The 115,774-nt window shown below is 37.1% G+C and overlaps 3 protein-coding genes and 2 long non-coding RNA genes across 8 annotated transcripts; 3 read left to right on the forward strand and 2 right to left on the reverse strand.

Moving 5' to 3' along the window:
• The first annotated feature begins 3,533 nt into the window (after positions 1-3,533).
• On the forward strand, positions 3,534-26,327 carry LOC136832503 (lanC-like protein 2). Of its 2 annotated transcripts, XR_010851245.1 has the most exons (10): positions 3,541-3,592; positions 6,085-6,287; positions 7,852-8,031; positions 9,038-9,186; positions 10,133-10,241; positions 11,339-11,518; positions 12,521-12,703; positions 15,278-15,415; positions 15,908-16,884; positions 24,823-26,327. XR_010851245.1 is itself a non-coding variant. In XM_067093412.1 (9 exons), exons 2-9 carry the CDS (start codon positions 6,114-6,116, stop codon positions 16,094-16,096), a joined length of 1,302 nt encoding a protein of 433 aa, XP_066949513.1. In that variant the 5' UTR covers positions 3,534-3,592; positions 6,080-6,113; the 3' UTR covers positions 16,097-16,634. The 2 variants fall into 2 exon arrangements, 1 of the variants encoding a protein (XP_066949513.1); XM_067093412.1 differs by lacking the exon at positions 24,823-26,327 and having other exon boundaries at positions 3,534-3,592; positions 6,080-6,287; positions 15,908-16,634.
• A 71-nt stretch (positions 26,328-26,398) lies between these two features.
• On the reverse strand, positions 26,399-46,731 carry LOC136832502 (SET and MYND domain-containing protein 4-like). 3 transcript variants are annotated; one of them, XM_067093409.1, is made up of 6 exons: positions 46,608-46,731; positions 40,897-41,209; positions 39,813-40,488; positions 38,767-38,888; positions 34,354-34,475; positions 26,399-29,668 (listed from the first exon to the last, which is right to left on the reverse strand). In XM_067093409.1, the coding sequence occupies exons 2-6, from the start codon at positions 41,203-41,205 to the stop codon at positions 28,564-28,566; spliced, it is 2,334 nt and encodes a 777-aa protein (XP_066949510.1). In that variant the 5' UTR covers positions 41,206-41,209; positions 46,608-46,731; the 3' UTR covers positions 26,399-28,563. The 3 variants fall into 3 exon arrangements, with proteins under 3 accessions (XP_066949510.1, XP_066949511.1, XP_066949509.1); XM_067093410.1 differs by lacking the exon at positions 46,608-46,731 and adding an exon at positions 45,450-45,610; XM_067093408.1 differs by lacking the exon at positions 46,608-46,731 and adding an exon at positions 45,201-45,564.
• Positions 46,732-47,155: 424 nt separating this feature from the next.
• On the reverse strand, positions 47,156-53,713 carry LOC136832504 (uncharacterized). The gene is made up of 3 exons (XR_010851246.1): positions 53,598-53,713; positions 47,527-47,628; positions 47,156-47,267 (listed from the first exon to the last, which is right to left on the reverse strand). It is a non-coding gene; the product is annotated as an uncharacterized lncRNA (long non-coding RNA).
• On the forward strand, positions 50,069-50,814 carry LOC136832869 (uncharacterized). The gene is made up of 2 exons (XR_010851337.1): positions 50,069-50,307; positions 50,504-50,814. It is a non-coding gene; the product is annotated as an uncharacterized lncRNA (long non-coding RNA).
• Positions 53,714-60,574: 6,861 nt separating the features above from the next.
• LOC136832505 (uncharacterized) lies at positions 60,575-63,625 on the forward strand. The gene has a single exon (XM_067093413.1). The coding sequence runs from the start codon at positions 61,060-61,062 to the stop codon at positions 62,044-62,046; it is 987 nt and encodes a 328-aa protein (XP_066949514.1). The 5' UTR covers positions 60,575-61,059; the 3' UTR covers positions 62,047-63,625.
• Positions 63,626-115,774: the final 52,149 nt, after the last annotated feature.

The following is a 115,774-nucleotide window of genomic DNA, read 5'->3' on the forward strand; positions in this document are numbered from 1 at the left end:
TAGTTCTGTCAATCAAACATGTGAGCTTGTGTCATTGTTCTTCAAAAATTTCCTTGATATCGCAGGAAGATGTAAGCACTAAATCCTGGGTGACTTTGACTTCTAAAAACTACCGAGCGATTCAGAATTCATTGGTTCAAGAGTCCCTTTCAGAAATATTCGTTAGATTAATATATTCCCGAAATTTCCCCTCGAAAAACGGTTAATATTCCGGTTTAAGAAATAGTGACATCTATAGCCAAACCTCTCAATTTTTTCCCTGCTTTGTGATCGTGATGCTAAAAGTAGAAACAATCTTATATCACCACATCAGACGAGGATAACCTAATGGTCCATCGCTATGTAGCTTCGAGACCTTTCACGAGCTTCGGTTTTGACAAGAATAATCGCAGAGATTGGTTGACGATGCCTCAGTTCAGTCAGGTTATTTTCACGAAAATCGTCCTCTAGTATCATAATTATACGCAGTTGTCTAACCAGTAGACCAACCGTTGTAACAGAGAATGCAGTGCATATGGCAAGCGCGCATGCGTGTTTCCTTACAGTCTACGCACGTATGGCCAAAAAAAGTAGCAGATGGGTCTGCCACATTTCTCTCCTAATGCTTCATATTCGTTTCGTTTCGCCGCTCCAACACTTTCGAAGGATATGATGAATCAACTGAATCACACACGTTGATAAAGGCGCTGAATATCCAACTTGTCACCAAATTATCTTTACTGGAACTCACGACCCACGAAACTCGGAATGTTGCTGGGATGCAATCTACTTTTAATACTTGAAGGGCACTTCAGAACAGTACCAAGGATTAACTGTAACAATTAACGTCATTTTGAAGGTGGAAATATCTTTACTGTGGAATTTTAGTGAGAAAGTCAAAAGAAAAATGTTATGTAATGATGTTTGAATTGCAATATTGTGAAGTGTCGTGAAGTGAGGCAATTTCTTTGATGCACTGTACTCGTGTTATGGAAACTTCTTATTCCATACTAGATGAAGTAAATCGTCCCAGTCAAGAGAGTGGGAAAAAGTACTCCTACGAGGAAATGTAAGTGTGGTTTTGAGGTAGGAACAATCATTAGCCTGTCACTGTAGAACAGACTGATTAATGTAAGGTGAAATGAATGTTAGTGGCGATGGTGTTTCCAGACGTAAGAGTTCGGCTCGTCCAACTGGGAGAAGCTCGTACCGCTGTGGATGACATTCTTGGGAACATTTGGGTCCTTCAAGTATTAAACGTAGAAAGACACTTCCATTAACTCACGCACACGAGTTTATCATCAGAGACTTCCAAAATCATATCACTCGACCGGATTCCAGTGATTAGCGTTAGTAACTTTTTTCCTGAGTGAGCTGTCATGCAAGACAAAACATTCGTGAGAATTTCTCGTTTCCCCTTTTCACCAAAGAAGTCAATTCATTCAGTTCTGTCCCTTAACAAAATCAGCTTTTCTGCCCCAGAATCCAGCTAGCTTCTTAAGAACCAAAGAATTACCATAAATCTTTTACATTCTTCCCATTGCTTAAGGCTCATATGAAGTCGACCTCCTTGGTTCTACAGTACTTCCTTTAATCTTGCATACAAGCTTGGTGGGGGAGCCACCCTCGAAGATGATTATTATGATGATGATCAAGATGAGCATGATGATACAGGAAAACTTTTAAGTAGTCATAACAAGCCGCTGTCGTTAGATTTTGTCGCTGATGACCTGCTGGTCAGTATGCACACAGCGCAGTTTTTTAGCTCGTCGACCTGTTGTCCTCTCAGGTCTCCATGTCCTTTAGCCTGGATCACTGCAACTGTACCACTGTAGTACTATGAAGCTGATAATAAAATATCTAGGAAGAACCTGTTGGATTTATTTTCCTCCTCTACATTTTTTCAGTATATTATGAGCGGGAGTTTAATCCAAATCGATCAGTCATTTTTGATCTTTCCCATATGGCAAAAGTTGGGAATGCTTCCATCACTGATTATTAAAACTCCTTATATGATGAAAGTTTGGCACAGGCGTGCAGCATTTAGCATTTCCCTCTCAAAAGTTACATTACACCCGTTCATTTTCACTCCCTTTAAAAAAGTACTGTACCGAGTATACTTTATTCGAACCCAATATATAGCATTTTTTTTAATATACTGAAAAATTGCCTGCACAGGCAACATTTTTGACGATACATTACAATCAAAATGAATGCTTTGAATACGTGATTGATCATATCTGAAGAATTGCGTGGAAGCATGTGAATTTTTCATAAAAGTAATAACACTCATTGCAATAAATGCAACTTTAACCCTGGAGTGTGTCCATGCAATATTACATTGACGTTACAGTACAGTCAAAATGAATGCTTTGAATACGTGCTTGATCATATCTGAAGAATTACGGGGAAGCATGTGAATTTTTCATAAAAGTAATAACACTCATCGCAATAAATGCAACTTTAACCCTGAAGTGTGTCCATGCAAAATTACAAACAGTTATTTTTTTGCGCAAAGCCGATCAGCCTACACGGGTCAACAGCCGTATGTTTATTTCCTGGAATGGTATACCATATTACGATCCAACCTTCTTTGACGAGTTTGTTCCTTGCTGCTACGTATCCTAGTCTTTTTAGCATATATAGGCCTACTTGGTCATAGAGGCTTGCAGGCCCGATTGGTAAATACCAAAACCGGTTGGGAAATACGAATCAGCAATGGTGTCTATGTATTGATTTTGCAGTTTTCTGCAAACGATTATACAAGCTTAGTTGATGAATCAAATCAATGATGTATGTAACTGTGCAACTGATGATTTCTAAATTCTATGCAAGTAGAAAGTTACAAGAGAATTGAGAAGGTTTTAACAGTAGACCCATATTACATAGGCACTCAGTTTTTATCGAAATCTGTTAAGATTGTAGAATCGGAAAACTATTTCGCGGCTGGACTGCTTGGAGTAAGCTGGCCTTATGCCAGCGCGAATCCTCGCCCAAAGGTGGCTCGGAAGTTGTGGTGAGGTGTAAAAAGGAATAAGAGAACCTTTGATTTACAAACCAGCCAAGACAGCTGATACACGAAGCACGTCCATCTTTATAGGGTCGATCCACTTCGGCGCATCAATCAATGACCACTGGTACGAGAGTTGTTGGCCAGTCGATTCTATTTTCTTTCCTATTAACGTTCCTCCTTTTACGGAAACCAATATGCTTGTTTTGCAAGAAGGAAAAAATCTTAGAATATCCATTGTTGCATAGACCAAATGAAGCACCGGGGCTTGTTGAAAATGTAACAGATCATGAAAATATGTTTTCGAGAAAACTTTCTGGCTCATAGACGAGATTTATGAAACGAAAGAGCAACGGGAAATACTTAGCTAAACAACTGAAATCCATGCAAATGAAGATAGGTAAACATAAAGAACAATCACCATAAAATAAAAATTTAATTGAAAGATTATCACGAAAACTAGTCGAGAAACTGTGTAAGAATATAGAAAACATGGGGAGCCGTTACGTTGCTGGTAACCATAGCGGCACTTTCCTACTACTACTACGACTGCAGCATAAACAAAATCGACAAATACTTCTCCGACAAAACATACCGCGATAGGTAAGACTTAACTTTATTTACTTTTGTCACTTTAACAGTATTTTCAAGACATGGAGCTCATTCCTGAGATAACGTTGTGAGTTTTTTGACATGTTTCGACGTAGATCTTAATGTGTTAAAGTAAATTTATCCTACGGTAGGTCGAGTAAATAGGATAGGTTCCTGCAGGATCCGAAGTAACTAATCACGTACCTTCCAGAATGGTTGTCGTGTGTTAAATGCATTTTTTGCGATTATATTTTGTGTTTTCCCGTCCTTCCTTGCCTTGATCAATTAGCCTAGGCCTGCACTGTTAGCCTGCTAGCCTAGAGTTCGTAGACGGATCTCGTATAAAAGGATTAGGCTTAAGACTTGATGAGCCGTCGATAAAAGTCCAGGGGCCAAAGTTGTTAGCCCATGCAAGCTTAGGGTAGATCTAACCCGTCGTGTAGTCTTCAAAGGTCAATTACAGTTTAGTTACAGCCGGCCAACAAAATATTACTTTAAATTCTAGTAAAGCAAGGAAAATAACATCGGAAAACAGTGCCATAGTCTAGCTCACCCAGAACTACGTCTCAGAATTACCAAGATTAGTTCTACCCTAATGTGAAACCAGGGTTCTGAAGAGAAACCCAGTTTAGGGAAAATTGCACTAGGCCGAGGCAAGTTGGAAAGGTAGGAGATGCTAAAATCATGGTATAATCAGAGAAAAATTGCTGGTTCATGAGAATCAACAGCAGCAATTGCCAACAAATAATTTATAATTGTGACAATGTAGCATGGACGGGTAATCATGAAGACTGAGCTACTATCGCACCCCTCTGGTTCAGTAACTACCAGTTATATACTAAATGGGTGCCATTTCTAGTACCAAACCCTTGTGGATGAATAGTAAAATGATAAAAAAGATAAAATAAATACAATAAACATAAAAAAAGGTAGTAAATATTGTGGTCAGTGACTGGCAGGAACCAGGCTAATGTAGTAGGCCAGTCTTCAGTTTTAATAGAAGGAAAATTACAGGGCTGCATCCTAACCTAACCTAAGGCACTGGGTCCTTCTTTGGCTGAGTTTTCACCTCCCCTGGACTTCCACAGAGCACAACAAAAGTCATGGAGCAATGTACAGGAATCTAACTTAACCTAACTTACATGCTGTTAGTCCTTACTGGCCAGGGAGATTGGGTCTGTTTTTCCTGCTAAATCTCCTACCTAACCTATCTTAGTGCTCCTGGTCCTAACCTGGCCAGGAGTTTTGCCCTCTCGCTGCAGCACAGACTGTACCAAACATAGTGCCAGAACGTTCTGTGAGACAAAGCCTTCCACATATAGCATAAGTCCTTTTATAAATATGAGGATTTGTATGCCCATAGTAACAAATTGCAAACTTTTTAAGATTATTTTTATTTCATACTCATATACTCATACAGACCTGAGAATTTATACTTGAATCCTGTCTGTAACCACCCAACATTTGTCCTTTTAGCCAAAAGAATAGTTGGGTTAATACTTGGGTAAGTGGATAGTACCCCACCCCTCACCCACTTACTGATAGTTAACTACTTTGTTATCAAGCTTCCATGACCAAACCAGCTGGATTGTTTAGTCAAGGAAAATACAGATGACATTACCTTCAAAATTTGTGACATTATGAAACACTCTCTCTCTCTCTCTCTCTCTCTCTCTCTCTCTCTCTCTCTCTCTCTCTCTCTCTCTCTCTCTCTCTCTCTCTCTCTCTCTCTACACACAAACATTAGATTGCATGTGCAGTAAATTTTTAATCCATAAAGCTGACACATTGAAAGGTTTGAAATTTTGTTGAATAATGAGAGCTGGGACTTAGAGGGATTTGAGGTATACCCTCCTTTGAGGGTAGAGTCATATTTAGCCTTTTCTCCTTCAGATCATTTTAAGGTAAGCAAACCTGCAATTCATGTTTCATGTGAAATGTAATTTTTTTAACAGTGCAGTATTGCTGATACTGCAATGATTGTTAAAAGCGGAATTAGGCTGAATGACAATCTTCATGTTACCTTTTCATATAGCTGTGAAGTAGATGCTTATTTAGTGATAGCAGTAGCTAGTATTGTGATGTATTATGTAGCTGATGCTTTTCACAATTGATGGTATCATGTATCTTAAAAAAAAAAAAGTCAAGAAGGAAAGGTATGGTGATACTTAGGTGGGATGAGTATGACCAGTTCTTGATGACTTTTTCTTCCTAATAACTAGGTACCATATACTTTGTGATGGTTCTCAGGGTAATGTTCATAAATGTGGACTGTGCTGCGTAAATGAAAATGATAATATTAAACTCCTAGATAAGGCAAATGTATAGATACTTCAACAGGATCATTCAGATAAAAGCAATACCAACATATACCAGGCACAGTATCCCTTGATATTGCAAACGTTTTTATAATTGGTTTGGAAAATTAAAGGGTAGATTTTTTTATTGTGCTGATACAGGTTTTTATTGTCTTCATAGTAATTAACTAAAATTTTTCAGATTAGGCTCAGGTGTCTTCATTCCTACTTAAACAATGGATGAAGTGTCTTTAAGATCAGGAGCTGAAGATGCTTCCAATCGTACTCAGACCATGGGTGTAGAAGGAAGGGGACATCTTGTTGTTGATGATGGGAGGCACTTTGACAATCCTTTTCCGTATGACCCTGCAAATGAAAAGACCCCTGTATTGGATGAGTCAAAAGAGAAGGTTAGTTTTGTTGCCTTTCATTGTTTAGTAAAGAGATTGAGGCATATGACAGGCCAAATCAAATTGCTATTACAAGAAAAATGTTGGACTTTGTCTGTTAGATGAAAGTAAACTTTCATTTTAAAGAGATAAGGTAAATTATTTGGGAAACACAGAGGAATTCAAAGTAGTGCCAGTTTTTTAAGCAATGGCATGAAAAACTCTCCTGCATAGTATCTTGGTGAATGGAAGCTTAGATTTAGTTGTTGCTGGTGTGAAGCAGAGAAGCAGGTGAGAACAGTGCTCAAAGTAATACAGTATCTGAAAAATAAACAATGACGACCATGTGACAAAGTTACAGTAAGTCCGAGCTAGAAATATGATTTATTTTACTGATAAGAAAAGCCTAGAGCTCAACTTCATCTGACCAAACAGCTGTCAAAAGCCTCCCCATTTCTTCCGATTCCCTTGTGGCAGTTTCTGGTGATGAATACAGGATTCTATCTTCCATTTATTGTTTTATGTAATTACAGTATAGCTGTTTCACCAAACTGTGGCATTTACAAGTGACTACTAGCTTACATGAATAGCTAAAATCCACGATTACTTGACACCCCTCTAAAAATGCTTATAAATGCCTATTTTGATAGTTCAAACACCAAACCTCCCCTCCCCTCTAAAAATGCTTATACCTGCCTGTTTTAAGTTTTGTCATGAAAAATGTATTTAGTCACGAAAATAATATGAAAATACAGTAATTGGTGAATGTTTCTCTATGAAAAATTCTGTGAATAGGTGAATTTTCCACAAATAATGTGGTTATATATTCCACAGAAAAATCTGCGGATCCAGAACTGCTAATAGGTGGGAGTCAACTGTACCCTTAAAAATATGTGGCCTACAGCTACGTGTGAAAACTAATCAAGTTCCCCCTGTAGTCAGGCACAGCCATTTTCTCTCATACAGTATTCAAGCATCCTGTTTTCTTTTTACAGTAGATAGGGGAAATGTTGGGAATTCACAAGTAGAGTTAAGTACTGTACCTAAATATTTAAATATGCATTGAAGGAAAATACATTTTATTGTTATTTTTCTGTGTTTACATTAATATTAATATTTGAAAGTTAGTAAATTATTTTTTTATCATAAAAAATGTATTTAATCATGAAAATAACATGAAAATACAATAATTAGCGACTGTTGCTCTGCGAAAAAATCCTCGAATTTGTGAATTTTCTGCGATTTGTTTGGGTTTACGTGAATGCTGAACTGCCATATAGTGTAGACTGTGCACATTGTATTGTAATTTGAAAAAACTTCTTGCCAGAATAATTTCTCGATTATTTATTGGAGCTAAAATGTAATGATCTGTAAGCGCTATAGACTTATGTAGTTGTAGCTAGGTTGTTTAATTATTAAAAAGTCTGTACGCTCTAAACACAGGTTTATTCATAAGCCTACTGAATGCATCAACACCAACTACATAACATTTTTTATATTATTCATTGCCCACAGGTTGCTTTTGTTGACATATTAGTGGTCTGTACAAGAAACATTGAAGACAGAATATATTCCTGTTTTTCAGCTTTCTGACGACTTGGTTGAAGACCTGAAAAAATCCATTAATGATTTCTTGAAGGTGTTGGAAAGTGATATGCCTTCGTCAATTGACTGGAATGATGTGTCAGTGTACACTGGATGTTCCGGTTATAGTCTGCTCTTCATGCACTTGGCGGATGTTCTTGGACATGATAAATTTTTAAAGGTAGGAATTGTTTGGACTTGTGCAAGAATGCCCATACCATTGAAAATGTGTAATGTTTTCATTTACTGATTTCATTAACTTGTGTGTTATATCTAGGATATTTGTGGTAGTACGAATGACTTTTTATTTAATAAAAAGGCTTCCTGGATTTCAAGGATAAATGTCTTTCTATATATTTCTCATATAATTTGTGCTGCTGACAAATTATCAGCATTATGGTCTTCAAGATGCTTCTAAGGCAGAATCTGGGCTTGGGTTAGCGATGATAAATTAAATTGTGCAGTGGTGGGAACCTGCCAACAAACCTTAAACCTTGGGACCTTTCTGCTGCGCTACAAGGCTGGATAGCTGCAACGTTTTGCGAACTGGAGCATGCATATGCAGGAAGCGAGATCCTGTGGGAGGTTCATTTATTTGAAATCAGGGTGTCATGAGAGAATAAACCCAAGTAATCTGTAATCTTCCTAGATCCTGCATTGGCCAGTGTATTAAATATACTGTAAATGTGACTACTATGATGGCTTCATCAAATGTGTAGAATCAAACAACATACTTTGGTAGTTAGGAGGAAAGATTGGTAGCACCTGCTTGTTGGATGGATGCAGGAGTCTCATACTTGTTTTGTTTAAATGCATCAAACCAAAACTACTACTCTGATTCATCTATATGATCCCATTACCTTACACAGAGTTCCCCCTTTTCTTAGCCCCACCTCATTTAGCAAAAAGGTGGCAACAGTTTTCTGATTTCGATTCAGAGCTTTGTCTGTGCCTAGATTATAGATAAAGGCATTTTTAAGTACAGTAATTAGTTTGTATATACAAAACAAAAATAATTATAAAATTTTTTTTTAAGTGTTGTTTCAATTTATAATTTGATTTAGACTGTTACAGAAGTTAAGTACAGTAGACGTTTTAAAAGTATAGAAATAAAATTGTGAGTATTATGAATGATTTAAAGATGATGCACCATACTGTTTAATGAAACCTCGATCTGGTTCCCTTAGAAAGCACAACCACTGGCAGAGGAATGTGTGAGCAAAATAAGAGGAAAGAGGCACACATTTCTGTGTGGTGATGCAGGACCCCTAGCAATAGGAGCAGCTTTGTACACCAAGCTCGGTATGAAAAGTGAAGCAACTTCATGTCTTGAACGGTAAGAATGCTTTACGTGCTTGTAATACCTAAAAAGGTAAGAGTGGTTTATTCCCTTGCTTCTAGGGGCTTCCCCTCACCATCCAATTCATCATGACATTCTAAGGTAAGGAATACAGTATGGGTAAGTATAGTGACATTCTAAGGGTTGGAATACAGTACAGGTAAGTTTTACAGTCCTTAGAGCTTTATTAAAAAAATTACAGTTAGGTGTTGTGTTTATGTACCATTAAGGATGTTGTTTTCTTAAGTAATCAAGGACAGGTGATAGCTAGTGTAGGAGTGACAAATGTTTAAGAATCTTGCAATAATTTTTGTTGCCTATTCCATGCTTTTATGCAGTTGCTTGGAGCATTTGTAGCATCTACATTTTTTTGTTTGCTACTTTTACCATTATTTCTACTGTTACTTACTGTGTTTGATCTGATGTGGTTTTTCGAAGTAACCTGGAATAGAGTTTTTGGCACCTTTAATGGGTCTAAAAACATATATTTGTTTTTGGCACTTTTAATGAGTCTAAAAGCATACTATTTTTGTTACTCTACAGTGTAATATTGTAAAACCTTTTACTGTTTTGAGTTATTAGCAACAAAATTATTGATGTAACTAGGATAATACCGTAAGCAGGCCATGCATTTCTTTTATTAGTCACTGTATTTGCTCCCCAGAATACAGGATTGAAAGGCTGAGTAAATTTCTCAGACATAGAGGTATGAAGTTGAATTTCAGGAAAACTGTGACGTATAGATTGCCCATTCTAGAAAGAGTTTTTGGATTGCAGTATACAGAATCATACTGAATTTGCATTAAGTAGTATCCAAAGGAGATCTTTAATTTGGTACTTGCAGAAGATACGTAAATTAGTCACATTTGGTCAAAAGAGTACAGTATTTTTAGTTATTAAAAAAATACATATCGAAGGATTTCAGTGTAACATTGTCTTTCAGCCTGAGGAAATTAGAGAGAGATGTTCTCAACCCAAAGTCAGGCCTTCCAGATGAGATTCTGTATGGACGAGCTGGCTACCTGTATGCTTTAGTATATTTGCAGGAGAAGGTATGACAAAAAAGCTTTCCTTCTTAAGTTACGGGCTTTATTGGCGTTGGAGGCATTAACTTTATTATTTTGTATTATAAGTCTAGAATTTCCATGATTTAAAACCTGTTCTCCTGTAAAGCGTGACTGTATACAGTTAACTATATGCAGCACACTGTAGACATTATGAAAGGTCCTTACAGTATAACTTCTTTTAAATCCCCAAAACTGGTTTACGTTCTGCCATTTAACTGTTCAGTATTCTTTTTTCCCCCATATAGCAAGGCCAACCTCTTTAACCTTATCCCACTCCAATTGACACTTTTTTTTTTAAGAATACATATAACCATAATGCAAGCTTTTTAAGAGGCTTGAAGTGATTCAGAGGTGTCATTAAACCACCACATAATAACATCCTACTCTACTCGCCTCTACATGCACTTGAGACCTAAATTTCTGAGAAATTAAGTAGAAAAATATATAAAATTAGTTCTTCAAATATAAACTAAAACCCATTACATAATGTATATTTGAAAGATGAGTGAATATATAAAAATTTCTGATACTTATTGTAGGACAAAATAGTGTATTTGATGTCTGAAAATAGTGTTAATTATGTAAATACTATAAAAAATCCTTTTTACATTTGTCTGTGAGCACTGAATGAGAAATTATTTTTATTAGTTTAATGTTGCATAAATATAGCTATATACAATAAAAGTTTGTTGGTCTTAATATCACATAAGTACATTACAGTATATATGTTGCTAAATAGTTCAGTGGTCTGTTTATAACATAATAATATTAATAATATGTTATTACATAAATTGTTGGTTAAGTGTACATTGCATCGGAGAATAGTTGGCTTTATTTTCTGTACTGTGTCTTGATTACATTTTCTTCAAATTTCTATAGTTAACCATTAATAGTAATCTGGTTTCAATCACAGTTATTGCCAATGGGAATTTAAGTAAGCTTCTGTTAGTCAAGATCTTGGTGTAAGCAATTATTTAATGTAGTTTAGTTATGTTTTTAGCTTTTACAGTACTTGTAAAATTCACAATTTTAACTTACACGAACATGATTTACATGTTTAACTATGACTGTTTGGTTTTCAGTTAGGTAAAAGTGTCATTGACAACAAAGCCATTCGTTCTGTAATAACGTCTATACTGGATTCTGGGAATTACTTGGCAAGGAAAGAGAAACTGACAGTTCCCCTGATGTATGAGTGGCACGAAAAGAAATATGTTGGTGCAGCTCATGGTTTTATGGGGATTCTTTTCATGTTGCTACAGGTTAGTGTTCTGTGGTCATTTTTATATAAATGTGTCTAGCTAGTAAGTTCCTTTTTGTAAGTATGGATTGATAATCTGCTCTCAGCTTAATTGAAAGTATGTTTTCCTTGTCAAGGCCTGATATAGCGATAGTGCTCTTGATTACAGAAGTAACTACGACAAGCTGGGGTTGGTTGAATGATTTGGTTTGATGTGAATGACCATAGTGGTTGTGGTGCCAGTTTACATAAACTGAAATTTGAAATGTGAAATAGTACTTCTTTCTTTGCAGCTTCATCTCATTGTAACTTTACTTCTGTTCTTAATTATTCAGTTAAATTTCCATCATTTACTTTTGTTTCTTAATTATTCAGTTAAATTTCCATCATTCATATCACTTAACCAATTTCATTGTTTTTCATACCCTAGTATTTTCAGCATATGTAGAAATATTTTAACAAAGTAAATTTTGTTCCTCTCCTCTTCCCATTATTTTAAAAACATTAGTAATTCCAGAATATATTACCTAAAAGTAAAAATGCACTGTTGCATCATTTCACTGGCAGGTAGCTACTGAAAAACTACAAATTAGGTATGCTTCAGAAAAAAATCAACCGATGAAGTATTATTAAAGCTAAAGAATTTGATCCACCACAAACTTTTCATTGAAACTCAATAAGCTGTGTAATAAACTATGCCAATTTTTTCGTAGTGAAATAGTCAAGTATTTTCATGGCAGTAGTTTATTTCTCATTTTGCTGTAGACTGTGTCCAGCAGTTTTGGCATAGTCCAGATTTGTAAAGTAGTGGTTTGGCAGTAAAAAACTTGGAAATAACATAATTATTTTTCTTTAAGCAGGCATTCAATACTCGGATTTCACTTAGTAAGCTTCATTCTATCAGTTTCCTGTTACCTTTTTTAAAGTTATTTTAGCATATTTATCACATTTCCTCTTTTTTTTTCAGTCTTCTCCCCTAACTTACTAAAGTTAGCCTATTATAAGGTTTTTGTTTGTTTTCCAGCTTAAAGACCACTTGACTGCAGATGAGGTGCATGAAAAAGTCAAACCTACTGTAGACTACGTATGCACCCTACAGTTCCCGTCGGGGAATATGCCTTCATCATTAAATAATGAAACAGATCGTCTTGTTCACTGGTGCCATGGTGCCCCTGGAGCCGTCTTCCTTTTAGCTAAAGCCTACCAGGTATGTCCCTTAATAGCCCTTGTGTCCATTTGCATATGTGAATAGTCAGTCTGGCATGCTAATTTTTGTGCAAAATATTAACCAGTATATTGTTTTATTTCATGATGTCCTCCTGTTGACTGGACCAGGTTGTTTCAAGAAACAAAACTGGTCATGTAATAATGTCTCTTTGAGTATTATCACATAGTGCAAAGACAGTAAGCTAACCTAATGCCTCACTTTAATATATTTGTCTTCTGAAAGATGAAAAAATCAAAACCAGGAAGTAAATTCTATTGTTTGAGAGTAAAGAGAAGAACTTAGCTATCTTTAGGACAGTTATCTATACAGTTAAGTTGGGATGTCTCATTCAGAATTTACAGTGGGTTGAAAAAAGTCATTTCTCCAAAAGTTTAATGAAAGCAAAATCAAGTCATATTTTAGTAAAATAGTAATTAAATCCATGTATTACGTACAGGAGTTTAACAGTAACAAGTGCTTGGTAGTAGTTGTAAGAATTTTACTTGGAAAGTGAATCCTTTGCTGAATTGGAGAAGATTTCAATATAGAGTTACCATTACTGGGATCATGAAACTTTTCAGGCGAGATTATATTCGATAATCAGATGTCAAATGTATTTCTGTGCTGTTAATGAATGATATGATAAATTGTTAAAACAGTTTTGTTTCATGAAGTTGTTAAGGCCATCTACTTCAAAAGGGATATCATTGATTACAGGCTTAGTAAGACCTTCGTATGTAGAGGGTTGCCATATAGGAAACAGATACTGTTTCAGCAATGTTATAGTGGAACTGTTAGAGACTGCAAGAAAAACCTGTGGAACTGAAAGTTTTGTTGCATGAACAATTTCAAGTAGGCAAGACTGGGGGGTACAGTAAAATATTCACACCTGTTAGGAATAGTGTACCATAATTTTGTACCATACCCTCAATTTTTTTTTTCCATACTGTACAGTTCCATAATTCCACACCTTTTCTATATACTAGTAAAGGAAAATATTTATTTACAAAACTTTCCATTAACAGTTTTTGACAGATACAAGTACAGTACAGTAATTTATTGTGGCTGTCATTTGTTACTATTACTGCTTGTGATGGTAAGTCTAATAATGATGATAATGCCTCCTTCATATTGCTAGAACTTCCATATTGAGAGCAATTGTTTAAAGTCTTAAGTATATGCCATTTTTAGCATCGCATACCATTCACATAAGCAAGTCAGTTTTATCATTGTGAATGTAACTTTTTAATTCTTAATAATCATGCAGGATCTAAAAATTTTTGTACTAAACAGAAATAACTTCAAAACACTTTTTTTATGCTTTCTAATTTAAAATGTGTTGTAAATTTTATTCATATAATAGTAAGAATTGAAAACATGTCTTAGATAATTACCATATATTATTAAGAATTGATAAAATTTAATTACAAAAGCAAAACTATTCTCCTTGCTAAAATAATAGAGAGAGAGAGAGAGAGAGAGAGAGAATCAGCTGAGTACCCCTTAAATTGATATAAAGTGTACCAAAAACTTTGTGCCCTTGGGCTTATGAAAGCCCACCACAGATTATTTATTGTAGTAGAGTATTTTTACTGTAAATATAGAGTAAGGTAATATACTGAAGGGATAATCTCATTATTATCCAAAGAACATTTTCTTGATAGGGATATCCCAAAGCTCCATGACAATTTGGATAATCTTGACATATTATTTTCATCACATATCTTAAATATATCATTTTATAAAGTATGCCTCCTGTGAATTTTACAAGGAAGTACAGTATAATGCAATATATTTATTCATCATCCATACCTTAAAAAATTCTTGCCATCCGTTAACCAAAATGCCATGCCATAATTTTATAACATACTTTTTAACAAATAACAATCGTACCAAACTGTACCTTACTGTACCATACTGTGTTATACTGCCAGCCTTGAGGGTAGATGTTTCTCCACAGGAAACAGTAAATTAATTGGGATTCGTCAAACCAAATTAAATTTTTTTCAAAAATAAAATATATATTTTTTTAATACAAATCAGTCAGACTGAGTAAGTGCCCATCTCTCGACCCCTATTTCTTGTATGAAGTCTAGACAACTCAAGGAATGACTTCAACACCACTGTGGGCACTGATGTCCCATATGCATTAGTAACCAGTTGGTTGAATGTGTTCTTTATCCTTGAGAGTATGTATGCAGGAGCTGCTGACTGCAGGCTTGAGCATTAGTGAACTGATGGGTTTGTATGAAAGATGCATTTTAAAAGAGATTAAACTTTTACATTAGTACTGGATCCCTTGAAACCCAGGGTTAACACTTCTTTTTGCTGTTTACCATGATAGGGAAAATTTTCTCAGTTTGCTCACTCAGTCCTTGCTTACAAATATTACCAAGACACAGTTGATTCCTTAACTTTTTCTAACATTAGTGTACTATTGAACAATACCCACCTCATTTCTGAGTTGCAGTGAAAGAAATCTCAATATAAAACTGCTCTGTATATTATGAAGTTATTGAAGGTTCAGAACCTTATATATCTGGTTGATGTAGATTGGATTACATTTTCTTCCAGGTATTTGGAGATGACAGTTACTTAGAGCATGCTAGGAAATCTGCAGATTGCATCTGGGAACGAGGATTGTTGCGTAAAGGGTATGGCTTGTGCCATGGAACCGCTGGAAATGGTTATGCTCTACTTTACTTTTACCAGGTATGATGATTCTTTTACCTTGCTTTTATATACCCCCCTCAAAGGAAAAGGGTTCAGTTCCCATCAAAGGCAGATGAAAAATCAATGCAGAATTTTTATGAAATTGGGTTTATTGTTGAATTAGGGTATTTTTTTATGAATATCATTCATGCCAGGTAGTTCACTACTTAACGTTTATTGAGTACCTTTTTTTCAAGATAAGCAAACATTGATATAGAACAAGTCCAGGAATTCTTTTACCTGCAAAGCGAGATTTCTCAGAACAGAAGGCCCATATGTGAAAATGAGGAAGAAGAAGAAGAAAACAAATATTGTCCATTCTGTATATTCATGTAGTTACCATAATTCAAAAATATATTTTTCATATGCAGAAAAAAAAAGGTTGCTTAAAACTCGGTTCATTCAGAGGATATGACTTTTGAGGTAATCATCCTTTATTTACTTATTTTAAAAAATTGAGAAATTATACTCATTTTTCTGTACATTTCACAGGTAACTAAGGAGCCTGAATACCTTTACCGAGCAGCACAATTTGCTCGCTGGTGCCGGGATTATGGCAAGCATGGTTGCAGAACTCCAGATAGACCCTTATCATTATTTGAAGGTTTGGCTGGTACTGTGTATTTCTTAGCTGATCTTCTAAACCCAGAAAAAGCTAAGTTTCCAGCTTTTGTTATCTAGTTAGCTTTCATAACAGATTGCATGAAAATAGTAGTCTTTTGCCTTGTTACCGTACAGTACTTCTCTTGATACAATACAGTATGGTATATCTTTTTTACTCATCCGTTTGGCTTATCTTTATTACAGTGTAATAAAACAATAATGGTACATTGTTTGCTTGATATAATGTACAGTATTATGGGTAAATTTATTTAAAAAAGAAAGAGAATACTTGACAGTTTTTCTACAGTATGCATTGTTGGTAAGGGAATACAGCTGTAGGCTGTGGAATGAAAAGATATTTGGTACAGTTATCCAAAAAAGTTAAGTCGTTTAAAATGAAAGTACTGCATTAAAATGGACCCTTTAAGTCACTATGCAGGCCCTATCAGTCCCATAGCCAGGGGTGGGGTAATTTTAAAGTTGAATTCCAGTATTCCATAGTGATATGTTTAAAAAGCAAACAAACAACAAAAAAGCCAAAATGACAAGCTGAAAATTGCCATAAATGAGATGTCCGTTAACATAAGTGACTCACACAGGATTTTGGTTGATGCATCAGTGCTTCATGATTGATCCTCCAAAGATAAGTGCGAAGGGAAGTGTAGTCCTATGATGAAGTAGCCCAGCTTTTCAACCACGTTGATATTAACAGTATTTACGTAATGAAGGCCACTTAAAGATTTCAGTGCAACACATTTTTTGTGACCACTGATCATGGTTTGCCATTTCCCATTCAGTCATACCCATTGTTTGCTGAATTTTTTATATACCAATGCAGCTGCCACAGATAGAAATGTATTATGAGAGTGAAGAGGAGAGAAAGTGCTGTGGCATCAGTTTTTTTTTTTATCCATTTTTTGTGTCAGCCAACTTTTTAAAAGTTAATTCACATACAGTGTTGCTTGCTTTTCTATCTCTTTATCATTATGTAATATATCATCCATAAATGTAGTGTACTCTTCTTTTACATGTAATGTAGCTACCTTAATGCGTACTGAACATAACATATCCTATTACAGTACTCTGGAAACCCCATATAGTTGATCTATTTACTAACATTTGCTCTAATTTTTTGTATCGTACTTCTTGTCTCAGTATCATAGAGAAAACTCTTCTTTTGCTTGTGTTAATACCAGTAAGACAATTATATGTCTGGGTTTTTTTTGTAGTGGTTGGTCAGCTGAACTTCATTATTCTTCCACCATTCTTTAAAACTTAACATCAGTAGCTTAGCCATTACTAGACAGTTTTATTACTAATAATTTGATGTCCAAGGAATTAGTTTTCAATGTTGTAAAGCATATGCAGGAAAAGTATGTGAGAACTAGGCTTTGTATCATTAAGGCCACTTGTATATTCCAAACACATTAGGATCCCAAATTTTCAGACTGCTTCAAGTGATGGGTTCTCCTTCCATAACAGTGGAAATCATAATTCAGACCATCGGCCCAAAGCAGTCATATATTAAAATGTTTCACAGGCTCTTTATTTTATCATGGAACTCTCTGTATGCTTTTTAGTTAGGGCTAAATGTGTCATTCTGTTCATTATAAAGCTGTAGAATGGTGGTCTTTTAAGCAGTTTCAACGCCTGTGCACCATTCCTTTTTTGTTTTGTATTACAATGTGTTCAGTTTGTTTATGATGTTTTCTTTTTTATGTAAAAGAGGTCAGTTTTGTGAAAGCTTCCTTTAAAGATGATGCCATTATGGATATATTTTCATCTAGTAGTCTAGCATTTTCATGCTATAAATCGTTTACCTTTTACTTTTTTGAAGTGCTGCATTTTCATGCTATAAATCATTTACCTTTTACTTTTTTGAAGTGCTGAGGTAAACCATATGTCTGGCCATTTTCATTCAACTGAATGTACAAATTTTTTTTAAGTACTGTATTTACATTTGTATGTTTTGTTTCATTCCTGAAGTACAGTTTATTTTGTGATACAGTATGTAGGTAAAATACCCCAAAATTTTACATTCAGCATTAGATATACATAAGCTACACTTGAAGATTGCTTACTGGGAGAATCAAAGTTTATTAATGCAATGTATTTGAGAAAGAAGCTGAAATATTTCAGCATTTTTTTTTATTTGGCACCATACTGAAGCATTTTTCTCAAGTTCTTATAATAGCAAAGATAATAGTGTATAGCTCTGCACACAGCATTTTTTAACAGTATAAAACTAATTTTTCCACTCTTCATAAATGCAGCAGTTTACAGGCACATATTCTGCCATCTTGCTTCCAAAACACGACCTACCGTTCCTGTGTGATAGGGATAGAGGGGTTTTGGGACTTGATGGGTCTACCAGTTGTGTCACTAGCAGTCATTTCTTTGTTCTTCATTGTCCTAGGTTAGGTGGAAACAGTCCTTGAGCACTGATCATAAGTTTTAAATGTTTAGTCCATAGAGTCTTATGAACTAGTCCATTGGCTTGTCCCTTGCCTCTGCCACCCATGATTGATCTTTCAACCAGCTCAGTTGTAATGGCATAGTTAAGTCTTGTTATACTCAGTAGCTTGTACCAGATTCATGAGTACAATTTAGGGTGTCATGCTCACCTGTCCAATGGCCATCAACAGGTAATACCAAGTACCTCCTCCTTTTGTGCCTGACTTTCTCCTATATTTCCCTACCAGGATAAAAGAAAAAATGTTACCTTTCTGGGCTCTTTAAACACTCTTGTCAAATGATGACTAGGCAAAAAATTACAAGGTCAAATAGTATGGAAATATTAACAGAGCTGTGCACTATCCAGCAAGCTAAGCTTACCAGGTGGCAGATTATTCATTTTACATCTCAGTAAACAATTGAAGTGTATGACATGTATAAACTAAAGATGTTTGTATTTATGAACCAGTTTTTATTTTGAGTCTGAATAATTGGTAATATGTTTATAAATGCACAGAAAAGTAGTTGTGAAATCCCTTGCCAGAGAGTGGGCATGTTAATATAGTTTAGTTAATATGGTCAGCAGATTTTACTTGTATGCACTTAGTCTTAAACTTTTTATGTGCCTTGTCTGCAAGTATGAGAATAATGATGTACAAGATCTCATTTGAAACACAAAATCATCAGATATAATGAGCCTTTACTTGCCGTGAAGGCCTGATTAGTGATGCAGTTAGGGTAAAAGTAAGTTATTCACTTTGTGTGTCATTAAAGAATTAGAGTATTAACTGTAAGAACTCATGTTGTTGTTATAATTACATTTTCTCCTTTCTCTGTTGAAAAATATTTCTTAAAAATATTGACATTAATACCTCATGAAACAATTTTGTTCCTGCAGAAACATAAACCATTGCCTTTTATTCAGGAGTATCCTTCAGCATGGTCGTTGAAAACTTGGTAGAGGTAGTTAATTGATGGAGAGGGTGTGTTGAGAGGGAAAATATCCCCCTCTTGCCAATGTCACTCACTTTTCTTTCAGCTCATGGTAGACATGCTGCTCTCAACTGTCCCTAATTGGTTGAGAACTTAGGTGGATTACCCTTGAATTGTGCGTTTGATCGTTGTTTTTATTGCCTTGCTGTTTGGGATTTACTTTTAGTGAGTTTGGTTTGGGAAGAGGAGAAAGAAGGATAAAGGGCATTCACTGACTCATCATTGGGGGAACACACCTTCGAATCATTCGGGTTTCTTTCTCCAGCCTTCTATTCCTCTTCCAGTTCCTGTTAATGTTACCACTTCTAGGAGGAACAACACTAGGCCTGCTAAACCTGTTCATGGCTTTCATCTGAGGGCAGAGCAGCTGTTGAGGGAGGTGCTCCTTCAGAAACTGCCCCTCCCTCTCATTCTTATCCAATAACATTTCAGGTCAGGTAAGGCATCTTCATCGTTGCAGTACCTGCGGAAGATTTGACCTGCCTTGAATATTCGAGGTAGTCCATCATTTGCAGCCATCACTTGACAACTGATTCATCTCTTGCTTTGTCTCAGCTGCTCCAGATTTGCTGGATGTTGTAAAGGAAGGGGATTCTTCTCTTGCAGTGGTACTTCCTATAGCATATCTTCTGGTAGGTGTGACTGGTTTGTCTTTTTGGTTCAGTGAGTCAAGTAGGACAGTGAGAGTTGACCACATTCCTTTCCTCAACTCACTGGTCCTACTTGGTTGCACTGAAGGGTGGAACCAAAGAACAAGAAAAGTTACACCCACCAGAAGATATGCTATAGGAAGTACTATTGCAAGAGGAGGATCCCCTTCCTTTACAACAGCCAACAAATCCAAAGCAGCTTTAGACAAGGCAACAGATGCATCAGTAACTATCTTAGTGATGAATGCTGAGGTGTAAAGTCCTTTACCTCTGCAAGGTTGTAAAGGAAGGCTGCAAATGATGGACTACCTCGAATATCCAAGGCAGGCCTAATCTTCCACATGGTATTGCAACGATGATGATGCCTTACGTGTTGTCGTCTTCCTCCTCGCCCCTGGACTCTGCCACCACACAGACAGATGAGGAATGGGAAGTCTAAGGCTCTGTAGGAGAAGTTCAAGGCAGGCTTCTTCCATGTGCTTTTCCTTTTTTTGGAGGAGCTAGATTAGTCCATGTAAGTCTTGCCTCTGGCAGAACTGCAACTTGCTGAGACTCAAGGTCTACTACATCAGCTCTCGGTTTCACACGAGGATAAGTCTGCACATCTATGTCACTCTGCCCAACCTCAGTTGGATGTCCCCTGTATCTCGAGTTGCTTAGGGAAGGGCTTGTGTAACCTGCTCACCTATCAGGCTCACTCAGGTTAATCCTGGCGATGGGAGAGGGTCTTCTCAACTTTCTTCAGGAGGCCATAGGACGGAACCTGCAGACTTTCCTCGCTCGAAACAAACGCTTTCCAGAGCACACCAAATATGAGCACTCTTGTCCCAGGGCTGAACAACCTCCCTTCATTAGGAGGCTGTGATATTCTCTGCTGCAGAAGCTATTGCCATGGAGAGTCTTCATGACATCTCTCCTGACCATCTCTTGGCTTGACTTTAGGTTAGACATGATGATGGGCTTCTTGTAGGGCAAGAAGGTGCTGTTTAGAAAGTTGCTGATGTCAGGAGCTAAAGCCCTTACCTTCCTGGCTCACCAGACTATCAGTCAGTAAGCAGACTTGGTCCTTTAAAGGAAAGACATGGTTTTCTCATTTCTGAAGGCAGGTGTCACATGAGAGTAGCCTTTTACTAAAGAATATTTTGGTTTTGGGCTCGTTGCTACTCTTTCTTGAAAGTACAGTAGTGTGGAGGTGGCAGTTGAACACAGAATCTCGAAGTCCAAACATTCCCTGATTAACCATGCTGCTTTCTTCAGCAACTTCTGAGGAGGAAGTTTCCTTAAACTCTCCACCTCAGACGTATCGACGGTGTGGGGCACAAAAATAAAAGGAGGGTTCATCTCGTGTGGAGCTGAAGGATTCACCTCATCAGCACATCAACGTTATGGACATACAGGAAGCATGATTAGCACTGCAAGCATTTTAGTGGTTAGAAGCTATTTGGTGTTGATGAGCAACAACTTGCATGTTGTGTCTTACTTCAACAAACATGAGAATGGTGTCTTAAGAATCTGGAAGTTGGCTTTGCAGATGAACAAGTAGGTGGTTTGCCAGGCCATTGAGTTGACTACAACATACATTGCAGTTAGCAGAATATTACTGCAGATAAGTTTAGTCATCAGTAAGGTTGTGGGGATGGAATGGTCTCATCTTCCTTGAATGGCGAATGGCAGATAGGTTGTTTGAGTTAACAGCAGTCTCCTATCCTCAATGTTTTTATAACAGGTTAAACAGAAAATTCCAGTTACCTGTTCTTCAGTTCTGGATCCCTGGGTAATGATGAAAGATGCTCTTCAACATGCCTGGGACAACCTAGAAATGTATGCATTCCCATCATTCAGATTTCTTTGTAGGGTGATAAACAGTGTGATTGTTACCCCAAGAATTCAGATTACTGTGGTGGCTCCTCGTTAGCAACAAGCCGAACAGTATCCCAATCTAATGTCTCTGCTGGTTGAGTCACTGGGAGCGCTACCCCCTAGGCCCAACCTTCTCTGTCAGCTGCACATTTGCTGGTACCTTCAGGCAGTTTACTCCTTGCACCTTCACACTTGGTTAACCAGATCTCTTGTGGGGACTGCCTTCCACCTGAAAGAGTAAGTCTTTCCTATATAAAAGGCATGGGTTTGTATTTCCATAGGAACAAATTACAAATTTAAACAACTGTTTAATTTGTATTTTTCCTATGTATACAAACCAGAGCCTTTTATATATTTTAATCCCACCTCATCTGGCCCACTCAGAACATGCAGTGAAAGGAAAAGTAGGGGTGATGCTGCCGTGTGAGGGATACTCCTCCACACATCCCTGTCTCCACCTTGTTACCCAAGTTTCAATGACTGATTCCAGCTCACACTGAAGGATACTCCTAAATAGAAGGCTTTGGTTAGTATGCTTAGGAAAAATAAAAGTTACTTTTAAAATTTTTATTGTGTCATTGATTTAATGTCATATTGTAGCATTCACAGGGAATTCATTACTTAATATAGTTTCACTCTCATTAATCAAAAACTCAGCCCTCTTGGTGGCTAAAGATATCAAGTTAAGTAGCTGCAATATGTATGCAGCATTTGATCACTTCAAAAATTTTTTAGTACGTAGGCTCCTTGAAGGGGACTCGCATCTACAATGTGCCATGCAAGCACTGTAGATACTAAATGTTTTTTGCAGACACCTTTCAGTTCCTAGCTTCCTTATTCTTTATTCATTTCAGTCTGTCTCTACCAATCTAGCCATCTATAATCAACTTTATCTTGCCCACTTTGCACCTAATAACAAGTGCTTCAATCCAACCTTTAAAAACATTGAAATGTGATTCAGTGGTCCTGTTAAAATATTACTTTATAATGTAGCTATACTAACTGAGCATACCTACCAAATTATTTATGAAGAGCTGACCAGTTACATAATTCTCCATTTAACATCAGCCTGAGCAGACAGTCTACCTGAAAGTCTATTCAGTGTTTAATACTTGTTCCTACACATATACAAACCTTTGGTCTTTACAGATGGGATTTACTTTCAGTGCAAGCGGGAACTGTTTAATTAGATAAAAACATGGTGGTTATTGGTAGTTGGCTACCAACAGTAGGGGTGGAAGCCCCTCCATCCAGTCAGTACGCATTCACTTTTCATTTTGGCCACAGTCTGAGATGTGTCTCTTCCTGCTGCCTGCCATTCGACTTAATTCTTCATAATTCCTTTCATTTTTTAGTATAATTGTTGTTTTGAGATATTTTGCTTCTTTGTTGTTTTGAAATTTTGCTTTTTAAATGTTTGCAGTTTTACATGTTCTTATTACATAATTCCTCCTTTATTTAGTTGTTCCTACACAGTTATGCTGCGTAGTTGTTCTCAACTCATTTTAGCCTGTATGAGCCCTTCTCTTTGATATTCTCTCTAACTTGTTTTGCCTTCAACACAGCGCAAACCCAACTCTTGTCTTAGCCTTGGTGTTTATTCTTTTATTCTGGCATATCTTTTTTACTATTACACATCCAAAGAGAGGAGGTCTGCCTCTCGCCTTCAACCATTTATATTTTTAGACTGACAATGAACAAACCCATTTGGTTATCTTCAGCTTTATTGTCCCTGACAATATGGGTTCATCCAAGCCTTTCTTCAAACCAGTGATGCTACATCCCATATTTCGAAAGGCCCAGAAGTCTGGCAGTTGAATATCACATGTTCAACAGATCAGAGGCATTGGTCTCCTTCCTTTGCTCTTACATGACCAGGATGAGAAGCACCAGGTGAGGCAAACTACCGGTCAGTTCAGAGATTTGCTCAGAATCCTCCCACCAAGAAGTAAGTCTCCCATATGTAAAGACCAAAGGTTTGTATACATATAGGAACAAATGACAAATTTTAAAATTAAATTGTATTTTTCCTAACATACTGTACATACCTGAGGTCTTTCCATGAATGGCCCACCTCAGAGTGGTGGCTAGAGGTGGGCCATTCATGGAAAGACCTCAGGTATGTACAGTATGTTAGGAAAAATACAATTTAATTTTAAAATTTGTCATTTGTTCCTATATGTATACAACCCTTCGGTCTTTACATATGGCAGATTTACTTATTGGTGGGAGGATTCTGAGCAAATCTCTGAACTGACTGATAGTTCGCCTCACCTGGTGCTTCTCTTCCTGGTCATGTAAGAGCAAAGGAAGGAGACCAATGCCTCTGATCTGTTGAACATGTGATATTCGACTGCCAGACTTCTGGGCCTTTCGAAATAATGGGATGTAGCATCATTGGTTTCAAGAAAGGCTTGGATGAACCCATATTGTCAGGCACAATAAAGCTGAAGATAACCAATGGGTTTGTTCACTGTCAATCTAAAAATATAATTGGTTGAAGGCGAGAAGCAGACCACCTCTCCTTGGATGTGTAATAGTAAAAAAGATATGCCAGAATAAAAGAATAAACACCAAGGCTAATATAAGAGTTGGGTTTGCGTTATGTTGAAGGCAAAACAAGTTAGAAAGAATATCAAAGAGAAAGGCTCATACAGGCTAAAATGAGTCGAGAACAACTACATAGCATAACTGTGTAGGAACGACTATGCAGGAAGAAGGAGTGAATAAAATACATAAACAGTAGTACAGGTAAAATTGCAATATTTCCAAAAGCAAAATATCTCAAAACAACAATTATACTAAAAAATGAAAGGAATTATGAAGAATTAAGTGAATGGCAGTCAGCAGAAGAGACACATCTCAGACTGTAGTCAAAAGGTAAAGTGAGTGCGTACCGATTGGATGGCAAGGCTTCCTCCCCTACCGTCAGTAGCCAACTACCAATAACCATCTTGTTTTTAGTTAAATGGCCGGTTCATGCTTGTGCTGAAAGTAAATCCCATATGTAAAGACCTCAGGTTTGGATGTTAGGATAATACAAATTACTTTAAAAAATTTTCATTTCATATTTACTGTTAAGTGCTCACATTATTGCAAAGAACCTAAGACCATGGACTGCTAGGAATGTTCTATTAAGTGGTTATATGTAAAAGAATCAAAACTGAAAATAACACAAGTGAAAATTTGTGAAAATAATGCATGTGAAAATGTTAAAATGTGTATACTGTATAAAAATAGTTAAAACTAATAAACACATGCTTAATTGTACCTCCAAAATTATGGGAAATCCAACCTCCAACCTCAAGACCATGGAGGGCCAAGGTATATGCTGCAGTGTAGCCAATGTTTTTAGAACACTGGATAGTCTGCTTTCTGACTTGTGGCAACTAAATATGGCACCTGGGTGATACTGACTTCTAAAAGGTAACTCCAATCATCATTTACCTTACAGTGAAAAGGAGCCACCTCACTTACCAATATTTACTTACCTTCCATGGCAAATGACACATTAACGCAGGTGATCACACATGTCTCACACATCTTGAATTACATGCATAAAAAAAGGATGCTTTTGAGTGAGTTGTGGCTTAGGGAATACTGTACAGTGAATTGTAATTTATAGTATTCCCTGTTTTTACCTCGGCCAAGTTCTTGAATGGCCAAGTGAAATGTTGAGTGTTGATAACTAGACCCATATTTTTTACAAGTGGGCATGCTCCTGTTTGTGACAAATTACTGAAAAGAAAAAGTAAATGGTAACTTATAATATGAATTAATAAATTCCAACACTACATGTTAAGGATAATGGAATCTCGTGTGTGTCCTCAAAATGTAAAGATAAAGGCTGATGGGTGAAGAGGCTCTTGAAATTCAGGTAGTTTTAATGTTCTTAAAACAGACAGCATTTTTGTATTATAAAAAACATAAATATTTTACTGAATATGACTCACCATTGTAAGATATAAGTTCAGTCATGAATTGTTACTCATTGCTGTAGGTGTTGACGGTCTGGTGATATGCTACCAAAGATAAATGTTTTTTTATTTTCATGACAGTCTGGTTATTATTTACATATTTTAGAATGATTGTTATAGACATATTCTCATGGACATTTGTAATAGTTTCAAATTATAGGCTTTGAGTTACATGTATAAGTATTTGAATACCTTTGATATGTTTTTTGTATTTTCTTTGACAGTCTGGTTAATTTACATATTTCAGAATGATTGTTGTAGATATGTCCTCATGGACATTTGTAATTGCTTCAAATTACAGGCTTTGAGTTACATGTATAAGTATTTGAATACCTTTGATATGTGCACCAAATAAAGTTTACTTTGAGCTGCATCTTTGATATCTTAAATACCTTATGAAAAGATTGTTTACATGAGCTATGGTATATGGGAATTTATACATTTCATTAATCTTTGATTTTATTTATCATGTAACAAAACAATTGATTTCCTTAGAAGATAACATAGACATTGATCACAATATGGACAAGATTTACAAGATGTGCAAAGTTATCCTAAGGTGACCTTAAAGTTTGGTTGATGTTTAGTTCGTGCACACACTTAACAGAAATGAAACCATGTTCTTAAGTGGATCTTGAGATCCCAAAATCACTAAACCACCCCTTGCTAGTTTAAGCCTAAGAATGCACAAATATACATATAAATTTTCCCACCTCCCAGCCTCATATTCTCTCTGCTAAAGGTTAAGACCATGCGAGACATGCACTCTTTTGACAGTTACAAACTGATGGATGCACATGGGCAGTGTCTACAGCTGTCCTTTTTATTCAAAGAACTTTCATCTTGGAGCATGTTGAGACAGCAAAATGGACACTATAAATAATAGGTTTGTAAGAAAATTGTTAATTTAATTTTTTTTTCTATATACAACACCGCTGACTTTAAAATCTGAATGCATGGTATGAAGTTTTTATTACCATGCTTTAGGCAAGTTTTGCTGGTGAGAAACACCACTAACACCTTTATCTGGATAAACGAACAGAAAAATTAAAAATAATACTCTGTATTTGTGTAAAAACATGATTACACATCACTAAACCCAAAATACTTCAATGGGGGAGAGAGATGGAGGGGTGCTATAAGAACATACTGCATCACTAAGAGTATACAAACTGATAAAGTAGTACAAATTCACTGTAACTGAAAAGGACAAGTAGTTTTGTACTGTAAAAAGATAAGCAATACAATCAATTGAATATCACAGAACAATCATAGCAAATGCACAAGAATAATTATCACAACGTATACAAAATAGTCACAGTATACACCATTGAATAGACCACCTCTTCTTACTCATACTCACATATGTATAGAATCCCCACTTGGCTTGCCCAAGTCATGCACTGCTTAACAACACCCACTTTTAATCATTGATCCCAGACCTGATTTTGTTATCATGACATAGAAAAGTTTGTCTGATGAAAGACATCAGATTTTGATACAAAAGAATTGTAGGTGCAAAGAAATTCTCAGACTGGGATTACATCAACAATTTCCAGTATGGGTGACCTGAAATGATAATGCATATATAGTTTACTGAAAATTGTCAGATGCAAAGTTCAAGAGGAAAGTCATTTTGAAATATAAGGGATGTTTCATGGACTGAGGAAAAATTTGTGTCCCATCTGTACAGAGAAATTTGTGAAGGTATGCTACCTGTAATATTTACTGAAAGGAAACTACAGATTAAAGTCACTGAAAACAAACTCAGGATTCTGGTAAGCTGTTCTCACGAGCTCAATGAAAAAATCCACTGATAAGAAAAAGTCAGAGAGAGAGAGGCAGGACTAAATATCCAATACTAAATCTCACCATACAATTTTACAGCAACAAAGCACCTCTAGGTTTTGATGAAATAGATGAACACAGGGTGGCTTGGGAGACTGGACCACAATGGGAGTTCTATGGGAGAGGTCTTTTATTAAACAAGAGAGACTGATACTTCCTCTTGGGGGCTTATTTACTTAAACAAAGCAATGCATCACCCAGTTTTCTGGAAGTAAATTTTGTTCTCATAAGGGTCTTAGAGGCAAACTTTCATGCCATACCAGAGGTGTATTATGGTATCCACCTTTTATGATTGCCGAGCCTTAGAGTTGAGCACTAATTGGGAAATTTTTTTGAGGGATGATGTAGACTCATGCACAAGAGCCTCTTGCAAATCATGGGATGGTGTGATCACCTGAAAGTGGTCACCATGTGATTTCTGTAGAGGACCATCGGAACGGAAAATGTGAGAAATTTCCCTGGCTTCTGCCCTAAAGAGAATCTCAAAACTTGAACTGCAAAATGATGAGATCCAAGGAGAAAGGACTCCAAGCCCAAAAGGGATAGGAAAAGGAAGCCCCAAGCATATGAAGAGTGAGAAAAAATGCTAAAAACAAGAACATGAATATTTAAGAGAGTCTATACAGTGAACACTGCAAACCAAAATGTAAAGCTATGCAAGGCCTTGTTTTGTTTGATATAAACATATGCTGTAGGTATCTTGACTTTTATTTAAAAGTCACATACCTACTGCATATCAAATTGTGTACTTTGCATACGTCATCTAACGCCGATTTGGATTTACATACTTGTTCTTTCCCGCCTTCAAGCGAACAGTACGTTGTGCTTGCTGCTGCTGAGGCTGAGATTCACCTGAGGAAACAGACTCATTGGGATTATAAAAATTTCCTAGATGACCATAGGATTGTTTAATAGCTTCCTGAAGGTCAGAGTAATGCTTTACTGGGAGGACTACATGTTTGTCAATAAATTCCATGTGAGAAATGAAGGCTGGTAAACATGATTGTACATCACCCTCCCTAAGTTTGTGAATGCTATCCTTATACCGAATTAATTGTTCTTCCAGCTCTCTGAGTAATTTTGAATATTGCTGATGGTTGCTACACATGTTGCACTTAGAGCGACTTGTGTTGGAGTAACAGCAAGGTTGACCACAGTTAGGACATCTGAATATTAGTGTTTCTGTGGGGTTATGTGGGTACAAAGACCACATTGAGTCACATGCTTCACAGTCACATTTGAATTTATACTGATTCATTAAAACTTCTTGACGTTCGTTAACAGTATTTAGATAATAATAAAAGCCATAATTATCAAAGACTTCAGAGTTCTTTGGAATCGGTCTAATAGCATGCAACACACACACATCCCCAACGCTGTAACGTGCTGCATTTGAAGTGCAAGCATGGTTTGTGAGAGAGACAGTTGGGTACAGAGCTCCACCCAGTTCATTTGATTTTGCATCAACCACCCCATTTGGACCCAACTGAAATTCATCTATCTCATAAGCATTACAGGAACATCCTTGTAAATGCCTCAGAACCACACTTGCGGCAAATAGCATATCATCATTTGAACACTTCCCAGAAGTGAAGTACCCAGCCTTTATGAGGCACTTGGTCAAGTAGACAGCAGTGACTGCTCTCTTGAATAGGTCTCCAAAACTCCTCTTAAATGAATTACTAGTTAGGTGTAGAATAGTTAAGTAATCAGAAGGTAAATATGGCCCTTCCCATTTCATCCCCTCAGGTGAATTTTTACCGGAGTCCTTCTCTGCTGTACAGGCCTCGATAAGTTCATCTTGTACTATGGTGTCTATCTTCTCTCGCAATTTTTGTAGTTTTGACCATGTGAGTTTTGTAAGTACTCTGGAAACAGAAAAAATAAAAGCTTTAGTTGCAATAACTATTAATGTGAATATTATATAATAAAACAACTTTGTGAATTTTAATAAATATGAAACACCTGACAAAAAAGAAATAATGAAATATTCATCTTTCACAATCAACAACTGGAAAATACTCTATAAATTTCACAACAACTGGAAAATACTCTATAAATTTCATAAGTTAAAACCAGATCATTATCTAATATTAGCAGGTGTCTGCACTAGGTTAAAAAAAAAAAGTTTACATTTGTTGTTTGTATTTCTTTATCTCAACTGTATTTCTTTATCTCAAATAATTTCCTCTATTGCCTTAGTATAACTAAAATCGGCAAAAACAAAAGTGACAAAATTTCCTATGAACAAATTTTGCTCTTAACAGATATTTCTTTTCTTATGAAAGAGCTGTTTTCAGTTAGGTTTATCACTGCTATCATCATAGGAGCTGTGATTAATGCTGCTAGGATATCTCCCATGATAGTAGGGAAGTGGTTTGCTTCATTGCTGGATAGCAGGAACCAAATGATCTCCAGATCAGAATGTTAACCCAATCCAAGTCCCCACAAAACAAACTCCAACCACAGCAGTCAGAACAACTGCCCAGCCCTTGAGTGAACCCTAAGGAAAACTCTGTCAACAATAGGGTTCCACAATGGTGCTGTGGTTACTTCCTTAAGATCACTCTCAAAAAGAACCAAATGATCTCCGTACCAACACTGCTGAAGGGGGTATCTGGAAGGAGAAAAAACTTCCAGAATTAGCAGATTCTCTAAAGCAAGAGATGGATTCTTCCCCAGAGAAAAGCTGACAGCTAACAAACCAATTGCCCTGATGAGCACTCTCATGCCTTGGGGACATGCCTGCTCAGACCTAACAGTTCCAATCACTAAAACAAAATGATCTGCAGTTGCATAGCTGTCTAAAAAATTGTGATCCATCAATCAGTAGGCTTTCACATGATGACAATTTTAAACTACCTCGCAATTTCTTCAAATCATGGAATGAAAAACCCTGTAGATTTTTATGTTTAGTAAAAAATTAATTAATACTGCAAACATGTTCAAATACACTGACACACAAGTACTGGTGAACATACTACAACATTTCTCGTGTATGTCATACTGTAGTGAGCCATGGAATTTGTATGTGCATGGTACAGCACTGCACACACACACCACAAGAGGGTAGCGTATGTTAAGTATGACTGCTTGAGGAAAACTGATAAAGCACTGTCATGTATAAACAACTCCAGGGTGTAACAGAATTGTATACACACAACCACCCTGACACTTGTGAGTATAGTACTGTACTGCTGTGTAAAAATGAGCTTGATGCAAGCAAACCCCATCTATTCATGTAAAGTCTAACAACACTAAACAAGAGGGTATTGCCGACTAAATTGCAAATGCCCAGAGAAGAACGGGTGACAAGCTACCACCTGCCCAGTACGGCACTCGGCACACCTGGGAGAGCAAATCCATTCATGTTCCCATACATGGGACCACATTATACCATCAGTGCCAACCGGTACTGGTAATAAATACATGAGCAGATGAAAGCCTGAAAAACAAAATTCTGAGCCATAGTCAACCAATCTGTAGAGGGGCTGTCAAGGTGAAATCACTACTGGCACAAGAAGTGCCTAACCCAATACTTATATGTGCATGGTCCACAGACCAGGAACAAAGGAAGTGCAGGATCTTCCCAGTGTGTTTCTGAAGAAACATGGCTACAGATATCCCCCCTGCTTACACTAGCATAGTCTGAAGATCAAGCATGTGCGGAAAAAGTGGGTTTTGCTGACTCAACCAAGAGCGATTCTAGAAAAACTCACAAGGAAGAGCTAGCAGGTAGTGTGGGATCCACCAGTGTTTTTCTGAAGAGAGAGTACAGCTGACCCCATTGCCTGCATGAGCCAAGTCCTTGGAGAAACAAGAGGAAGAACAAGGAACTGTTCTCATGTCCAAGGAGAATTGGTTCAGGGTACCGAGCATCCTCAGCAAGGCCCATGCCAACCCAGTCAATAGCAGACTAGAAAGAGTGCTCACTGGAAGTCAAACAGAGGAAGTGCTCAATGACAGGGAGGAGGAAGAGGAAGGAAAGTACTTGTGCTTCCTCTCCTTATCCCTAGCCCACATCTTACTCTCCTCTGAGAAAGCAGCAGTAGTCGATTCCCTAGGGCATCTTCCACAGAAGTAAGCCTGCAAATGGAAGCTCAACCGGTTGAGCTCCTAGCAGTTGCAGCAAAAGCAAACATAGCAGTTGGCATATTCATAATAAGCGGTCCCCCATCCTGTATTAACCCCTGATCTCCCACTCAAGGTAGGTTTGTGCTTTGGGGACACACAGGGGGGTTTCTGGTGGTAAGGATGGAAGTGGTAGACTAACCCTTCAAGACTACCTCCTCTACCAAAATTTCCTAATAGCAGTAAATTCTCTTCTGCAACAGATGCTAAATTCTCTTCTTCAACAGAGTATTAAATAGAAGTTCATTAGACTCACTACTATCCCTCAAACATCCATATGACACTATTTCTTGCATAAAAAAAAACAAACATACAAGTTCAATTTAGCAGTCAGAAGGAGTACAGCAGGATGTCCTCGCTTGACAGTGGCCAAAGAAAAATTGCTCAGTGACACCATGTGTGTGAAGCGTATCCCTCCATTCATCACATGTAACCCCCATTAACCTCCTTGTTCCCACGTTCAGTCACCATCTCCAGCTCGCACTGAAGGATACTCCCATATAAAAGGGAATCCAAGTAAATTTCTTGAAATCAATTGCTCGAAAGCTAAATGCTCCAAGTCAATTGTTTGAAAAATTATTTTTTGAACTATCAATTGATCGAAAGATAAATTGCTCGAAAGCCGATATTCATTCTTTAAAGCTCGAAAGCGGATATTTACTCTTTAAACGATCACTAATAAATATTTACCTATTAAACATCACTGCTAAATACCATTACCTTAACCGTTAATGACTTTTTATTTTGTTTTCTATTACAGTACATTGTATATCATTAATTCTGGAAACCTCGAACCATCAAGATGGATATAAGTTTTATAGAGAGCAAAAAGGAAAGAAAAAATTGCTTGGATGGTTACCTATGTATATATTAAGGAGAAAGCAGTGAACAATAAGATATATTGGAAATGTGAAATGTCCGAAAAAAGAAAATGTTGTGCTCGTGTTATCACTATTGATAATAGTATCACGAAACAAAGTGGGAATCGCAACCGTGCAGGAGACGCTGGTGGAATTGAAGCTGCTAAAGCAATGGAAAAAGTGAAAGAACATGCGATGAATAGTCAAGATACACCACAATATATTGTATCATGTGTCTCAATAGAACTAATTGGTGCTGCAGCTGTGAAGATCCTTTCAGTAGAAAATATGAAAAGAACCATACGCAATAAATGCTCAATAAAAGATGTTGGGCATGCTTTGCGTATAGTTACCTCGATCCTGATATCCCTGAAGAGTTTACAAAAACCAGCAAAGGAGATTTATTCCTTATTTATCACTCTGGTCCTACAAACGGTCGTATATTAAATTTTGCAACTCAAAAGAATCTTGATATCTTAGAGTACTGGTATGCTGATGGAACATTTAAAACTGTGACCTCAATTTTTTCTCAATTGTATAGAATACATGGTGTGAAATCAGGTAATATTATACTCCTTGTATATGCACTGTTACCTAACAAAACTGACAAGAATTTTCAGTTGTCTAAATGTTGTGGATTTTTTCTTTTTATCAAAGCCTTTATAGAAAAATTCAAGGAAGTGGCCTGAAGGTCATGTGCGACACCAATGCCAAATTTGCTCTTAAAGCTCGTCTCTTATCTGCATTGGCATTTATACCAATACCCAATGTTGTGGCAACATTTGAATCTCCAATGAAAATGAGCTTTTTCCAGATGACCTTCAAGGAGTAGTGGATTACTTTGAAGATACCTGGACTGACCAGCTTTTAACACAACCAGTAGACATACTCCTATATTTAAACATGAAACGTGGAACTGTTTCGATTACGTCAAGAAGGAATGCCGAAAATAAACAATGCTATTGAGGGGTGGCACAACAGTTTCCAACATCAACTAAGTGCTTGTCATCCATTGATTTAGAAGTTTAAAGATGGCTTAAAACGAGAACAAAGTTTACACGAGTTGCAAATCGAACAATTTGTCGGAAGTGTGAGTACAGCTGAGAGCAGAAAAAATACTGTGACTGCACAAAACGATTACAAGATATGTACTGCATCAAAATATGATGAAATGGTAAGTGTAGAAGAATATTTAAGAAGTGTTGCACACAATATTTCATACTAAAACAGTAGCCAATATACAGTATTGTATTGGCAATCCTACATTTTAACTTGATTTTCTGACTTAAAACTTTTTAGAAATTGTAAAGACTAATAAAATTATGAATTTTAACTATCTGTATTATTTATTGAACCAAATAATTTTTATTTACTTATAAAATTATTGTTTTTTTAGGTAATGAACCTTGTTCATCTTGGGTATTCTTTTCTGAAGGACCGCTTTTTGAGCAATCAACTTCGAGCAATTGATTTCAAGAAATTTACTGCATACAGTATCTATAAAAGACAATGGTTTGTATTTCAGAAGCAGCAAATACAATTAAGAGACAATGGAATACTACCTGTATGCCAGCAGAGCTATCTTGCCAATTCCAGGGTCAATTAGGTGGTTCAAAACTTTGCATTCTTTAGAATGAAGCCCCTCCCACGACGCTGCACGACATTCTTCAGAGCAGTAACAAACCTGGAGGGAATATGAAATTAAATCTTATTCTATCACTGACAAATTGAACATCAAGATACACTTTAACATCTTTGTACAAATGAAATCTGAATACAGGAGTTCAATTACAATATGCATAAAAAAGTAAAATATTAAGAAAGATAATCCATACCAGTAGTACCTCTATAGATTTGTTAAAATTATTTAAACATATGATTATCAGTTTTGTCTTTACACTAATTTTTCAATGTACCACCAGGAAGCAGCTAATGCTGGGTTGGTCATGGCATTCCAGAATAAAAACAAACCCGCCCAAGATGGTGAGAGACTAGTTAGTTGGATATTAAAATGCATAAACAAAAGATGTGTGTTTTTATTACTCCAACTCACAAAACTACATAAGGTAGAAAGAATGAATTAGAAGTTGAATTAACAAAGAATAGCACACTAACACACAACTGCTTTAAGAGGACTTAAGTATGGTAAGGTATCAAATTTAATTTTGTTACAAAAGTATCCCAACCATTTCTGTTTCTATCCAACCTCTTAACTCTACATGTTTCACTCCAATTTCCAAAATTCACTTGCATACAAAATCCTTTGGGCAAGCCATATAATGATGGCCCTCCCTTGGAAACTTTTGTCAAACTTTCCCCGAGGTAACATGTCACTGGTCAGAACTGGTGACATGGAAAAGCATCTCAAACTTTCCTCAAATGAATCCAGTCTATTGCATTTTATCAATTCCTACTTTTAAGCACCAGTTGATATCAAGAGTTGATATCAAGCAATGAAGAACAATTTATGATTGAGGTAGATGTGGGTCATATATGTTTGATATTCAATTTCAGACTACAGTACTTGGACAATTTACTGAACACATTAAGAGTCTTCCTTTGCAAATGCTGAAGTTAGAGACACTAGTTATGAGGGCCTCATAAGTCCCAGTGCTTGGTCTTAGGCCTAAATTTGATATTCCATTGATACATTTCTCATACAAACCCATCACTCATATATACACAATTACAGTATATGGAACCATTCATATCCTGAACATTTCCCAGTTCCAAGTCTATTGTCTAACAGACAGAAATAGCTTTTTCCCAATTGAACCCCATTAATTTCTTTGCTAATAATGCCTCTGCTTGGGTTGTTTCTGCTGGGAATATTCTATATTCTGTAACTAAACTCAGCATTGGTTGACAAGTCACTTTTGCTGCGTTGTCTCTGTTTTTGGATAGTGTGTGGAGACGAGGTTTGTGATCTGTCAAGATGGTGAAAGGCGTGTCCCTGATTATGTGTCAGAAGTATGTAGTTGCCAGAAGTACAGCAAGGAGCTCTGTCAAATGTGCTGCATTGCTTTCGGGCTGTCAGTTTCTGACACTGCTTGCGTCCGTGGTAAAATAAGCATGGTTCAGATGTTAGGAAAATCATCACTGTAGCATCAGCCAGTGCTTTCTTAGTTGCTTTCACATCAGACTCTTTTCAGTTCCTCAATTTGTATTTTGAGGATATGCCTAGTTTTTTTTTTTCTGGGAGCATTTTATTCATGGAATTTCCTCAGGACAATTCCCAAGATCTTGGTTGGATCAGGGATGGCACATATTGCCATTGGGGCTCCAAATTAATTACATATTTGCAGTCATTAATGATCTCCAATATTCTGTATTAATACTAAGTCACCTGAATTCCTTGCCAACAAAATTTAACAACTCACGTTGCAGAGTGATAATTTTGGCATTTTTCACCAAGGTGAATTAATGGGACAAGTGAATATGTTGCACTTAATAATTTAAGGGCTTGAGTCATCTTCAAAATTCTGTTGTTCAGGGTTTTGAAGGTGGCCCACGTAAACGAACATTATTTGGAAGCCTGGACAGTGGTAAGTGCATGTAATCCATGCACTGGTCAAGTTCATTTATGCAAGTTTATGTTCTGTTATGTAGTAATTACCAACCTTTTTCTACAAATTAAAACTTAATACTAAAATAACTTTTTACATAGTACCCGGACATTTTCAGATAGCAGCCATTTTTCAATTCAATTTCCTCAGCTTCATAGTGGTTGCCGCATGTACGAAGTGTTTCCGGAGACCGTAAGTGACGTGTTTTACATTACGGCATGATGTAATCCATCTGGAAGTAATCCCAGATAGGTAAGGGCTTGGCATCCTGGGTTGGGTTGAGTTGGATTAAGTTAGGTTAGGTTAAGGATGGTAAGGTTAGGATGCATAACTGAAATTGGCCTCGTGACATCTTTGGCCTCCACAGTACAGCCTAACATAGGCAGAACTATAATATACGTCCGCATGGCTAATTACCGTGGAAACTGAGTTTTTCTTTAGTGCTTTGGTATTCACAAATTTACAATTATTTTTTGGCGGTCGACTGTAATTAACCTCAGAACTGATATGTTTCCTTCACCGGGGGCAGGGGGGGGTCCGGGAGACAGAGCCCCCTGGTTATGTAACACAGCCTCTGGGACCCTTTGGGAAACTGGGGGGGGGAGGTTTGTGTTGGGTAAAACAGGGAGAGAGAGCGGATTGTTATTTTTACGTTGGTCGCCCTGCAATGGTTCTGAGCATAAACAAGGCGTATGTGAGCCGTATGTTCAAGAAGGGAAACCTATTATAAAAGGAACTATCCTAACCTAACCTACCGTAACTTAACCTAACCTATAAGACATGATCATAAGCTAACACTAACCCTGTACAATCTTAAAATTAAATCTAGCCTATAAGGTTCATGTATTTAGGCCTAGCAAGAAATACCAATAGAGGGTTTCCATCATCACTCAGTACGTAGTTATTTTAGTTACAAAATTTGGTAGAACTAAGTACAGTGACTAAATCACACAGACTTACTTTAGCTCTCTGGAAGGCATAAATCAGCGGCTGCCTTCAAGAAGGCGTGGAACCTAGAATTTTCGTCCTTGAAATGTAATTTGAAGCAGTTTACGGCCATATTACCTACAAAATTATAAGATCTACGATGTCTTGGGGGTACCGTCCTTCAGGTTCATGCCACCTAGCTACCAGTGAGTCTGTAAGGGCACCCAGTCCGGGCCCTACAAAGTTCAATGAATGACTGACTTTTATTTGATTATACCCCTCATTTGCTGGACAATCACAGGCCCCCAACAGTCTGAAATAATTGTAGTGCCGGGTTCTACGTAATCTTTTATCAGACTTAGCAATGTCTCGGCATTTCTGCGTTTTATCGGCACATGGAAATGCTCTTGGGTCTCTCTACAAATCCCTCCAATTACCCCCTGACCTTCTCTTACTCCATCCATGTTATATTTTCTTTTGCCAAATTTGGCCTCAACTATTTCCACTGTCGTCGAAGGACCCCCAATTTTATTTTCCCGTCTCATACACCAATGAAGTACAACTTCCCTCGCAAGAGTCGGGCAGTCCACATTCGGGGCATGAACACTCTCTTCTTAACAGGTCGTGATCTTGACACAGTTTAATTAATCTGCTATAATTAACGTAGTAATAATGCACACAGAAATTACGATTATTTGCAGAACAGTTCTCACAAGTAGCGGACAAAATATCCGACAAATTGTCAGAAGATACGGAACTTGGGGAGCGAGACGTGGCTGGTATGGGAACTGCCATATTTCTGGTCTGGGTCTCTGACACTAAGCTGAGGCAGTCTTCTGAGACTGGCAGACTGACAATGCTGCCATCGAAAATTTTCTGTGCCCGCTAGACTGAGCCCTCAAAAAAGCTAAATTTGAAATTCAACCCGCTAGATTTACTGATGTACTATATATATATATACACATATTATATATATACATATGTATTCAGTGTATATATATATATATATATATATATATATATATATATTATATATATATATATAATCCCCTTATTAAGTCATCACGGACCAACAAAGCCTACTTATGGATCTGATGGCTTTGTACTACTTCGACGATGGTGGTGAAACGTTGTAACAAGGGTGGGATCTTCCACATCACACGTGCCCAAAGATGGTATGTGCTACACAACAAAATCATTAGTGTCTGAGTAACAAAACCATGAGCAACATTATATTAGAAAATGTTAACCACTGTATTGAAGGGTTACGAAGATGCTTGCAAAATTAAATCCCTGTTATAGAAAAAAGGTCCACAATTCTACCAGATACAGTTTACGTTCATGCGGACATATAAAGTGAAATATGAACAAAATAACCAAAATACAATTATGTAGACCTTTTTCCTTTTAGACAGAGCCCAGGAAATTTTTAGTTTCAATATTAAGAGGAAAAAAACTCAACATCCATCAGTGAATTCTGACCTTAGCACAAGAGTTGCATGGGATGGGCACAGGAGATCTCACATAGCAGTGGTAGCAATGTGATGCCAAAAAATCAGGATTCATCATGGTGCAGAAAGGCTCCTCCACGATCAATATATCTCCTGTTAACAGAGTAAACAATCACTGAGAAGTCAAGAACAGAGCAATTGAAACTGAATTCGTTCAGCAAACTGTTACTTGTAGAGAGCAAACTAATTAGACTCGTAAATTTAGTCAATACTGTTAACAATCAGTGATGATGAATTCTGAATTATATGCATAAAATAAATGATTGAGGCAGAAAGAAAAAGAGTCTTAACTCAAAACGAATTGATCAGCATTGTATTTTGAAGACTTTTATACATGCAAAACAAAGCAACAAATTCCTTTTGAAAGGTTCACTAAATTTCAAACATTACTCCTGTGACAATAAAATTTTTAATAATATGTATTCCGAACTATTAAATGCTGCACATATCTACTTGTAGTAATAAAATTCACGAAGAAATTTTAAGCATCTATATGGATTTTATGACCCTAGATATGAAAATTTTCAACGTTCGTGGCATTCAAACATGAACGCCATCTTATAGTGATTAAGCAACAATTCCGAGTACTTTCTTCTCTATACTAATTCTTGTGGAGAAATAGGAAAACTGTCAGGGTCGATGAGCATCTCTTCACAAGCAACATCAAACTTGCCCAGAAAAGAGAAGTCGGTTTAACGATTCACAAAGCACAAACGAAGGAATACACCGTCAAGAATCCACAAAGCAGCTGGAGTGTGATGATAAACAATCAATGAGCTATTTACGCTTATTCAGTAGTAAAAGCGTCACACCAAAGGAGTAACCTTGATGTGAGAATTGTGAAAGAAATGTTGATTATTCCGAATGGCACCAGAAGCACTTAAATAGCTATGATAGGAAGATATTTGGATGAGTTCATTCACGATAAAAAGTGGAAAAGAGGAGATCCCGTTTCACATATGACAAAGGACAAACGAGAGAGTATAGAAGTGAGAAGACTGTTTTTCTTCAACTCACCTGGCCTTATGTCCCTCTTGGCAATGACACAACGTCCTCTGTCCTTAGTAACGGTAAATTCTAAAGCTGACGAAGCGCGAGGGAACAATTTATGCACACCGTATGAAAGTTGAGGTGGTTTGACTTTGCCCTTCTGCTTCGTATTTTTACCAGAGCCCTTCTTTCCCTTTCTGGCCTTGATACTTTTGAATACCGTCATGATCCTGACAGTCACCGTGGCCTTGACCTCGTTGACCGTGTTGCTCTTTCGCAGATTTTCCAAGGCTCTCAGGAAATGGTGTTCAGCCTTTGCGTCGTCCTTTTGCTGCGCATTCGCATGACCCAGTATTTCATGAGAATTCCACAAGTTTTCCTCAGGACAACCGAAGGACAAACTCTTTTCAGCATCAACCGCTGCATTACTGAACTGCTCGAGCAGTAGGAAAGCCCAGCCCCTTTTCATGTACCTTACAGAGAGGGCCGCTACATCTTCGGGAGGAGTCTTTTGAATGCATTTCTTAATGACATCCAAAGCCTTGGACGCTGAGGCTTCGTTGGGAATCAACAAGTCGTACACTTTTTCGTAATTGTTTGCTTCATCGCTATTTTTCTTGGCATAGTCCTCCTGTATGACGAGGTTCTCCAGTTCTGTTAACTGGGAGACATACGTCACTCTGTCCAGATCAGTCCTGCATTCCTGAAATAGAGTATGACTGTTACATATTTGGGAGCATTCCTGAAATAGAGTATGACTGTTACATATTTGGGAGCATTCCTGAAATAGAGTATGACTGTTACATATTTGGGAGAAAAAGAAGACTCTTGGTTATTTTCATAAAGGTTTTGCTTTAACTGACACAACCTATTAGTAAATAATCAGTTAATGAACATTTCCTAGAAGTGTATATTTAAAAACCTGTCTAAATAAGAAGCTTTGTATCAGTGCTTATGCAGATTTTACCAATAAAGTTATAAATACACTAACCATACACATGTTATTTCTAAACGCTCATACACTATTTCTGCTTACGATTTTTAATGTCCAAACAGTTCGAATTATTTTTCTAGTCAAAACAGCATGATCAAGAGTGAAATACCTGTGTACCTGAAAGTCCTGCATTATAATTTCAAGAGTTCCAGATGCCCGGATTTGCTGACAAATCACGTCATAGAGTTCTTTCAGACTTGAAGGTTGACCATGCTCTACTTGCTCTGGTTCCTCTGGATCAGGGACACAAATTGTTGGCAATTCTTCTTCTTCCTCCTCTGGCTCTGGAGAGAGAAGCGTTGGTGGTTCATCTTGCTTATTGTTTTCTGCTAATGCGGCTTTTTCTTTTTCCGCTCTCTCCTTCTCTTCCTCTCTCTTCAATCCCTCTTGAATTCTCTTTAGAAATTCTTCATAAGCAGCTGCCATTGTACTGTGGAAGGGAAGATAATAAAAGGAAACCTACTGAGTTTATTACATCAAATATTTCTCGGGTTTATACTCTTACAAGGGTTTTCAAAACTTGGTTTTCTAAGTTTTCTTCTTCATTGAAAAATGGTTTACTTCGCTATGAATGGTAACACCCATAAATATTGGGTTTCATCCAATAGTTTTTTTTCATTTTAGCTCGGCACCAGTATCGATTGCTTAAATTAAATTTCAAATAGAAAAGTAAAGAATTTTTTAGCGACTCTAAAGCCAAAGAATGCTAATGATAACATGGGGTACAATGGACCTTCAAATGAGATTTATTTCGTATCTTGTACACATAATTTACGGGGATTTATTGGTTGGATAAGACATGATTACAAATCAGTATAATACAATGAAAAATTAAAACTTTGAATACCTAACGGTAATAAAGTTACAAATGTATTAAATAATGGAAATACATCATGAAAATAGTCGAAATACGAGTTACCGTTCAATGTTTTCCGATACTAACGTATAAAGTCCGTTTTCTATGAAAAAATCTTTTGGGAAACTAAGATACCTCTGGGTTAAATCTCTGCTGGACATTTTGAAGCTTGAGAAAAACAATATTAACTTATATTATGCTTATAACATTTCTAAAAATTGATAAAAAAGGCACTATTCAAGTGTGGATGGTGATAAGACTAACTTGAAACGTGTGGGGTAAAGGCAAGATAACTTTGGGGCTAGTGTCTCGAACAAACAGGCAAGCATTTATTATTAGAAATATGCCACATGGTCGTATTAAACCTGTGTGAGGTTCTGGGCAGACCGCAGTATTTTACGGGCCCTCCCAACCAGGTAAAGTATTTAAGTAAATTACAAGGCATGCTCTGTTCCAATTTACGTCAAAGCTTAAATTGGAAAATATGGTAGGCCTATTGTAACCATCCCAAAAATTCACTTTCTTTTATTCAATTTCTATCGAAACTAAAATAACAGATTATGTACAAGGGTCAGGTATTATCATTAATTTTAGTATGCAAAACAGTCATGTGTGTCTATTCTTCAACTGAAAGATTATTTTAGCTTTCATTTACTATCTGAAAGAAATATTCTTCAGCTGAATGATAATTTTAGCTTTCATTTACTATCTAAAAGAAATAAAGATTGTGACATTTTCACACTTCCTGATTCTTTCTTTCTTCTGTTACTTCTTTTAGACAACATACTATAAGTAACTGTCATATATTAAAGGTGATAGCCTACCCCAACAGTTCCCTATGTAACTGTCTCTTATGTTGCATATCCCCTTCTCAGGTTTTTTTTTTTTATCTATCCAGTATTTTTAACACTCCCAAAACAATAATTTAACAAAAGTTAAACGCAGATGGAAAAAGCAATGCAAGAGCATCCCCATTCGTTTTGACATCTAATAAACGGCTCATTGTCAATCCCAAACTTAATCAGTTTCATTTTACCAAAAGTAATATAGCCGGTGGAGGCAGTAGACAAGCATTTAAGGATACTGTCTCACTGCTATCGAACCCATGGACGTACGATGTGTTTCCGATGGACTATATACCTAATGGTGACGTAACTTAAGCCACATTATCACGAATAGCCTGTCGAATGATGTGGGTAGTACCATCATTTCCTCTTTGTACTAATATTGCAAATTTTCTGGTTTTAGTTTTCTGATCTTTTTTGTTTCAGAACATCTCCGAGCTTTTTCACTAAAATTGCTTTATATTAATAAAGCACTGTTATACACAAAGATAGTTAGTTCTTACAAGTATGAGCTAAAATGAAAAATAGAAAAACTCTTTGGCAGTTTTCAACAGGGTGAAACTGAGGTAAAAAAAAAAAATTAATATCGGGAAACGCATGAAAAATAAAGCCCCTAAAAATTGCAATGTTGATCCAAATACTCCCGAAGTCATGTTGTACCAAAACACGATAAATTTAAGAGCCTAGAGCAACATTCCTACCAAGACAGGGAGAATAAGGAAGGTCAACAATCTTCAGAACATTTTTTACCAATATCGAACTTTACCATTTCTGTTAAAAAGTATTGGAACTGTGGTACGACAGCCGCTTGTTAAACATCCAGAAAGGTCCAATATCTATCTTACCAGGAAATCACTCCAGTAAAACAATATTATGCTACGTGATAAATGAACCCATAAATTTTATGCATAATCGTAAGTTGCAGGGATAAAATTACTAATATTTAAGCGCAGTATTCAACACCGTGGTACATGAGCGGATGATTAGAGACTCGAAACGGATAGACGGCGATGTTCACTGAAATCTGCCTCAAAAAATTCTGTCAAAAGGAGTATCACAAGGCAGCGTAGTAGGGCTGTCATTGTTTAGCATATGCATTATCACATTATCCTTGATTATGGATAAAACAAAGTAAAAATTAAGTTTTCGGCAGACGATACATAGTTTTATCTAGTTATGGACAATACTGATGATATTATGAACAGAATACTGATGGATGTCAATAACTGGATGAACAGAAAGTTGAGTAAATGAAGACAAAACAATATATATAAGTATGGTAAGAAATTAAACATAAAAAGCCTTATATTTATTAATATAAAAAGAAAAGCTGCGAATAGTAAAAAAAAAAAACTAAAAATCCTAATTTACGAAAATCTAAATATCAGCGAGAAAATATTTGATATAATGCAGAACAGGTGGATATTAACTAAGAAGTGCATCCTTAAACAAGAAATACCCAGATATGGACGAGTTAAAAATGCCTGGGCATAACTAAGTGATCACTTGACTAATAATGTTACGACGTCTACAATGGTACCCGCAAGATATTTACTGAAGCAACAAGCAAATCAAAAGAATAGTGAATAAATCCCCGATGGATTTATTCACATATGCAGAACAGATGTTAATAGCGGGACTAAGATTATAAAAGTGTTGGAAAAAATAAAAGACAGTTCAATAAGTCACCACTAGGACAGAAAATATGAGGAAACCTATATGCTTCAAAAGAAACCTTTGGACTTATTAAAAAAATTGTTATCCCTCAGGTTTATATAAATACCCAAAAAAAAAAAAAAAAATTGTTAAAGAAAATAACAGACAATGGGGGGTTTGTTGGACGAACGAATAGAGGGCTTCCTAGTACAGAAGATAAGTGATGATAACGATAGTCACTTGGCCGGTAACAATAGCTCTCTATAATCATAAACCATGTCACCTAACCATATCATATCTCTGGAATTTTTTCTCATCCGTGATGGTACCATATATTGTTACTGTATACAAAGCGCGTAACAATTTAACCATTCTGACCCGTATATCATTTTTCTCTCTTGCATTCCAAGAGTGTGCATCGTTATTTTTTATTTACCAAAATAACCTTATGGATACAGACTGCTAGAGTATAAAGATAAACCTTTATGGAAACCTTCATATGTACAGTTTAATTCAAAATTACAAATGGTTAATTTATCAATGAATTACATGATAGGCAAACGATGCGAATCAGAACGATTAATGAGAACAGTACCACCACAGAGCATAACAGGGTAATGCATACCAGGAACGACGGTAATTCTAAATCGAAACAAAACAAGAGCCATCAAATATTGGAGCTCATTTGATTTCACTATATTCACTTGCCATATTGAAACATTTACCTTTTATTTAAAAAAATTACGACTTAAACTTGACACCTTTGAGACAGGTCAACCACTGCACTAAGGAATATTACCTTGACACGACCATCTTTGTGTATAACCATTTCACCTCAACCTTTTAGGTGTCACGTGAAGTTTGTGACATCCTGTATTCCAATTTGATGAAATGAACATTCTGGTGACTTACCGTCGCAAAAGCAGTTAACAAAACCAAACGTCACAAGAATGGAACTTGTCATTTGTTAAGTCTGATATTACAATATGGTGGGGGGTTTAACCGGCAAGGGTTTGGCCTATCACTTCCGGTATTTAAATAAAACAAAGCACATTTCACTTTACCTCAGAATAAAGTATTCTCAACCCTTTTCTTCTTCACACTGAAAACACAGGGTGTCCTCCTTTATCCAGCAGATAAATCCAAGTTGCAATTAACTCGGCCATTCATAAGCAAAAATATGACGGCATGGCACGGCAGAAACGCAAGGTATATTCGTAGCTGCAATCGTTCACTTAATCCACAAATTTTTACGTAATTCACACCGTCACTTCAGTCATTCGAACAAAATGCAGAAAAACGACAGAACTAACTTGGAGAAAAGGAGAGATAGGAGCAGACACACGCCTCCCTCCCTCGATACTGCCTCTATTTTAGGAGACCGAAGCGGGTACCTCACTTGACGTTCGGTTGCGGAGTTGTGAAGGTAGTCCGATAGCTGCCAAAACCCCCGAGTCTCTTCTTCTTCTTCTTCTTTTGTTTAAGGAAGAGGTTTTTCCACATTCTGTGCTTGTGCATATCCACAAATAAATGTAATCGGCTATTAAGTCCAATGTCTAATTTGATGTAAAATACAACGTACCAAACAGATAACGTGCAATTTAAAGGTTTTCTTGATCATTAGACTGATGTCTTCCTGATTCTTCACTTCCGGAATAAACGTACATTATAACATGATTGCAATTCACAGCGAGAGTGAACGTTATAGAATGGGTATAATTAAACAAGATAAAGCCTATGGATCACACAAACTTTAAATTCACAGAAGAGAATCTTAGTAACAGACCCACAAGTTAACTCTTCCTTTTGGATGCTGAGTAGAAGCGATACTCCAAATACGTTTACCAATCTTTTGGAACAAGACCTACATGGGATGAAAAAATAAACTCTCTTAATAAACCTATCGCCCTTCACTCTTCCCAAATATAAATCAATAAACAATTTCCTAAATGAATGCAACTCATATATTTTCCGCTATTGTACTGATCAATCGTTGCCTCAACTTCCTGGCTTGAATAGCATCACTTTCCTCTTGCTAACATTCACCTTCAAGTTTCTCTGCTTGTCAGCACTTTCACTTTTCACCAGGTCCCCTTTACTATCATCAGCTAAGGCCGTGATGTCTGCAAGCATCAAACAACTGATTTTCTTATCAAACAAACATCATGTAACTACATACACTTGCTAGATGTCTCTCAGCACAGAATTCCTTGTAAATAACGGTTCCATTCTGTGATTTTAATTTCATGCTTGAAAGCGTCTCCTTTCTGGAACTTTTTTTTTATTATTATTATTAGTAGTAGTAGTAGTAAGTGAAAAACTGAAAAATTTAAAGTATACCTGAAAGATGGTTACAGAAAACTTATAAACGGGTGTTTAAAACCGTAAATATTTACTTCCAATACCTTATATCACTCTCAAATAAAAATTCACACGTTATATATTTCAAACTTTTACAACTGATGAAATACCTTGTAACTGTCTGATTTGGGTAAGTCCATCCTTATTGCTTGTTCATTTTCATGTGATCTGTGGGTCTGCTGAGAGCTGTAGTCTGCTGGTGAGCTCGAAAGCCTCGAATATGCAGAGAGGGCATTAGAAGGTAAAGAAGCTGTCCCCTCACTGGAAATGTCGTCCAGGAATTAAACTGTCTTTTCTGCGAAGTACTGAAGCTTGCCATGTCTAAAAGAATACCACTGAAGAAATCTAAATCAAGGTTTCTGGTTTTTCAGGAGACTTTCTTGATAGACAGTCAGTTACTGCTCCTTCAAAAGGCTTACCTACCAATGGCTTCGGGTTGTTGGATCAATTTATGGTTGACTTGAAGTCTGAAAACCTCATCTCGATGCTTCGTGAACACTGACAGCTTCAGTATTATTAGGAATCACCTCCAGTGTCATCTGGGGCCTCATCTTCATTTCAAAGACGACAAGGATTCTTAGATTTCAGGTATGGGAAACAAATTGCATCATATACCACAGATAAAGCTGTTTGGCTGATTTTGCAACCTGATTTCTGTTCCCTTGCCTTTTCTTGATGTATCTGGTCAGCCCAGGAACCACTAAGACTTAGTGGGTCCTGGGTCAGCCCATCCCTGGATTAGCAATTCCACCTCTGTTCGTATTCCGTACCTGTAGAGAGGAGACGTGTATTACTGATCATTAATATCATTATTATCATTTTCTTATACATATTTTTGTGTATCTTTTATTCTTTTGCGAATTTTTCAGGTTTCTTGTAACAGGAATGAGAATAAAGAGTGACTTTATATCTGAACCGCCGCGGTTTTATCAACACCACTTGAACCTTTTGCCGAGAATATTTTCTTTTTTTATATTTGGTATTTCCTCATATCAAAGCACAAACAGAAAATGCGAAGAAACTACACACAGGCACTTAACACTTTGAAAGATACGCAGTCATCAGAGATCAGTGGATTGGAAACAGTCAGAAGCACTGCAAGAGTCCTAGTACATAGCCTATGGCCCTGAGCTGCAATAAAGATTATTATTATTATTATTAGTATTATTATTATTAGGTTCTCCATCTGTAACTACTGTACTAAAGTTTCTTTTCAAGTGCGGTAAAGACAAGAGCTGGTTGCAGGTGAGTTTCTTCTGAAGAAAACATGCCCACTCTCCTCTGTATTTCCTCACCAAACAAGCCGTCCCACTGGAGAGCACATCAGATGTCATCACCACTTGAAAAAGATAACAAATCCGAGAGGAATGTTCGATAAAAGATTATTAACGGCAAGAAAGATTGGTACGTCTAAATTCTGTTCCTGAGACACCGTTAGACTGCAGTTCAAAGAAGACAGAATTACTAAGACTAATGGGAACTGGAATATGAAATTTAGGCCAATGGCCATTCGCTGGGACCTATGGGGTCACTCAGCGCTGAAAGGGTAATGAGAGTAAAGGATGTTTTAGAGGTGTAACAGGTGGAAAACTTCGCTGTTGCACTATGAAACAATTAGTCCGACCTACCCCGAAGTAGTTGACAAGCATCATGTCACGCCACTCCTTTGTGCTTTCATTTGTTCCTGAAGGTTCGTTTTCAAATACATGCCACTTTGGCGTGAAGTTCCCCTTACGAGACAAAGAGTTAACATATTTCGAAATATTGTTGTCCTGGGGTCTATTGTTGAAGTAAAGAATTTTGCATTCTAACCTTTATATTATTCGAATTTTGAAAAAGAGTCTTTTAAACAAATCGACAGTAGAATAGGAAAGCAAAGTCATTTCTTTCTATTGTAAGGCTTTGGAAGAATTCTTAAATGAGGACTACTTAAAGAAAGTAATTCTGACGTATTTAGAGTAAAATTGTTCTTAAAATGACAAACAATAAAAAAAATACCCGCCAAATCAGTAAGCATAAGCCTAGCGTTTGCCTGGCCAAGATTATTTTCCTTGTTGTTGCCAATTTTAGAAGCTATCTTTTTCTTGGCACGATGATTCGATAACTTTTAAGTTTATAAGTATATAAGTTTAGTACTGCATATACGAAATTAAGCTGTACTTAAAATAAGGTTTAAATGACATGGCATCTTATCACATAAGTAGTTTTAGGACATAGGTCTAGCTTAAGATACAAAACTTAATTTTCTGCTACCACCATTCTTTGAGACATATCGTTTAATGAAAACATATATCAAGCAAGGATTTGTAACACAAAAAATACAGCCTTTGTTCAATTTTAATCAAACAGTAGAAGTTATTCTCTATATGTCGTCATGAAATGTTCACACAGTAAAAGACGAGAATTTGTTGACACAACCAGTAAGTTAAAGGCCTGATTACTACTAAGCCTTTTTAATAACTAGCAAGATCGTTTATACTTTGTTTAATATGGTATATATAAGATTAATGATGGTCTGACTTCAAAATGCTGAAAATGTTAAGATATGTTAACAGGTGTATGTACTGATAACAAGACACCTTAAAAATCTAAATAGCACAAAATTATCGGTAAATAAATTTCATTATTCATTGCTTCCCTGAAGAATTCCTGCGTCCATTTCTGCAATTATAAGTTGCAAAACATATCATTATGAAAATAATGATCGGAAAAAAAAATCGCAGGACACACTAAGCGCCCATTTAATTTCCGCGGTTCCCGGAAACTGGCCACAAGGCTCGGCAGCGCCGCCCTGGTGGTATCACACCAGACTACGTAGTACTAATAAACAGATTACATCTGCAGTTATTATTGACCCTCTATAGTACGAGTTCAGTAAAAATGTAACCACCATCATTAGCACATTAATCAAATATATCATCGCCTACGTTTATATCCTCGCGTATAAATAATAATAATAATAATAATAATAATAATAATAATAATAACATCCGGTTTACTGGAGTTACAGAGCTTCTTAATTAATGGGTCCTAAAAACATTGCTTTTCCCCTATCCTTATAAGGCAAGATCTAGACACTTTCGAAAATGAAGAAATTTTTTTTTACCTTGAACCAGTTTAGGATACACACTTTGAGTCCCTATCTTCGCGCAAAGAATTGACATCATATATGGAATTTTGTCTGTCTAATATATATATATATATATATATATATATATATATATATATATATATATATATGATTTCCTGAATTATATATGCAAGTTATATATATATATATATATATATATATATATATATATGAATTCTCCTCAGGTGCAAGTTATTCCCAAGAATACTAAATATCTGTGGCTTAATATTATATATATATATATATATATATATATATATATATATATATATATATATATATATATATATATATTTGTGTCATTCAAAATGAAGAGAAACGAGAAGACTGTGAAACATACAAATTGCAAAATTATTCCCCCAAATAAGGAAACAAGTTTGAACAAGCACAATGGAAGATGTCAACTTGAATCAGATATTTCAGATTAACGGACAAACCTCTTTAAGATACATTCAGTACGTATGCGTTGTGAGGAAGGTTAGTACAGCCACACACACAGAGAAATCCGCGAAATGCGAGCTACTGTATAGCCGCCTTCGACACAAATTTCATTTCGGATTCAATCAGCCCCGTAATCTGTTTCAAACGAAACTGCTGAAGCGTAGCACAAGGAGAAACATCCAACGTCAAACCGACCTCATAAACATCACTTTAAACAGCATCATCGTCCTTACTTTAACGTGAGTGTATCTGTGTACGTGCCAAATGCATCACATGGTATGAAGAGTTCACACGTGTGTGCGTCGGTGTGAGTGCGCGTATCCTGTTGGCTTTATTTGACCAATTTCGAACACCTTCCCCACTAGTTATAGATCAGCGAAGTTACGAGCGGAACAAAGGCAAATCTTAAGAATATATTGTTTTTGTTCCTTTCAGTTCTGTGTGTGTGTGTAGCTCGGGTACGTTTGTGGGTGTGTGTATACATCCGCGGATGTCTACACGGGAAGTCTACATGGACGGATGTGTTCGTGCGTCAGTTGGATCTAACCTGACGTCACTAGCCTCTCTCGGTCCCCTCATCACGCGTGTTGTGTCTTCGTTGGCCTGGACTGACTGCGACTTCGAATAGGGACGGATATAAAAACAAAGCTAAAATGCGATTAATGTTATTTATTATTAAATTAGATACCTCATTAACACCAGTTAAAAATTATATACTAGAACGCTTTGAAATACAGTAACCTGAAAACGAGAAACCTCATTTTCCCGACTTCGGCTTCGACTTGGGTATTGCATCATTGCCCACCCACACGAATTGCAGGAAACGGGGTTGTTGGATCTATTTATAAGTGCGTAAGTCAATTCAGTTATCAAGCAACCATAGGTACATCCTTCGTGTGAAACAACGAACAAATACAACCCCGCGCCATCTTTCTCTATCTCTTCTCTCATCATGAAATGGTAATTAAGGATCATTGGCAATATGGTTAAGTGCTGCGCAAAATCTGAAACAGGATGCATAACATAACGGGATAATATCAACACCATGTGTTAGGAAATGCACACTGATGCTGGCTTACCCAACAATTTATCAATGGAATGAGAGACAAAAATACAGAAGCTTTCTCTGCAAACGGGAATCAACAACGAACCAAATTCCTCATGGAAATGCGTAGCACTAACATTCTACTACAAGGCTAAAATTGCTTCAGAAAATTAAATTCGAGTTTTTTAAAGCCGCTAATTTTTTTCCACCACTGAGCAGAAGTCATACAGAACAGATCGAAAAGGTCATAAATATACAAAGATGACACGAGTAAACAATGAAAAGAAGCAAATGGCTGGCAGAATAAAATGCATTTATGTAAAAAATTGTATTTTTCGGAAATAAAATGAGAGAGAGAGAGAGAGAGAGAGAGAGAGAGAGAGAGCAGTATTACCTGATGGCAAATAAATGTTCAAAATGAACATTTGTTGAAGGAATATAAGTTACAGATGTTGTGATGCAGCATCATTGAAACATACTAACAAACAAATGCACTCCCATATAATGTGTGTATACCTATCTATATCTATCCATCTATCTATCTATCCCCCTATCTATATATCTATATATATAGTATAGTATATATATATATATATATATATATACATTATATGGGAGTGCATTTGTTTGTTATCAAAGATATATATAATATATATATATATATATATATATATATATATATATATATAGATAGATAGATAAATAGATAGATAGATAGATAGATACAGTATGTGTTTTTACAGATTTATTTCTCAGGAAGAACGAGAAGGATAACTGAGAATATGAAATGTTCTTTGGAGATAAAGTACGGGTGTCTGCTCTTGAATAATCATCCCTGATTTGAATCTTGATAAACAATTTAAAATTACGTGAAACCAGTTTATAGGATTCCCGCAGAATTACGCCTTCTCTCTCTCTCTCTCTCTCTCTCTCTCTCTCTCTCTCTCTCTCTCTCTCTCTTCAGCTTTATCCGTACCGCAATGCATTGCAGTATGTGGGCGCACCCTTTTCGACCTAGCCCATCCGGACGAGGGTTGCGATGTGATACCTCAAGTGTCAGATCTGTCGGGACGAATCCGTGCGTTCAACTGTATACATATACGTATACATAGATAAATAAACAGATATAGATATACAGGTGTATATTTACTTCAGCTTCACTTGAAATTAACCACGTCAAATCTCATCTCAGGTGAAAAATGATTATTTTTCGCCATTTGCTGGGTAAAGCTGAAAAGAAACCAATCCAGTGCCACTTTAAATGGCCGTCCACCACTGAGGACTCGGTGTTTCTGGCATGCGTTGCTGTTTTTGGTTTCTTGTGTAAATAATTGTTTGTTATTTCACCGTTTATCGCTGTATACAGTTCATACAATACGTTTTCATAGCTGCAAAAGATATCATTCGGAATCAGAGCCTCAATATTTGCTAGTTATCGGTCTATTTATGGTATGAAATTTTTGTCTTCTCGCTTCGCGAAACAAAAGCCCCCTAGGACAATTAGACTGCAATATGGAAGGTATTATATAAGGATTGTACTGTAACATACAATCATGCTTACGCCTTTCTCCTATATATGTATGTATGTACACACATATATATATATATATATATATATATATATATATAGAGAGAGAGAGAGAGAGAGAGAGAGAGACTTGATTCAGTTTTTGAGGATATAAAAGAAGGGAGAGAGAGAAAAACAGGTAATGGTGGAATAACAAACAAGTAGCAAATTGATTCAGTTTTTTGAAAAATAATAGAAGGAGAGATTAACCTAAAAAACAGATAATGGTGGAATAACAAACATTTAGATGAATTCAAAAATACAGAATATACTCAAAAACTTTATTTGTGTAAAAAAGCAGTGCATGTCAGAAACACTTAATAAAAAAAAAAAGTTCTCAATGGGGACGACCACTGAAAGTAGTACTGAATTGGTTTCTTTTCAGTCTTACTCAGCACAAATGGCGAAAAATGATAATTTTTCACCTGGTATGACACACACACACACACACACACACACACACACACACACACACACACACATATATATATATATATATATATATATATATATATATATATTTTTATGTTAACATCCTCATAATTAAAACATGAAGTCTGACTTCTGCTATATATATTTATTTAACGAGAAGGTTTTTTGTCCTATTTTGCATTTAACTGAGTTTCTTTTTTTTTTTTTTTTTTTTTGTCCAAAAGGGCTTTGTACGGAGGCCTTTTGTCCAGACCCCGTGTTTTACTTATTCATTAAACTACGACCTTATTTTCTGGTCATACATTTGCCTTTGACTGCTGGCATTGTCTTTATTATTATTAATATTATTTCCCTAGGAATTCATGTGTGGTGACACGGCTCGAGTCTGAATTATTACATTATATAATTTTCTATTTCTCCACAGTGAGGCATTTTCTTTCTAATGGGCTCTAGTATGTACAGAAACAAGTAAAAATCGTACTTACACAAACAGCCAAACGAGAAGAAAATAGTACCATGCGTAACAGCCGAACATCCAAGGTGCTGTTGTTGTTAGACCGAGCTGGCCTTATGCCAGCATAGGCTCTTGACAGACTTCCTCGTTGATGGAGATGGGAAAGCCAAGCTAACACCTTTCATTAGTCTCCACGTCACTTGACAGGCTAGCTTTAAAATTAGGCCTATGCTTGTTGCAGAGATTCCCAGTTGGAAACATTTGTCCAGGTAGGTAACTGAGCAGCCACCTGTAAAGCAAAAACAAACGCATTACAAACTCTGTTACTGACTTACGTATCTATACTCTCTCTCTCTCTCTCTCTCTCTCTCTCTCTCTCTCTCTCTAACACACACACACACATACACACTCATCCAAACATTCACTAATCAGGAGACCGTTTTATTTGTGTCAAATAGTTTTTGCCTCGAAAGTAATATGAGCCACTGCGTCAGAGAATGGCAAAATTGAAACGTAACCCAAAAGAAGTCAAATGTTTCTGAAACACTCTGTATGTGTTATCTTTACTACAATCACCTGCCTTTCCTGCAGAGTCATCTACAGTCAGGCGCTTACGATAACATTAGGAGTTTTTCATCATCTTTATTTTCTAAATCCGTTTAAATGGAATTCCAAAATATTTGAGTTCTGGCGCTTACTTGTAAATCATTTCAGTTAATTATATACAGTATATTTATAGAATCAACCGGTCACTTTTAACTAGATACGTATGTAATTTGCGCTGTGGTTATATATTGTATATAAAAACAAACACATAGATGTATGAACGCAATGCATGTAACGTGTTTACATCCCTGCATACATAGGCCTATGTGACTGGAACGACCGTGTGTGACTCATCTCCACGTTCAGACAATCCTCTATACATATCATTTGTTTCGTAAAGCGACAGCAGATAAAATGTGTTCTGATTACGAGATCTCTAGTGAACACTGGAAGCCAAGATAACTGATACGATTACGAAATTCTTTAGTACCACTTGACAAGATTGATTGCCAAAGCAATCTTTCCGTTTAATTGTCTTAACTCTCAGGTGTTTTGCTTTAAGTCAGTCTACCTTGTTATTGCGTTTGATTTATAAGATTCATGCGGGTTGCCTGCTTGTATTTGATTTATGGTCTAAAGTCTGTCTTATACAGGTTCGGTCTTTATGTAACTATCTTTACTGTATGTGGATAAGTAGAGTTAAAATGAAATAGAAACCTTTAGTTTTCTCAAAGGTAAAATAAATCATTGCAGATGGCTCCTAAGATCCATTTATGGTGACAACCTAAAATCAATTGTAAAAGATAGATTTATGGAAGAAGTCTTTTAAACTCGAATTATTACGTATATAACAAATATTACTGTAAAAAATATTGTGTAAATGAAAATTGCGATGTTTGTAAATAAACCTTATTGAATTAAATAAAATAAAAAAGTCTTTAGTTTGCATTATTTAACAAAAATAAAATATATCTGTAATTAAATTGGAGTGTCTATATATATGTACAGTATATATATATATATATATATATATATATATATATATATAAAATAACGCCTGTCTTACTTATTTTCACCACATTCTCCCCCAGCTTAAGTTATATCTGTCTCAACTTTTGCTTCAGGTTAGAAATCATTTAATATGCGCCTCCAGCCAGTGGTCTTCACACCATTACAGTAATCAACTTGCTCTTTCATCTAACAATCATCTAACAATCAAACAATATATATATATATATATATGTGTGTGTGTGTGTGTGTGTGTGTGTGTGTGTGTGTATGTTGCATTTAAAGTGTCAGCAATCATCAGAACGTTTAAGTGGGAATTACGCAACTACTCGGTGATTACGCATTTTTTAAAAGACCTAGTCACGGTCAGACGTAGATAAGGCAAAAATAAAAAAAAAGAAGAGAAAAGCATTACAGACAGATAAATTAATAGACGCCATTGTTAAACCCAAGATCTGCTGTCTAGGATTACGAATAAAAGCCTGTCTGAGAGAGAGAGAGGGAGAGATTCTTATAAATATTACTTCAGTCTGTCTTAAGTGGACTTTGATAGCCTACACTGAGAGTTTGGTGGGAGGTTTCGTTCACTTGTTACGTATCAAAGGCTCTCGCTTAAAAATATTGAGATAGTAAATGAAAATAAATAGAGCCGCTCTAACAATTATTACTAAGCTCGAGACGTTTTACTGCGTTAGTGTGAAAACCTTGACATTCCCCTAATATATAATATATAATACGACATAAACTGTGTATTCTTCATGTTATGTACAGCGTGTGCATAATTTTATTCCAACAAGTTTTAAAAAAATGGAAGATCAAAAAGCATGAGCAAAACAAAAATAATAACATGAATGTAAACACAATTTACGGAAAGGACAGATTCTTACAGAGTAAATATTTCGATTTATAGGTGTGTATATATTTGAAATTTATGGTCAGGATAATCTGATCCTTATTTAACACATATTTACCCTTGTGCAAGGCAGATCAACGAAATAAATGCCAGTAAAGTCCAGACATTTCTCAATAAATACTAAGATCAAAAACAAAACCTAGACTCATTGGAAACGTTGCCACTTTTTGCTGTGACATTTCGCGGCTAATCCTGGCGTCCCTCCGTAACAGACGTAATCCGGTATGCTCCGCTCTTTTCACCCCCCTTTTCATCCAGGGAGTAATCGACTCTTCGTAATCTCTCATTTCGGCTTGTTTTTCCTTCCTGTCGTCAACACGTGCAAGAAAAGGTATGCAAAAGAAAGACAGCAAAGGAAGGTAATTGCCTTTTTATGGAATTTATATTCCCTTCCTGTTTAAAGTTGTTTTACAGATTGCTATGAAGTCTGACTGGGGTCCCTCGTGAGATGTCGAAAGTAGGGGTTACTGCCAGAATATTTAAATGGTGCTTTTGTTCTTGGTTTATTCATCGCCTTTTCAAGTTTAGTTCGATGAAGACAGTTATTTAAGCATTCATTAAATAGTGTGTGATAACTAGACTTATAATAGCACAGAACAGCTCACCTGCTCTAGACTTTAGAATGCATTTATTCCGTTCACAGTGATTTTTAACATAGCTCACCGATGCTGATGAGAGTTTCATATGAAAACAAATGCTGGCGTGCCTAAATAAGGCTGAGTGAGTATTTTGTACATTAGATATTCAAACAAAAACGTGGGATGCAAGGTCGCTCATTGAAGAAACACCAGCCATATGGCAACACTGGACTTTGAAATGACGTCTCCCGCTATGAAATATAACCTCCTGAGATATAAAAACGTCGCAAGAACTTTAATTCACAAACGGAGAGGCTTTAAAGGTACTCTGCATGTAAATTTAACTTAGAGATATATTTTGAACGAAAAAAAACAAAGAGAATTCGAGCAATCCTTTAAATGCTACTTGGCTACCGCAGTGACCTTACATCCTGACGTTGTTTCCGGTTTGTTTGTTCGTCACATCAGATGAATGAAAAAATAAAGATATATACATAAATATTCATGTGGGATAAACTAAATGAATTATCTTGACTTGTACGCCTTGCACATGTCAACAAGTATTGTTATCATGGTAATTTTAAACAAACATGATAATGTAGCCAAGTAAACATTATTAACAAGGAGGTAAAATGACAACATTGCCAAAAGTAAGACTGCTTCAAATAGCTGAGATCACGAGTTGGCTGTCAACGGAAGTAGCCTAAGGGAAAGAGGAAAAGTTGGTTGGGGGTTCCTTGCACCAGGGACCGGTTGAGTACACTTTTTCCTAATACACGTCTCTCTCTCTCTCTCTCTCTCTCTCTCTCTCTCTCTCTCTCTCTCAAGTATCATGAGTAAAGATACAACAGCGGATATGGTCTAGGCTGGTTTTGTCAGTGAAGTCATTCTCCAAGGGGCTAGTGTCATGGCACGAGTAATTTCCATTATAAATGCTGCGAAGAAAGCTAGTACTATTTCAGACTGTGGACTTTATGGTAATGACAATTGAAACATATAAATTTAAAAGCTAACTTGAAGATATTCCTTAGTTGCTTGAAAACTTTAATATCAGTCTAGTAATCAAGAACAATAAGACTTGATATTTCAAATTCCACGTAATTCATGTGACAAATTCGATGTCAGCCAAACTGGTAAATCACTAGAAAAGAGAGATGAAGTGCATTTGGCTAATCACGGGAAAAGAGAGATGAACTGCATAAAAAATGCATAAAGTATACACGTTTTTATTCATGTTAGAGATAAACAATATGCCGTTAGTTGGACTGGCGCTAAAAACTGGTTTATTCTAATACCACGGTAGGAAGAAATAAAAAAAAAGTCTAGTTTTATACCAGAAAGTCTGGATAAAAATATCAGTATCACCTTAGGAATAGACAAACTTGGTGCATTTGTTTCAAAAGAAATATGTAAAATGAACAGATTTCAAAGAGCGTAATTGAACCTGGTCTAAAGGGCAACAAAACGATAGTTTTGGTAAATTCCAATAAGAGATAGTCCAGATCAGATGTTTTGCCAAAACAAGATTCATTAACAGCTCAGCATCCCGTAGGGAAGTAGGGCCATCAGTGCACCTCATGCGGTGTACTGTAGGCATTATTAAGGTTCTTTGCAGCGTGCCTTCGGCCCCTAGCTGCAGCAACCACTTTCGTTCCTTTTACTGTGCATCTGAGTCATCTGTTCCATGTTGCTGTGAAAAATCAATATTGTCAAATATTTTTTTTTTATTTTATTTGGCTTATGACAATCCAAATATGTATTCAAGTTCATCCAAGATTTGTTTTGAAATATCGTTAATCACATACCGCACATGTATGTGTGTGTGTGTGAACACTAAGTCAAGTGTGTGTGTGGAAGTGTAGTATTCATCCAGAGGAAAATTAAGATTCTTTACAATATTCACACAGACACACAGATATATGTGTGTGTGTGTTTGTGTGTGCGTATGGAACGCCGAATGTAAATATGAAATTGGTTGATTTGTATAAATACTTAAGAGCTAATATAGCAGATCATGGTAGAATGAGAAAAAAGCTTATTCACAGAATAGGTGAAGCAAGGTGTGCAAAAGTTTGGGAAGAAACTTGGTAGGTCTATGGAACCCAAGATGAGAACGTAATAAGGGACTGTTGTGCCAACTCTCCTATATGGGAATACAGTGTGGATATTGAAGCTGTTTGCACAGTATACATTACACAAGAACATAAGAAGGAGTGAGTAATGTGGTAGATATAAAAACGGATTAAAGGGTTTGGAAAGAGTGGGATGATTTGTGTTAAAAAGGAAGAGAAAGACAGATGATGTCAAAGTGTCGCTGATAAGGAACAACCTAACATCCAGAAAGCGTGAGTGTGTGCAAAATGGGAAAGAGTGACGCAGTGTGTGCGTGCAGGGGGATTCGATGTGCTGCTGATGAACCGTCTGAAGTGTGTGACGCAAATGCTGATGTGGAAGTTTATTTATTTATTTATTTATTTTTTACACGGGAACTGCATTAACGATTCAGCTGGTAAGATATGAGAGCGGCAAATAAATGCAGTTTATTTCTAGGACAAACCCTTTAACATATATATATATATATATATATATATATATATATATATATATATATATATATATATATATATATATATCAAAGTCCTTCAAAAGAAGCGTCATATGTATGACGACCCCATATAAAAATGGGAACAAGCTGGGAAGAATAATATATATATATATATATATATATATATATATATATATATATATATATATATATATATATATATATATATATATATCTAGTACTGACGATGGAAGCCAATCGCTTAATACATTTGTTGCAGCGTACACAAGTTATTTGTTTGTTTGTTTTGCTTATTACACTCTGATATGCTTTGAGAGTTTTCAAACATTATCACACACTACTGCTTGCATATTTTTCCTAAATCTACATGAACATTTTATCTGCCAGATCTTTCTCTCTCTCTCTCTTAAGGAAAATCTCTCTCTCTTTGTTACACAAACATACATACATGTTAAGGACAAACACACATTTGTTACATAAATATATATATATATATATATATATATATATATGAATGTATGTATATATATGCATATTTTTCTGTATCTACATGAACATTTTATATGCCAGCTCTCTCTCTCTCTCTCTCTCTCTCTCTCTCTCTCTCTCTCTCTCTCTCTGTAGGAAAATGGCTTCAGTTTTTTACGTATATATACATATATTTTTAATATAATTATATATATAAAGACATACATAATAAGCGTATATTTACATATATTCGATATATATATTTATATGTATGTGTACACTTGAATGAAATACACTTATCCTTCAAAATCATGGATACCAATGTTCACTTGCGTAAACAGAGTAAACAATTAAGAAAGTAACAGGTATAAAGAGCACGTGATAAATGTAAGATACCACGTGAAAAGATAATAAAAGTAGAGTGGAATGCCGGTGGCTTAGTCAGACACACTAGCCTCGCACGGGTTCCCATCGTCCCCATGACGCTATACTTTGCCGTCTCCGAACACCTGCAAAGGTCTCTCTCTCTCTCTCTCTCTCTCTCTCTCTCTCTAAGCACGCTTTCTTGTTTGTGTGTGTGTGTGTATGTGTGTGTGTGAGGCAGTAGGCATTTCATAATAGAACTGTATCGTTATTAAAGCAAGTTACTTTGTACTTTAGAGTTTTGCACTTCCATATGCCTGTATATACCAGGAGGACTTTAGCTTAACTTATATATACCAGCAGCAGTCTATTAGGAAATACATTCATTGCAATGATAAATTAAAGTCGTATCATCTTGCGAAATACGCGACGTTCTTTCCTTATTTCATTTTTATTTGCTTTACCTTATCTCGTGTGTGATGTGCAGGTTATATCTAGTTCACCTGAGTCATAACAAACCGTAAGATAAGGTAGCATTTAAACAAACGAAGCATCGCTATCATTACCATTGCAGGTGGTGCAAGGAAAAGTCATGATTAAACTGGGTGAATTTCTAAAAGGAAACAAATTCAAACTGGCGCCAGTTTTCTATTGGTCGGTGGGTGTGACGTCACTAACCGAGGGTATATAAGTGCTACTTTCACCTCGGGATCGCTATTCAGAGAGCAAAGTTGGACGCGTACACATCCACGATCTAGTGCCTAAGGATCATTCTGTAACGCTGAGAAGTTTATACCTTGACAAAACATCAACAGTGTTACTGGTAAACGTGGTTTGATATATAGTGCCTATCAGCGACTCCGGTTATTCTGTAACCTCGTGTGCCTCAAACCAGTTCTAATTGATCCATTGCTCTCGAGTTTTATAACTATATCCTACAGTTAAAGAGAGTTACTTGCAAGAAGTTTAACAAATCCCTGCAGATAACTGCTGTGTTGACAGTGCTTGAGCATACATACACAGTGCATTTAATATAATCAGAACAACAACAATGACCGCTCTGGACCCCATCAAGCAGCCGGGCCTGGAGGCCCAAAAGTTGATAAGCATCTCATTAGGGAAAATGGCTGCAAGCAGGGTCGGTAAGAGTGGTTCCTCCCTCCACAAGAGCCTGTTGGTGGCGTCCGTGTTACAAAGGGCACGTCACGTCTTCCTGGAGGAGAATTACCACACTTACCACCACTACCGCGGACCTGCCATCACCCCGGTCCCCTTCTGCCCCCCGCACGTGCCTAACAAACTGCCCGCCCCCCTTTCACCGTCGTGCCCCGAGACGTACGTGCAGGATAACGATGAGAATAGGTGTGCAACTCCCCAGCCCCACGAGGACGATGCATCGAAGGAAGAAACGACCCTCGCCCCCCTCACCCCCGTCGTCGTACACAGAGTGCCCCTGAGTGATGCCTCGAACTATCAGCAGCAGCAGCATCAACGCACCGTTGCCCTGAAGAGACGACGTGTCAGCGACAAGGAGACCCAAGATGCCGTATCGTCCATTTTGCCCAAGCGCCTCAAGAGTTGTGAAAGCTACGACGAGGAGGTGGAAGAGGAGGAGGAGGAGGAGGAGGAAGAAGCGCACTTGCCCCAATCATCGCACCTCCTCGCAGGTGAAGACCAGGCGCAGGAATGTGCTAATCCCTCGGACACGTTCGTACCTATTTCTGTTGCCGAAAATCACGGTTTGTTGCCAGTGTGTTCGACAGTCGAAGCCTCTTCGCTCTCTTGCCACGGTGCGTCGGACTGCGTCGTCCGCAACCCAACGACAATAACGTCGACGAACAACCACCCGTTGTACTGCACTTTGGAACCCATTAGTGATGACGAGGAAGACGACGACGACGTGAACAGCATGGAGGTGGAGCATATAACGTCGTTAGTGTCCATATTTAGTTTCGGTGCCCCGAGGAAAGACCTCTGTGCAACACAGGCAGCTCGCGAAGACCATGCACAGTTCACTCCGGTGGCCCTGACAGTTTGATGATAGAAGGCGCCAAGTGGAACTGAAGCGCCCACCGGTGAAAGTTTTATTTTTTATTTTTGTCGGTGACATTACTCTTGTTATTCTTGGTCTCCGGATCCTTCGGCCCGCCAAAGGTCGAGTGGAGGAGGAAGTTCGAAGAATCTGTGGTCTCATTTCAATGACCTGTAGCAGGTCACTTTTAAGTTTGAGTTTACCAGTTTTTAATTTGACGTCGTGTCACTTCTACGAATGATGAAAAATCCGTGAATTGTATTTTTCTTTCAAATTTTCTTCTGGTTCTGTCCAAGGGAAGGTCATATATTGGTTTAGACCTTGAATGTACCTGATAATGTTTCTTTAGGCTTACGACAAAAGTGTAATATATAAATACTGTATGTAAATCTCGATCTTGCAATTGTCTGCTATGCTGGAAAAAAAAATCTCAAAGGAAGACTTCTTTGGGAATTAAAAAGTTCTTGGAGTATAAATTTTTTGTTTAAACTTTGTAGGAGATGATAGTCATGAGTGTGAAGTGCCTTAAAATTATTTCACGAAGGTGGTCATGGCCCCCGGAAATGGTTAAAATAAGTAAAGTAATGTTCAGTGAACTCCCACGCAGGTCACAATTGTATGGACGCCAAAGATTGCATTACACTTCGTCTTATAGATGTTCACTCGAAGTAGCTTAATGTCAGTGGTCGGAAATTGGTTGTGAAGCTACGTTTCCCGGCCTTTTGTTTGTGCATATGGAAGAATAAATTAACTTTAGGAATTGCTATTCACTTAGCCTAGTATTTGAACAGGTGTCACATGTCAAAATTGCCCAGAATTGATCTGAATTGGTTCAATGAAGAGAACAATTATGTGAATGTTCGTGTAAAGCTGGAAAATTTGGTGGATTTTAGGCTCCGTATACATATGCACATCCAATATCTTAATGAAAAGGGACTTCAAATCTCTCGATGGCTTTGTGAAAACTCCCCAAGATATTTTAGGGTGCTTTGTACCAAGTCAGTTTTAACTTGATAAAATTTGGTCACATACTTTGAGAAATTTTCATCGTAAATTTGAGTATTTTCTTAATTTGGCCTAACAATTTGTCTTAATTAAATCGCTTCCCACTCTTAAGAGTCTTATGAATTGGTGGCATGAATTCGTTTTTCATTGGACTTCTTTCGGAAATCACTCAATGGACTTTATATTGGGACCAAATAATCCCCTCAGAAATTTACACAGGACGTTGGATAAGGTAAATATGAATGTTTGTCAAGCCCTATTTGAAAATTTGCCAGTTATTTTCTCTGCACATTGTCAAAAGCAACTGGACACATGGTTGAAGTGGTATAGATTTTTCTTGTCTTAAAATTTATGCTTGTCCATCAAGGTGTGTTTTGCTCACTGCCACTAGATTTTAAAAAATAAAGTTTGGAAGTATAGAACTGACTTAATACACAGTCACGTGAAAGCGTATGTGATAAATACCTGTACTCTGACGAGATATATATGTACATAAGAGAATATTAAATTTATTTATGAATGTAATATAAGAATTTTAATATTTTGTACACAACGAAAAGACAATAAATTTATGAAATAATGTTCTGGTGTCATTTCTTTCCCTTAAACAAGACTAGTTTCTGAACAGGTTTATTACCTAGTAATAAATTTTTTACTAAGTTAATGGCAAAGGGATTTCAATTGGAAGTAACTTGTGATATTACCACAGTTATCTTTTAGCCTGACTCCATGATGAAAATGTTACCCTGCACTGTAAAGTACGACTGAATTTGAATCTATATGGTCATCCATATAGTATTTGGCATGGCTCCTTTCCTTAAAATGAGAAACTTTCAAGCCCAGTCCAAAATGAGTGCATAAATTGTGTTCACTCGGAAGTATGCTCAAAGAAAATTATAATCTTAAAATCTGTATAGGATTTCTTCCGCATACTTTTAATGCATTTTATATTGAAAGCTGCTAATTTTAAAGCTCATATAGTTGAGCAAGATAGAGCAATAAAAACAATTTAAATACTCCCCCTCCCTCCATGCAAAGGTTAGTTATTGCTGAAACGCCACGGGAAATAAAACTTTCTTGGAGATGAAACCACTTGTAAGGCTAATAGACTAGGCCTCTTTACATATGGTCGGAATGAAAGGATCCCAATGCTTAGGCCATCCAAAATTTCACTTATGCACCCAGTGGCCAAGCGGAAGCTTGTAAACTGCGTCAATATCAAAGCTGACAGGTTAATACCCAAATGAAAAAGGTCTTTATTTGTAAAAACTAAATATTGCTAAACATACTCCCGCTACATTTTTTCATTATTATGAACCAGTTAACTGACACTACTTTTTTATCATAACTTCAAACTCAGCTTTGCAATTGTCGAAGTTGATAACTACTTTGCAGATCTGATTTTAAGTCTTCGTTCCTAAGGTTACCGTAAATGTGACAGCTGTGCTGGAAGACGAGGAAACCTATAGTAAATAAACGCTATTCAGAAACGGGAAAATAATGCGCATCTGGTAAACAGCAACCACGCATTTATTGCAGTGCACGAGAAGGACGTGATGTTGATTTTACGTTGAAATTTAACGAATTTTTCATGATTCTTGGATTAACCTTTGTTCAGAGAAGCTTCCAACATACCGTATCTGATCGAAAGATTGATTGTAGTAACAAAAGTTCCCTTTTGAAGTGTGTATTGTTTTATGACCCTTAATCGTTGTGCCCTTGACTGGGATAATTGTTTGCCCTTGCCAAATTTTGGATGTTCAACTTTTAAAAAACCTCCGATGTTCAAGCACTTCTTTATTAAGTTTCCAATTTTTCATATTTGTATAGTTTTTTGCTCCCAAGGTGCTGACATCACGTCAACTCGGATGCATTTTGTTTAGTTCTGAAAGCTGTTATGTTACAAACAGTTTGCATTATTATAGAGGTAAAAACACGGTTTCACAGTAAATGTACCTCAAATATTTTTTCCATGACATCATAAACGATTCGTGTAAATTACATCCTCACTGAAATATAAGTAAAGAGGAAATATTCTCCATAGGGTTGATTTTCGAAGGACTTCGGTCATCTGATCTCCCTTTCGAAATGTTACTACTTTGAATTCCACCCATAAATAACTTGTTGATTACATCAAAATAAAATTCAGGATCATTTTACTATAAGATACTATAACTTAAGCACTTTCATACGATCTGTATCTATCGAAATCAATATTACTAATTGCATCAATCAGCCGCATCAATATGCCTTCTTTGGGTCACGTATGCCACGCTGAGTGTCGTTGTTCTAGACCCACTTCTCGCACAATGTTTCAACTAAGCAACGGATTCACATACTCTATCCTTTTCTATACTTTTTCGTCTATTACTATCATAATTTGCGAAGCTTCATAAAAGGGTTGAATGGCCGAAAATGCGTCTGTGCTTGGATTTACAGCCTAAATTTCAAAACATGACTGGAAAAGCATAATACTACAAGACTAATGGTCCCAACAAGGAAAGCAAATTGGTACAGAATTATATATACAAAAGATGGGAATGTATATGATATAAAACAAATAAAATACAAGACGAAAAAACTCTGGAGCTTGACCTTACAAAAATCAAGTTTGAGCTTCCGAAGTTCCAAAATTTCAACATAAGGATATATATAATACACACACACACACACACATATATATATATATATATATATATATATATATATATATATATAATATAATCAAAGCCGTCTTAAAATCAATAGAAAACTGGCTCTGAACCTTACAAATAAAAGCAAAACGGTACGATTGTTTCAAAGGAGTAGTATTATGGGAAGCACGATACAATATAGTTTGAATGCAAAGGATGATCAAAATAATGGAAAATATTAAAACCATAAATAGTGAGCTGAATTAACAACAAACTTTGGACACAAACCCATTAATACAGGTCAGTGTTCTTTGCTCTTAAGGCATTTGCTTATTTAAAAGGACATTTGTTCCTTTTATCCGTTTTACGAAACTTTCCCCCTCTCTGTCTATTCCAAACAATGCAATCCGCAAGACCAGTCAGGATCCGTATATTTAAACTGATGATGAACGACATGGAACGCAATATTCCGTCTCAGAATCTTACAATATTCATATATTTTAAGATTATTGTGGGACGTCCAAAATGGCCCTTCTGTAAGTTAAAACGTCATAAAGGTATTCGTTTTATAAACAAAGTTTCTTGGACTCTGTGTTGAAACTGCAGAAAAAATGGTGTGAAATATAATTTTCCCCACACAATTATCGTGTACAACCTCTGAAACCTAATTATATATATATATATATATATATATATATATATATATATATATATATATATATATATGTATATGTGTGTGTGTGTGTGTGTGTGTGTGTGTTTGTGATTTAAAATAAATGTGGGTAACGGGATGGTGTTTGTGTCTAGGCTTTCCTCATAATGGTGTCGAATATGTAGTACTAACTTGTTTCCTCGCTGGCTATTCAACCAGAATTCCCAGAGAAAATCATTTTATAGTAAAAGCCTGTCGATCTTTCTAAGGTAAGGCGACAGATTTAGATAATAAGTCACTGAGAAAACTTAGCCACCCATGTCGAAAGCTCAGACGAAGCAATAGAATGGAAACCAAATATGGCAAGATTATTCTTGAAGTAGAAAACACGATAGATCTGGTCTTCATCCTCTCAAGTTTCATTCCGTGTGGAAATATGGAAATGTATGAGATTATGAGAGCCTTGGTGACCTTAGGTGAGAGAACGAAGCCCTTTCAGTACTGGAAATGTTTACAAGTCCTTGAAATAGTTGCTTTGAAATCCAATTGACATTCCTCCAGTTGTCAACAGAACTAAAACCAAGAAAAACGAAGATATATAATACAAAATAGACATATCTAAACACAGACACATATCGATAAGGAGGAATACGTTATTTAAAACTGTAACTTTCTAACTGACAGATAAATGGGACTCGTCAAACGGATCAAATGAGAGGCCAGGTAAGTCGAGCATTCGTGAGTTTTGTGAATTCAAGATGGCCGAGGTAAAAGCAGAGCAGGTCGGTTCGTTAAATTGCACACCATTAATAAATCTCCGTCAAGTATCCTGTTCATGGTGTCGTGTATGTCATGTCACCGACGACGATTCTTTTTCATCATTGTCTCCAGAGATTTTGATCCCGAGCACTTTCGTCCAAATCGCCTATTTTTAATTGAAAGGGGTTAAATCCACATAGGTCTAACACGGTACAAGAAGACTTTAGTACCATACTACAACGCCCAAATGTATCTAGAGGATGGGCAAGTTTCATTATCGAAAATGGAACTAAAACAATATTTTAAAAAACCGCGAAGACAACGTGAAATTCAGTTAAGAATTTCTTAATATATGAAGGGAAATCAGGCGGAATATATACGGTATACATACATGTTCTTGCAGTGAGGCTGTTCTTGAACACAAACTCAGGAGTGAACGATTTTAATTCCACACACACACACACACACACACACACACAAATATATAAATATATATATATATATATATTTATATATATATATATATATATATATATATATATATATATATATATATATATATATATATATCGGCCAGCTCTCCTTAATATGTTTTAGGCCAACCCACTGCAAGAACATGACACGTCACATGTGGCAGTTCAGTTGCACTGTCACCATTTTAAATGTCCTTATTTGCTTTTCTTTGGAACGGACACGCACACCTTCTATTAATCTGCTCCTTGCAAGTCGATGCACACCTCGCACATCTTCCTACAGAGCACATTTGCGAAGTGTGATGTCATTAGGTCTTAACACTTTACAGCGCTTGGGCGGGTGGGGAGGGAATCCAGTTTGTGTTACGTGCAGCAAAGGCGCCAAGTCGCAAAAGATAACGATGACCAAGGTCTGCTTAGATTCATAAACTTTTAAATGTTATATATAAGAACGGTACGAGAACAGGTTAGCAAGTAGGAATCAGATGTGACGACACTGGCCACACGGGTTTGTTGGGTTCTCAAAATGTCTGCTTAATTGTGCTTGGATGCATCGATTTTTAATCAAATAACGAAGGCTGTGATCTCAGATCTGTGCTTCATAATATCCCCCCACCCCCTTTTTTTTTTTTGCTACGGTGAGAAGACTGGAAAAGACGTAGGAGCAGAAGTATACATCGTTCATATGAAAAAAATGGATAAACAAACTGACGCCGTTAAAGGCTTCTTCTCGGGAGGAAATGGCAATTGTTACATCAGCTTTAAGTTCTGTTGCCACTTGCCAGACTGAATCCGTTAAAAATTTCCCCGTTGCCAATTTCCTTCCAAAATAAGATGATTACACCGTTATATGGAATTTACGTGCTTATATATATGTATATATATACATACATATTAAACCACAAATATATAATATCAAATTCACTATACCATGGGAATAGCCTATACCCAAGGAGAATATTATAATTGATAATTGATAAGTGCATATACCACAGTCAGATTCAAATGCGCTTATCAAATATAATACCATTTGGGTATACTGAATTCGATATTAAATGGTTTTGGGGTTTAATATTTATGAATATGAAAAAGTCATGTTTCGTATAAATAACAAACACACCCACACACACATATACACTGTATGTATATATATATATATATATATATATATATATATATATATATATATGTATGTATGTATATATATATAAATATATATATATATATATATATATATATATATATATATATATATATATATATATATAAACAAACTGTTTCTTACGGGGTCAGCTCCAGAGAAATTGCAAGTAAAGTCATGGCCCCATTCCTTACTTAACAAAAGCCATCAGAACAAGCAACCTTTACTAGCCTAGGCCTAAAGAAAGCAAGACGAAGGATTATTGGGCCTTATACACCCACTTAACAACGAAAGGTTTTAAGGCCAGGAACAACATACACTAAGTACCGTACCTCAAAAAAAAGCAAAAAAAAAAAAAAAGCACAAAGATGTATTATCGCAAGCACTGACGGGACATCTTAATTTCTTAAAATACATTGTGGTTATTTTCTTCTGTTTTTTCATATTTACGGATATTCTGTTGTACTGAATCCTGACTCGAGCTCAAGTAAATGACCCTTGATCAGGCTTGCTTACTCATCTTAAATAATAACGATAAAAATAGGCCTATGCAGCCGCAAAGTCATTTTCGACATAGTGCAAATGGAGGATTATTTTTTTTAATTTCCAAAGTTCCTACAAATTGAAAGTGCATCGGTTTGTCAGAATTAAGCTTTTATCATTTAGGTTACTTTGTAATAGGTATTTCGAGTTCAGTGTTCGGCTGCTACTCGGAATTATGAACTTGTTTCTGAATATCATCTATTATCCTATTCAACAATAAACCCCTTTTTATAGTGTAAAGTGGCGTCCTTACCGAAGTTTTTTTTTCTTTTTGTCCACGAAAAACCTGTCTAGGAGCACATGCCCATAATGCCCACACACACTCACACACACATACACACTCACACGCACACACACACAAAAACACACAACCACATTATGGTGGGTGTTGATCCTCACGAAAGCTGCTCTATCATATACCATTTTACATTGATTTTACCGTAGTTGTGCATCTATATAGTTTAGTTTCCTCTCCTCCCGAAACTTAAATGTTAATATAATAATAAAATGACTAACAAAACCACTTAAAATATACTTTTGTTATAACAACCAAACAACAAGATTCAAAAAACCGTACATTTTTAACCTGGTCTGCAGAGACACGCACAAGATTACTTCAGTACAAACGTCCATTTACACAAACCAGCCACGCGTATTCGTGCAGTTGCCGTACCCACGGCCGTGCATTTGGCTCACCTGTGTACGTGTATGTGCTGTATACGTACACGACGAAGTCCTGTGTGACTGTATTATGCGTGTGTGACATCGTGCCGGGTGCTGCTTTCACTTCAGTCCGACGATTTCCACGGCACCTTGATCCAATTTCTCGCGAGTCCTCCCTTCAAGAACCTGATGACCAAGGTTGCTCTTTCTTCTTTCACCTGACATTATCGCACCTACAACACCAATGCTCACAACAATAACAATGGCAACAACAACAACAACGCCGTGACGTTGGTGGGAAGGCGCAGCTTCGTTTGCAGGGCGAGGTATTGGACCCACTCTGTTTTTGATGGGGGTTTTGTTGGGGGCGGGGGGAGGAAGGGGGTGTTGCGAGGCCTATTATATTTGCACTGTATTACAAGGCTGTTAATGTTTTACGTGGGCATAATTTTAGGCCTAACTTAAATTATATTTGTTTTTTGGTAAAGTTAACTTTGATTAAATTCGAATTGTAATACTGTTAAAAATGTCAAATATTGTATATTTTCTCTAATGAAAGATAAAACAACCTCATGCATACGTACTATATTATAATAATTTTATCTAAATCACGCATTTGGGTCATACTACAGAATAGGATGCACGGGTATGCACGAAGTCACTGATTTTGGGGGGGGACATTGGCCCATGGGAGGGTTGGGACCCTCTGTCCAGGGTCTGGGCACAATGCTTTAGGATAGGTTAGGTTAAGGGAAGGTTAAGTTTAGGAAGCATCCCAGATGAAGTATGTCATTGATCTAGGCAAATTTTTTATGTATTTACCCAAATTTTGTGGCTGCATTTGTTTTAAAATTGGTTTTAACTTGGATACAAGCTTTCATAAATGAAAATCTGATTTCACCTGGCTGCACTGCTAGGCCTAGCTTGCTTAGGTGGAATAAAGTTGTATTAACTATTACCTTAAAGTAGGTGTAAAGTAATGCCTCATTTTATTTAAAGATAAACACTACAAGCTTTGTTTTAACCTCTTTATATTATTTAGCCATATATTGTTTTTACATCCATTAATTCTGTGCCTACTTTCTTTTAAAATGAGGATAAAGTTATGCTTTAGCCACATTTGCTTGAAATCAATGAAATGACACCATGCCTGGCCTATTGTAACCATATATAATTTCAAGCGTAGCATTATCTTCCTAAAATGATACTTTGCTTGCTTATGAAGTGGGCATAAAGCAAGGCCTAGCATATTTGTATAGAATATCTCTGTGCTATTGTTTTATTTTTTAGTTTAATGCTTTGCCTGCTTGATATGAATTAGGCATGAAGCTAGGTCTAACTAATTTGCATGGAAGATCTGTACTTGTTTTATTTTTTTAATACTTTGCCAGCTTTGTTATACAATAGGCTTAAAGCTAGGCCTAGCTTATATGCTTGGGAAAGCTCAGTGCACTTATTTTTGGTAAATTTTTACTTAGTCAGTTCTTGGTATTGGCTTTATTATGCTTTGTTTTTAAGTCTCCTTAATATCCTCAATACCAAAAGGGTAATATATTGCCAGTTGATATTACCGTGATATTTATCAATAAGCATTATCAATCTCAAGGGATATCTTCATGATATTTGTGTTTCGTCATATATGTGAATGAGGTCCTGATCAGATTTTTGTGCCTAGGTGCATTGTGGATGGAGATGGATATCATAATTCCAGTGTCTTTTGTTATTTTCATATGGTAAATTGGGTATATGGGCAATTCTGAAACCTGTTGGGCTTTTATTTCAGCTGTTTTGAAAAATTTCATGCAGAATTTTTTTTTTATGTTTTATTTATCATTTCTGGTGTTCATTACAGGAGGAAATTGGTATTTTTAGAACACTGGTCTCCTTCCATCCTAAAATTATGGGTAACCTTAGTAGGAAACCAGGGTTTTTGGTTGGAGAAAAAAAAAATTGAAATTTTGGGAGGTATTCTAACATCCCATGATACTTGTGCAAGTTCTGAATCTGTTTAGGGTAAGGTTTATTGAACATTTTGAAAGGAACACTATGCACCAGGTAAGCAAGGACCTGACAACTTAGGTTAGGTTAGGTGGGGATGAAGGGGGCCTAGCCTCCCCTACTCTAGGTAGTTAGGGAAGAACCTAGCACCTTAGATTGCAGCCCTATTTCAGTACTGTATTTATTTTAATTTATGGTGCCCTAGGTTAGATTAGGTGGGAAAATCAGAGGTAGATGAAGCCCCATTGGCCAGATAAGGGCTTAGAAGCCTGTGTTAGGTTAAGTTAGAATACATCCTTGTATTTTATATTTTACTCATTTTGTATATTAGGCTACTCCACCCAAAACCCCAGTTTCCTATTGAGGTCCCCATAATTGCAGGATATTAGGGCCCTAATATCTAAAACTGCTAATTTTTTACTGGGGCAATGCCAGAAGCATTCAGACCATGTGCAAAAACATAAGAAAATCATATTTTCACCTTTGAAAAACAATTATGGTGTACTTTAAAAAATTATGGTGCACATTAGCTTTACCCAATCAGAACAACACTGCTTGCTTTGTCTGAAAATAGGTTGTAGGCTAAGCTGTATTCAGACCAAATGAAACTGCACCTGCTTTGTACTGAAATGGTCATAAATCTAGGCTTGCTTGTATTTGTGTGGGAATAAAGTGAGTTTGCTTTGCTTTGTAATGACTTAATGTTGCGTCTAGCATAATTAACACTGTCTAGTATTTCACATTCCTTCCTCATTAAGCTTGGGGGGGTATATGATATACATATATATACATATATATATATATTTTATATATATATATATATATATATATATATATATATATATATATATATATATATATATATATATATATATATATATATAGAGAGAGAGAGAGAGAGAGAGAGAGAGAGAGAGAGAGAGAGAGAGAGAGTATTGATATTGTGATATTTTCGGTTAGATTCTGATGACTCTCATTTCTATTGGGAAATGCTTGACTAACCCATTATAACTCCCCCGATTGCAAAAATATGGGACCTCCATTGGGACACTCGTCTGACGCTCATTAGTATAGATGCTCTCAAGTTTAGGGAAAGTTATCTTTTTCTTTCAGTATGTAACCTTGCACATTCCGAATGGTAGTAATAATTGTTTACAGCCGACTGGCAAGCAAGTCATGGGGAAAACCGGAGGATGTAGCACTAGACTCGAGACCCTTGAAACGTCATCCCTTGAAAGTCATAATACGATTCAGGTTTTTCCTTTTCCTTCGAAAGCGTTTTGTACGTTGAAGTTTTACATCTCGTGGGACTGGTTGTAAAGTAACTCGTGGCTGGGCAGTAACAATAATAATCTAGAACTTTATGTAACTCTTTTCCATTTATTTAAATTGTCCGACGTACAAAATACATATTCTTTAATTACAATATAATAATTAATATTCGTCTTAGCTAATATCGTACACAATTGAGCCAGCCTTTTTCTAAAAAAAATAAAAAAAACATATTCCATATATTTCCTTGAGAAAACCTTACAAAAGTTTCTTTTATATGTGCTGAAACCCATCTATCATAATTGAGTTTACTCGTAAGATACATTATCAGATCAGACAATGAAAACTTTTTCAGTTTACCCACCCACATTGTATACAAGTTACATGTCAATAAAACTAGTGCGCTGTTATCATATAGTTTCGATTTATGGTGGAAAATTCATAAAATCTTCTTGAAGTTATCCGGTTTCATACAACAAATCTCAAACACCACCTTTTGGAAATACAACAAAATTGGCCTAATTTAACTAATTTTCCTTCGTGAGGATGAAAGCTGGAGGTTGGGTCTCAGTCACTTAGTGGATGCTGTGTAAATGTCATTACGAAGAGAGAGAGAGAGAGAGAGAGAGAGAGAGAGAGAGAGAGAGAGAGAGAGAGAGAGAGAGATTCTTCGGAATTTACGTCACACTAAGCAGTGGTTACCACACGGTACCCCCTAAGGATTGGTTCCTTCTCCTAGTAGGACCATTCCGTCACTACAGAAATATCCCTCTTCTCACACACCCATCCCTCCCTCCCCCCCTCCTACCCAAGGAGGATGGCCCCCTCCGCCACCTCAGGAGAATCCAACATGGCCACTGCCTGGGTATTTCCTCCATTAACCTCCTACATCACCCATCCCCTTCCCCCAACACACCTCCCAACTTCCCCCAAGAGTCCCTCACTCACTTCCTCAGCTTTTGTGCTGATCTGAGAACGACTGGCAGAGCAGGATAGCAGACTTCCCAAGTTCCCCGAATAGGGTCCCAAACCACATGGTCACATGATGTGTATCCTCGGGTTGCCTAACCAGATTTCCCCCGGGTCCTGAGCAGCTCGAAGATCGAGTCTTGCCGCGGTCATCTTACGCTTCGTAATGATCTTTTAACTAACCGTAATAGAATTAAGGAGCTAGCTACATTATGCAGACTTGGGCAGGGGGATTTTACTGCGTGCTGCAGAATTATAAGTCCTCCATTTCAAGGCGTTTTGTATGCAATTTCTTCATCAAATATTTAGACCTACTTGCCTGGAACTGCCCATTGAATGTGCTTCCTAACCTTTAACGCAGACGTTATTAATGAATTAAAAGTGACGATTAATAGAACACACGCACGAAAAAAAAACTTTCTGGTCTTGAGACAAAACTCGGAGATGGGTTACTCAGCTTTTCTAAGAACCAGATTGTTGCTGTCGTATAGAGGTCTACAGTGAATCTCTCTCTCCCTCTCTCCCCAACGCACACACAGACATACACTCTAACAACACACACACACACACTCTACGTAAAACCGAACTTACAAAACCAGTAAGATAGGATCTTTGTTTGAAATGCACTGGCTTTTAGTACGAGATTAACCCTGAAAAGAAGCGTACGTGCACGTATGGGGTAGAATGAGATGGGACACGGGGATTCCCATACACCAAACCAATGATCTGCCGTATGTCGTTGGAAGGTCAGTTCGGTAGCGCCTCCAGCGAGGAGATTAGCATTAGTGTGTTAAGAAATGGCTACTAAGAAGTCAGTTGAGATTGTTTAGCATGTTTCTACAGAATTATTTCCGTAACTTGCAGTCTGTCAGCGCATTTAGCCTAAATAACGCTGTAATGGCTGAAGAACGAGTGAGAGAAAATGATTTGCTCACTGAGACGTAAAATTTCAAAAAAGCTGAAATGATGCCTCTTCAGCCAGGTCCTCTTTTCTTTGTTTTCCTATTGAGAGAATTCAAATTATCCTTCCGAAATATTTCCGGTCCCAAAACGTCCTTGGGGTATAACCGGCCTTAACTGTCTGGAGACTCCCACCGAATGGACGCACGTATGCACGAATTCACCCAGTTGAGGATGACGCTCGTTTGAACTTAACAGCTGGGATCACTACTTGACGATCAAAAAGAACGTTACGTAAAAATGCACATGCAGAGTTAGGGTATGATTCATTTGCAACGGATTTCTCTCTCTCTCTCTCTCTCTCTCTCTCTCTCTCTCTCTCTCTCTCTCTCTCTCTCTCAGTATTTATTGATTATTCTTTCCCGCGTATGGTATGTTGGTTAATGTTGTTTCGTTCGTTTTCCAAAGTTTTCAGCTGATATAGTATAATATTACAGATAGTGATTTCATCAAATACCAAATCTTTCTTATTAATATCAAAGATATGATTAACAGGTAACAAAAAATAAGTTTTCCTTTTGTTTGTTGTCTATTCCTGTCAGTAGAATTAGGGAAGTGGGACACGGTTATATAAAAAAAAAAAACTTGATCTACTGTACGTCAACTGGAAGGGGAAAAAAAGTCCAACAGGCCATTGTTGCCGCACGCGGCTATGTCAAGTGTTCTTTTTGAGGTGCAAACATTCTTAGGGAACCATCTAAAACCGTCAGTTGTTCTCTCAACAGTGTTCCTCAGAGTGAAATATGCTCACTAGTTAATGGAAAGCTAAGAATGCTAAAGAAGTGTACGAAATTCGAATAAATAAATATGATTAACGGCTGAGAAAATGAGTTTAAAAGTATACTTCTTGCAGCTACCAAGAACAATAGTCCAATAATGGTAGCGCAGAAGGCCCGAAGCATCTTAAAATATCTTCAGACAACCCACAGTTCACTGGCAACTTTGTGTAACTTAAAAGTACCATGATGAAAAATGACGCCGTAATATGAAGTGTTATCCAATTGAATGATCGAGGATAGTGTTACCAACATACGGATATCAGTAGGTCTTTGTTTTGTGAAGTTCATTCTCATCTAACTCTTGACATAGTTGATAAATCGCTGTTAGAATGAGCAAACTTCCCAAGGTCTAAAGAGCTAAACATTTCTGATGTATCTTCGCCGTTTTTCCCCGGGCTCTTAATATAGTTGTCTGGAATAGCATCTCTTGTTTACCGTTTCGTAATTGGTACCACTGGGAGCAATGAAACTTGGTTTTCCCTTATAGTTTTTTGTAAATGCCTTGGTACTGAAAATCTAGGTGAAAGAGAAAAGCGAAAATAATATTCTTTTGGCTTATAAATCTTAGTTTAAAATAGTTGCATGATGCAGTGTGATTTAAACTTCTCATGATAATAGTTGTATGATTCGGTTTGATTTAAACTTAAACGGTTCTCTTGGTATGAATGATCACTTTCTCTTCCTCCATCCAGGGTGTTGGTTCCGCAGGTAACTGAATCCTCTTCTGGACCTTTCTTGGGATAATCGCCGCTCGCTCCCTTGACCTTTACACTTCACTTTTCTGTTTTGAAAAGAATTGGCATCACTGTGGAAAATCAATGCCACGTTTCCATAAGAACGGACTGTTTTATTGTCTCAATTGAAGACTTAATATGGAAGGCATTAGTACTAGAAAAAAATTCACTATTGTTTATCCAAACCTATTTTAAATTAACTATAAATACTTTAAATATTAATGGGAATATTTGATATAATTGACGATTTTCACATGGGAAAAATATTCTGTTGTGTCACTACTAAATGTCCGCTATATAACACTATAGTTCTAACTTTCTCATGGAACATCAGAGATGACAGGCATTTGAAAACTTCCAGTCCTCTGGACTCTTGTGGCTTTGAAGGACCTTGCTGATAGATTAATATACTTGGAGAATTTGGGTAGGATTATCCTTAGAGGGCGCAGGATTAAGGCTGACCAGTGATTTTTGCAGTCTGCTTTTATCTGTCTTTTGACAGACCTGAGTCGTATTGGATTTCTACGTTACTGAATCCTGTTTAGTTGATTAACTGTTGGTCAAACTCGTAACGAGAAACTGTTGTGTTGATTATTATATGGGTCAAACTATATAACGAGAAACGGGTTAATATATATATATATATATATAAGCTTTACATAAACAGTTGATCATAAATGAAGGTTTACTCGTACTGCAGGGTACGGCAGGCACTCGTTGCCGAGTTAATGACGCAAGCATTACTCATTGCTGTGGTTGCACGTCTTAACTAGCACGTACTCGGTGCGTCACAATTTTGGGAGAGTATAAACATTTATGACGTTGTGAACCTTGGAAAGAAAGACACCGGGAGAGATTTTACTAACAAGGCTCAGCTGTTACTTTGCGAAGGCCGTACCAAAAATAAGTCTCAACCTTGGCGAGGTTCGCTGTTTAGGCCTACTTTGTTTTTTCGTTGGTTTGGCTTGCGTTCATTTTATGGATGATCATTTGTAAAGTGTATCACTAGCATGATTTTTCTTAGCATGCCGATTGTGTTCCTGTCAATTTAACCGTAATGATCTGACTTCATTTGGGAAGCAACATTACACGATTCTTTAGAAAATTATCCCTTTCGGAATGAGAGGTTTTGTATATACAGAACAGTACTCAAGGCAAGGTTCAAAACTCACGTTTAAATGTTCGTTTCACTTCTGTTGACTGTGCCTCTGGGCGGTAGAAGAAAGTTCAATGAAGGTTTTCCCAACTCATATCGTGAAGATTTCTTTTTTGCAATGTTTGTTATGATTCTGTATATAATTCAACTACTCCAGATCTTGTTGTTCGGTGCCGTTAATGCATGAAGCTCTCGAACGTCTATAATTTTTGGAGAATTTTTACGTATCCAGGGCACTTAGAAAGTTCATTTATGGCTTGTCGCTAGTACCTGTGCCAGAATACTCCTCAGCTATAATCAAGTTTCTTTTTTCGTATTTACTTGCGTGTTTGCTTACTTACAAATCCTTTACATATTTTTTATGAGTTATAAACAGTTGATAGTGTTATTGCAAAGGTTGATCTCTATAATGAACATATTGCTCCTTCCCTTTAACAGCCAAAGTAAGCACTACTGCAGTAATGCAATCACGCGAACCAGAACCATTACTTCGTGCCTTTTTCATATAGCAGTCTTATTAGTCATAGCCATCACTGGTCTTTTTCGTGTTTTAAGTTAAACCGCAACAGGAAGTAAAGTAAATCAAGCTCATAAGATGAGAAACGTCTCTCCTCCATGTCAAAGCTGAGAGCTATTAATATCACGATGGAATACGAATTCCACGTGAATGATATACAGCATTAATTATTTTGAGACCAAAATAAAAACACATCGTTCTCTCTCGAACGATTCAAGGAGGTGAATTACGCTAGGCCGAGTATCACCGCGTTGGGGTTCATGAGAGGAGAGTACATTGCCTCGCACCACGGTTCCGGTTCAGGCAGCCATTGCGAGTCTCTCTCTCTCTCGTGACGTCAGACTCACAGTGACATCATTCCCTCAGACAGCTATATTTGTCGACAGTGGCCAAAATGTGTGTGTGTGAGGCATGAGTTGAGTTTGCACGTCATTGTTTGTCTTTCAGAGGTAATTTTCTTCGCCCAAATTCTTCGTTATTAATCGACCAGATTCGTGTGGATAATTTTAGTCCCCATTTAGCGAAATACCAATTATTGTTCGTGATTGTCAATCTTTGTGAAGATACTTATCGATTGCTTAAGTTTGCTATTAAGTAAAAGATTGGTAGGCAATCAAAGCTATATAATATAGTAATATGGAAACATTATTACTATTGCCACTTCTATATATGTTGCATGTCTACATAAAGGCTTCTGTCATTTTTTGTTATAGATTATTCTGGAGAGAAATGTCATAATGTTGCGAATGCAAGATGAACAAGTTTATTATAGAAACCTTTCATAAACACAATATAATTGGTCTTGTGGAAAAAAAAACATAACTAAGTTTTGATAGAGCGTCATTTTGTCTTAAAAATATACTACGGTGTATAGTGTATTACACACGTATACACTGTATATATGTTTATTTATTTACATATACATACGTAAATCCCCCCCCCCACAACACAAACAGGTGTTGGCCTTAAGCTCTTGGCAAGTCATTTTGGACGTTTCTCTCTCTCTCTCTCTCTCTCTCTCTCTCTCTCTCTCTCTCTCTCTCTCTCTATATATATATATATATATATATATATATATATATATATATATATATATATATATATATATATATACTTGAAGTTATCAGCATAGAACAGAACAGTAACAAAAATGGTTAAGGGATTTTTTTTTTTAAACATTGCTAATAATCCTGCAATCTGAGAAGATGGAAGCTTTAGACTTGAAGGCATAATTATATCGAAGTGGAGTGTTAGAGATATATCAAGGTCATACTTGTAATAGCTACGGGTTGGTTTCGTCTCGCAAACATGAACAGTCCTCAAATTTATGTTAGGTCTATAAATATTCTTTTAGAGTTAGTCCGGAACTTTGGACAATCCACAGGACAAGGGTAGCCATATTCAAATAGCTGAAATTGCCAACAAAAATGTTGAACAGTCTATGAAATATGCTGTTTATATTTGTGCTTTCTTCAAGCAGTCCAAATTTTGTCATTGCGACTGCCATCTTTCCAGGAAGTAGGACTGCACTGGATTTCAAAGTCCACCCCGCCCCCCACCACCCTGATTCTCATTTTTCGTGACTCTCATTATCAAAGATTCCTCATATTTCCCTCGGGGCCTCAAGAAACTAACTCATTCTAAAATACCCGTGTTTATAGTTACCAAGATTAAGTTGCTCATTAGATAAAGGCGCTATTAAATTTTACTCTTGAGCAAGTCTAGGGGTGATGATGTTAGCCCCACATCTTGGTATCCTTTCACTATTCACAGCTAGGTGGAACAATTCAGGGACCTAGCAAACGTGAGTGAAACGCTAAATAACGCAGTCGTGGCAGCCCCTTTGTCCAAGTGCCCTTCTCGAATGCAGGTGGTGGCGTCACCACATCCGAATATGGTACTAAAAGGTGCAAAGCTAGGGAAGAGGTGGCACTTGTTCTCTAGTACCAACAAGGCTTGGGACGGTTGATAGAATACAGATATGTTAGCTCAAGAATTGTACGGGTAATATTAAGTGGCAAGGAAACAAGTTGTAATAGTCGGAATAGAGGGAATGGGAGTGAGGAGAGTGTTTGTGAAAATCTAAATCTGTGCCTGGCTAGGTTTAGAGAATATGAAAGTGTGGTTGTGCAGGGTTATTTAAATGCAAAACTAAATGACAGGCGAGGAGAATGTATAGAGCAAGGAGGGTAACAAGATGTGTGCAAAAGATTGGGAAGTCTTGTAGTATCTATGAAAAAAGCAAGGTGGTGATGTATGAGAGGGTTATTGAATGTGATAAAAATAAAGATGAAACTCTTGAGATTAACTTTTGTCCAGAACATGTGACGTCATGAGCATATTTTTAGAATTATTTATATAGTCTGTCTATAGTACGTGACCAAATTTAGATCCATCATCTTTATGGTTAACACTTACACACACACATACACACACACACACACACAAACACACACACGTATCATCGTAATTGTTAGAATACGTTACTCCAGGAATTTAACAATTGTCTGTAGTTTTTAGTTCACTAAATGGAACTGTCAGTCTACCTTTATCTTTTTCAATTCTAAAAATGTCAATTTTTTTCCTCAAATTAAATTTTGCCTTAGTAACGGACTCAGCTGTTTGGATTATTGTAATGTAATTGGTCACAAAAACAAAACAGTAGTGTATTAGCATGACCACAGAATTTTAAAATCATTGCTATAGTGGTGGTGCATGAGATGTTAAATTATCTCCAGTATTTTGTGGGATGGTAATACTGATGGCTCGAGAGAGAGAGAGAGAGAGAGAGAGAGAGAGAGAGAGAGAGAGAGAGAGAGAGAGATCCGTATCTGTACCTCACCTTTCTAGAAATCTTATGAGCTGTTGTCGTTTACACATATGCAATTTTTTTTATTCACAGTATAATATTGAATATCAAACTAATGATTCTTTGTATTCACGGTATAATATTGAATATCAGACTAATGATTCTTCATCAAAGTCCTATTTATAAATACCCCATCAGCGTCTAAGTCAACTCCGTGCAAGGTTTTACCTAAACTAAATTTAGTAGACTTATGCAATTTCCACTTCTTCATTTAAGCATTAAGTAATGTCCCATGAGTTAACTTAAAGCTTAGCAGTAATGGATAGTAAATACTGTAAGTCACATCCTTTTAGAATTATAACTTATCATTCTATTATATCTATTTGTACTGACATCACGTTCTTAAACGCAACTGAAAACAATCCATTAAAACCGAGAGTTTTTCCATTTACTCAGTTAAAGTGTTTCACTTCCTTTTTCCGAAGTTACACAAACGATGCGTCATTCATTACCTATTTTGTTAATCCCTTTTTTATTAGTTGTTTTTATTTCATCATATACATCTTTATTTTACTGCTACATGTCATACATCTTTATTTGACTGCTAAAAATAAAAATTTAAGCAGATAACGAAAATTACGTATATCTCGAAAATTACGTATATCTCTTTTATCTTTTATTATAAAAATAACAGTATCTGTATATATAATATACAATATCACATATAACCTCAATAGCACTAATAACTAATACAAAGTTAAGCAAGTCATTTGGTAGATTTTTTTCATGTGTACATACAGGAATTTTAATAACTTTCAAGTATTACAGTTATGTACAAATTCATCCAAATAAATGCTAACACATGGTACACAAACAGTACCAATATATACACAAAATTCGTAGCTGTTGTTATGCTATTTCCAAAATAAAAAAAACAGCATATCGATGACAGCAGCGGCCATCATTTAAGAGTTGTAGACCTGAGCAGGATAATACAAATTGCAAGATGATTTCACTCTGGGTAATTAACGCTGTTGAAGGAAGGTGCTTCGTTATTCTTAGTCCCAGCTGATGACAGGATGCGTTTAAGGATGCGTTTAGTTAAAGGTAATCACATCGACTTCAAAACCCCTTCTTGCTGAAATTTAAGTTGTTTGGAAAATGGCAGTCATGATTATATATCGTTGAGAGTTTGGTTTTATTTCCAAATGAAATTTTGCAGATAGTTAGTTATAATTTGTTAGCAATTGTTCTGTTATTTCTGCGAAACTATTCCGTCATGTAGGACGCTGGCTGTTGTCAGACATTTTAGTGTAAATAACATATCAATCGATATGAGATGTCATATCAATCGATTTGAGTGATGCTGATAGTATGTTGAACAGTAAGACGCCAGCGCGTTCTTATCGTTACCTGTTAAACAAAAAAATCAAAGTGCTTGTCCATTTAACCAAGAGAGAGAGAGAGAGAGAGAGAGAGAGAGAGAGAGAGAGAGAGAGAGAGAGAGAGAGAGAGAGAGAATCTTGTGTGGACGTTGCTTCTATCAGTCGCCTAACTTTATCATGCGATATGGCATCATCTCGGGTTTAACGGGGACGTGTTGCCAAATACTCTTTACTTCTTTTATATTTCTTGAAATACTTTGCTAAATTTCTTCACATAGAATCTAGCACTGTCACATATCTTCAATAGAAAAGGAGGGAATTAGAAGCACCGTTCCAGATTAAAGGAAAACTGAGCTTTTAAAGAATTATAACGGTTAAGGAATCACCAGTAGCCACAATACGTGGGAATGGCCTTCGTGAAGCGCATTCTGCCGTTGGATATTTTTAACACCGACTTAATAGTAAAGATTTGTGTTCTATGTGTTTTCTTAAACGCACGCGTTTCTAATAGTAATACTATTCTTATATTATTATACTTATGCTTATAAACAAAAAGAAAAGGTATTTTTAATGTAAATAAAAGTTTAGTCGAATGCGCTGCACTACCATCAGGTGACCGCACCTTCACTGCGTAAGTTCGTATGTAAATATGTTCGTGCGTCAAGAGTCGTATTTGTATGTACGTTTTTGTCCCGGCGAAGTTTCGCAATGGGATTCCCTTCCTCTCTCTCTCCTTCTCCACATGTAACTATCTATTATAGTTACATGCTAAGATATATGACAGTAATTTTTCTCTGAAGACGTGAGTGGGTTTAGAACCTTAGGCGCATAAATACGTATACTGTTCAACCGGGTATTTTCCCTTTACCGATTATAATAGCAGTATTACAGGGCCTGTTTTTTTTTATTTGGAGAGGTGGAGTTTCCTAATTTCTTTTGGAGGGGGGGGGCTGGAGTTTATTGTTGTAACTTTCTGCTGGTAAATCAAGAGGAAAAATTGTATCCGTGTTGTACCAGATTTCTTACTAGAGTCCAGTACTGCGCTGAGTAAGGTCTCTGTAAGGTTTCTGACCTTATACTGGTTCTCGTCTAGTTCCTTACTCGAGGAAACGAAGATTTAACGTTCATATTTGCCTTAGTAGATTTAAAAGAATGATTTATCATGCCTCCTATGAAAGCTTTTGGTATCCAAGTAAAGCATCAGTTTAATCCCGCTTGAAAGTGATGAAACTAACCATGTCAAGTTGAACTTGCAGTGCAACAAGGCAGACACTAGGAAATCATTTCCATGTGGTAATTGAGTTGTTTTTGCATTTGCCGAATTTCTTTTCAGACTAGAAATTGCCATCTGTAGACTATTGTGTTGGGACGGTGCTACCTCAGACTGGCAAGCTGTTTTCCCAAATTACAATATCATATGCTGTAGCTATTATTTTTTGTTTTGTTTTTCATCTCGCAGTTTTACTCCAAATGTAAAGTGGTGGATGTACATTATTAGAGAGATGTTGAGGAATTCGGCTCTTATCCAGATTTGGATCTCTCTTGGCAATCAGAGGTCAAAATCTGGTAACATTTTCGTAAAAATTCACTTGTATCTTTTTTTGTGATCATCTTAACAAACAAATAACCTGAACCAAAGACAAAACCTCCTTGCCAGAAGTATGATAATTAGGATGGGAAGGGTGATTGTACTTGGTAAGGCACAGGTGTAGGGTGAGGGATGTAGTAGTTTTTGTGATGTTAAGGAGACTGCAGGGGTGGAAGAGAGTTCCGGAATTTTATGGCAAAAACTGAATTATGAAAAAGTAGTTATATTGAGAGAAGGAGGGTTTTGGTATTGAGAAGACTGGCATTTTAACTAATAAAAGAATAATTTAAAGAGGGATTTTGGAATTTTAACAAGTAAAAAGAATTATATAAAGAGGGCTTTTAGAAATGGCTGAGCATTGTTCTTGTTATAGTGTTCAAATTGTGAACAAGGTTGGTCATGTTAGGTGATCTGAATGCAAAAGTACTTATAATGATTATGTGTTTGTTAGGTTTGGAGTGCTAGCAGTGAATGAGAATACAATCTTATTTGTTTGTAAAATGTACTTGATATGATTTTTAAGTAAAAGATTAAAAAAAATGAGAAAGAGGAAATGACATGTTTGTGAAAATTTGAGGAACACGTTCATGAAAAAGAAGTTACTTTGAAAGCAGGTGAATGCAGAGGAAAAAGTTAATGAGCAAAGGAATGGGTTTTGGAGAATTGCTGAACATAGATGATTGAAGAAAATTTGAATGAAATCATGCAAAAGTTGAAAGAGTTAATGTAATTGTAAGAATGTTTGTAGGATTGTAGAAATTGTTAGGAAGGCAGTTACAGGTTTGAAGAATGGACAGGCACAGTGAGACTATGGGATTCATTGGGAACCTGAGATAAGATGAGAGACTTTTCTTTGGACCTCGGTGAGAGTGAGTGCAGCTGTGGCTGACAAGAGAGTGGTGTAAGGTGTGTTAAATTTAGATGAGGATGTACTATGTCTCTGTGGATTCTTTATATTCTACGTGGGTAGAATGATAAGATTCGTTAGGGAATAATCATATGTAAGAGTAAATTTATGGTATAAAGAAAGAGATTTGATTGGATAGTGGAAATACAGAGCAAGTTACAGTGACTGGTGAAAGAGTTTTAGGTATTTACTGAAGAAGAAAGCTGCAAGTTGATGATATTTAGAAAAGGATTATGAGAATGGATGATAATCAACACGGAGTTAAGAATTCTACATAGGTTGTGGAAATATGAAAATAACTAATGTCTATAGTTACCTATAATTTATGGTTATAGATATTATGGTGACAGCAGAACAGGAAAAATGCAAATCAGAAGCAGAGACTCTGTAGTAGTAATAGAATATGAGGTATTGTTACCATGAGGTTGTAGCTTGTGAGGTATTATTACCGTGGAGGTTGAAGTTCATGAACTGGGCTTGTAGTTTGGTTGTGAGGTATTATTTAAATGAGGTGCAGCTTGTGATTTATGACAGAATTAAGGGTTGCTGTTGTGGTTTATGGAGCATCATTACCACAGGGTTACGTTTCACGAGGCAGTTACCATGGGGTGTTCTTTGTGAGGCAAGGTTACCATGGAGTTTCCGTTCATGAGGTATTATAATCAGTGGGGTTACAGTTCATTAAGTACAGTTTCCATGAAGGTTGTAGTTTGTAGGGTATCATACATCCTCGTTGGTCGAGTGGGTTCCGTTCTCAGCTAGCACTCTGCTGGCTGCGAGTTCGAATCTCCAACCAGCCAATGAAGAATAAGAGAAATTCGTTTCTCGCTGTAATGTGGTTCGGATTCCACAATAAGCTGTAGGTCCCGTTGCTGGGTAACCAAATGGTTCTTAGCCACGTAAAATAAATCTAATCCTTCGGGCCAGCCCTAGGAGAGCTGTTAATCAGCTCAGTGGTCTGGTCTAAACGAAAGTATACTTAAAAAAATGTAGGGTATCATTAACACAGGGTTATAATTCATGATGTACTATTACCATGTAGTTGTTTTTAAGATGAGATTACCTTTGGGTTGTAGTTCTTGGGGGCATTATTATCAGTGGGGTTACAGCTACCAGGGGTTGTATCTCGTGAAATATTATAATCATAGGTGTCACAGTTCTCCAACTACCATAGGAGTTGTTTCGAAGTTTTCTTTCCTTCATGTCAAACGTATTGATTGTCACACTAGCCGCCTCCATCAATGCATTTTGGTTTGGTAGGTCGAGTCCAGAAGTCTACACCAGCTTATTTTTATGCAGGCATCGACACCAACCACATGCATCACTGTTCTTGTTCATCAGTGAATGAGAATCATATTTATCTACTCATCTATTTATGGAGAGAATTGTGGAACGTGCCTGTTATGTCACTATTTATGAATGGGGAAATGGGATAATTAATCCATGTAATTAGTAAGAAATAAGGGGTAGTTACTATCTACCTTATCTATCTAGTAGGGCGGAGGGGGAAACTTAGACATCTAGTAGGGCAGAGGGGGAAACTTAGATATCTATCTTTCCATTCATAATATGTATGAAGTGGGAGAGGAGTCCTCGTTGTTGCTTTAGATAAATGTGAAGAGGAATTGAATGGGTTCTTTGGTGTTAGAGTTCATATGGTTAAGACATTATTCATGGTTCTCTGGTAAACTTAAAATTAAAGTCAGACTGATTTTTTACACATACATACATATATATATATATATATATATATATATATATATATATATATATATATATATATATATATATATATAATTGCAAATATTAGGTCTCAGATAAATCTTAATGTAAAATCCATTCCCAAGATAAATTAACTTCTAAAATGAGGGGGCATTTGTGGCCTAATGTTTGTGATTGTAAGAAAATCACACACACACACACTACTGTATATGTATATATATAATGTATATAAATTTGCGTTTAAAATGAAATGTACGGTTCAGTTGCTATTACTCAACATCCCTTCAAAAGATTATAAACATAGATAACAAAATGGCCCTAAAATGAGAACAATTAATGGTAGAACAAAAATTGAAGGTTGATGTAGCATCGTGGCAGTACGATAACTAAGCGATGTGGCTTGTTCTGGGGAGGTAGCACTTGCGATGAGGACGATTCATTCTTACTATGTCAATTTAAGGAATGCGGGTAGCCCCGGAGTAAGTAGCCCGTGCTGGGACTAGGCCACAACGAGTCATTCTGAAGAATACGGAGAATTATGGTCAGCCAGAAGAATATAAAGAAATGTGGCCATTCTGAAGAATACAACCAAATATGGTAACTGAAGAATATAGCCAAATATGGTCATTCTGAAGAATATTAAGAAATATGTAACGAAACATTTTAATTCTGAAGAATGTTAAGAAATATTATCGACTTTGCTTATATATTATATTTGTCAGTTCATCGTAATACAACTGGACTAACTTCATAATTACAACCACTTTTTAAAAAAAAAAAAAAGAAAGCAACGCCTTTGACGGAGAGAGAGAGAGAGAGAGAGAGAGAGAGAGAGAGAGAGAGAGAGAGAGAAAGCTGGGTTTTCATAGCTGGTGGCTGGTAGCAGAAGGATGGAGAAATGACGTCACAAAGTATTCAAAACATTTCTTCATAGTCACTTGGCAACAACACTAGAATCAAGATTAGCTAAGCTTAATCGTAAAACTTATCCTATTTTATTTATTACTAATTTATTACTCAAGTTCACATTGCATGTGGTTACCGCGATTAACGTTTTGTATACAATCCATTAATTTTATTCAGTCTAGTGTTCATGGGTATTGGTTCTGGTATACTGGGGCATTTAAAGTTTGTAAATAATTAAGTCTGACGTTCATTTTTATGTCGTTAGCGTCCACGGTAAATCAAGCTTTTTTTAATATTTTTATTTTAGTTTGCAAGGCGTGAATTTCATAAAGCCTACCTGATTCCCTTGGCTTGATCAAATGCAGAATACCGTGACGTGTTTCTTGTCCTTATTAGGCTTCGATACCCCACTATTTAAAATAGCCTTAGTGTGTCTGAACTTATGTGCCCTTTTACGAGTATTATAAGTAAAAACTTGCTTTTGGTATAAATAAGAATGCTCTATCTCTCCATTTAAGTACGTTATAACTCGGCTACAGCGTCATCCCTAAACCGGATTAACTCCCATCATTTTATATAATGTTATATAGTCTATGAAAGATTAAATAAACAAAATAGCAAACGACCAAAGACATAAATCGACGTCATTGACCTTGAAAGAATATCGGTTAGCTCATCTTTAAAGCGACCCATCCATCTGCGGACTTTGCCAGTATTATTCCCTGGCGGAATGATGACGAAGTTCCCGTCCGGAATAGCCTATTGTTGACTTACCAAGCTGCAAGCGACTATATATTTGACGGCATGTGATGATGTGACTGACCACCGTCAGGATACTTCGTTCTTTGAAGTTTACTGACGATTAGGATAGGAACTCTTGCACAATCATCGTCCGCCCTTACGCCACCTTAATTGAGGAAGGATCCAGCTTGGCCCTAGTAACGCAATACTTCATTTTATTCGTCACTGGAACGCCTGTGTGTGTGTGTGTGTGTGTGTGTGTGTGAATGCTTCGGAAGCCATATTTGGTATCTGGCAACTGTACCGGGTCCCTCGCCTGACGACAGACAAGATGACGCACCAACTCCCTCCATTCTGGCGCGGATTTCTTCGCTTGGAAGGGGACCCGTTTACTTGTGCGAATTCGATCGAGAAACGCGAAGAAGCATCATTCTACGAAAGCCCCTGATTGATGCTGCGATCTTAAACCATGTGTGGAATGTTCGTAATATTCTGCGATTCATAACCATTAAAAGATATACCTTCATTGATTCAATTATATAACGTGCAGTCTAGGCCGATAAACGACAAATATTATCTGAAATTTCGTCACTGATAAGTGTGCACACGCCCCCAAAATCCTAGATGGCGCAGTACACTGCACCGGTGGTGGAAGTTGCTCATGTAATAACTGTACTTGGCGGTGAAAATCACTAACTGGTACCTCGCGTGGAAAACCCCCCCGGACACATGTACGGTAAATTCCCGTCTCTTTTTTCCTCGAATAAATTGGAAAATTGAGAGTCAGACAGCCTGGGAGTTAGTGAATAACTCTTACACTTCAAGGACACACACACAAATGTATGAATATATATATAATTATATATATGTATATACAGTATATATATGTTATACATATATAATTGTGTGTGACGTAGATAATCATCAAAGAACAAACAAAGAAACCTTGCATCAATGCTCGTCCATCCACAGACAAGCAGAGAAAGAACTTGACTTAAATGTGTTACGAAACTGCTTTAGAAACTAACGGTGACGGCTTGAATTTTTCTATATATATATATATATATTTATATATATATATATATATATAATATATATATATATATATATATATATATATATAATATATATATATATATATATATATATATATCAGAATTTATATGACAGCACTTCCTAAGTCCAGTCATTTGACGATGCAATGAAATTAGTAATCACATTGAAATCAAGGAAACGGTCGGATGACGTCAAACGGAAAAGAACGATAACGAAGCAATGCTGTATCGTATAAGACCTTGGCCTTACAGAGTGGTTAATTCGTGTCACGGGTAACTGAATGACACGTAGACGTCACAGATGATAATTCCGAACGGAATACCCATTTTATCGACCCGTCACCACTCTCCTATTGGCCATGATCGTCAGTAGCGGATAACCGACAGTCCTGTCTTTTATGTTGCTCCTGTGAATATATATATATATATATATATATATATATATATATATATATATATATATATATATATATATATATATATATATGTGTGTGTGTGTGTGTGTTTTGTTTATTTATAATTTTTTTACTATGATCCAGGAATGTTCTATGAAATTCAAGAACCATAAAAGTTATATAATAAAATTTATTGTTTCCTTGTGATCATTTTGTTATATACTGTATATGTATATATATGTATATATATATGTATATATATACACACTCACACACACATGTACACACATGCATACCTTACTTTTTTATCGACTTCTAAAACAATAGTCGCTGTCTTTGGCCCCAGAGTCTCAGTTTTCTTGGTACGTGGAATCTCGATTGAAACTAAGAAAAATGAGCAGTGACGCAGGCGACTATATTTAGAAGTTGGACCATTGCATAGTTGAGCGACAACTCCTAAATGCCCGATACGTGCGTAAATACCCAACGGACCAGGTCTCAACCGGCTTGGGCATGGCACGTCGGTCTACCCCCCTAAAGCCATCACCTCATGCTGTATAACTTCTACCTAACGAGCTCACACACACACACACACACACACATGTACGTACGTACTAGGCACGCGTAACTGCTTACGTCAATAAACACTGCATATTTGCATTCCTGGCCTTTAGAACTCAAGGGCATTTAGGTAAGTGCGATTTCTTCTTTTATTAAAAGTCCAGGAAGAATTGACAAACGCCTCTGCACGACAATGTAATTCTCAAAGCTTGTTCCGTACCATCAAACCGATTAAAATATGCTCTGAGCTGCGGGATTCTGCGATATATTCTGGCTTATATTTGCTGTTCCTGTTTAATCGATAAAACTGCCGTTGAGTATGTATAAGCCGTTTAGCCTCTCAGGTGATATAGCAGTTAATTAGTGAAAGCGACGACATTGTCCAAGATAAAAAAGGTTTCGAGATTTCTGTACAAGGAAAAGCAAGACTTGAGACGACAGTAGTGAAGTTGGGGATGGGAGGTTCTCGGTATCTAAGTTAATCCGCCGCTCTGAGGCGAGTGTATCCATGAGGGGGGATGGCTACTCTCCCTCTAACCTCCTTCCCTCTCTCCCCCTCTCACTCTTTCTCCTCTCCTCCTCCCCCTCCCCCCTCCCCCGTACACCCTAATCATCACCACACCCTATTCCATTTCCCCACCATCCTTCACCCAGCCCCTGAAGCGGTTATCGGTCGGTCTTAAAAAGAAATGGCGACTCTCTGCCGGCTACTCAAGGAGAGAGAGGATACGAACTGTAGTCACCTAGCGGAGGCTTTTTTTTTTCTTTTTCACTGGCGGGAGAAACTCGGGTATCCTTGTGTTCAAATTCCTTCCTTGCATTCAGTTGATGATGCCTTCACAGTGGTTTGTTTAGCTGTCAGTGGTGATATATTTTTGTCGGTCTAAATATTTATAAGTAATGTTGTGCGGTATGTAGGCCTATTTACTTTTGAGGTCATGATGCCTTTCTGTGGTCTATTTATTCTCGAGTAATAATGCTTTTATACAGGTCCGTATACCTTTCAGCAGTGCCCTTATCTAGGTCTTGAAGCCATTATGTAGGTCGCTCCCGTTTCCACGCCAAACTTTAGTTTGATTGTTGTATATCAGCTTGATTTCTTAATTCTTACCCTTCTGTAATGGTTTACGTCAGTTGCTAAGCAAAATACAGAGAGATTCTTGTAGGACGTCTGAGGTTCTAAGTGTCTCGTGTTCCGTAGGATTTCATTTAGCACTCGTAAGGTATCTCGGTCAAGCTGCCTGACTCCGGCCGTTTCCTCCCAGGGTGCGCTAACAATAACAATAAAAACCTTGTATTTCTCTTTAATACAATGTATATTCCAGTATAACACGAAACAGTTATAGATAAGTCCAGAGATTTAGGTAGCAGTGTGTATATATTTATATATATATGTATATTCCATACATATAATCGACTCATTTTAATGTTTTTTATTAAGATTGAATAAAAATCTTGTTCACTTTATATTGAGAAGTTGTAGAGATGATAATTGGCATTAGACGACATAGATTTGAATAAAAAAAGTTGGGCATGAAATGTAGAGACTTGAAACGGCAAGAAATGTGGAGACGTGCGAAGTGGTAAAAAAAGGTCATGTGGAAAGAATAGAGGATGATATTGTCGTGAATGCACAATTCGGGAGGATTGGAAGGAGGGGTGGGAGGAGGAGAGGAAGGCCGAGAGGTGGCATTGAAAAAGGAAGGCTTCAGATACAGGAAGCAAGTGTGTGGGGGGAAAACTTACGTATGTGACGCCTATTCTTATATGAGGGGACTGTTGTTGTAAAAAATAAAAATGCTAAACCTTCAGGGCATCTATTTTCTTTCCCTCCTTCGCCCAAATCATTACGGTATCACCTTTTCCCAGTTCAAGCTCCGTTATACCTCGTCCTCACTCGCATCTCTCTCCTCGCAGACTGGTGCTCGGGAGACACCCTCCCTTCTCCCCCGTCCCCCCCTTTCGACGATAATGCCTTCTCTTTTGCATAATCGAGTATATTTGTCGCATCAGCTCTCCTTTACCTCTTCAAGATGCTCTGTCTTATTCAGCAGCATCTCCTCTTTCCTCCCCGAAGCTTACAAATCAAGGTTGTTATAGCTTTCCCTTTTCAAACAAGAAGCTGTCACCTTTACGTTTTATCTGGATATTTTTGTACTAGCGACGCTAAATTTGTTTGAAGCCTTATTGCACAACCGTCTCGGCATACAGGAGTATAAATGGTCTTCCTTAGCAAAATACTCATTGAGTAAGATACCTTGATATATAGGGTTTGAAGCGATACAACTGATTTAAATCAATTAGCAACAATAAGCGAATTTTATTTTAAAAATAACTTGAAATCTATATTGTTCCCTGGCAGGCACAGTGCCAGTGTGTATCATTAAGAAATTTAGAATGTGTATTTAGGACATTACAGGGTTTTAGAAGCGTTTAAAACTAATATTGTTCATGTAAGAAGATATTGCTGTCCAGTATTTAAACAAAAAATGTTCTTGTACTTCTCCAAGTTTTGCCTAGTGAACACCACAGATATCTGCACTGCAGTTGGAGCTATAAGTTGCTTGTGTGTCCTAGTCAATTGTTTATCTTGCCTGTAATCTGCTGTGTTTGACTGTGCAGTGCTGCTGTTGAGAATGACATTTAAAAGTTCATCCAACAGCCACTGTATTGATTTGGAAATTCACCACCTATTCTCTCAACTAATGTTACCCACCAGTAGGTCGTTCGTTCGTTTCACATTAAACCAACTTTGTGCTGGCACGGGCTCTTGCTCTAGGGCAGCCCACAAATACTAGTAGGTAGTTCATATTTGTACCATCTTTCTTAGGTCCCTGTTTGACACACTGAATAGTGAGTTCATTTCCAAGCTACAGTGTCAAGGCACCTGTTATGATTGTAGACCATTTAAATATATAGTTTGCTGCACTTGTTCTTGTTGCCGATATTGAGGGTGCTTACTAATCCTGATCACACGGGATTAGTCAACTATTCAGAAATTGAAGCATGGATATGGTAGCGACCATTGTTTATATATCTCGCAGGTGGTGTGCAACCCTTGTAGTACGAATGTGTATGTAATGTGCTCTTAGATGCTATAAACATATCAGAATGCATCAGTTTTAAACAAATCAAACCACTTAAAATGGAATCTCATCCTATCTTGTATCCAGACTTAAATATCTCAAGGAGAACAATAAGTAATACAGTTCCCATGCTGCAAGATGAGCAGAATTATTCTTTCAAGCATATCAGAGAAAAGATAAACAAAAACCTAACACGCGTTTTATGTGGTTTACGTGGCTAAGTAACCTCGAGTACTTGCATGATATAAACTTTTGGAAAGCAAACAAAACCCGGGATTCATAACCGAAACCCGCTGACGCCAATTGAATATGTGATAGTTGTATTATTCTTTTCCCTGAGACAAAACTCGCCTTGTAGACGCACTCAAAAGCCAGTGTTTTCAATTCACACTTCTTCATTCATTCCGAGTAGCGTGTTGAGTCATAATTATGGGAAATGACGTGGCATGTCTTTCATTTGTTATGGAATAAGGCATAGACATTGGTCAGACATTTGCTCGATATTATGCACCCTCACAGAAACTGGGATTTCATGAGCGAGGCGTGCCTGCGTCTATACCCTGCGTACGCTATGATCGAGGTCACTATTCAATATCCTGTGTAGACTGGCGTCAGTGATTCTCGTAGTTTGAAGGCAGACATTTTGCAGTCAGTCTGCTCGGTGTAGGAAAAAAGGAGGAATACCCAGTGTAGAAAAAAGGAGAAAAAGGCAGGATATGAAATATACTGCTTAGGTTGCATTTAGACCAAAAAGTTGATTTAAATAATTTTAGTTACCACTTACGTCACCTGGATCCACCTAACTCGGCCAGTACTCAGTACCAAGGAAGTGTTTGAGGAGTACGGCTACATATACGTACTTCCTCGCTGAGTTAGCCATTTCATTTAAGATTTAGTGCTTTTAAATGCAAGAGGAGTACCCAGATTTCAGTGCATGATCTCAAGACCTAAAGATTCGATTTTAGGAGCTACAGTTACTTGTAACCAAACTTGGTGAACCTATCAGAAAAATGCTGCAGTTTATTTTGGCTAATCAGTGAAAGTTTCAAGTAGGTGGTGGAATTGACTGGATTTTACATAAGAAAAATAAGTACTAATTATTGTAGTGCAGTTGGAGTTGAATCGAATGACAATTTTTGTAAGGAAAAAAATGCAGACAAAAGAACCAAGCCAAGGTCGGAGTACGAATTCATTAAGGACTCTGTATCTGATGTAGCTTTTTAAAATCGAATATTTCCTACTCTCGTACTGTAGAACATTTGCTATGCATTCCCTTATCATTTCAATCATTTTGACCTTGATATAATCTCAGTGTTTGTCGTACGACACTGGTTCATTCTGTACACACTCGGCGAGTACCTCTAATGATGCTTTTGTACTGAATGACACTTGACATGAGTGGAGTAAAAATGTTTCAACTACCGCGCCGCATAGGTTGAAATAGGCCTACACCTTTGATGTGCTGTCCCGCATCCTAGTGTACACGCTTTCGTAACATCACTATCACGAATGCCTGCACTGTATCATCTGCGCCTACTTACGCGCCTAGCCTGTCGAAAAGTTCCTCACCCAATTCTTTAATTCTCTATGCCACCACCCAGTTGCATTTCGGCGTTTCCACACCCTGACAGTCTACGCACACACACGGAGGGAAAGATGCTGAGAATTGAAAGTCTTGTTCATTCAATCTTTTGCGGAAGTGCCGTGGTGTTTAGAAGCTGCAGGTGTTTAAGTAAATGGAATAATTCCACGGGGCAATTCACACTTGACTAAGCAACGAAGCGGAATTAAATCTCGTGGGAACAGCGTTGCATTGGATGAGGAGTTCAGGGATTTTCATAATCGCTGTTCCCCAGATTGATATTAATTTTATCAGTAAATGGGATGGCACAAGTACAGATGGCGTTTCATTTTTTAAATAATGTCAAGGTGAAAAGAACAGCTGGTTAAGTGCCATGGTGCCTTCTATTCTAGCGTCTATTCTGCACACATATAAGATCGTGAATGGTGTGGTTTGTGGTAAAGAAAAGTTATTTTTATAATGTACAAATGATTAATAATAATAATAATAAAATGAATGCAATTTCAGTTCAGGATTATATCCATCTAAAATATCACTGAATTTTATTCCATTCAAAAATATGTGACATTTTTTCCACATCCTCGAATGTTTAGTTTCAATATGGGAGGCATCACTAGGCCGAAGAAAAGCAGACACCGACTTCCATTTCGATAAGAAAAAAATATATTGTGAGTGGCCTGACAAGCTAGAATGAATATTTTGGTTAAGTAGCTCGCGTAAACGAGGCATGTCTACGAATAATGCCTGAGGAGTTTCTTACGACGATGCCATTTTACGCCGAGATTTGAGAATATAAACATTCAGAGGAGACGCATGCAGTGAAGAACGAGTAGTTTAGTGTGTGTGTGTGTATGTTTGTGTGTGTGGGAGGTGGGGAAGACGTGGGGTTGGTGGAATGGTGGAGGGGTGATACGGAGGGGGAAATGAAGGGAAGGGAAGGGTTCCAGAATTGCCGAACGGAGGGGCTGGTTTCATATTTGGGTTTGAGAATGGGATGGAGTGGATGAGTGGGAGCTGTGACGGGGGGATGAGAGTTGTCTAAAGCGGGGGGGATATGGGGAGGGGGTAGTCTAGAGGTGGAGCTAGAGTAACGGTCTGATGGCGCGGGAAATGGGTGAGGCGTCGAGTGGTGCCAAGTGAGAATTTATTCAGCTGGTTTCTTTTTACTCTAAAGAAAGGGTATTAATAGCTCACAGAGCCGCCCAAACCCAATTACGAATAAACGCGGCAGGTGTACGATACTATTTTAGAGATTCAGTCTTTAATTTCACTGAATAACCAAGTGTTAGATATTCGTAATGGAACCCGGATTTAGATTAACCAAAAGGGCGGGAAATCTTTGCGACCTCACTACGTTCTAGTAACTGGTTTTGCCTCAACTGTTCTTGTTATTGTTTAACTGTTCTCTTCACGTGCTTGTCTGGCTCGTGTAGGTGTTTTGTTCTTGTTGTTTTCAGGCACCTGCACGATGCCTTATGCGAGGATAAACCGTATTTGGCATTGTGGGAGTTAATGGGAAAGCATTTAAAATATAACCCCTGTCCCGATTTTTTCTTTAAGTACCATTTGAGCACCGTGGTAGCTGATGGCATTTTTTTTTGCATGACAGACCACGAAGCTACGAGTTATGATGACGATAATGAATTTGCCAAAGATAACCCTTCAATATTGAGCTAAGAGATGGTTTTATTTCTTGCCCAACGCTGAGGTTGTTACGTCACCTCCCTAGACAACTCGTATTTTGTGGATGGAGGCTCGCGAGTACGTTGACATCGGTGTGTGAGTGCGTCACTCATTGCGGCTTTACTTTGAAAGTAGTGTAGATGGGAAATGCTGTCAGGATGAAAGCAGAGATTGGGTGAATTGTTTTTGTTGTTAATGTAAAATACTTAAAATACGTCACGTATATGACAGTACAGTAGTGAATTTGAAGCTGAATAGACTCTTATGCAGTACTGAAATCTGCTTGAATTGAATCGAGATTGTCTAGGATTACAGTAACGTTACAGCTTCGTTTAGGCTCACGAATAAGCTTGGTCATTTATTGTCAGCTTGGTCATTGTAAATTATTGTATTTTTAAGTTACATTTTAATTCTTATTCGCAATGCTCTCTTGCTGAAGATGTTGAATGAGAATCCGCTGTATATGAAGTCTGCTGGCCAAGTGAATGAAATGACAATTTGGCACGTTTCGTAATAATAATGTTAAATAGTTTTTAATTACTGACCAGCTTCAGTTGCTCACCACCCACCACGTTTAGTCAACACAAGCAACACCCAGCGCTTGCTTCCAAGCACGTACGAGAAAGTTCGGGGTTCGATACATTCTTCTTCGAGAAGTGTTGGAGCTGTTCTCCATATTGCGTTCTACGGTTCGAGTTCGTTCTTGTATCTTCAGGATAAAGGACTATTGTGAGGAAATTGTCTTTAAATAGGAACGCCATCTTGAAAAGCTACAGTATTTTTTTGTATATTCTTTTGCCCGTTGTATTAATGAATGCACGGTTCTGTTTATTATAGAATTGGGAATAGGCTTTGAAATCTCTCTCTCTCTCTCTCTCTCTCTCTCTCTCTCTCTCTCTCTCTCTCTCTCTCTCTCTCACACACACACACACGTGAAGCAACATGTTTGTTCAGTCTGAATATGTAGTTATTTATTTAGTTTTTAGTTTTTTCAAACAGCTTACAAATATTATAATTCTTTAATTTAGTATTTTTGAAATACCGTCTAGATAGTGTAGGTATTTACTTAAGTATATTTAAAAACACCTTAAAAATAGTATTAAGTATAGTTATTTAATTTATTTTTCCAAATACCTTACAAATAGTATTAAGAATGCATTTTTTAGTATGTGGCCACCCTCAAAAAATAAAGAAAACATACCCTAGAACCTTAGTTTGAAACAGTTTCATGAAACATCTGTTACAAGAAATTCATAATCCCCATACAGAAATTCAGATATTCATAATCCCCATACAGAAATTCAGATATTTGAATAAAATGATATTGCAATACTTATATGGATGATTTTTAATGCTTTAAATATGGATGGTTTTTAATGCCTTAATTATTTTTCATTGCACTTGGTGTATTTCATGTGGATCCTATTTTTATGACAGCCAAAGTTTTTTTTTAATATTTTCCTATAGTTATTCCTTAGGTGTGGTTAATCATTATTGAGATATAGTATTTGCATTAAGGTGAAAAGATATAAGTAAAGCACTTAGGAAAGTAGTTAATGGACAGAGGTTTCTTGAATTGGAATTTGGAAACAAGGGTATTTAATAAGTATGATTTTTTTATCTTTTATTAGAGAAAACATACAATATTTTACATTTTTAATAGTACAATCAGAATTTAATCAAAATTGACTTAACGTTACCAAAAACAAATAATTTTATCGTACCATTCGGGTTGACAAATATTTTATCATGCACATTTTACAAAAAATAATCTTTGTATTTCCATGTTAATATTTTTCTGTAGTTACCCATATAAAAGTATGATTACCATAGGAAGACTGATCCGATATATACGTATATATTACTCAGTACGTGTGTGTGCATTCGTATATGTGCAAAAGACAGGTCATCAACCTGCTTAGCGACTTTCTCTTGTAGCCTCCAGGAACTGCTTCCCTCCCTCCCTCCCTACCCCCTTCAAGTCTTCCCCCAAACATCAAACCCCCCGCACCTCTCCCGCTGTCTCTTGTTTCCCTTCTTTCACTCCCCTCTTCCTCTCCATCACCCGTCCCACCTCCCCACCCTTCTTCTCCCTCTCCCCATCGCCAACCCCAACTGTTGTCATCCGGGCCGATCGCTTTCCTTACTCCGATGCCAAAGCGGCAGTTTGTTTGATTTGTCGTTTATTTAAGCTGAAAGCGACACAAGTAACAACTCGGTGGCTTCTTTCTCATGAACACCATAGTATGTGGAAGCTTGAAGTTCATGTCAATTGCCCCCATGGGCTTGTTCGATATGAATAGGGTTCATCTTCTGAATAATAATAATAATAATAATAATAAATAGTCCTTGGGTTTATGTTATGCGTAAATTTAAGAACATGGATGAAATGTAATAAAAATGGTCAATAAAAAAGTTTTGGCAGTTTCTAAGATAAAGCTGTTTTTATGATTCATTTTTCATCAGGGGCAAAACCTTGTTTCATCTTGTTATCTGTAAAGATGCTTCTTGTTTTGCTTGAGTATTTTCCATAAAATCTACAATTAGTTCTCAGATTTTAATGATAATTGAATGAAAGCATTTGCAAGTTATGACGAAAGCAGCGGCAGTTGTCACAATTATAACAATGATGACAGCAATTCTAGTGAATGTTATAAATTCCTTGTAAATGATTCAAGAAAATCTGAGCTTTAAGGCACTGAATGGAAGCAGCTGCATGAAAGCAAGAATTATGTTGTAGGACTAGGAAAAAGATAAGGCATAGAATTACATTTGCATGATGCAACGTTGTGTCTGAGTTCTGTGTGTTCACGTAGAATGTGTCGAAACATTTGCTTGTGTTCAGGAAGCGTTTTTGTTGTTTATATTTATTTTTACATCATCCGTTGTGTGTTTATTGTTTACTTATCGATTTCTTCTGTACTGGGCTGCTTTCCACATTGGCACCATTCTGCCTTTACAATTAGGATTGTAGGTTGGCTTGCAATTATAAATATTGAGAGGTGATATCACAATAGGACATGGCGCGTGTAGAAGTACAGAGGAATAACTTCGGCCGCTGTAAGGCTTCTGGGTTTAAAGGATACTTGCTACACACATTTGTTACACTTAGGGGTATTCCTCTTGTGCCAAAGCCCCGTTGCAATAAAACGTTTGCTTGAAAGCACTTCAAATTCGCCTCCACGTAAATCGTTTGTTGTGGATGAAGCAAATGATCGAGGAACGCTCGTGTCTATTTTTGAAACGTACCGAGATGGAGGAAATAAGGGGGATTTTTGGCGCTCGGAGGATGTGTGACTGGGACGCTTTGGAGACTTGGAGAGATAAATGGGGGGTTGGGTGGGATGAAGGGAAGGTAAAAGGTGCATGGGGCACCAGGAGAGACATCCTTATGGGGACTGGGTGTGGATGGGTGGTGGGTGAGTTAGGTCAGCTTAGAAATGGCGACGTTGAGTGAAAATAACCTTGAGAGAGAGAGAGAGAGAGAGAGAGAGAGAGAGAGAGACCTTCAGTCATCCGCCATTTGCCTGTGGTGGCCTTTCGGGCGGCCGGGGAGGTGGTGTGGCGGGGGTGGGGGAGAGGAGGGGGAAGAGGGTTGCAAAATGCCTCCAGAAATAACACCCCATTTTATCCGCTCCCCACCGCCAGCGTTTGGCAACCTATGACGCACTAAGAGTTATTTAGCTACTTTTTTTCTTCTTTCTCTCCTTTGGTTTCAGAAATGCGGATCACGTACTTGGTTATATATAACGGGATTACAGGTTGCGTTACAGCGAATTTCAGTAACTTAATTATTACTAAAGGCTGGTTGTCACGTATGGTACCTGGCACAGTCAGTTCTGTGTCTCCGTGAAAAACTTCATTGTGTAGTTCACCCAGAACCTGAATAAGAGTATTTCATGCAACCAGGTTAAAAAAAAACCAGGAATTCATTGAAACATCCGCGGAAAGCCAGTAATTCATTCAGTGCATACAGTATTCAGTGTTTACCAGGATAAAATCATCCATTCTACTCTGCATTACCTATGCAGGATTTCAGGGCACAAACGAAAGTAGATTTACTAAAAGCATATTACCAGAGGAATTCATGTATACGGTTAGTTAATTGTCTGTATACTGTACAATATAACATCAAGTTAAGGACGTTACCATCACTGTAAAGAGGTAAATTTCCAAACGGCGAAATATCTTAATAACTCCTCTACAGTATGAATTTATACAGCACTTCGTTTAAGAATGGGGAAAGCCAGAATGCCTAGTATATGTGAGATGTTAAGATCCCCAAAAATTTACGGTAAATTTATATTTTTGTATTTTGACAATTTCGGTATTCATGATGTCAGTTTCGTTGTAAATAAATAAATAAATTTATATATATACAAATATATACATATATGTGTGTTAAAGAGATATGAGTCTAGAAACATGACAGTTGTCAATAATGTTGTGAGAAAGAACAAGTCTCCACAAGTTCGAACACACACACCACACATGCCTGGTATGTCTGTGAGACGAAAATTTCCCGTACCACAGAGAGAGAGAGAGAGAGAGAGAGAGAGAGAGAGAGAGAGAGAGAGAGAGAGAGAGACCTTGTACCAAAATAGCTATGCGTAAAAGCAGGGAAAACACGAGACTACTTTTGGGCACCAAAGTAACTAAGCAAAACGGGTACGCTTAGATAAAAAAAAAAAAGAAGTGACCGGGAAGAGGAGAGATAGACTAAAAAAAAGAAGTCACACCTAAAAACTGCAAATAAATAAAAAGCTAGAAAATCTGTCTCACACACATGTACACAAAGGAAGGACAGTGCCAATTTTTCTCTCCACTGAGCTGTGTAGAGGAAGCATGGCGCGCACGCGGGCGTGCACACAAATAAAGAAATGCGCAGGTAAATGTTTTGTATATATATATATATATATATATATATATATATATATATATATATATATATATATATACATATATATATATACATAAATTACTTTTTTAAGACGAACTTAGTAAAAATACTAAACCAGTTTATTTGAACTAAAAGATTGGGAGCTGAAAAGAGAGTTAAAATAGGCGCACATTTTTTTCTTTTAAACCACACAAGGTAAATCTGTACAAATGTAGAACTTTATTGAATAGAGATAATGCGTAATCTACAAAATCGAACTCTAAAAACTACAGCTTCACGATTTTGTCCTTGCAAAGGTTTTTACAACGATATTGAGCCACACACGTGTGCTTTGTGTCTGCGTATTGAGGAAAACCAAATTCCAATTAGCATCGTTCTCTTTTATTGGTTAGGGAAACCATGGTTTGTTTTTTTTTTAGAACCGCGGTCAAGACCACTCAATTTGACGTGCCAGAAAAAGAAACGTAAACAAAGATTTGTACTTTTGCCTATTTTTCTCAAGAACTCATCCCATCTCCCCATCTACTTCTCAACTTCATTCTCGCGCGTCATACCATTCAGAGGTTTTATCTTTAGGCCGACGTACTCTTCCTTTTAACAGTAAACACGGGACCTACTTTGGAAAATGAGGTTGTCCTCTAACCATTTGTCGTAGCCTCTTCTTGAATGAACTAGAAAGAAAATATGACAGAATTTGAACTGAGCAGTGGTTGCTATATATAGAAGAAGACATTCTTAGCGTGTACTCCGTTCTGTTCCATATTTGGAGTTTTCTTCGTAATGCGCCGCTGAGGAGTAATGCGTTTGGAGATCTTCCTTCAGTCTAGCACCATCTGCTCGAGGAAATTAAAACAAACATTGCTCTTCTTGGGTTAAATTGATGTATAACGCCAGTTATTTATATTAAATAATTAGTCTTCAAAGCTGCTGTAAAAAAAAGTGTCACTACTTAACGCCAGTTCTGTTGCAGACTTACAGGGTAAAACTCGAACGAGATTATTTTTTTTATTTGGTTAGACAGTGGCGTTTGTAAAATTGAAGGATATCAATTCATAATCCGATATTCTAACAGTATTTAAACCTTGCAAATGCAGTTTATCCAAGTCAAGTGTTGAATTGCAAGAAATGAGTGGAGTGAGTCTATGTGGAAAAATGATAAAATATGGCGTAACACGTAAAATCCCTATTTTTCCTAAATCCTTAACACTTGACGAGTGAAGCTAGCGCCACTGAAACTGATAACACCGGATGTACAGTAATGATAACTAACAATCTGCCCAGATTGCCTCAAGTTATGAAGAATATTACTAATGATGATGATAGGAGCAGATTCACAGCTCCTCACTTCAAGAAGATTCGTCAAACAGGCTCTGACTATACCTCACGTGGCTGTCAATTACAGTTATTTTGTAATTCTAACTAGGGTCTAGAACACTAGGTCTAGCAGTCTTATCAACTTCGGCGCATTCTTTAGTCGAGAACAAATTCTGCCTGCCGATGATTTCCCAACTAATAGATACGAATGTCAGTCCCAAGAGGTGTTCATGTCAAGCTGCACGTTTTGACTATATAATATATATATATATATATATATATATATATATATATATATATATATATATATATATATACAAATCCTAATATATATGTATATGTGTATGTGTGTGTGTGCGTGATGAGTGGGGTATACCTGTACCATCAAGCCATTTAATTTACAAGGATGGATCCTTCAAGAAAATATCGTGTACCCCACACATACACATATCCATGTTTCTGAACATTTTAAAGTTTCTCCAGTATAATATATATACATTTTAAAGATTTGAACGTTTGTTTGTGTTTCTGTCCAGTATAATATATATATATATATATATATATATATATATATATATATATATATATGTGTGTGTGTGTGTGTGTGTGTGTGTGTGTGTGTGTGTGTGTGTGTGTGTGTGTGTGTGTTTATAACAAGGGTTTGAGTCTATATATGGACATACAGAGAGAGAGAGAAAATAGTGGGGAGCAGTGTGGGTTGAATCACCTTGAGACCACAAGGAAGTTTCTCAAAAGGCTCAAAGGTGAGGGAGTAGTTAAGGGAGAAGACTGTTATGAGAGAGAGAGAGAGAGAGAGAGAGAGAGAGAGAGAGAGAAACGGGGGCGGGGTTAGGGAAGGGACGAGTTAAGGGAGTATGTCGTTGCCAGCTGCTGCTGCTGCTGCCGCCGCTGCGGCCTCTTGTATTATCAGACACAGAGACGCACGTACACAAGTTGGCATGACGTCACTCGCATTCATTCGGTTGGCAGCATTGCGTGGGCCGAACGTTTTGCCTTGATTTGTTTCCTTGCAGCTCGATTTTCCTCTCCTACAATTAAATACAGGGGCGAGAGGATGCTAGACAATGGTAATGAGGGTTTCAGCGGTGATCCTTCAACACATATCTTATTTCGCGATTTCTGCTTCCTAGAAATCGCATATCACTGTTCATCCAGAATATTCTAGTTTTGGTTGCGGTCCAATCAGGGATGCGACGCGGTATTATTATTATTATTATTTATTATTATTATTATTATTATTATTATTATGCTGAGTTTCTTAATTAGAGTTTCAATTTTATTTTAAAAAACAAGATATACGAGATCGGAAAATACCCGAAATATGTTAACATGTTGCGAAAATTATTCAAACTGACAGAAATAGTGTAGCTAAATAGACCTAACCATTTTTCCATGCGTTAGCTTATTTGAATTCCAGTAACAACAAAGACACCTTTAAATAGTGAAGGTAAAATAGAACGGCCTAAGCGTCCGTTAAATTAATGAATCACAATAATACTCATGCTACTGTCCTCGCAGTAGGTTGGCGAGGAAAACGAACAAACAAACAAAAAACCATAAGACGCACTGATCAGGCGTATGTGTGAGTATGTGTGCGCTTCTCGTATGTGCAAGGCGTGCACATATGTACGTTTAAAGGTGGATGATCGTTCCACTTTCCTCTGACCTCGAGTAGGCGGCGTTCGTGTGTGTGCTCGCTGCTGGCAAAGTGTTCACATGTGCATACGAGCTATATAATACGTGACTCATAGTGCATCTTTAAAAACTGCGATCTGGGATGTCATGATAGCAGTAGATGTGTCGTTTCAGTTGTTTATATACGAGGAGAAAGAGAGAGAGACAGATAACAGTAGACTTAAACGTAGACTAAGAGAGAGAGAGAGAGAGAGAGAGAGAGAGAGAGGCTGGAGGGAGAGGTGGGGGAGATTGATAGGCAGCAGTACTAGACGTAAACACAAGACAAACGCACATCATATACGTACATAAAGGCAAGCCGAATGAACATACTGTACATACATGGCCTGTGTGAGCGCGCCAAACCTCTTGGGAGAATTGCAACATAGCCTCCATTCACTTTGCTTGGCCGATGTACAACCCAGAGAAATCTTTACTCACTGGGTCACCCGGTACACTTTGCACTTTGCTGTAATCATTGAATGATTGCTTTACAGTTACCTGGCGTTGAAGAAGGTGCATTTTTTCTGCCGTCGTATTTTCTTCAGGATTAGATGAACCACATCCTTTTTGTTTGTTTCCCGGAGTCGAGAAATAAAGTAGTTAAGAGCCCAGTGCTGGCAAAAAGCCATCTCTGTACTGTAACGGCTTGATATGTCTAGACTCTAGACCATAGGTAGTAAAAGAAGTCTGTGAATGTCATGGATTTGTGGCTTTTTTATTTTTTGAAGATAAAGTTAATTTTCTTGCTTCGTTTTCCCGTGTTGAACCAAAAGTGAATTGAATTATAATGGGCTCACCTGAAATATTTGTTCTTAAGATGGAAATATGTTTTATAACATGTGAAGTAGAACTTCGCTGCTCAGGGAATAAAATCTGAAATTGAATAACATGGTTGATTTCTACTTAAAGCTGGGTGTTATTGTTTATTTTTAATGTATTGTCAAACGGATAACCGTAAACTAGGTTATACAAGAGCAATTCTTGTTTGGTATATGAAACTGACATGTCTGGATTTATCACACTCATTTTCTGTCCTGTGCACAAAAGTATAATTATTCAGCGACTACAGACAAAAAGAAAAAAATACAAAACCCTCAGGAAAGGATACCTATAGATGATATCATTGAAATGCGTAGATTTTTCCATTGTAAATCATTATTGTTTAGACAGTGTTTATAGGTAAATGAATATTTGATAAAAATAGAGGTTTCTTTTATTTGGGATGCAGCTTTGATGCGAATTTGAGCATTAATTGTTTAGCTTGCTGAGAATAACTCTACTTAAGCGCCAAAGAAAAACTAATGTAGCGTCTATAAAAAAAATCAATAAACCCTTGCGAAAATAGGGATAGGGATAAAGTAAAATAACAACGTGAACTTTGCGGAAGAAGAAGAAGAAGAAAAGGCTTATCAGCAGGAACACGGCAAAACAACGACACCCGTTACAGCTTTCAATGGAAATACCCAACGCATCTGTCTGTCTCAGAAGTTGGCAAGCTTGTCAGCACCCATCTGCTCTCTCTCTCTCTCTCTCTCTCTCTCTCTCTCTCTCTCTCTCTCTCTCTCTCTCTCTCTCTCTCTCTCTCTCTCACTAGATACAACGGGAAGGTTGGCACGTCTGACCTTTCCACAATGACTGACTCACATGTGCGTCTCAACGGGTGCACATGTGCGTACGCACACGCGTCCTCGAGGGTGTCTCTACTGGTACACACCAGTCAACAGGGAGGCTTCCACCATGTATGCCAGTCGCTGTGTTTATGCTTGATACCTTTAACGTTGTTGAAGAACAAGTGGATGAATGTTAGAATTTGAATTTATTTGGAATTGTTGTGTTGGTTATGAAGGCTTGGTGGAAAGTGTACAAAAATTCGCGTGGATGTACTTAAATTTCAGACGTTTATAAAGTAATAAATCCTATTTTATTTCGCTCGCTATATCAGCTTCATATTGATAATCGATAATCTAATATTTTACCAGGTGTTACATCACTTCATTACAGGTATACCCCCAGTTTTGCATGTCTAGAAAGAAAATGGTTACCGATTAAATATGGCCATAGATAATTCCAAACATAAAACTACCAATAACCCACAAACATTGAAATCACTGCAACTTGTGAATAACCTTAAAAGTTGGTGAACGGTCTCAGAATAAGAGATACAAATGAAAAGATGCTGTCGAGAGTAAATGTAGACCTAGGTCGATGGAGTGAGTATTTTGAAGATTAGTTGAGTGTAGTACGTCAGGAAAGCTGAACTGAATGACAGAGTGGAAAATTTTCAGGGGTGTTGTGGAGGTGACTGTTGAGTAAGGAAGTCGGGTAAGATGTGAAGATACAGTAAGGCGGAGTCTATGGGGTTGCAAGCTAGATACTGCAGCACTGTGTTGACAGTATAATTGGGTAGCTCACCAGAGTTTGTAAGTTTGCTTGGACGAGGTAAAGGTTCCGAAGAAATGGCGGAGAAGAATACTTGTTCCATTTTATGAAGATAAAAGGTGATCAGTGACACTTAATTCGTATGGTATTTAGGGGTAAATGTAATGGATGATGGTAGGAAAAGAGAAAAGAGGTCACAGAGTAGATGAAGCAAAGAAGGCAACGGGGTTTATGCAACAGATTGGGGAAAGACTTGTGGGAATGTATGAAAGTATTTGTTTTGCCAATTCTTCTTTGTGGACATAAAACGTGGCTGTTGAATTTGAATTATTTAAAAAAAACACAAGCTGTTTTGATGAACACTTTACGTAGGCTATAAAGATTAAGAAAAACTGAAAGTCTGAGTGATGTGGAGATAGGTAGCAGAAAAGGTAATAGGAATAAGCTAGGTGATAGGAAGACTAAAGTGTTCTGAGATAATTTGGTCACATAGGAAGAATAAAGGACTAAAGGCTGGTGAAAAGGGTGTGGAATGTGGAAGTGATAAGAGAAGGAAGGCAAGGAGACCTAGAAAGGGTTGGACAGATGTCTTGAAGGAAGAATGAGAAAGAAAAGGCATTAACATTCAGGAATCGTGAGTGTTTGCAAGATAGAGGTGAGTGGTGCAGTGTGTAGGGAGGTTGAGTTGCCATGGCGCCTTCCGTGCAGGTAGTACGTCCATGATTCACTGCTGAAGTGTAAACGTGACACTTGTGCTATTCATAGATTACAGAATAAGTGTGAATGAATTTTGTATCATACAAAATTATCGGTAAATGTGCACAAAAATTTAACAAATGATTGTGATATCAATTAGCCATTGTGACATTGCAAAATTACTGGAAATGTTATTAATTTTCAGTAACATTGTATACTGTGATGTGTGTGTGTTTGTGCGTGCGTGTGTGTCGTTTCAAACCACTCACGAAAGTCCCACAACACACGGAGGATGAGAAAGAGCCAAATCCTCTTTCGAAATAGACCCATAACAGCACTGCAGTTGTAATAACATTTGACGGAACAGAAGTTCGCTGAACTCTGCCTGTACTTTCACTTCGTCCTCTCTCTCTCTCTCTCTCTCTCTCTCTCTCTCTCTCTCTCTCTCTCTCTTCTCGATTCGGACTTTCTCGATACCGCAAAGTAAATTTTCTCTGAGGGAGGAGATATTTTTTTTGTACTTTTGCATGAATGTCTTCGCTTGGAAAATTTTTTTAACCACCTGTTTTATTTTTCTATGTTTTACTATATATTGTTCAAAACATTCACTTGTAATACGACATTTTACAGTATATGACATTTATGCTTACTGTACAAAACTTTAATCACAGTTACGTAGAAAATACTGCGTTGTTAACTGTCAAAAGCGTGCATATGAATGCCACTAAGTTTTATATATATATATATATATATATATATATATATATATATATATATATATATATATAATGTATGTATTTATTTTTTTATCTCGAGAGTATACAAGAGGAACAAAAATACTGAATTATTGTCAAACAGTTCCTTCGTGTAGACGTTTTGGACTAAATGACAAAATGCCTGTGTCTGCAGTCTTGTAAACCTGAAATAGAATCATTCCAGACTGTGAAATAATAATAATAATAATAATAATAATAATAATAATAATAATAATAATAATGTTGGCACTCCAGTGGAATGAAATTCAGAAGGCTATCAGTTTCCCCTAAAAGTTCCACAATTCCTAGACCTACTGGAGCACTTGAGAGAGAGAGAGAGAGAGAGAGAGAGAGAGAGCCTTGGAATCATTATTATCCGATAGGCACATGATGAGTGCAAATATTAAACTGTTATCATGATGCAAGTCAATTCTGATGGAGAATCGAACACGTACAAATCTGGTTCATGAAACTGCAGAATCACTGGTTGCGGAAGGGTCGTTGCTCCTCGTGTTAAAAGAATGTCTTCAGCGGAGATTGGTTACGATTATTAGCATTACTAAAGCAGATACTAATTGTCCCAACAGGGTTATCTGAGCAATTGATTATCAGTTGCTTTGTGTGACAGAAGACAGTTGCTTTGTGTGTGGTATAAGAATCTTAAAATCCTTGCATACGAGAAAATGTATGGGGTAGTCAACAGGAAGGGGAGAGAAAGACGAATAAATAATAAATGGAGGGGGAAAAGGATAAAGATGTGCCAGGAAAAAAAAGAGGGGTGTCGTTTATAGGGATATATGGAGATTTAAAAAAATGTTATTTAAAAATAATTATTATTTCTGTCACTCCATTCAGGAAATGAGGTGTTGTAGAGGCCAATACTCTTATGAACCAGTATAAATGAGCATATCCTCGTCAACAATCCAGATTGTTGACATCACGTGTTAGCCACGGCTGCCCCAGGAAAACTGACACCAAGAGTTTTTGTCGACTTCTGTTGCTCTCCTGTACACCTTGGTCGAGTCACGTGTGTTTACTTTTCGCCGCAGTGAACTATTGTGACAAAAAGACGCTAGATGTCAGCATCTGAAATGTAGCATATACCTTTTTTGTCGTGAGTAATAATAATAATAAAAAAGACTCCTTTGACTAAACTGCGAAAAGTTCGTCTGGCAGGGTCGAAATGAGACGTAGCGTCACTCTGTGTACCGGGAAGGTTTGTGGGACTATTCTGACCGAGAAGTTAAGACAGGAAAAGAAGACTGTTGGGATTTAGGTAAGGATTAGAGCATGCGGATCAAGGTAATGTGAGAAAATTGACAGTTACGGGATAAAACTATCTTCAGCATACATAGACTTGGAAAAAGCTCTTGATAAACTTCATATAGGCAGTGTGGGAGTTGGCTAGGGTGTATGACATAAAATATAAGTTGTTGAGAGCATTTAAAGTGTTATTAATATTGAAAATGACCATGCATTAGAATACGTAGATGGGCGAATGAACAGTGTACTTGCAGTAGTTTTATATGCAAAATTTGGGACAAGAAGAGGATTCACGAGTGGAGTGTGGAATGGTTGATATTTGTAGAAGGTTCAGTACTGCTTGAGATTAGCGAAGAGAAACCGCGGAAGCTTGTGGAAGATTCTAAAAGTGTTGGCAAGGGTAAGACGTTCAGAGAAAAGGGACAATAGTAAGGTTATGGAGGTGAATGAAAATCACGAACATGGAACAGTAAATGTTAATGTAGGTAGCGAAAGAATAGCGAGAAATGGCTTCGTTATGTGGAAATAATAAAGGATGATAGGTACGTGAGAAAAATTTGTTCATTGTAAGTGTTGGAAGGGAGATGAATGTTTGAAGTGTGAGTTACTCTCCTCTTTGTAACTGAATTTGGGAAAAACTGAAAACTGTAGAGACGAATTGTTGCATAAAAAGAGTGGTAAAGATGAGAAACGTGGTGGAGCTTCGTAGAGAGTGCGGTTAAGAGGTTCATATAGGTGAAAGGATGCACCACAGTGCTCTGAGATGCTCGGTCATGTGGAGAGAATGATAGATTGGAGAAATGTGTAGAACTCGGAAGTGACAGAAGAGGGAGAAGAAGGAATTATGTATATATATATATATATATATATATATATATATATATATATATATATATATATATATATATATATTATATATAGTATTATACTACAGCGCCGTGTGAGTCATCAGGACAAGACAGTGTGTACCGGTTTAGCCTCATGCAATGGTAAGTGGACCATTGATCGGCTGCGTGATTATGACTCACTGGAATTTCGAACATGCGTCTGGTTTTTTTTTTCATTTTTGTCACTTGGAATAAGGTTCTACATCAGTAAACATCAAGGCAAGTCACGCCCTTTCCTCGTTTTTCATGTGTAGTCTTATTTTTTTTTTTTATTACGTTGGCTGTATATAATGAATAGAGATAGTGTAACGTCAGTCTTTTCCCGCTAGGCCTAAGCTCCATCTCAAATTCTTTCGTACTTCTCATTACATTTCCTCACTATGAAGTGAGGAAATATAATGAGTGCATTTATTTCCTCCCCTCTTCCACCAATCACCGCTGTGGCAGAGCACCTGCAGCTGCAGAACAGCAGCGGGAGCACAGCAGTCAGTCTCTGCATTGACCCCAAATCCTACCCCAGAGTCAGGCACAATTTACACATTCCTCCTCCTCCGCCCTCCATTCCTCCACCCCGCTCATCCCCCATCCCCCTCCCCGTGGCAGTCGGCAGACCCCAGCAGTTCCGCCATAGACCGACTACACATTTGCCCTTCGACGGGGCCCCTAAATGTATCCTTGTCTCGACTTATCACGTCCGGGTGACTCACCATGAGTCGATCTTACTCAGATGAATCACGAGGACACCACTGACTCACTGCTATGTAGTCAGAAATTATTCAACTGGATGCGTATTTGAAAGGGAAATGGCGACTACATAATATAAACGTATGTAATATTTATTTATTTATTTATTATAATAAACCACACTCGATTTATGGCTTAGTATAAGTGAAAGTAAAACAATGGTTATTTTGTACCTCCAATATTTTTTCAAATGAGTATAATCATGAAATGAAAAAAAGAGAACACCAGATTCCGAACGCTTGAAACATCGTTTAGTCTCAAGAACACAGCTTTCGTAAACAGACGTAACAATGACGTATGATCATGACGGCATTACGAAGGTTAACTTGTTGGCATTTTTTTGGAGGCTTAATTAAAGCGAGAAATAAAGGATAAATTCTCTCTCATGGGGCGTTTGCCAGACTGTTTTCACACTGGGGCCTTGGCAGTCTGTTTCACAATGTTTCGTGTACATGATTGATAGCTTTGACTTGTCGTAAACACGTACACTGCGACTTTGGTTGTAAAGTTGTCAATGGCAACTACATAAATCATAATAAAAATGCGCTAGTGGTTATGGTGGTATGTAGTTCAAACTGTTCTAGTGTACATAGGATTATGTATTGCTTTTAGATAGGCCTAAAATACGAAGGACGAATTAACGGACTGCACGTGGCTTAAGACTAGGACAGAATGCTGTAAACCTAAACAAGTCCCCCCAAGAAATTATTCAATAGACAACGTACGAGGAATTAAAACTCTTCCTAGAATCCACTTCCAAAATTGGAACCAGTTTGTGAAACTTCTCCAGTGACGGTGACGCGATTAGAGTCGAGTTTGAATTGTTTATCAGTCTAATAATATCAGTCACCCGTTAACACGTGAGATTTGCATAAAGAGAATATGCCGATGAAACTGTTGTGCCTGTTTGACGATTATTTCTCTTGATGAAAACTGGACATTTACGTTATTCTCTCTCTCTCTCTCTCTCTCTCTCTCTCTCTCTCTCTCTCTCTCTCTCTTTTGTATTATCAAACTGATTTAAATATTTTATAAAAGAACGCGACAGTTTGCTCCACAGAACGTGATAAAACTTGCAGAACATTCAAGGTAGAGCAGAGTACGTCTAAAATTAGACTAAGTGACGTTAACAGGGAGAGAGAGAGAGAGAGAGAGAGAGAGAGAGAGAGATAACAACTTGAAAGAATGGACTCATACCTATTTTTTTTAATCAGTAAGATCATTGCACAAATCACAGCTCAATACATCGCCTTGAATTAGCTCGTAGTTATACGACGGAGTGACATTCGATTCAAAATACCCATCCCAGAGTTCTTCTTTAAGGAGGTCATGGCCACAACGTCATTATTTACGTCACCAACTATGACGTTCTCCTCCTACTCACGTCGCTATGGTAACCGATAAGCAGGGAACACTTACAGTGAGACAGTGTTGCCGCCTCGATGGGATGAATTTGGAGAACGAGGTGAAACCTGTTTCGACGACTTGAATAGGGATCATTTTTCGAGATAATCAGCATCGGAGTAAAAAAAAAAGTAGACACGTGTGCTCGAGTTGCGTCAGAAGATAATCTGCCAGTTTACTTCGTAGTTATTGCTGTTTCTAGTGTTTAGTTCCTGTGTGCAGATGAGGCCTATGTTTTGAGTTGATCATTGGATGTCAGATTGATCCTTCGTTTGTTTGCGTGATATGTCAGGCGAGCCTTGACCGCCAAAAACGTAAACTTATGCTTGAGGCGTAGAGATTTGCTAGCATTTCCTCAATTTCCATGGCGAAGTGTTATTTTCGTAACCGAGTAATTTATTAATTAATCGTAAGAAAACAAATAACATAACTGTGTGTTTTAACCCGCATCGTAAGAGAATATGGAACGGGAATATTTAAGAGACTTCCTCGAACTGTATAGCCTAGATGAATGTTTAGTACCAAAACGAAGATATAACGAAGGTATTTGTAAATAAAATACGTTTGAAGAAGCTGCGACTCTGAATTTAAAGATTTAAAAAAAAAGTATTCAAACAAACAAACAAACAAAATAGCCTCTCCTGTTGAACAAAGTGTGCATCGATAGATAGATTAAAGCGGGATACTATAAAGGTGAAGATGTCTAGTCTGTAGCGACTGAAATTTGCAGTGTAGTGTAACATTATTTTGTTGGTGGGTGTGGGATGTTGCAACATGGTACTATAGTAATGATCGCCATACTTGCTGATCTCAGCGTTTTTCAAGTAACTGACACATTTCCAGATCCGTTGTTGCTCGTGCTGTAATATCAGTCTTTTTTTTATGAATGACAGTAACATCCTGGTATCTTCAGTATTTTGGCTGACTAGGGCGAGTGTAATTTAGACTATATTTATAAGATTTACTCGTTGCCTCGCCATCTTTCGCAGGATTGTTTCTGTTGGTAAAGGAATCTCAGCCACGCTGTGGTGACGGTAGGATTTTTATGAGTACTCTGGTAACTCTTATGCTAAATATTATATTATTTAATTACGACTCAGCTGCTGTTTGGTCCCCCGCTCATAATTTTCTCTCTTCAGTTAATATATTTTTTCTCATTTGTTTTAATACATGGACACCATCGTGCGAAAACTTAATGGTCTTTTGGCTTACGTGCAGCTCAAAAAAAATGTTTTTGTCTATCCTCAGCTTTTCGTATTTTCGTAGATACCATCCTCTATAACTTCTGGTGTCCTACGGATGCGTTTGGCGGAATGTCCTTCACAATTTTCGCTTCATTAACTCCTCAGACATTCTCTGAATCTCTTGAGTTTTATTTTAGCGTTTCTAAGGATACTTGTGGGCGTCTGGAAAGTATTTATACCTGTGAATCGTAACCATAACATGTACCTCCTCCATTCTTCAGCCTTTTAATTGCCCTGCTACTATCATTGACAGCCACTTGCGGAAGAGCCGTATTTTCTCAATTTATATCACCTCTTTTCTGTTCCCCTTATATTGACTTAAGGACACAGGACCCCAATGTCTTGGAAAAACTCTCCTTGCATCTTTTATTTCTTCCCTAGGGGGGAAGAGCCGTCAGTGCACCTCATGCGGTACACTGTAGGCATTACTTAAGGTTTTTTGCAGCGTTCCTTCGGCTACTATCTGCAACTCCTTTCATTTCTTTTACTGTACTTCCATTCATATTCTCTTTCTTCCATATTACTTTCCACCCTCTCCTGACAATTGATTGATAGTGCAACTGCGAGGTTTACCTCCTGTTGCATCTTTTAAACCTTTTTACTGTCAATTTCTGTTTCAGCATTGAATGACCTCAAAGGTCCCGGTGCTTGGCCTTTGGCCTAAACTCTGTATTTAGTTCAATTCGATCTTTTATTTCTAGATTAATTTGTCCACTAGGTGTTCTTCCAGCATTTCTTTCCCCTCTATCATCTTCATTTCAAATATTCTCGTTTTTCCTTCAACAAACTTCTCATAATTTCTTGTCAAGTCTCACTTACTTTGTTTAGATTAAACTTGATTTCCGCCCGTGCGGATCATTGGCCTAAGGCTTGGAAGGGAGCAGGAGGCCTGGTGTGGACGTATTCCTTCCCTGTCGCAACCAAGGAGGTTAGATTACCCAACCACGTCCTTGAATTTCTCGTATTCATAAAACCACTCCACTTCGCGGTTTTAACTTATCTGTTTCTCATTCATCTTCTCGGTACATACACATTTTGTCAAACCCATTTCTGATAACTACATTAACGTGAAAATTTCCTCTACTAATGAAAGAAGTAATCAAGAAGTCACTGGTGTTTATTTAGCATCTTTGCTCTTCGGGCAAGGCGTATTGTTATGTTACGAAATCCGGTACTACCGACGGAGAGATCTTGCAAGAACTGGTTAGAACCGGTACAGGTTGGAGGTGCAAAGGGAAGCTGGAATGGACGTGCTTGAGGGTAGGGAAGTGTAAACCAACCAAGTATGAGGGTCGGCAGAGGCTTTTCAGCGCTGTTGGTATTAATTTAGACTTAGAGTCGAGATTTAGACTAAGCCGTTTAATATTACCAGGAGCAAGAGTTCAGACGCTGTTGTCTCTTTTAAATAATCTTGTGGTAAGTTAGATAGAAAGTTATTACTTGACGTGTTGTCCTGGTCATATTCCAGTTTGACAGTTTGTTATTTTCTCACGTCTTATCTGAAGTAGTGTATATATAAGTACAAATATATTGTAATGAGCTGAGGGAAGAAGGAAGAGCGAAAAGAACGATTTTTATTTAGTGAAGAAAGCTACTTTCTCTTATCAGAGGTCAGAGCCCTTTCTATAGAGACGCGGTACGATTAACATACAACCATATTTAGTATTTTTCCATGTTAGAAATTATTTTGTTTGGTAAAATGATACACCTTCAAATTAAAAGCATATTGCACATCTTGTTAGTGTGGACAGCTTCATTTTTGTCAAAGTTTCTCAA

This window comes from Macrobrachium rosenbergii, chromosome 50 (genome assembly GCF_040412425.1).
Source record: "Macrobrachium rosenbergii isolate ZJJX-2024 chromosome 50, ASM4041242v1, whole genome shotgun sequence".
Classification (NCBI taxonomy): domain Eukaryota; kingdom Metazoa; phylum Arthropoda; class Malacostraca; order Decapoda; family Palaemonidae; genus Macrobrachium; species Macrobrachium rosenbergii.

What these genes read in the sequence shown, in the direction of transcription:
- LOC136832503 (XM_067093412.1), top strand. Translation starts at nt 6,114, where the DNA reads ATGGATGAAGTGTCTTTAAGATCAGGAGCTGAAGATGCTTCCAATCGT. An exon ending in GCAACTTCATGTCTTGAACG is followed by an intron (nt 9,187 to 10,132) that starts GTAAGAATGCTT and finishes ATTGTCTTTCAG; the next exon opens with CCTGAGGAAATTAGAGAGAG. An exon ending in CTCTACTTTACTTTTACCAG is followed by an intron (nt 15,416 to 15,907) that starts GTATGATGATTC and finishes TACATTTCACAG; the next exon opens with GTAACTAAGGAGCCTGAATA.
- LOC136832502 (XM_067093409.1), bottom strand. Translation starts at nt 41,205, where the DNA reads ATGGCAGCTGCTTATGAAGAATTTCTAAAGAGAATTCAAGAGGGATTG. An exon ending in TTATAATGCAGGACTTTCAG is followed by an intron (nt 40,489 to 40,896) that starts GTACACAGGTAT and finishes ACTCTATTTCAG; the next exon opens with GAATGCAGGACTGATCTGGA. An exon ending in CATGCAACTCTTGTGCTAAG is followed by an intron (nt 34,476 to 38,766) that starts GTCAGAATTCAC and finishes TATTCCCTCCAG; the next exon opens with GTTTGTTACTGCTCTGAAGA.
- LOC136832505 (XM_067093413.1), top strand. Translation starts at nt 61,060, where the DNA reads ATGACCGCTCTGGACCCCATCAAGCAGCCGGGCCTGGAGGCCCAAAAG.